Raw genomic sequence first — 137,565 nt, forward strand, 5'->3', positions numbered from 1 at the left:
TAACTTAACTTCAGATGGAGATCCTCTGAACAGCTGCACACTCAGTTGCAAAACCCACAAAATCAACAAAAGGTAATTTTACCTTCTTAAAAAATTTTTTCACATAGTAAATTAATACGCTTTTCTAGATTCAGTTTTTAAAAGTAACATATCTATTATTCCAAATCGGGGTATTGTGAGGAGTAAAATTAGGATTGTATAGAAGTTTCCAATATAAAAGGACTTGTTGGTGGAACAGAGATAATTTGATGGGCAATTTTTGAATTAAGTAATCACATTTAAGTAAGAAATCAATGCCTCCCAGCATCTTAAAGATTTGTCTGGGGATATGAAACCAGATGTTATTTGAGTTTAAAAGTGATTTTAACCAGTTAATTTTCAAAGTTCCATTCATGAAGTCAAAATCAATGGCTTCTAACCCCTCATCTTCATATTTCTTAGTTAATAAAGTCTTTTTAATATAATGTGTTTTTTCCTCCATATGTAGTTGAAATTATTTTTGATTTATTCTTTTAATAGCTATATTGGAAATTGCTAAAGAATATGCTGGGAAGATACATCTTGAAATACTTTCCATCTTAGTCAAAAAGACTCTACCTAGTAAACTAACGTCCCGCAGCAGCCACAAGTTGAGCTTAGATTGGCAATTATCCACTACTTTCCAAATATTTTCATTTTCTCTGTCAACATAGTTTTTGGTTATCGTGATACCTAAATATTTCACAGTAGATTTTATGGGTATGCCATAAGTTTCTGTTAGGTGAGGTTGTGTTTGATGAATAGGCATCAACTCACATTTATTTAAATTGAGCTTCAATCCTGAAGCTTTAGAAAATATGTGAGTTTTTTCCAGTATCTTTGGGACTTCTGACAACTGCTTCATAAAGATGGTGGTATCGTCAGCTAGCTGGCTAATAAGTAAAGGCATACCAAGAGCATCTAAAGGAGCAATATTCAAATTTTTTATAAAAATTGAAAGCATTTCCACAGCAATTAAAAAAAGAAACGGGGAGATGGGGCAACCTTGTTTCACTCCGCGTTCTATAGTAAAACGAGGCGAGGTACTGCCTGGTAAGGAGACAGAGCTGTTTGTGTCCTTATAAAGAGATTCAATAATATGTCGAAATTTGGGACCAAAACCTAAAAATTTTAAGCAGTTAAAGATAAACGGATGTTCAATGGAATCAAAAGCTTTATAGCAGTCGAGAAACAAAATAAAGCCATCATCTTTTATCAAATGGTTATAATCTAGGAGATCAAGTACTAAGCGAATGTTATTGTGAATGGATCTTTTCTGGATAAAACCAGATTGGGATTCACTAATAATTTTATGCAAATTTGATTTCAGCCTGTTGGCATAAATTAGGGTAAGAATTTTGTAGTCAGTGTTTAGTAAAGTGATTGGTCTGAGATTATCAAGAATTCTATGGTCTTTGCCAGGTTTGGGAATTAATATTATTACTCCTTGTTTCATAGTTGGTGGGAAAGCCAAGTTGTTCGTCACTTCAGTAACCATATTAAAAAAGGGTTCTCTTAAATGGTTCCAGAAATGTTTGTAAAAGTTGGATGTAAGACCATCAGAGATTTGTTTAAAGATAAACTGTTGACAGCTACATCCAACTCATTGATAGAGATATCAGCATCACACAAAACTGCAAACTCTTCATCAATGCGAGTTACGAGATTCAGGAAGTGACTGAAAAAGAAAGAAGCATTATCAGAAGAATACGAGGAGGAGTAAAGATGGTTGTAGAAGGAGAAAACTTCTCTGGAAATCAAAATAGGATCAGTAAAAATTTGGTCATGCACCTTCAAGGCTTTAATAGAGTTTTTTTCCTGCCTTCTTTTCTCTAGCTGGCAGAAATAAGAGGTACTTTTTTCACCTTCTTCGATCCATTTAGCACGAGATCTAATGTAGGTGCCTTTCGCCTTATGAGTATAAATTTCATCCAGCTTAGTCAGCAGATTTTGTAATATTTGTTTATCTTCTTCAGTAGGAGAAGTCTTACTGCAATAAGTGTTTATATCTTTAATTAAACTCATTTCAGAAAGTCTGCCATTTTTACTTAACTTTTTGGCAAAAAAAAATACAAAATTTGCGTATTTTAAATTTTAAGAATTCCCATCTGGCGGAATAAGAAGATAAAGACAAATCAGACATTACCTCAGAGATCAGAGAAAGAATTTCACTTTCGAAAATTTGTTTTTTAGTAAGCTTGAATTAAATTTCCAATATCCTACTAAACCTTTCCGAATACCAGGATTCAAATTCAATTTAATTACTGCGTGATCTGTTAGAGGAGCTGCTGACAAGGAACATTCTGAAACAAAATTTCTCATGGAGGCGGAAATTAACCAAAAGTCAATTCTGGATTTGATTGTATCATTTGGCTTAAACCAAGACTATTGTTTAGTGTTTGGATATTTGAAGCGCCAGGGGTCTAGTAAGTCAAGAGATCCACAGAATTCAGTAAGTGAAGAGTTGGAACTGCGTTGGAAACGAGAAGGATGTCTATGAAGCACTTCATCATAAACCATGTTGTAATCTCCTACAATAACGTCTGCAGATGGATAGGAGAACTTAAGATATTCACTAAAAGATATTCACTAAAAAAGTATGATGCCCGTTAAGATCTAAAACACATATAAGCCAGTGATTGGTCTTACTAAATTTAGAAGTAATTTCCCAGGTGAGTTATAGAAAAGAATTGCTAAACCTGCAGATTTAGTGGTGCCGTGATCAAAGATAATTTTATCCCCCCACTGATTTATCAAAAATTTTTCATCTTCAGGACAAGAATGAGTTTCTTGCAGTAAAAAAAAGTTGGCTTTTTCGCCCTTGCAAAACAAGAAAATTGCCTTTCGTTTGGTGATATCTCTTATGCCCCTAACATTAAGTGAAAAGCAAGAAAAAGAAACATTCATAACTAAGAAAATAAGAATGAACAACAGTAAAAGAGAATTACAAAACTTGACAAATCGCTGAACCGAAGCGATAGAAAACGATTTATAATAGAAGAAATATTGACCCGTTTAAGCCAAAAACTAGAACTTTGACTTTCCAACCTAACCAACATGGTCAAACTATTGTGAAATTTTAACTTTCACATTCAAGACAAAGCATAACGAAAAAGTAAACTAGGTAATCTTTTGTCCGTTTATATAACCAATTCCACCTGTGTAGTAAGCCCGCTTTCCCTCTGCTCTTGCCAGCTGAATCTTTGGCCACACTGCAGCGCGCGACTCCCTGTCAGCCTTGCAAAGATCTTCTATGAAGGCGATGCGCATCTCCTTGCAAACAGCCGAATCTTTGGTCATTCTCCACAGTTCATCACGATGCATTCTTTGGGTGAACTGGACGATGACTTGCCTGGTTTGATTATCTGTGTGTCTGCCAAGACGATGCGCTGAATCCACAATGTGATTGATGTTGGATGTTGATTTGGCTTGGAAACCGTCCAAATTCAAGGTGATAAATAAAAAAAACTAACCATGGTAAGTCACTAAAACTCACATATTTTACGGTTGAATTGTTGTGTAAAGTGATGACATGTATGTTATATGCAGAGGAATTGAAGAAATTTGTGAAATTAGAGAATGAAAATTGCAGGCGCCATATTTGATCATACGCCCTCTTGTGGTAAACACTGGGGTTTGTATGATACGACTCTTTTTGGATATATGCCATATGCAAGTACGTAGTGCATGCTCTTTAAAAATGAAGCAGTACTACTTAATATATTATAAGAGAATGTTGCCAAGAGTGTCTACAATACATTAAATTATTTAATTAGAAGTGCAGAATAGTAGGGATTTTTGGGGGGTATTTTTATTGTCTAATAGTTGTTGTTTTATCAGTTATTGTAGTAAATATAGGTGAATTTAGTTAGTTTTCTGATTTAATAACAGTTTTTTAAATATTTGTGTGTGTTATTGAAGTGAAAAATTGCATTTTTTAAATTAGTGTAATATCCTAAAAAGACTATGTTATTGCAGTGAATATGGTTAATTTTTGTCAGTTTTATGACCTAATAACAGTTTTTTGACTTTCTTTAACAATTATTTTATTTTATTTTTTTTGCCAGTTCTCTACTCGGCTGTTTTACAGCAAACCAGGAGCAACTGTCGTGCCAGCCCACCTTGCCATCACTGATGATGACGAGGAAGATGATCACAATGTGTCAGACCCAGACTATGTCCCACCGACCCATAACCTGGACTTTCAAGTCCCCTCTCATAAGAGGTGACACATGCAACCTCCAATGCCAACATGGGTGGTCATTGATAAGAGTGACATGTTGGTCCACCTTTACCGTACCCCCATGAAGTCCAAGAGGTGGTATCTGCGATGGTTCGCATACACCATTGATCTTAGCCTCTCAAATGCCTGGATCGTCTACAAGCTGGACTACAAGGCCCTTGGTGTGAATGCCATGTCTCTGAAAGATTTCAGAATCAACATGTTCATGAGTGCCAGTAGCCTAAGGTCACCCATCACTAGATTCCGGAGAAGCTCATCATCTTCATCTGACCACCAATGACTACATTCCCCCTCCAGTCTGAGGACACCGCAGCCAAACCCCAAATAAGGCCGTGTGATTTGATCTGTTCCTCTTCCATGTCCCTGTTCATGCCAAACACCAGACCTTTAAGTTTTGCAGGAAAAAAGGTACCATTGAGAGGTCAAATGTGGTCTGCGGGGTCTGCAAGGTCCACCTCTGTCTGAAAGCTGAGCGTAACTGCTTCAAAGACTACCACCAGTAATCTAATGTTCCTTGCTGCTGTGGGATGTTACCTGGTATAAATTAAGTTAAATGAAGTTAATAGGTTAGTAAGTTAATCAGTTAAAAAGTTAATATGTTAAAAAGTTAAGTTATATAAAAACTCTAATAAGCAACTATAATAAACCAAGTACAAATACCTTGTCTTCTCTAGATTCTTTTTCCTGTTTGGTGCGATTGCAATTGCGGGTCTTAATTTGGACTGACCAGAGCGGAGCAAAAAAGAGCTCAGCTCCGTATTTTGACGGTGAGGGACGGAGAAGACGTACGTGGACGGAGACATGCGGAGAAGTAGTGGAGGATGTGGACAGCTCTCATTGATTTACATGACAGACAAGTACTCTGCACTATGTATGTGAGCGGAGTGGAGCGCTGACGGATGCTACGTTCACACCGGACGCAGCAAGAGCAGCAAAATCGCGTCTGCTGCTTCCATTTTGCTGCTTGTACCAGTTAGTTCTGACGCGCGACTGAAGCAGCTTTGCTGCTCTGGCTGCGCGGTGCAAAAGTGTGTCTGACGTGCGTTGGGCGGAGCTACTCTATCCTTTCTTTGCCTTGCAGCTATATTTGCTTTGATCAGTGGGAATAAAGTAGTTTAAATATGTTTTTAAGTGAGAAAGTCCACCGGAAAACTTAATCAGTGCAGTCAGTTCATCCAGATTACAATCCTGCCTTCCAATGTTATTTCTGTCGGAGCCGCTCAGACCCCCACATACCAGCAGTGTGCTGTCATTAGGAATCCCATTCAACAGCAGCCTATGGCCGGGTCCCCTCCTCGCGGTTCACCGCTGGTAGGTGGTTTTCATCTAAATAATCTGATCCGCAGGCACCAGGATAATAAAAGCGAACATGTTCTCTGGGCAGGTTTCAGCATTTTAAGTTAATTTAGGCATTAATAAACTGTTTCAGAGGAGGGATCATAGCACTCCGTACCATCAGCAAGTGTCTGACTCCCTGCCAGCTCCCAGATCAGCTTCTCTGATTGGTTGACGCGGAACATCGAGCAGCAAAAGTTCAATTTTTCCATCTCAAGCAGCAGGGCGTTTGCGGCGCTGGGCCTGCTGCTCAAAACGCGCTGCGGGACCTTTTGCTGTGCCTAAACATACGTCAACCATTGACTTTGCATGTAAACTCGCTGCTTCTGCTGCGCCTCCTGCGTCCGTTGTGAATGTAGCAGGAGTATGTGGAATCTGGGGGTAAAGGAGGACAAATACACGCCGGACGCCGGACAGTGCAATGAAAATCCGGACTGTCCGCCCTAAAGCCAGACATCTTTTTGTTGAATATTTACACGTGTTAAATTCACTAAAATGGATATTTGACATGATTTGCTAGAATAATGATTACATCATAACAATATAGTTTGCGTAAACAGGTAGATTATCAGAAGACTAAAGGAGGCTATAAGATAAGGTGAACAGAAGCTGGGTGATTCTTTAACTACGGGCACTTTTATGTCCTTTGATCATATTTCATGAAAAAAAAAATTAAGAAGGGACATTTCACACCTTTATAGTTATCTTTACAATGAAACTGTTTTAGGACATTTGTTTTAGTAGTCTGTGATGACATTTTCAGCTTTTTTTCAGCCTCATTTATACGTAAATATTGCCGTTTTATTGCTTTTCCCACACCCAGACTTTTGATCTTCAATGATAAAAATTAATAGTAAAAAAAAAAAAAGAAAAAGTCTAATGTTTTAAAATATCATTGAATAAAATATTAGTAAAATAATTAAACTATAATTGGAGTATTTAATGTCATACAACCTTTTATGTGATTTTCTAAACCAATTGTAGTTGTCCCAAACTATTGTCGTAATTTCCACCACAACACTGTAATGTCCCTTTATAAAGTTTGTATCAAAGATTGTTTGGGTAGTTGCTATGGAGATTAACAGTGATGTCACAGCACAAGTCTGACATGGTGGGAATTTTGACTTCATCCATCAACTTTTGAAGTAAAGCCAAGGTAAATATTGCTTAAAATTAAAATATTTTTATTGTATGTAATTTACAAACATGCCGTAACATCAAATCAGATGGTAAATTAATTGTTATTTTAACACACATAGATGTATTTTGTCTGCGATGGACTGGCAACCTGTCCAGGGTGTACCCCGCCTCTCGCCCATTGACTGCTGGAGATAGGCACCAGCACCCCTCGTGACCCCACTCGGGATAAGCGTGCTAGAAAATGGATGGATAGATGTATTTTGCACGCATAAAAAGCTAGAGACCCTTTCTGTCATGATGGGTTTCAAATGTTTAGCCCACATGCAGAAACAACTCAGAGGCAGACAAAACATAGTGTTTCTCAGCTTCGGGGAAATCCAGCGGTCATGTGAACCGGAATCGGAAACTCTAGGATGAGATTAGAGTGGTGAGTTCATGGTCCATGGGAAAACATGCCAATGCAGAAGAATAGCTGAAATGGACTCACTGTAATAGTTTGTGGTAGCTCCTTGGATCCTGTTTGCGGGGGAGGTTGTCCAGGTATGGAGATAACTTTGCTGGAGGATGGCAACCCAGTCTCATGGGAAAATGTACCCCCACTACGTTGGTCCACACTGCAAAACGTAGTGGAGGTACATTAATGGCCATTTTTTTTGTGGTACTGTTACATTTCTTCTGCCTATACACTTTCTATTGTTTTACGTCCTAGTCACGTGACTTTCAAGATTCCAGCTGGGAGAAGAAACAAAATATATATAGATGGCCGACATTCGCTCATTTTTTTGTGGAAAGATTAATAACTTGAGTTTGTTTTTGCATTAAAATGAGTTTTGAGTACATTTCTAGTGAGAAATGTATAGTTTGTTGTCAGAATACTTGCTTGTTCGTTTCTTGCAAAGATTTTTCAAGATAATGTGAAACTGGAACGTTTTGGTATAAACATGGCAGAGATTTCTCTAACTTTTAGTGGGAAAATCAATAATTTCAATCAGTTTCTGCATTTAAATGGGTTTTGATTACATTTATAGCGAGAAGTGGAAGGGGAAGAAGGGGAAGGAAAATCATTTATTAAGAGGAAAGAAATTGAAAAATGGCAAAAAAGGTGGAATGAAGATAAAAAAGGAAGAAGGTTATATAAAGTACAAAAGTCAGTATTAAATAGAAATATTAATGAGAGAAACCGAAGAGAAGAAATAATAATGATCAGATTAAGAGTAGGTCATACTTATTTAAATGACAATTTATACTTAATAGGGAGGAAAAATAATGATAAATGTGAAGGATGTGGAGAGATAGAAAATGTAGATGTATTGATGAACTGCAAAACATCTGGACCTGAAAGGAAGAAATTGAAAAGAGTTGAAAGGACAGGCCAAGAATGGAGTCTTAAAGGATTATTGGTAAATAAAGGAAATATAAAAGATATTTATAGATTAAGGAAAGCATTATTTATTTATCTTCAGAATACAAAATTAAAAAATAGAATTTAATAGATGTAAAACAATGTTGCTACACACTCATGAACAGTAGGTGGCGGTATGCGCGCCCCTTCCCCAGAGCCCGGTGGGATCGAAAACATTTTGAATGGAAATCAGTGGGGAGAAATTAATAAACTTTTGGTCCCAGTCGCTCTCTGTCACTGATTCCAGATATGCTGGTTGTGTATTCAAATTGTTTTGGGTTTTTTTGAGTTCCTCTTTGGTCAAAATCTGGTCAAAATCCAACAATGAGATCGCACCAAACAGGAAGTTAAATGCACAAAGGATCCGGTAGATTTCCAAATAAAACACGTCAGAGCTAAATCCATGATCATTTTGTCAACATAAGTTTCTGCCGTATGCCACGATGTAATGCATTGATCTGAAAATCCACCTCAGACGCAACGCCGCAGTGGCGAGGGTTTGATCCGTCAGATGGGGTTAAATCACAAAGAATTCAATGTTGAATCGGGGCGGCAGCTAAATGCTAGGCGATGGGTAGCAGCCAAAACGTTGCAATTTCACATAATCCTGACGAGATCCGAAAACCGTAGCAAAAACTAGCAAGCGGGTGATTATGTATGTTCACTAAGTAAATATTATGTAAATAAACCCTACACTTCTCGCTATAAGTGTAATCAAAACCCATTTAAATGCAGAAACTGATTGAAATTATTGATTTTCCCACTAAAAGTTAGAGAAATCTCTGCCATGTTTATACCAAAACGTTCCAGTTTCACATTATCTTGAAAAATCTTTGCAAGAAACGAACAAGCAAGTGAATATGTACATTCCCTGAGTAAATATTCTGGCAACAAACTATACATTTCTCACTAGAAATGTAATCAAAACTCATTTTAATGCAAAAACAAACTCAAGTTATTAATCTTTCCACAAAAAAATGAGCGAATGTCGGCCATCTATATATATTTTTTTCTTCTCCCAGCTGGAATCTTGAAAGTCACGTGACTAGGACATAAAACAATAGAAAGCGTATAGGCAGAAGAAACGTAACAGTACCACAAAAAAATGGCCATTAATGTACCTCCACTACGTTTTGCAGTGTGGACCAACGTACTGGGGGTACATTTTCCCATGAGACTGGGTTGAGGATGGACAGGCAGACTTATAGTGGTCCAGAGGAGAGGTGGGGTGGACTGTCACAAGCTTTCTTGAGGAGGTTTGTGAACTCATCAGGTGAATGTTTCCCTTCTTTCTCAGGGAGACAAATTGATTCCTTCCAAGGCTTGAAAGACCAGGCTTATCCAATGGATCAGGTGATATCCTGCCGGAGATCATAAAAAGGAGACAAAGGGTTAGCACTATGACCTATAGGCTATGTCTCTCAATGACAAATTTAATTAATTAACTGCCTGACGTCATCGATGCAAATACTTTACTACCAGACAAAAATCAGCTAAGGGGGTTTTTCTTACCTGCAGAGACGAGTTTTACGCATGCTTCATTTTCAAATAATATACCTGAAGGTCTCATGCGATATAAAGGCTCCGAATTTAAATAAACTAAAATCTTTCCTTTCGAAGTTTTAATGAACGTTATCTTTAGAAGTGTCTGACTGCGCCCAGAAGTATTAAGTCAGATTTAAGGACTCATCATGCTTGACGCACATACATTTAATGCAGGAAATTAACCGCCTGTCACATCTTTGTGGATCTGATACCACCATGTGAACCATCCAGGTTTGGATTAAAGAGGCCTGCATATATACCCACAGAACTGGTTTAAAGAGGTTTGGGGGTTGTTCATAGAGGTTATTGATCTTATTGACACCTTAACTTGCTTCTTTGCATGCTCTGACCTTCCAAGCAGCTGGAAGTTTCAACATCATCAGAGCTGCAGCATCAGCCTCTTGTCCCTCAGCTGCATGCGGAGCGCTCCATAATAGGAAAAGTAAACATCAACAAGGCTGATAGTCCAGAGGTAATGTATGGCTGGACTTGCTGAAAATCTTCAACCTCTAACAGCAACTTCTTGTTGAGGGCTATATGCCTGCAGGAAGAATCACTTTATGGAAGAGACTGTCTCGTTAGCACTTCACTTGGCATTTTCTCCTCTGTAACATCCACATAAATGCATCAGGATCTTTTCTGTTGACTTTAGCTCAGAACACTGCACAGTCTATCTGGACACGAAGGACTTACATTCATTTTTTTGTACTGTACTGTATCTCAGCCATTTAAGTTATCCTAAGTTATTTAAGATATCCCCATGGTAACCACAGACTTGCTGTGTGTCTCTATGCAGTTATAGTGACATTAGAGAAGGCCCGAAGAGATGAGCAGAGATGGGTTTGTTTGGATTACATTGTTAAAGTTTGTTAGAGTTACATAGATGCTGTTTGTTTGTTGAAGGGGTTTTTTTTGTGCCAATGAGATTTTTCTTAGAATCCCAAAAGCATTTTAGACTTTCTTAATGGATTTTTATAATAGATTTTTTTCCTACTAATTCCAAAGTTGATTAATTCATGGCTTAAGGTGTGTTGCTTGAGGGTCATCAAACAAGCATTGTTTTGTTAATGAGAATAAACTCAGAGTGTTTATCACAAGGGGATTTAAAACCATCCAAACAATAGACTCAAACTCAAACTTTAGGTCTGTCTGGTTTTCGACTCTCACTCAGACAGGGTTCTGTTGGTTTATGTTATTGTCTTCTGTTGTCTGTGTCAGCCTTTTGTCCTGATCTGCTGTTATTACAGCAGACACACACACAGACACAGATTAGTGTTTTTCATACTGGTTTCAGTCTTTATAGTTTTTACATTAAATTAATCTGTCTTGAATATTAACTATTTGTCCAGTCTGTTTAACATCTTCAAAAAAATCCTCAAAACACTCAACCCTACTGTGGCTGCATCACTCTGTTCTCTCATTTTACCCTGTAGGCAGTGATTAAAGTGATACCTCACATCAAAAGGATTAAGGATCTGACTTTATAAAAAAAACATATAAATACAGCATCCCAGAAAAGTCTAGAAAAGCCATTATCCCAAACCTGAGATAGTTTCTGCAAGTACCTACCTCTTCAATAGCTTAATGCACAGGTGTCAAACTGGTTCCAGAAAGGGCAGTGTGGCTGCAGGTTTTCTTTCCAACCAAACAATAGCACACCAGACTCCATTCATCCCATCAAGTCATCATGTTCAGATTGAACTCCCTGGATGAGATGAATGAAATCTGGTGTGCCATTGCTTGGTATGAAAGAAAACCTGCAGCCACACGGCCCTTTCTGGAACCAGTTTGACACCCCTGGCTTAAAGGGTCATTTTCTGCTATTGCTTTACACATATTTATGCCAGTAGCTCACTTTGGTTGCATACAATGGTATTCTGATTAAATAAGTGCACCATGTTGGCTTGTTATATTTTTATCCTGTGCTTTGTAAAACTTTGTTTTAACTCTATATGTTGCTAACCAAAGGACATGTGTTCATATTTACCAAAACAAGACCACATGGTCAGAGGTTTGATACTGCACCTAGAGGGGACAATGGTCCTTTAAGTTGGTTACCAAATGATATAAAACAACAACAAAAAAAGAAGTAAACAATCAGAGGCAATTCAGTAAGTCAGCAATGTCCAGCAGTTAGGAAAAAAAAAGATAAAATGTTGCAAACCACAAAAAAATAAATAAATGATGCTAAGACAAATTCCGAAAGCAGTTGCACTCAGAATACAATATTAAAGATGCTTTTCACCAAGGAGGGATTGAACTTTCCTTTTTGATAAAGCTTATATTTAGAGTAGCTCAGGTTATCCTGAGCATCTCTATAGTTATGGTGCTTTAGGCTTAGACTGCTCAAGGATATAGGGACCCATTTTTCATCATTCTGCTTCATTTTATCTCTATATCTCTACATCGGCCTCTGACTGTGAATGGCTCGGAGCTCGTCTGCCTGGCTTTGTGTTTCCTGGACAGGCAGCCTGTGGAGCTGGTTTACTGTTGCCTTTTGCATCTCTGCTTCTGTCTCCTTGAACCCCAGTCGGCCTCGGCAGATGGCCGCTCACACTGAGTCTGGTTCTGCAGGAGGTTTCTTCCTTATAAAGGGGAGCATTTCCTCTCCACTGCCGCTACAAGCATGCTTAGTGTGAGGGATTGCAGTAGAATCAATGAGTCGATGCAATCAACTGGTTTTCCTTAGATAGAAAACTTTGAATCTATTTGACTGGATGATCTGGTTGAATTGTAAAGTGCCTTGAGATGACTTGTGTTGTGAATTTGGGCTATAGAAATAAACTGAATTGAAAGTTTTGTTGTTAAGCTGATGGAAATGTGAGTACACAGCTGTGCTAATACTGCTGTGATAGCATTGCTATTCTAAGGGTCTTAGTTATACAGTACCTTTGAAAAGGTTTCTGTGGTTTGCAGAGGTGGAAAGAGTAACATTTCACTCAAGTAAGAGAAGCATAAATGTTTCATTTTTTAACTAAATTAAAAGCAGGAAATAAACATCCACAAGTGACTCAAGAAAGACTAAAGAGTATAAGTATACAAATAAATATCAATATCACAAAATAACCAAATTTGGGCAGAATATTTTTTGACTTTGAACCAGTCTTGGTTTGCATAGTTTGAACTTACCAAGTATTACCCTATGCTAGAGCTCTTATAAAGAGCTCTAGAAGCCAGGGTCTTGCTGTTTTCACCTGTCACTCTAGTTAATGGCAATTTTCTACCCTTGCAAAGCAGGAGCATTCCTGCAAGATAAAAAAAAATAAATGAAGTAATCATTACCATTCTACCATTCTAGGACTAGATATGCTGACTGAGAAGTCAGTAGAAGAACAAATAGCATGTTCTTCTGCTTAGATAAAATTAATAGGTGTATTTTAAAACTTTTTTTACTTCTCTAAGGTGAAAAGACTGACTGTTAGAAAAAAACAGTTCCTTATTCAGAATCCTAGAAACTAATTTCTTCTGAGTGGGGAGGCAAATCTTCTTGGACAGATGTCTTCATCTCTAAAGGATTTTCCTACAAACCAATTTATTCAGCCCCAGAATGACTGCTTTGCAGGCTTCATATTTAGTCTTCGGATCAATTGGCCAAGGGTGTAGGTTTGATTTCAACTTTGGTAGGGACACTATTCTTCAGTTTCATTGGTCCTTTGCAAAAAATATGCATGCTCTTTTTTATGCTTAATGTGAGCTTCAGGGCTCATTTTGTTTAAAGAGAACAGCAGCATTTTTTGCTACATTAATACAAATCTTATAAGCACTACATGCTCTAGATGCTGTTTATCAATATTTAAAGCATAACTTGCTCTGATGAATGTGGAATTAGGACTTTTTCCACTTTGAAAAGGATTGCATTTAAATTTACCTGCGACTAAGACAGTGTCTGTTTAACCAAATATAGTCTATAATATGTGGATTTATCCTGTGTTTTCTTCTGAAGATAGAGAATTGTGCAGAGGTAAACCCCACTCTTATTTTTATTTTATCTAATATGCTCTCTCTGGATCATGCAAAATAATACATTCAAGGGACGGCAAATAAATGTATTGTATTTACATGTGCACTGGAACTAGAAGAGGAACTGACACTGAGCATTTAAAATATTAATATTAGAAGTTGTACATCTGGGCTGTAGTTACTCTGTGTAGCTAATTTCATGTATTTTATCTATGGCTGAAACAATTAATCATACTAACAAATTATTTAAATAATCGTGAACTATGTAATTGATTAATCGTAAACTGGAGTATAGGGCCACTAAAATGTGCCTTTAGCCGACAGAGCGACCCACTTAGAGCAGGAATTATACCAAGATTGTAAAAAAATATGTAAACATTTAGCATTTAAGAAGTAAAAAAAAATAGTTTTTGTCTGTCAATATTCTCCATCCAGAACTCCTCCAAAGGAAACGTTTAAACGTTTCTGTTTCACCTGGTTTCATTCTATAAAAGATCTTCTTTAAGGATCGTTTGGCTATCTGATTAAGAGATAAAATAAAAGAAATCCTAACGTTGTTAACTTACATTTCTCTAGTTCCACAAATCAAAAAACTCTCTCCTGCTTCTTTACAGAACTCCAATCAGAAGCTTTTGCCTGTTTTAGCGTAGATAAGTTTTTTAATTCGGACTAGTTTCGTAGCCCAATATTAATTTATTTTAGCGTCTTTTTTTTCGCGCTCCAAGCACCCGCACGCGCGCACATACAGACTAGAAAACACGCAATCAGAATTTATTAAGGCAGAATAATCAGAGTTAAACCGCACAGCACAGTTGATGCGCTGCTATGTGAAAGGGACAGGAAAGAGCAGGCAGCTGCAGCTACCAGGCAGAGAAGCTGCGACAGGAAAAGAAGCGGCTGCTGTATAAAAAATCATAAACATGTTGTTCACATCCAATTATTGGTAGGGACAAATAGGTCCGTCCAAAATTTTGGTAGGGACATGTCCCTATGGTCCCTATGCAAACCTACGCACATGCAATTGGCCAGGTTAAACTACACTAGAGAACTAGCCTGTCTTAATCAACGGACCGTCAGGTTGAGGAATAAAGAATTTTTACTTCTGCTAAGATGGAAATGTTAAGTATTTTAATCCTACCCAGAGCAAGATCCTCTATTTAAAACCTCTTGCTTCTCTTTTATTGAAGACTAACAATTAAAAACAATTGTTTTTTACTTACATCCCTCACTTCCCAAGAAACAAATCTCTTCAGCCCCTAGATGGCTTCTTGGAATCTTCTTTTCTATCCGTCTCAGGTCGTCCTCTTCAGTCTTCACAACCATTGCCCAAGTTTAACACGGATTAAATGGTTTAAAGAAAAATGCTGTCTTGATGCATCAGACGTTGGCTTTTAGACTAAATTGTAACAAGAACTGGAATTTGGCTTCAGTTCTCCATCATCTCAGAGGATGTCTTATTTCTTGCTGCAGGCTGCAGAAAACAAGTTATTATGATGCAGGATTGATCTCACTTTATCTGTAATAAGTTTGATGCTATAATAACTATTATTATACATCCGAAAGCATAAATTCCAGCTTCAGTATATAATGTTACTGTACTTTTATTTCCCTACAAACCAATTTATTCAGCCCCAGAGTGACTGCTCTGCAGGCTTCATATTCAGTCTTCGGATCAATTGGCCAGGTTAAACTATACTAGAGTACTAGCCTGTCTTAATCCACGGACCGTCAGATTGAGGAATAAAGAATTTTTACTTCTGCTAAGATGAAAATGTTAAAAGCATTTTAATGCTACCGAGAGTATCTATTTAAGACCTGTTGCTTCTCTCATTATTGAAGACTAGCAATTAAAAACAATTGTTTTTTACTCACATCCCTCACTTCCCAAGAAACAAATTTCTTCAGCCGCTGGAGGGCTTCTTGGAATCTTCTTTTCTATCCGTCTCAGGTCGTCCTCTTCAGTCTTCACAACCATTGCCCAAGTTTAACACGGATTAAACCCAGTTTAAAGAAAAATGCTGTCTTGATTCATCAGACATTGGGTTTTAGACTAAATTGCAACAAGAAGTGGAACTTTGGCTTCAGTTCTCTCTCATCTCAGAGGATGTCTTATTTCTTGCTGCAGGTTGCTGCTCTGTTTCTTCTTCCGAGGAGGGAGAATTCTTGATGGAGAACTCTTGAAGAAGCGCTCTGTGATAATTATCCTACTCCTCAACCAGCTGCTTCTCTCTCTTTCTTCTTTAACCAGTCCAGCACTGGGAAGCTTCATCAGGACGCAACAACTTTATTTCAGTCAAAAAGAACTGCTAGCTTTCTGTCATGCTTTAACATACTTGCGTGTACTGCTTCAGAATCCGTGTGATCGCTACATGACATTATGCAATGCTACAATGGAGGCAACCCCCTCTTCAGATTGTGATTTATTGCTTTCTCCTATTGTCTTAAACTCTACCTTTGTTAGTATCACATACACCCCAGCGCCGCAGAGTTTCCATAGTAACTGAACTACCTCTTTGTCTTTTATCAGGAAACACCTTTTCCAACTCAACAATCAAACTAAGTCACCCCCTCTTTCTCTGAGCAGAGCACCTCTCAGTTCCTCACTTTACTTAACTGGAAAAAAACGGCTTTATTTTACATCATAACAGCTAATTATAAAAAATACTTTTTACATTTTATTTCAAATACACTTTGATATCCTTATAAAATGTGAACACCGGCCATTTTAATTCCAGGCTTCCTAAAACAGAAAGCAAGTTATTATGATACAGGATTGATCTAATTTTATCTGTAATTAGTTTAACGCTATAATAACAGTTACTGTACATCCGGAAAGCATACATTCCAGCTTCAGTATATAATGTTATTGTATTTTTATCTGATCTCACAAAAGCTGAAATTCATCTTTAGGTAGAATAAGCAGAAAGTTGACTCAAGTAAGACTAGCAATATTCTTAGGAATATTATTTAAGTCAACATAAAAAGTTCAGTAATGTACATCTACTCCTTAAGGTACATTTATCCCTAAAAGTGTCTATATGTCTTTTTGAGTAACTGTAACTAGTTACCTCCACCTTGTGATGGTATGTAATGTGTACAACTGTACCAACAAAAATACCAACAAAACTTGTAAAAATATCTATTCTACCTTTGCATCAACCAAGCAGAATATTTATTAAGCATCAGATGAAAAGTTAGGAAAATAGGTTTACTTGTTGGCTCAGTGTAATGGAGGGGACGGGTTTAGTTCAGTGCGGGAGTTTGACTCTGTTTGGTTAGAAAACACTATTCTCTCATCCAACATGCAACTCTCGGAGAGATTGGAGTTATTCTGCTAACAACAGAGGCAGATGCTGGGGAAGATTCTCAGTTATCCAGGTCATAGTCATTCCAAAAAGGTTTAAACAATTTACTGGACTTTGTTTCCAAGTTGAAGACGTTTCGCTTCCTAGGAAGCATTTTCAATTCAAAATGGCAGAAATGGCATTGAGTTCGAGGCTCTGTAGAGTTGACCAAAAACTTTTCCTTTCTCCCTGAAACTTTGTTTCGAGAAGTTTTCAGGTTTGTTTATAAGGTCCAGCTTTTACAGCACCAGAAAACGAATGAAAGACAAAAAGTTAAATTCAATAAATTACAACAGAAAGCAGCATTTGAACAAGATACCAACATACCACATACGAAAGCCACAAACATCGATGTCCAGGACAAGTGGGTTAAAAACCTGTCTAGCAGGCCTCTGACGAAACCAGAGACGGATGTTCTGTCTAAAGGCCTGAATTTTGCCATTTCTCCACAACAAATACCCATTGTGGAGCAGATCACTGCCACTGAATCTGCCATCAGGAATAACAACCTGGCTAAAACAGAGGCAGAGCAACTCAGAATGAGGGTAACAGCTACCCTGGCCAGCGCCCACCATCTCCAACCAATCTCACACCACAGGATAGGAAAACCATGAAGTCCCTTAACCAGGACCAAAGCATCACCATATTACCACCAGTCAAAGGAAAAAGCTCTGTGGTCCCCCCACACTTCGGACTACCAGAACAAAATTCTCACTCTATTGAGTGACTCCAACACGACCTTAGCAACAGGACTAATTTCACTCCAGATCAGATCTGCACCCACCACTGAACTTTGTCTTTCAAAACCCTATTTTTACAAACAGAAGCATGGTTTTGCCATGGGATCTCTCTTGTCACCAATTGTAGTCAATCTTTACATGGAAGAAATTGAAAAGAGAGCTTTGGACACCTTCAGAGGAACACCACCAAGCCACTGGTTTAGATATGTGGATGACACATTCGTCAAAATCCAGCTAAAAGAAGTGGAACCTTTCACAAGACACATCAACTCAGTGGACAACAACATCAAGTTCATCAGAGAGGATGCCAATGACAACAAGCTACCTTTTCTGGACTGCTTGGTGAGCATGGAAGTAGATGTAAATATCAACATTGAAGTGTATCCAAAAGACACACAGCAGAGCATAACGGTGATAATATTAAACGCAAAAACATTGCCACACAACTGGAGTCTCTGAAAAACTCAAGAGGATTTTCTTCAAACACATTAAGCAGATACCTCAACAGCTTCATGAAGATAAAGACCTGCTCCCCTATTCCACCAGAACAAACACCACTACGTGGGACTCCTCTTAAAATAATTTGTAAGATTTCCTAAATTTTGAAAAAGAATAGAGCAAATATTATGCATATGTTAAAGTTTCAAACCACTTTCTAAATAAAAGCATTTTTCACTGCCAGTTTGAATGTAGGTTCCAGGACTTGTTGGGGCAAACATATCATGATGAGGAGATCCAAAGATAAGATGTCAAGCAGTCTGTCTCCATGGTTATCACCGGAAGAGAACAATTTCACCTGCATGATACAGAAGGTGTTTTGGTCTTGCCCCCAGGAATTTGCGTCTGGGGAGCCGCAATTGAGTTTGTTCTGACTTACAACTAAAAATGAAGAAGCAAGATGGTCAGTTTCATTTGGTTGAACTTTAGTGAAGAACGGTGAAGGAAAAAAGTAACATACAATGTGCGCCCGTCGGCTCGGCTCAACAATACAAACTTTTTTCTCTCTTCCTGCTTCTAGAGCATCTTGGGTAATAGAGTCCACCTCAATGCAACTACAAACAAATGCAGTCCCAAATTTAACGACAGTTAACACACGAACTGTGTTATCAACATTAATGTTAACTTATATTTTTAACTCAGTAACTTATCATTCAATAGTTATGAAATAATAAGTCCTCAACAAATAAATTCATAACAGAGTTAAAGCTTGGCTAGGGTTTTTCTTGTCTTGATTCTACTCCTCTCTGGGTTTAATAATAAAGTTTTTGATGGAAATTATGCCAGTTCTACTCAGCTCACATAGAGGTCTATGTTCCGTAGTTCTGATGACTTTTTGTAGTTTTGTTATAGCTGTAAATAAACAAATATAAAATCCCGGACTTCTAAAAGTTCTATTTCAACTGTATAACTGCTTCTGTCTGTTCCAAACATAAACTTAGGTGTCTATTTTTTTGTTTCTCTCCAGGCCTGTCACTGCACCGGGAAGTCTCTCTGCCACTGTGATGGGATCAAGGGTCAGAAGGTGAGTATGCTAATCATGAACCTTCTGATTAACATTTTTCTATCACAGAAAACCCTTGTTATGCCCTGAGGTGCCGGTATTTCTACCACCAACATGACCATATCAGCTTCAAAGCATATTCTTTTTCCTCAAATGAAAAGTGGTAGCTATGTCTTCCAGCAGGCTAAGCCCACAGTAACATAACTCAGGAGATAGTTCAGGATAACCTGAGCCACTCTAACTATAAGGCTTATCAGAACAATACAATTTTGAGCTTAGCCTTAAAAGTATACCATGGGATTGCATCATGCAAAAACTGGAAGTTGGTTCCCAAGGAGAGCAGCCTGAGAACTAAAAGATCTGCCTCCCATCCATTCTACTCTTAGAAATTCTAGGAACTACTATTAAACCTGCAGATTGAGAGTGAAGTGCTCTGTTAGGAACATAAGGAACCTTCAGATCTCTGATCTGAAGTACTTCCTTGCAGTACTTTGTCAATTATTCGTTAGAAGGTGGCTGGAGCACCGTACAGGCTGAACGGCATAATAGTAAACTGGAAAAGACCAGAAGGAGTACGAAATGCTGTGTACCATCTGCTTGAAGGCTCCAATGGAACCTGCCAGTACCCTTTACACAGGTCAAGTGTGGTAATGAACTTTGCTTTTCCATCCTTTCCAGCAGCTCATCCACCCTGGGCATGGGATGGGCATCAAACTCTGAAACTGCATTAAGCTTTCTGAAATCAGTACAAATCTGTAGTGAGCCATCTTTCTTGCACACAATGACCATTGGGCTGCACCACTCATGTTAGCATGGTCTTGACTTCATCTTGCAGCTGCCCCACCAACTGCTGTGGAACTCTATATGGAAGTGAATTAACTGGCTGCTTATCTTTCAGTCTAATTGCATGCTCAATCAAACTGATCTGGCCTGGATTAGGAGAAAAAAGAGGAGACTGTTACTCGAAGATCTGCTGAAGTTGTGAGGCTATATGTGAGGTACAGTTCCCAAGATCGGGGGTTGATTGTTCAGTCATGACTTCAATGACAGGAACCTCTTCTTCCTCCTCCATTGGCCTCAACAGGCATGATGTTTCTGGAGCTGGATGTGATGGTTCTTTCCACTCCTTTAGCAAGTTCACATTGTAAGCCTGTGTAGCTTTCTTTTTCTCAGGGTGGTAGACTTCATAGTTGTTAGGTCCCATCTGTTGGCTGATGGTATAGGGCCCTTGCCACTTTGTCAAAAGCTTGCTGGATGAAGGAGAAGCAACACCTTCTGTCCAGGACTTAAAGACCCTCTGTCGTGCCTGCTGGTCATACCACCTATTTTGCTTCTGCTGAGCCCGAAGCAGGCTCTTTTCAGTCTCTTCCTGGTACTCAGCAAGCCAACTTCTCATCTGCAGCACATACTGGACCACACCTTGCTTTCCAACTTTTCTTCAGCAGGTCTAATGTTCCTTGAATATCCCACCCATACAGGAGTTCAAATGGAGAGAATCCAGTTGATGCTTGTGGCACCTCACGTTAGGTTAAGAGAAGGAATGGTAACCAGTGGTCTCAATCTCTGCCAGCGTCAATCACAAACTTCTGCAGCATCCTCTGTAGCGTCTGGTTGAACCTTTCGACCAGTCCATCAGTTTGCGGATGGTAGGGCGTCGTCCTGATGGCAGAGATACCAAACTGTTTATGAAAGAGGTCTTTCAAATCTGATCTGGGATTCCAACTCCTGAAAACAGCTGGACCTCTCCACTTAGGATCAGTTTTTTCCTCCACTAGGTCAAACAAAGGTTGTAAAGACACATCCTGTTTCTGTATAGTAGCAATATTTTCAGGTATTTTCCACATGTCTTCTACTGCTAAATCTGTTGACACATTTCCACTCAGCATGAACTGCTTTCTGGATTTTCTAGTCTTCTTTGAAAACCTCAAACAAACTCTCATCAAAATCAGGTAAGGATTCAACTTGTTCTTTGACTTGAAAATAGGTAATCACAGGATAGAAAACATTGCTAACCCCCCATCCCCCCCCCCTACCTCCAGTTTGTATCTCTTCCAAAAGATGAAACATCAAAGGTAAATCAGTACCCAAAATGATATCAAAAGGTAGGTTTTCCACTACACCAACAGTTAGCAAATAAGGTAGATTATCAATAATGACAGGCACTTCTGCTTTTGGATAAACATGACAATTCCCATGCCCACACAAAATAAAATTTTTGTTTTCATAGTTCAAACATCCAACAGGTACAAGACTCCCTTTAACAAGTGATGTGGGCCTACCACTGTCTATTAGGCCCCGTCCACACGAAGTCAAAACGAACACGAAACGCTAATATTTTCCAAAACGTTTGCCGTAAAGACGGAGACGTAAAATAAATGTGATCGTCCACACGAATGCATGAAAACGCTGCAAAATGTATGCCAGGCCTGTAAGTGGCGCTGTGGTGCCAAAGCAAAAATAAGCGACGAAATGTTGGGCATGCGCACTAATATTTATACACGGTTGCCCTGCGGGTTCATTTTCGTGGTTAAGTCAAATTCAGGTGCTGAACTATTTTGTCGATATTGCTCTGTTCTTCCTGGAGATATTCCAGAAGAAGAAGATTCTGTTGTAAGCCCGACAGCAGGGTGAGTAGCATTAGCAGCAACGGCGCCATTGTTGTTGTGATATTGGTCGCGCATGCGTGTTTAGAGGCGACGCTATGACGCATGCGTGTAAAAAAAAATATGCGGTTAGAGCGTAAAGATGGAAACGCGAAAACGGCGTTTCGAAATCTTCCCACTCTGAAGGCTGAATAAAAAAAAGATCGTTTACAGACCCCCGAAACGCCGGCTTCGTGTGGATGAGAGGCTGGTTTGGTGAAAAATGTGTGCGTTTAGGCCAGGGTTCGTCTTCGTGTGGACGGGGCCTAAGGCCATTTACCTTCACAGTTTTATGAGTTCTAGTTTCAAAGTTTTGGACTACAGCCTAATTTTTCACTCTGGGAGCATAACAGGAGCCAGTAATCTTAGACTTCTTTATCGGGCACACCCAAGCCTTGTGGCCCAGCTGTTGACAGTAATAGAAAATCAATGTCTTGCCATGAGATGGTGGATTCAGAGAACTTGGGGTACGTCTTACTTCCTGGCCTGGGTCTCTAGCATACCGTTGATGTCCGTGCATTCATGTACTGTGGAGCCAACTTTACAGTAGTAAGACCATCTGTAGGTTCATGTTCTTTCGACCAGGTCCTTACATCAGAGGGCAGAACACTTAGCAGTTGTTCCTGGATGATGAACTTCCCGACGTCCTCCTTGGAATGCTGGTCCAGACGGATTCACAGTCAGTAGAGCCCTCTAAGGCATTGATAGGTTTCAGTAGGAGTTTCACCAGCAGGTAAAGTTGTTGCTCTGAACTTCTGTCTGTACGTCTCAGATGAGATGTCAAACTTTGCTAACAAAGCAGCCTTTAAAGTCCCTGTAGCAGCGACTACGTTCCTCATCCATAACACGTTCCTCCACCGTCACACACACTCCTTTATGAAGTTGTTGACTGGATAGCCGTCCAGTCCCCTGTGGTCCTCATGATTGTGTATGAAGTAACATATATCTCTGATTTAATCCCCGTTTTTATCTCTTTGTCTAATAAAAAAACAGTTTTTGGTCTTTATTTGGTGCTTAGCTTTAATATTGACATCACATTTGAAATATGTTTCTCTGTGTTTGATAAATGTAAATAAATGTAAACTTTTCTTGGTTTGATTAGTGAAATAATTATTGATTTTAGGGTGGAATCATGTAAGCCAGGATAAGATAGCCAACAACATCACTTTCCAAGCAGCCATTTGTGGTTTGAATGTTGGACATGTTGCTGTGATGATGTCTCTGCGATATGCCGCACAGACAGATGCACAGATTGCAGGAGCGCAGAAGAATTTTTTCAAATATGTTTGGAGACAGAGGATGCAACCTGCTTGATATAACTCCAGCCAAATGTGAAGCGAGACAGAGAATCTTTATATAAAGATGTTAGATTGCTTTCCTACAAAGATAAGAGATCTCCTTACATAACTGTTAAGGTTTATTCCACGCTGATTTCACGTTCTAATCTGTCTGGATGAGTTCAGCCCAGATTTAAAAAGCACAGTTCAAAGTGATTTTAATCTTATATTGTTGTGTCTCTGTGAGCGTGTCTCCACTCTGTCTTCTTCACTGGATTCTCACATCATGCCTCCTGCATCCTGCCCCCACAGATAAAAAAAAACAAAAAAACCCTCCAATCCACTAAGGTGGAACAAGTTATCGTTTCAGGCTTAGAAAATATGATTGACTGTTTTTGTTTTTCAGTCAATTCAGGTTTTAATGGATTTATGAATTCCAACTGGCTTCTATCCGTCTATTTAGGTAAAGCACATTCATCAGCTGTCTGATTTTTGTACCCTTAAAGCATCATGTTATCATATTCCATCTCTTTTTTAGAGTCTTTTGTGAAATTTCTAAATAATAAGTGAGTTCATTTGCAAGGAAGTGTGCAGTCGTTTGTTGATGCTGCGGTCTGATTGGTGTAAGGTTGGGCACCTGGGACCACCCAGGGGTAAACTCAACCCAATTTCAATGGAAAGACAGAAAAATGAGCCCCTCTTGGCTGAACATGAAACGTCCATTTGTAATATCAGAAGCAGAACGCACCAGCAGTAAAGCTATGAGAAATTTCTCACTTTAACTTGGGAGAGAAATATCACCTGAACTGAGCTCTGCTACCCTTCAGTGGAAACAGCTGAAGTTTACATCTTTTTTTTTTATGTTCATTTTTTGTTGTATGTTGTCATGCTTAGGGAGAACCTGGATACATTGGAGACCCTGGACTTCCAGGGGTAACCGGATTTCCTGGAAACGAAGGCAGTCAGGGCTCGCCTGGAGAAAAGGTTACATTTTATAATTATTATTATTATGCTTGTATTTGACAACACATCTAATTTCAAGTGGAAACTGTGGATGTTTTCTAGTTCCTAGAGCCTCCACACCATGAGGAAAAGTAGTTTGATAGTTATCAGCTCATAATTGTTCTTTACACCCTGCATGAATTTAAATTTTTTTTTTGTTTTTTTGGATGTAGACTAATATATGACCTACATACCTGTATTACAGCTAAAGTACTACTTTTAATAAATTGAATTTTAGATTTTGAGCCTTTAGCTTTAGTCATGTCTTTGGGTTATGGTCTGTCTGTCTGTCTGTCTGTCTGTCTGTCTGTCTGTCTGTCTGGATGGATGGATGGATGGATGGATGGATGGATGGATGGATGGATGGATGGATGGATGGATGGATGGATGGATGGATGGATGGATGGATGGGTGGATGGATGGATGGATTTATTTTACCATCAGAAAGTTCTAATCTACTTTCTCTACCTTAGGGTAATCGAGGAAGAGCAGGGAATCCAGGAATAAAAGGCTCTCTGGTAAGACTGATGATGATGAGGCTGATGATCTGGATCAATGGGCTTTAAACCATCTTCTATTAAAGAATTAAAGTCCAATTATACATTTTTTTTTATTTTCTCTAAATGTTAACTTTGGGTCCTCAAGACCAACACCCTCCATGCTTTAGGTGTTTCTCTGCCTCCACACCTTAATTTAATGTACAGATGAGTAAGAGGACTTTTGAGCTGTTTCTAGCTGCTGGGATTGTGTCATTATATGATTCAGATGTTTTGGAGCAGAGACACATCTCAAACATGCAGGACAGTTAGTCCTGAAGAGATTTGAACTAAATGAAAGGCGGGTTACAGCAATGATGATTCTGATGACCATGATCGTGATGGTGAGTGCAGGTATGATAAGCATGGTCATGGTTATGCTGAACAAGATGGTGATGATGAAGAAGCTGTGTTGCATCTGCATGGAGCATTAGTCAAATTTAATTTATTCCCAACCGTCTTGAGGGATGTCATCTCAGCTTAACTCTGAAACTCTGGTTCTTAACACAGACAGAAGTTTTTATGTTTCTAAATCTTTGTTTCCAGGGTATTAGAGGAAGACCAGGTTTACCAGGCATTCCAGGACTTCCAGTAAGTGCTAAAAAATTTCCTTTGAACACAAAGGCAGAAATCATAGCATTAAAAGGGTAAATAGTAATAAAAAATTATCTGTCTCAAATATTTCAGGTTAGAAAATTGTCCAGCAGAAAACTAGAATTCATAAAATAGGCAGCATGTTTGATAACTGCCTGCTATAGTTGATATGAGCTCCCGCTGATTATGATAAGGTAATTTTTGAGTTTTGTTTTTTAAGGGTCTCCCTGGGCATGATGGACAAACCGGCCGACCTGGAAACCCAGGATGCAATGGGACAAAAGTAAGGACAATTCTTTGCAGGGATTAAAGTATTCCAGCCCCAGGCAGGATTTCCGGCTTATACGGATTGCCTGTGGGTAAAAAAAATCACTCAAAAATAAATTGAAGGTAAATAAATAAATAAAAGACAATCAAAATCCCTCCTGCATGTGTCAGCCAATGGTTGCAAAGGAGCGCTCTGAACATTTTTCAACTGTACATTCCAGTTAAATAAACTGAGATCGATGGATTTTACTCAGTCGGCACTTTATTTACTTTGCAAAGTAAAGGAGAAGAAGACATTCAAATTCACAGCATGATGGTCTGCCCTGTTTTGACTTAGACAAAGTTGTTCCCTTGCCTTAAAGGCAGAGTCAAAACAATTACAGAAACTATAACATGTTTTGAATACCATGAGAAAGTATCTGGTTTTGTCATGGGAAAAAGTATGTCTTGTCTATAACCACCCCTCACAGACATTTTGTGGCCTTGCAGGTGAAACAAACCGAGTAAAAAAATGTTTATATAGTAAATAGGATACATCAATTTATAAAAGAAGAAATTAATAGAAGTCAGTTTCGCCCTTTCGATTATAAAAGGGTATTATCCTTGTGTAATCGATAATTCAGAAAGGAAAATTTTGTGAATATATGTAGAGAAAACAAAAAACAAAAGCTGTGAATATATGTAATAAAATCTAAAAACTAAAGTTGTCACTGGTATTGAAGCCAGAGCACAGTGTTAATAAATGATTATGAAACAACAATGATTATAAACAGAACGTTTGTACTTGGAATGTGGAGGTATACACAACCCTATCAAACGGAGAAAGATTCTGAGCTTTCTTAAGAAGGAAAAGGTGCATGTGGCTTTGTTGCAGGAGACCCACCTGACTTCTCACGAGCACCTTAAGTTAAAACGGGATTGGGTTGGTCAGGTGTTTAGTTCTTCTTTTACGAGTAAGAGTCGGGGGGTGGCTATTCTAATACATAAGCACCTGCCACTGATTCAATTCAATTCAGTTTATTTATATAGCGCCAAATTCACAACACATGTCATCTCAAGGCACTTTACAGTTCAACCAGATCATACAGTCAAATTGATACAAAGTTTTCTATCTAAGGAAAACCAGTTGATTGCATTGACTCATTGACTCAAATACAATCCCCCACACTAAGCATGCTTGTAGCGACAGTGGAGAGGAAAAACTCCCTTTTAACAGGAAGAAACCTCCAGCAGAACCAGGCTCAGTGTGAGCGGCCATCTGCCGAGGCCGACTGGGGTTCAAGGAGACAGAAGCAGAGATACAAAAAGCAGCTGTAAAAGGCGGCCCCGTCCAGGAAACACACAGCCAGGCAGACGAGCTCCAAGGCAGCTCCCATGCCAGAGGACGAAGAGAGCACATCCACTCAGTCACGGTCAGAGAAACAGGACCACACCGGAAAACAGGCCGATCTCCAACATCTATTAACAAGGGTGTTGATAGAAGCAGCACAGCTGATGTTTTTTTCCAGGATGACGTCACAGCCAAACAGGAACAGACGAGGCAAAGCTACTCTGAGGAAAAGCAGAGAGAGCAGAAGGTTAGAGATTGAACTAACAGATTCTAACAGATTCTGCAGAATAGGAGAACTGATTTTACTGTATATAAACAGGTGCGTGGTCTGATATAAGAATATCTCACTGATGAATGCTCAAACAATTAGTGATAAGTCTGGTAGATACATATCTTTAAAGGGCACCTTACATGGCCAGTCAGTGTCATTTCTGAATATTTACTTTCCACCAGTACAGTCTAATGACTTCATTACTCAGGCTTTTTCCTCCTTTTCGGATTGGGTTTGTGACAACTCAGTGATAGCGGGAGATTTTAACTGTTATCTCTCCTCAATTATGGACAAATCTCCATCTAGACAGTCTCAAATTCCTAAAAGGGCCAAAGCACTTTTGGACACCTGTAACGAACTTGATCTTGTTGACACCTGGCGGGTACTTCACCCTAATGATAAAGAGTTTACATTCTTCTCAGGGGTTCATAAAACAAGTAGCAGAATTGATCTGATTTTCACTCCCAAACGGTCACTGGGTAATATTAGTAGTTGTAGAATTGGAGATATTCTTATATCAGACCACGCACCTGTTTATATACAGTAAAATCATTTGAATGCTGCCCCTTTGTATCGGACTTGGAGATTTAATAATTTTTTAATCCACAACCCTAAATTTGAGAAATTTTTAAATGAGCAGCTGGAGCACTTTCTAAAGATAAATGCAACCCCCGACGTTTCTCCCGGTCTACTGTGGGACACTTTGAGAGCTTATACTCGCGGACTAATTATATCATATTCTGCAGGTCTAAAGAAGAAAAATCAGATGGAGCAAAGAAAATTAGAACTGGCGCTTCATGATCTCCGGATTAGATACAATGCCTCACCCTCTGAACAACTAGGGAATGAAATCCAGGTGGTCAAAACCTCTTTGGAGGGGCTGCTAACGAAAAGGGCTGAGAAATCTATGTTTTTTATGAGGCAAAGGCTGCATGAATTTGCCAACAAACCAAATCGCTACCTAGCTAATCTCCTTCGGAATAAGACATCTTCTCGCAATATCCCGTGTGTTAAAGATTCTTCTGGATTCCTTAAATATGACATTACAGAAATTAATAACATGTTTAAATCTTTTTATAAGCAGTTATATGCCTCTCAGTTTAAATCCTTACACATACAGGATATGCAAAACTTTTTTTCAAGACTAAACCTACCTAAAATTACGGAAACCCAGAGGGATGACCTATGCAGGCCTATAACACAGAGTGAAATTTTGAAAATAATTCAGTTACTTCCAAATAACAAAGCTCCCGGTCCCGATGGGTTCAGCGGGGAATTTTATAAAATTTTTTGTAAAATTCTAATCTCGCCACTATCTGAAATGTTTCATTCCTCATATGTTGTTGGTGCTCTTCCTCCATCCTTAATGGAGGCTAATATCTCATTAGTTTTGAAAAAAGGGAAACCCACGGAAGACTGTGCCTCTTACAGGCCTATATCGGTTTTAAACCTTGACCTGAAAATACTATCTAAGATCCTGGCAATACGTTTAGAGAGTATGCTGCCCTCTATTGTTAAGAATGACCAAACCGGGTTCATACAAGGACGATATTCTACACACAATGTTAGGCGTCTGCTTAACATAATCCAGCATTCATCCCAGTTTGGTCCGGAGGCTTTACTTATTTCTCTTGATGCTGAGAAAGCCTTCGACCGCTTAGAATGGCCATATCTCTTTTTTACACTTCAACAATTTGGTTTAGGTGATGGCTTTGTGAAATGGATACAGATTTTATACATGTCTCCTCTTTCGGCTGTTATTACTAATGGTCTCAGATCAGAGAATTTCAGCATTGGTCGTGGTAGTCGGCAGGGATGCCCTTTGAGCCCTCTGTTATTTGCTCTGGCTATGGAGCCCCTTGCAGCAGCAATTAGACAAGATGCAAGCATTGAAGGACTCTTTTTAAATAATTATCAGCATAAAATTTCACTCTACGCTGATGATGTATTGATTTTTCTAAACTCCCCATCACACTCGATTCCTAAAATTATTGAACTGATTTTACATTATGGCTCTTTCTCCGGCTATAAGATAATTTTTTTTTAAAGCGAGGCTATGCCTACAGTATTTCTGTTATACATGGGGTTGACTCAAATATTTCTCAGCCTTTTCGATGGTCCCCGTCAGGTTTCACTTATTTAGGAATAAAAATCTCACCGCACCTAAAAGATCTATTCAATCTGAACTATAGTCCTTTAGTGCAATCAATCAATCGTGATTTAGAAAGATGGTGCAGCCTCCCTCTGTCTCTTTTGGGTCGTATACACTCAAAATGAACATTCTACCTCGCCTTCTCTACCTATTTCAGATGTTGCCTCTTGTTTTGTCTAAAAGGGTCTTGTCACAATTGAATGGTTCAATTATCTCATTTATTTGGAATAAGAAAATTCCCAGATTAAGGTATAGTTATCCTTTCTTACCTGTACGGAAGGGTGGTCTTGCCGCTCCTTCCCTTTCGTTATACCTTTGGGCAGCACAGTTTAAATTCCTTATGGAATGGTTTATCAGTGACCCTGACTCCATTTATCTGAGCGCTGAGGCCACCCCATTAAAAGGCATTCCTTTGGGGAACTTACTATATACATCCACTGACAAAGCCTCAGTATTCATCCAAAACAATATGGTTTTAAAGAATATGATTGCTATCTGGCGTAGGGTCAGGCGGTTGGAAGGATACAGTAACTGCTTCTCACTCCTATTCAAGAAAACCCTGACTTTTCTCCTGGTCTTGAAGGTGGTTTCGCAGACTGGTCTATAAAAGGGATTAAAAAGGTTGGTGACCTGGTTCATGAGGGCTCACTTCTTAAATTTAATCAGATGAGAGTTAAGTATGGTCTTACTAATAAGGATTTCTTGAAGTACCTCCAAGTAAAGAGCTTCATCAGTTCTAAACTGAGAAAGTATAGTGGGGGATTGGCTGTCTCTCCTATTGAATCGCTGATGTTAAAGACCACGCAGCTTAAGGGTATAACTAAAAAGATTTATGATATCTTAGGTGTTCTTAAAACTGATAACTCTAACAAAGTTAAGGACCTGTGGGAAGTGGATTTAGGTCCTATAGAGGATGTGGCCTGGGATGAGTTGTGTAGCCGACCCTCCAAGGCGTTAGCATCGAATTCTTCTTGGGAGAGACAATTTAAAATCCTACATAGAAAATATATCACACCTGAGAAGAGACATAGAATGTTTCCAGCATTATCAAACCTTTGTAACAAATGTCAGTCTGCTGTTGGTTCTTTGTTTCATTGCCTGTGGAGTTGTCCTCATATTCTGCAATTCTGGGAATATGTTATAGACAAGTTACGTTTAATATTTAGGTACCAACTGCAATTGGGTCCAAGAACGTGTCTACTGGGTCTGAATGATGAGCTGCCAGATAACTTTCGTAACAGGGATCTTCTACATATATTGTTACACTGCACTCGAAAGTGTATTATGGTGTTGTGGATTTCTGATAGAGTTCCATCCATAAGCCAGTGAATAAGTATCATTCCAATGGAAGCCTTCTCTACGGCGTTGAAAAACAAACCATTTCTTTTTCACCGGACATGGGACCCTTTTTTGGACTCTTTGGATGCATCTGTAGCTCAGAAAATGAGACTGGGTTTAATTGACTTAGCCTGGCAACAAGAGGACAATTCGTAGTGTTATGTTTGTTTGTTTTTTCTGCTTTTGGGCATCTGTTATTTATTTATTTATTTATATATTTATTTATTTTTATTTTTATTTTTTTTAATTATTATTATTATTTTTTATTTTATTTTATTATCCTTATATATGTGTACATCCCTCTCATATGTATGTAGAGTGTTTAATATTTGATGTTTCCCTGCTTTGCAAAAAAGTTCAATAAAAACAAATAAAAAAAAAAAACAATGATTATAAACAATGAAACTTAAAGACTTTAACGTAGTAATTTCTTGTCTAACAAGAAATTATTTTTGTTGTTTAACTCATTTTAGATTTCCCAGTGTCATCAATCTTAGTCTGCCCTCCACAAAACACCATTAAGGGAAAATCTAACATTAACTTTTAAAACATTAAAACATCAAAGTGTAAAAAAAAAAGAAAAAAATAGATTGAAAATCATGGCAATAAATTAATGATTATATAAGATTAAATGCTTGCTCATTAAAACCTTAAACAATAGAAATGTCAGTGGGAACATTATGGTCAGAGTCATTGAAGGAAATACTAACATCTGACATTAACGGTATCTGATATGGGGGCGGGGCCTGCTCCTCAGACAGAGTTGCTGTCTGAAGGTAAGTATCGCTGCAAATATAATAATTGAAGTAATAGCAGCAACAATGAAAGATTTCCATTTAGCAAAATCGGAGCTAAACCAGTCTGGCATGTCCTGAACTCCAGAATCCTCAGCTATCTGATTTGCTAAAGTAAATAATCCATTTAAAGCCTGTGTAATCAGACCATCAGGTGCCGTATTTTGAGGAATAAAAGTACAACAAGGAGAACCAAACATTGCCCAATCTCCTCCTTTCTCAACTAACAGCATATCTAAAGCCCTTCTATTCTGGCAAGAAACAAGTGAAGATGCTAATACCTGCGTGGCTATTCCCTCTATGGCATCTCTGGTTAAGTTTGGCAGGCGTTGGAGATTAAAATTCACATAATTAGTGCATAAAAAATTTTATTAGGAGTAATCCAAAGGAAAATTGCTTCATACTTTATACTTTATACCAAGGAATCCCTATAGCATCAAACTAAGTTTGACTTAGTTTGACCCTGGAGACCTTTAACAGAATTACATAAATGTCCAAAAGGACTACAGGCATGGCAAGGGTGACTGCAGTACAAGTACCTGACCAGCCTAGAGGCAAGAAATTATACAGTGTTATTGTATCACAATACCAGAAAAGATCAGCTCAGCATGAAGAAGCAAACTAGCATTAGCCCAAGATGTTACATTTATAGTGGAGGAACATCAATATGAAGGCATCTCCTCTAAGAAGCTATAATTTCTTCTGGTCAAACAGTTGTGACTACCTGCACGAGGAGTAAATATAGGAGGAATGGGAAAAAAAGACCACATAAGGTGGAACACTCAGGTGATGGATTCATGTGTAAAACTAACATACAGTTAAACCCAGGACAGTCTGTGTCCTAACAGAGGAAGACGAAGTGAAAGTGGTCTAGCTGTGGAACATGCAATGTAGTCTGTCATGTTATTGCTTTTAGTAGTAAATGTAATCCATTCAAGGGAGGTGTTTTTCTTTGTAAAACCTGTTTCCACCTCCATCATTAACATCTGAGTAAGAGAGGTTCAAAGAGGTTACCAGTGGGTCAGGTGTGTCTTTACTTGGAAGGAAGCTACCCACAGTAGCATCAGCAACAGGGTCTAAGGTTGGAGCAGGGTCTACAAACTGAATTTTAAGCACTCCCCTTGGGTCCTTACCAAAGACATTAGCACCTAAAATCAAGTGATAATGATCTAAGTCTCTGTGGTCAGCAGCTGACCATGGATTAACCCACGTTTTTAACCGTCAGCACTAAAGGATTTCGTCCTCGTTTGTAAGTTTTTTTGGTTCGCTTAGCTCTCACTAAACTTATCTTATCTCTTAAGCCTGAAGGAATAAACTGGTTGCTAGGATTTACATAACCTCTAGGATTAGAATTCCAGTAAACAAATGACCAATCTGGACACCGTGATTCGGATGCAGGTTTTCCATGTGGGAAAATACAGATATATACCTCAGCCTTTCTGTATCTCGCATAAAACCCCTTACATGGAATCACATCACACAGATCGAATTCTGCTGCCACTGTGGTGTTTCTGGGTACCTGTATGATTACCTGATCCACTCCTGCTATGGGACGTCGTTTCACAAAACCTGGGGCGAAGGACTGGAGTAATCCTGGTGACCTTGCTGTAAAAGTGTCCTTCACCGTCTATGAAACTTTAGAAAGGACAAGGGAGAGATTTTGACAATAAGCTAACATACTATCATCACACAAGGAAGTGGAGGGTAAAGGCCTTAGCATACTGTAGGTCCAATACCCATGTTTGAAGGCCTACCAAACAGCGTCTCAAACGGACTTAGGTTTGTTAGGTTCCAAAATAAAGGTTCGTAAAAGAGAAACTGAGTCCACACAGGAAAGAGATTCAAACAGCTCCTGCAGGAGTGGAAAGAGCCGAACCCAACTTTCAACTCTTTCCCAGACCGCCCTCCTGCAGTCGTCTTTTACTAACAGAACATAACAAATGGTTACAAAACAGTATTGTTCTGACAGAACAATTGATCAGGTCATAAGACAGGATGCTCCACCAGCTGTGATCACAAGGCAGATACCGAATAGTTGCTGGAACACTAATGCAGAAAAAGGTTTATCTGGTAAACATATATGCTCCAAACATTGATGATGTGGAATTTGCAAATAGATTATTGAGCAGTCTTCCATTTTTGGATTCTCATTTTAGAGGGTGACTTAAAGGAATAGTACACCCAAAACATGATTAGCCTTCATTTTCTACTCACCCCCATGCTGAACAACACTCTGGAGTACTTTTTTGATATCTCAAATTTATCTGGAGATCTGGGAGGCTTCTTGCTGTCTGCTGACATTAAAATAATGGAGGTCTATGGTGCCCGAGGCAGAAATGTCCATAAAAGTCCACAAAAAACGTGTAAATATTCCTCCATACTGCTCGTCCAATGTATTCCAAGTGTCCTGAGTGGGTAACATCCAGAATTTACTCGAAACGAAGTCATTTAGAATGTTTTTAGAGCATAAACAGTAGTGTATAGGATTTCCTGAAAGCGCGCGCCTGCGAGTTCACGACGCTACGGAAACCGCGGCAGACCAAACCAGATAAAAGTGCGCATTCAGCTCGGCAAAGAACTCATGCTCTTCCTCAACACTGAAGTCCTCAGACATTTTTCTTTCTTTGCACAGGTAAACAGCTCATTTCTTCTTCTACGCTTGCATTATCGGCAGAGCAGACGCTGAATGCGCACTTTCGTCTGGTTTGGTCTGCCGCGGTTTCCGTAGACTCGTAAATGCGCTTTTAGGAAATCCTATACACTACTGTTTATGCTCTAAAAACATTCTAAATGACTTTGTTTCGAGTAAATTCTGGATGCTACCCACTCAGGACACAATACATTGGACGAGCAGTATGGAGGAATATTGACACGTTTTTTGTGGACTTTTATGGACCTTTCTGCCTCGGGCGCCATAGACCTCCATTATTTGAATGTCAGCAGACAGCAAGAAGCCTCCCAGATCTCCAGATGCATTTGAGATATCAAAAAAGTACTCCAGAGTGTTGTTCAGCATGGGGGTGAGTAGAAAATGAAGGCTAATCATGTTTTGGGTGTACTATTCCTTTAAATTGTGTTATAAGACCAATCCAATCCCCCTAAATTAACTATATCTCTAATGGCTAAAGCATTTTCTGATTTCATGAGGCAGAGTGGTCTTGTGGACCCGTGGAGCCCCTAAACCCAACCAGTAACAAATGTTCCTTCTTTTCTAAGGTGCATCACTCTTATTCTAGAACTGATTTTTTTATTGTTGACCAGGCTCTCAATTTGTGCGTAGCTTTTTTCTGATTATTTAAGTATAATTATACCAGACCATGCTCCGTTATTAGATATTCAGTTAACTTCCCACAAATACAGCTGACCTTTTGCGGCGGTTTATCTCTCTTTTGCTTGCAGATGAAGTATTTTGTGACTTTATTTCTAATGCAATTGATGAGTTTCTGGTGTTTAATAAGAATGACTCCACTTCTCATTCATTGTTATGGGAAACACTGAAGTCCTACTCAGAGGACAAATAATTTACTATATATCTCTCTCTAACAAAAGACATAACTCAAGGCTTACTGAATTGGTGACAGCTATCGCTGAGATTGAACAAAAATATGCCATAAATCCCTCGCCAGAACTATTTAATGAGCGTATGGGTGTTCAATCAGAGATTGATCTAATTTCCACTAAACAGGCTGAACACTTACTGCTACACAGTAAAGGTTCATACTATGAATATGGTGACATGGCTGGCCGTTAATTGGCTCATCCGTTACAGTGTCAGTTCAACTTGTATTCAAAATACCCAACAGTTAATTGCAACCGACCTCACCGAAATTAATGACACTTTTAAATTATTTTATTCATCTTTATATTAATCAGAATTCCCTATGGATAATAATAAAATGGAATAATTTCTTCAAAGCATTCCCATTCCTATCATTGATGTGGACACTGCTGGGAGCATGGACTCCTTACTCAGCCTTGTAGATGTAAAAGATTCAATAAAAGCATTGCAGTCAAAAAAAGAACCCTTGCCAGGATGGGTTTCCAATCGAATTCATTCAAACCAGTCTTCAGATACGCCTGAAATGGTAATTTCCCTCGATGCTGGAAAAGTCTTTGACAGGGTTGAGTGGGAATACTTGTTTGTTGTTTTGAAGAGGTTCGGATCCGTGGATTTGTCTTCTTTATGCATCTCACAAGGCCAGTGTCCAAACCAATTATATATTTTCAGATTATTTCTCTCTCGAGCGGGGAACACGTCAAGGCTGTCTGTTGTCGCCATCGCTCTTCATTATTGAAATTGAGCCTCTGTCTATCGCATTGCGTGAATCCCCCTCATTTAGTGAGATCTTTGGTAATGGGACAGAATATGAATTGTACTTACACTCACCGGCCACTTTATTAGGTACACCTGTCCAACTGCTCGTTAACACTTAATTTCTAAGCAGCCAATCACATGGCGGCAACTCAGTGCATTTAGGAATGTAGACATGGTCAAGACAATCTCCTGCAGTTCAAACCGAGCATCAGTATGGGGAAGAAAGGTGATTTGAGTGACTTTGAACGTGGCATGATTGTTGGTGCCAGAAGAGCTGGTCTGAGTATTTCAGAAACTGCTGATCTACTGGGATTTTCACGCACAACCATCTCTAGGGTTTACAGAGAATGTTCCGAAAAAGAAAAAACATCCAGTGAGCGGCAGTTCTGTGGGCGGAAATGCCTTGTTGATGCCAGAGGTCAGAGGAGAATGGCCAGACTGGTTCGAGCTGATAGAAGGGCAACAGTGACTCAAATAACCACCCATTAATACCAAGGTGGGCAGAAGAGCATCTCTGAACGCACAGTACGTCGAACTTTGAGGCAGATGGGCTACAGCAGCAGAAGACCACACCGGGTGCCACTCCTTTCAGCTAAGAACAGGAAACTGAGGCTACAATTTGCACAAGCTCATCGAAATTGGACAATAGAAGATTGGAAAAACGTTGCCTGGTCTGATGAGTCTCGATTTCTGCTGCGACATTCGGATGGTAGGGTCAGAATTTGGCGTCTACAACATGAAAGCATGGATCCATCCTGCCTTGTATCAACGGTTCAGGCTGGTGGTGGTGGTGTCATGGTGTGGGGAATATTTTCTTGGCACTCTTTGGGCCCCTTGGTACCAATTGAGCATCGTTGCAACGCCACAGCCTACCTGAGTATTGTTGCTGACCATGTCCATCCCTTTATGACCACAATGTACCCAACTTCTGATGGCTACTTTCAGCAGGATAATGTGCCATGTCATAAAGCTGGAATCATCTCAGGCTGGTTTCTTGAACATGACAATGAGTTCACTGTACTCAAATGGCCTCCACAGTCACCAGATCTCAATCCAATAGTGTGTGATGCCATCATGTCAATATGGACCAAACTCCCTGAGGAATGCTTCCAGCACCTTGTTGAATCTATGCCACCAAGAATTGAGGCAGTTCTGAAGGCAAAAGGGGGTCCAACCCGTTACTAGCATGGGGTACCTAATAAAGTGGCCGGTGAGTGTATATGCAGACGATCTGCTGATATATTTATCCAACCCTGCTATCTCTGTCGTGCTGTCTTGCATATACTAAATAATTTCAGTTCCTTTTCAGGCTACAAATTGAATTTGGATAAGAGTGAATGCTTTCCCATAAACACTACTGCTTGTGGTCTTCAGCAGTCCAATTTCACCTTCAAATTCAGTCTCACAGGATTCAAATATCTTGGTTTAAATGTAACACATTCTTAATCTGGCCTTGCTCCTGCTAACTTTTTGCCTCTTACTACAAAAATTCCGTAAAAATTCAAAAATATCTACTGGACTTGGTTTCCAGGATTTGAAGACGTTTCGCCACCTCTCCAGGAAGCTTTCTCAATTCAAATGTCTGGATCCGCAGTGAGTTTGAGTCTTATATAGACAAAGCCTTGTATCGCTTGGAAACATGCAAATGGTAACCGATTGCTGACGGATATTTTTGAACTTTTACGGAATGACTATGAACTGGATGACTGAGAATCTTAATCAGCATACTTACTACAAAAACTGCATCTGATTTTCAGAGTTGGCCTGATCAACCTCTTTTGTTTTTGCACAAGATTAATATAATCAAGATGAATGTCTTACCAAAATATCTTTTTCTTTTTCAATATACTCCTTTTTTATGCCAAAAATCTTTTTTTGATTCCTTGAATAGATTGATTAGTGACTTTATTTGGAAGAGGAAACCCCCTTGAGTTCGTAAAACATTATTGCAAAGATGTTAACTCATTGGTGGACTTGCATGGTCCATATATGTGAATATATATTTTTATATGCATGCTTGTATGTATATATGTATAAATATCTTTGTTTTGTTATTTCCTCTTTTGGCTCCAATACAAATAATAAAAAATAAAAAAATACAAAGAAAGAATAAAACAAACAAAGATATTATAACATGCACAAAAAGAAATACTTCATAAATACTTTAAAAAATAAGTAATTAATAAATTGTTGAAGATTATAACGGACATTAAATGAATAAGGTAATTATTACAAAGGCAAATAAATAAAGAAGCTGATTAAAAGAGATATATACGTTTATGTCTCACTGTACAATTTAATTTCTACCTACATTTCTTTTTATTGTGTATTCTGGGGCAATTAATTGTATGATGGTGATCCTCAGAGCTCCGCTATGGTCGGTTCTTAGTCTAAATGATCGGGATGGGACATGGTATTGTGCGTTTTGGGAAACTGAAGCTCCACCAGCACTTCTGAAGGTAGCCCACTCCTATCAGTCAGGCAGGTGACGTTGTGACAGGCGGTTCATTTGCTGCACTGAATGTCCGTGTGTCAAGCATGATGAGCCCTTAAATCATACTCAACACTTCTGGGCGCAGTCTGACACTTCTGAAGATAAAGATAATAAACCTCAAAAGGAAGCAAGGAAGCTGGCCTTCAGCCAGGCCAACAATATTACGACGGTAAATATTTTTACATTCAGCAGTGTTTCCTACAGGATTTTAGGAGACTGCGGTGTTTCTGCAGTGAGTCTCTGACCTCGGGGGTTTTCATGTGTGCACATTTTTAAGCGTAGTGTATCCCACTTGAAGGGGAACGCTGGTTTTTTACATTGGCCCCTTGATTTTACATTCTTACAACATGGTCTACTTTCTGAAGATATTCGGTTAGGTTATAGCCAAGCAGAGATGGCAAAAGTACTCACTTTCCGTACTTGAGTAAAAGTACAGATACTTGTGTTAAAAAATACTCTGGTAAAAGTGGAAGTACTGATTAAACTTCTTTACTCAAGTAAAAGTAACAAAGTACAGGCTTTTAAATTTACTTAAAGTATAAAAGTAAAAGTAGAAACCACTTTTTTCATGCCGTTGCCTACATTTTAAATGGATGTCTGCCAATAGGACTAGATCTCCGTTGTGTTCATTTTCAATCATCTCGTCGTCCATACTACTATGCTAACGCCACCGCCACCAAGCTGCAATGATTTGCAGCGAATGAAAACCGCCGAATCTGTCGATTCATCTTGTAGTGGTGCGTCAAATGCAACGTAGATTCCCATCCAATTAGATTGAATTTGGTATTGATGACGTGAAAAATAATAACGGTAACTCCATTGAAATGATTCAAAACTAAAGTAAAGAGCCAATTTTTAAAATGTAAGGAGTAGAAAGTACAGATATTTGTGTAAAAATGTAAGGAGTAGAAGTAAAAAGTCGCCATAAAAATAAGTAGTAAAGTAAAGTAAAAATATCAGAAAAATCTACTTGAGTACAGTAATAAAGTATTTGTACTTCGTTACTTCCCATCTCTGTAGCCAAGTAACGTCTTCCTATGGGCAACAACTTGAAGGCACAAACTAAGCATTCATAACATGTAGGCGAATCACTGTCCCCCAGACATCCACGGTATATCTTTATCTTTATATTTTTTTTAAACAAAGCGGAGTGTGTATGACATCACTGGCGCGCGCTGGCTACCATTAATTCATCCTGTCAGCTGAGCTGGTGCTAGTTTTACTCAGATGCCTGGAAGATGTCTAGTGCTACTACCACACATGATCTCGCTCTCGAAATGGAATTGAACGATTCAGATTAGCTAGCTGGGCTGCCTGTCACAACTCCAGTCCGGCGCTCGGATGACGTCATACACACTCTGCTTTGTTTAAAAAAATATATAAATATAAAAAATATAAGACTGCTCATCCTTTTACTTAATTAAAATGTAAAAGAAAAAGACATGTGAGATTTATTTTTCAACCCCAGCAAATACATACCAAAATTAAATTTGAAATATAAAATTTGAAAATGAAAAAGCATTTTTTGGCTGCATTATTTTAACCTGACTCCGCCAGATGGATTTGCTCCGCATATTCATCTGGAAACCTTCCGTTGAAGTAATTTTGGGAAGGGGCGAAAATACTGGTTAGCTGATTGGCCTATGTTGGTGATAGACGGGCCAAATAAACCAATCAGATCAACGAAGCATATGACGTAACAGAGCGACGACGAAGAGGAGCCAATTGATAGATAAAACTCTTGCTGAAACCAGTCGGGAGAAGAGCAAAAACATCTTTTCCTCTAAGAAAAGCCTCCAGAGCAGTGTTTTTCTCTTCTTTCAGTGAAGAAATACTCTGTAATTCAGATAAAACTTGCTCGATAGCCACGCTAACGGCTGAAGCCGCCATGTTCTTTAGACTGAACTGTCGCGCTTCTCGTTGCGTCACACCTCAACCCGCCTCAAAGCCAACGCTGATTGGACGTTCGTTTGGTGAACTACTCCAAATCTTCTTCAGCAGAGAGTCTCCAGACTGATTAGCGAGTGAAATCTTGAAAGCTCGCGAGATCAGGATGGTCTCACGAGGCTAGCATTATTTGACTCATAAATGAAATTAGTAATCACTCATCCTATTTGTATTTGCATTTTCTTCTTTAAGCCTGCACATTTTATGCCATAATCAAAGAGAAAGCACAGCAGACATTGCTTTTTTGTTTTCGTGGCCTGCCAGCAAAGTGCTGTCCATAACTCGGAAAAAGCATTCTGAGCGGTGGGGGCAGCAGAGTGACGTCAGCAGCCGCTTTTCCATAGTGGCAGAGCTACTGAGGGAGGCTGCTACTGCTTTAGAGAAAAGTGCCTGCTTCTAGTGGAGAATGTGGCTACAAGAATGTGGCTGCATTACTCGACTGCAGCCACATCCTTAAAATGAAAAAGCATATCTGAAAATGCCTTTTCATTAGAAATATGGTAACGATTTGCTTCCATATTGGAGTGGGTCTCACCCAGCGAGTAGAATTGCCACTGACCATCTCTTTCTCTCTGTTTATATGATTGTGCGGGCCGTCTCGTTCATTAATGGGAAACACTGTTCAGCATAACACTCAAAATTTTAGTTATGTGTTTGTTGTTTATTCAGTGAAGAATAATTTGTCCTTTCTCTGAAACTGTTATTATAGCGTCAAACTAATTACAGATAAAATGAGATCAATCCTGCATCATAATAACTTGTTTTCTGTTTTAGGAAGCCTGGAATAAAAATGGCCGGTTTTCACATTTTATAAGCATATCAAAGGGTTTTTGATATAAAATGTAAAAAGTATTTTTTATAATTAGCTGTTATGATGTAAAATAAAGTCATTTTTTTCAGTTAAGTAAAGTGAGGAACTAAGAGGTGCTCTGCTCAGAGAAAGAGGGGGTGACTTAGATTGATTGTTGAGTTGGAAAAGGTGTTTCCTGATAAAAGAAAAAGAGGTGGTGCAGTTACTATGGCTACGGCACTGGGTGACAAACAAACAAAGGTAGAGTTTAAGACAATAGGAGAAGGCAATAAATCACAATCTGAAGGGGGGGTTGCCTCCATTGTAGCATTGCATAATGTCAATGAGGGATCACACGGATTCTGAAGCAGTACACACAAGTATGTTAAAGCATGACAAAAAGCTAGCGGTTCTTTTTGACTGAAGTAAAGTTGTTGCATCCTGATAAAGCTTCTCAGTGCTGGACTGGTTAAAGAAAAAGAGAGAGAAGCAGCTGGTTGAGGCGTAGGATAATTATCACAGAGCGCTTCCTCAAGAGTGAGGTCTTGTTACAATTTAGTCTAAAACATCTGATGCATCAAGATAGCATTGTTCTTTAAACTGTGTTTAATCCGTGTTAAACTTGGGCAATGGTTGTGAAGACGCAAGAGGACGACCTGAGATGGATAGAAAAGAAGATTCCAAGAAGCCATCCAGGGGCTGAAGAAATTTGTTTCTTGGGAAGTGAGGGATGTGAGTAAAAAACAAATGTTTTTAATTGTTAGTCTTCAATAATAAGAGAAGCAAGAGGTTTTAAATAGAGGATCTTGCCTGGACACCGGCGGCCCCGTGCTTCCCCCCCGCCTGCTGGCTCCCTGCCCCAAATCTGGTCACCCTACCTATGCACTGTGTGGAAATCTATGTAAAATAGTAAAATATTTATTGCCTTTATCTCATTTCTAGAAGTAGAAATAGTAAATTATAAAGTACTATTATAATGTGGAACCCTAATTATACTTTCTAAAAAAAAAAGGTAGATTCATAACCATTTATTCTAGCAAATTATGTCAAATATCTTTTAGTGAAGTGAACACGTGTAAATATTCAGCAAAATAAATCTGAATGTTTAGTGGAAATCTGATTAACTGAACTTTCTCACGCTGATGGATGCATTATTACTTTAATAAAGTAAAAACGGTTCTAAATAATTCACATAGTCTACTGACTCTGACAGTGATTACAAATCTTCACTATGAAACCATCACGAATCAGTAATCTTTCCGACCTGCTCTGAGAGCCTGAAATGGTTCACAGCATAAAGGTTAAATAATACCAAATTTCTTATCCACTCACCATTTTGTCGTGTTCCATGGGCAAAAGCGAGAAGAATAACGGGAGCAGCATGGAGGTGATCCTCCACCTCAGAACTCCTGGAGAATACACCCTGGCTGTCACAAAGGAGCAGAACTCCGCTATAGTCAGTTCTTTCTCTATTATCTGGGTGGGGGTCGGGATTGTGTTTATTGGAAAAATGAAATTCCAGCAGCACTTCTGAAGGTAGCCAACTCCTACCCGACAGGCAGGTGACGTTGTGACATGCTGTTCATTTCCTGCTCTGAATGTCCGTGCATGAAGCATGATGTAACCTTAAATCAAATAAGGTTCATTAAAACCATGAGAGGAAAGATTTTATTTTATTTTAACTCCGGCTTTTTTTATTGTGAAACCTTTAGGTATAATATTTGAAAATGTTCCCTTTTCTCTGTCCGTGGAATGAAGCAAGAGTAAAGCAGTAGATTGAGGGCAACTCGTCTCTGCAGGAAAAAAAAACACCTCCTGAGTGTATTTTTCTCTGCATAGTAAAGTAATAACATGGTGACGTCAGGTAGTTAATTAATGAAATTCGTGATTGAGAGAAATAGCCTATAGGTCATAGTGTAGATGTGTTGTTTTGTTCTGTGAATATGCCTGTTAAGATTCCGAGTTTGACCAAGTTTGTTACAGCTGATTACCTCTGAGAACTAAGTTATGATGACTTAGGTTTAATGAAAAAATGATGGTTAAAAAATCAACTTAAAATCCTTGTAAAAAGTCAGAAGGACAGAAGGTTAATCTAATCAAGTCCGATTTTTCCACCTTTGCTCCAGACTTTTCTTCAAGCTCTCTCAAAGTTTGTTATAATTTTTCTTTGGACTATAGCTGCTGATGAAAAAGTCATCACCAAATTGTCTTAGTAAAAGTCTGGGTCATTTGCCCCTTCCTTTCATGTTTTGAACATCAATGATCTTATCAAATGAACATCAAAGGCTTGAGGTGATACTTTTACACTAGTGTATAAATAAGATCTAAAATAATTTATAGATTATTCAAAAGACATGTTCATGCAACATGCTGCTGAAGATTCTCTGTCATCCAGGTCATAGTCATTCAATTTAAGAAACTAGTTAAGAAACAAACCACTTTGTTTTCCAAGTTTGAAGACGTTTCGCTTCCCATCCAGGAATCTTTTTGAATAAAAAATGTCAGAAATAGCGTTAAGTTCGAGGCTTTATAGAGTGGACTAAAACAAAGCCTTGTTTTGGCTTAGAAAACATGCAAATTGAACCAGAGGAACGGGCCTGCTCCTTACGAATGGGGAGTTGTTTGAGTTTTTTGTTAGCCATAAATACCCAACACTGGTCTCTTCCTCTGAAAGGGGGTTGTTAGGGGGAATTGTTGCCTTGGCTCTTGCCTGTTCAGCCAGGCCAAAAATATTAGGACACTAAATATTTGTATATTCAGCATAACATAGATAATTTTTGTTATGTGTTTTTGTATATTCAGTAAAGAAATATGTTTCCTTTCTTTTAACAATGTATTGCCTGTTTGTCACATAAACATTAAAATATTCAGTTCTTATGACCAAATCATTGTTATGTGGCCTTATCTCACCTTTATATCTTATACTCAAAAGACAAAATTCACCTTGATGTGTCGTTTTGCTTTTTTCTCCCTCCCTATAAAGGAATTTCTGATACTTTAAGATGTTTATTGCCCTCCCCGGTAGGGGGGGTAAAATATCTTATTTAATAAGATACACAGTCAGAGCACAGCAGGGGTTCTTTGTCAAGGCAAACCTTCTCTCACAGCAGGGGTCCCCTAAGGCTCACACCCAGTGCATGGTTCTCATCCAGTTTGGCTCTATAAGTTCTGAAACTCAAGATAATTATGTTGCAAAAGATCTGTTTGCAGCAGTTTGGTTCTGAAAGGTTTTTACCTATCCTTGATAGTTCCGGAGATCTGGTTCCCCTGGGGCCCGCATCTCCACTGCGGAGATCCAGCCGATCCCCTTCATTGCCCAGCTTCTTGGGCAATGAAAGGGGAGGAAAGGAGAGCAGGAGCCAAAGAGTGAGGAGGCAAAACAGGAAAAGAGGGAGAATTCTGTGTGCTCTGTGGTTTTGTCTGTCCTCACAGGGGGGTGGGGGGTGGCGGTGGTGGGGTGGGGTGGCAGTTGTATGGGTGGTCGGTCACACCTCTGTGACTTGCCTTTTGAGGCCTTGGCTGAATCGGGGGTTGTTGCACAGATTCCACAGCTGATTCCACATCATCATGTCAAAATGAAATATGGACACTGGTTCCCAATGTCCAAAAAGTATGATCATGGCATATGGCGCAACAACTGCAAACAGAAGTTATGGTTTTATTTAATGATTTATCAGACTTATTTATATATGTAAAGGTCAGTTTTATGAAGCACATAGAGTAACTGTTGGTACCCCCTACCTGAGCTGTAGATCTTTGTAGCTCCTCCAGAGTCACCATTGTCCTCTTGGCCATTTCTCTGATTAACATTTTTTTTGCCAAGACTGTCACTCTAGGTGAAGATCCATGGACATAATTTTTTTTTGGGGGAAATGTCCCCTGTACTTTTTCAAACATCCGTTTTTCGTCCATGCATGTTTTAGTGTCCAAAAACAACGTTACGCTACAGTACACAGACATTCTTCGAGCACTAGGACCAAGCGTAAAAAAACGCAGCTCAAGCTGAAGCCCCCTTCCCTGAGTTTAGAAAGCCAACAAGCTCCTGATTGGCCCCATGTCTTTTTTTGTGCGATTGGCTGTCCCGCCTGGAAGCTCACTTTACAAACCTCTGAAGCGCCACTGAATCGAGTCTGTGATTGGATGGTCAAACACGCTGAAGGTTGTTCTATTAAAAAATGCCCCCCCCCACTCCTGAAATCAAAATTTGATCCATGTCTTGGTAGGTCTGCAGATGGTCCGTCCTCTTCAGACCTAATGGATTAAACAAAGCTGTCTCTGCAAGTACAGCATTCTCACCCCGACTGTAGAGATACAGGATTACCACTGACTGCTGAACCTCATCCCCATGTCTCTCATAATGGGATCGCCATTAAGGGTGGCCAACCTTGTAATTCCAGTGAGAATTGCTGCCCTAAAGGATTTTTCTGCATCCAATAAAATCTGCTTGTCATCAGCAGATAAACTGAACATTTTCCACTGTTGCTCTGTTTAAATGGGAAATGAAGAGGCTTTTCATTGTTACTGGAAGAAGTGTTGTAACAACAAAGAAAAAATTAACCAAAGAAATTTCTTAACGTTGGGCACTAAACACAGAAAACAGATCCTTAAATAGTGTTTATCTTTTCAGGTAGTTGTCAGCAGCAAAACTACCTCAGTACCAGCCTGAACTGATCTGCTGGATTACAGCTGCCCAGTGGATCCTCTGCCTTTCAGAAACCCTATCTTCAACATGAGGGTGTGAATAGATGGTAGATTCCGCAGAAATTGCTCCCAACTTTGTCTCATACCACTTTTCCACTGGCCAAGAAACCTGTAAACCCCGGGAAAAATCAGCTTTCATTGGCAGTGGGAGCGGCTCACTGACCCGTGTCTACCCGGGTCAAAAGACTTGGCAAGTGATGCATGTTAAAAACACCTTGGTTCTGCTGTGGGAACACCAGACCCGGGTTGACCCAAAAACTTACGTGATACAATTGAGAGCAAAATACAGACGGCAACAAACCAGGACAGTCGAGTCTGTTTCAACAGGCCGACACAACAATGTTTACATTTGATAAACATGGAGCAGCACTGACAAGAGGAATTCAGATTGGCAAAGAGCGAAACCATAAAGTACACTTACTACACCCTGACTTTCTTACATGTTGCTCTCTGTTGTTTACCTTCCTGATTTCTGTCTCACTGGTAACATCAATGCTAACAAAGTGTGATGGTGTCACCAGAAATGCAGCAGCGGTGGGACAGAAGCGATGCAGCTTGTCAGTGAGGGGTTTGACCATGCCTTTGCCAGTGGAAACGGAGCCAAATGCTGATTGTTAACAGGTCGACCCCTTTTTGAAAAACCCAGGTTAACCTGCTAATTTCAGTGAAAAAGGAGCTTTAGTTTGCGCTGAAACTGGTATTTGGAGTATACCCGGATTTCATCAACTTGAATGCTCTGTTTCATTTACCTCATACCTCCAAACTGAGAAGAAAAGGAATTTCCTTTTAGACTTGATTGTGTTTCAGTTTCCAAACTGTTAAAAAAGCAACAAAATATATTTGAGATATTCCTGATGGAAAACCATAAAATGTTAAACAGCACCAGGTTCTTATACTAGTCATCATCTTCTTAACAGGGACTGGGTCGGGTCACAGGGGAAAACATCTCAACAGAGAGTCTTAGACTTCCCTTTCCCCTGACATCTCCTCTAACTCAGCTGGGGGAACCTCAGGCCAGCCAAGAGATATGGTTTCTCCAATGTGTCATGGGGCATCTCCTGGACCTCCTCCTGTGGTTCATGCCTAGAACACCCCTCCAAAGGAGGCCTCCAGAAACATTATTTTAGCCAGCTCAGATGAGTCCTATTGATGTAGGAAAAAAGCATACAATAACTACCAAATGTGAATAAAAAAGATTGCTTACTAAAGTTTTTAAATATCTTAAAACAGTAAGATTGCAGAGAGTCCTGCCAACATTTGACCTCATAGCAAGGGCGTAGGTTTGATTTCTACTTTGGTAGGGACACTATTGGTCAGATGTCATTGGTCCTATGCAATATGCCTGCCCTTTTTTATGCTTGACGTGAGCATCAGTACTGATGATAATTCATCATTTAAAGAGAAAAGCAGCATTCTTGCTACATTAATGCAAAATTTGAAAAGCACTAAACACACTAGAGGCTGTTTTATCAATGTTTGAAGATTTACCGGCTCTGATGAATGTGGAATTTGGACTATTTTCCACTTTGAAAATGGTTTCATTTGAATGACCAAGACAGACAGAAATACTGTATTTTCTTTTTGAGATATAGACTTGTGCAGAGGTAACCCTTACTCTTATTCTTTTATCTACTATGCTCTCTCTGTATCAAGCAAAATAATACATTCATTAAAATATTAACTTCACTTTACAAGTTAAACATCTGGGCTGCAGTTACTCTATGTAGCCCATTTCATGTATTTTATCTGGGGCTGAAAAAAGTAATTGTATTAATTGATTATTTAAATATTTGTCAACTAATTTAGTAAGTGGTTCATCATTAACTGGAGTATAGAGACTCTAAAACATAATATAAATGTAAAAGGTGCTTTTCGCCAACAAAGCAACCCACATGAAAAAAGTAATAGCAACAACATATCTATAAAAGGGAAACCCTCACATTTGCTTTTTCAGTCGACTGGGGCTAAGAATCAGAATTTTTGAAAGCTTACAGTCTTTGCTTGTCCATTTTTCCAGCAGTCTTTAGAACTGCTGTCTGACTAAGAATATTTAGCTTTATAAGAGAGAAAAAAATGAAAAAATTTATTATACTTCAGAATTAAATATTATTTTGAGATGCTACACAAATCCACAGATGGTCCACAAATCAAAACACTCTCTTGATTTTTTACTGAACTGCAATCAGCAGATTCTGCCTGTTGTAGCATAGATTATATTTAGTTTTCTAATTGGGACTAGTTTTGTTGTCTAATATTGATTGTAGTAAATCAGAAAGAGTGAAGGTGGAACTTGAGGCAGAAAAATGACATGCACAGCTACGTGCACTGCTAAGTTAAAGGGACAGGCGAGACTGGTCAAGAACTCAGAGGGAACGACAGCAGCAGCTACCAGGCAGTGATGCTGCAAGCGGAAAAGAAGTGCTGCTGCACCAACGCTTTATTGTAAATTATACACGTTATTCAGATCATACACTATATTGCCAAAAGTATTTGCTCACCTGCCTTGACTCACATATGAGCTTAAGTGACATCCCGTTCCTAATCCATAGGGTTCAATATGACGTCGGTCCACCCTTTGCAGCTAGAACAGCTTCAACTCTTCTGGGAAGGCTGTCCACAAGGTTTAGGAGTGTGTTTATGGGAATTTTTGACCATTCTTCCAGAAGCGCATTTGTGAGGTTGCACACTGATGTTGGACGAGAAGGCCTGGCTCTCAGTCTCCGCTCTAATTCATCCCAAAGGTGTTCTATCGGGTTGAGGTCAGGACTCTGTGCAGGCCAGTCAAGTTCATCCACACCAGACTCTGTCATCCATGTCTTTATGGACCTTGCTTTGTGCACTGGTGCACAGTCATGTTGGAAGAGGAAGGGGCCAGCTCCAAACTGTTCCCACAAAGTTGGGAGCATGGAATTGTCCAAAATGTCTTGGTATGCTGAAGCATTCAGAGTTCCTTTCACTGGAACTAAGGGGCCAAGCCCAGCTCCTGAAAAACAACCCCACACCATAATCCCCCCTCCACCAAACTTTACACTTGGCACAATGCAGTCAGACAAGTACCGTTCTCCTGGCAACCGCCAAACCCAGACCCGTCCATCAGATTGCCAGATGGAGAAGCGCGATTTGTCACTCCAGAGAACGCGTCTCCACTGCTCTAGAGTCCAGTGGCGGCGTGCTTTACACCACCGCATCCGACGCTTTGCATTGCACTTGGTGATGTATGGCTTGGATGCAGCTGCTCGACCATGGAAACCCATTCCATGAAGCTCTCTGCGCACTGTTCTTGAGCTAATCTGAAGGCCACATGAAGTTTGGAGGTCTGTAGTGATTGACTCTGCAGAAAGTTGGCGACCTCTTCGCACTATGCGCGTCAGCATCCGCTGACCCCGCTCCGTCAGTTTACGTGGCCTACCACTTCGTGGCTGAGTTGCTGTCGTTCCCAAACACTTCCATTTTCTTATAATACAGCTGACAGTTGACTGTGGAATATTTAGGAGCGAGGAAATTTCACGACTGGATTTGTTGCACAGGTGGCATCCTATCACAGTTCCACGCTGGAATTCACTGAGCTCCTGAGAGCGACCCATTCTTTCACAAATGTTTGTAAAAACAGTCTGCATGCCTAGGTGCTTGAATTTATACACCTGTGGCCATGGAAGTGATTGGAACACCTGATTCCAATAATTTGGATGGGTGAGCAAATACTTTTGGCAATATAGTGTATTATTGGTAGGGACAAATAGCTTGGTCCAAAATTTTGGTAGGGACATGTTCCTATGGTCCCTATGCAAACCTACGCCCATGAGGGTCACCCAAGGTAGACTGGTCCTAAGTGAAGGGCCAGAAAAAGAGCAGCCCAAAGACCATTGCCATGATGGGCAAAACAAATGGACATAGTGTTCCCTGGCCTGGACATGGGTCACCAGGGCCGCACTCTGCAGCCAGGCCTGAGGGTGGGACACCGCCTGGTGGCTACACTTTACCCTAGGAGCCCAGCCGCGCACAGTCCGAGGAGGAAACATGGGTCCCACTTCAAATGGGCCTGTAGGAGGGCCAAAGGAGGGTTGGGTGCATTGTGTGATGGGTGGCAGTCGCCAAGGGGGGGGAATAAATCCCAGTTCTATTTTATTGTCACATTTATTGTTTTTAGAACAAACTGGTAAAATGAACCAGGGTTTTTAGTGACAAACAAATATTTTAGACTCTTGATTGAAGATTCAGAATAATATCAAAAAACTGAGTTATTAATATAATCTTTTCCAATCTGTATCTGCATCTGTTCTGTAATACCATCAAACACACCTGCTAATTTTCACCAGGGGGAGGAGGGTTACCCAGGTTATCCAGGAAATGCGGGACCACGCGGACCAAGAGTAAGCCTTTTCTGTTGATTCCACTAAGGGTCAAATAAACAAAAAATATCATAGCTAACAGTATGCATGTGTTTCAGGGACCCCAGGGACCAAGAGGGATGAAGGTGACTCTCACTTAAAGCCTGAAGATATTGAGCTCCACCCACCCCGATCTGCTGGATAATTAACACTTCCGATTTTATTTGATTTCAGGGAGACTCAGCTACATACCCCACTCAGCGACAAATAAAAGGAGCAACAGGACCTCAAGGGCAAAAGGGAAAAACGGTAAATTCAATTCAGTTTATTTATATAGTGCCAATTCACAACACAAGTCATCTCAAGGCACTTTAAAGTTCAACCAGAACTGTTAATACTAGTTATTGTTTGGTATAAGCTTTTCTCTGGTTGGGTACTGATTCATTTCTGTTACAGGGAGAAAATGGAAGAAGAGGAGAAACAGGCCGATCAGGACCACCAGGACCCATTGGACGTCCTGTATGCTTTGAATTTATTTGTTCCTTTTCAACTATGATATCTATATAGGGAATCATAGAGGCTGATGTAGGTTGTTTTTGTTTACAGGGAAAACCAGGACTGCCCGGAGTTCAAGGTGAAAAGGTTTGTGAGAACAGGCAGACAGTTCAGATCATGAATATGGTTTGATTTCTAAATTTTGCCTGATAAGTTTTCAGCATTGAGATCTAGCAGTTTTCAGGAGCCAGAAGAATGTATTACTGGTTCAGAACTGACTTTTCTTGGGGAAAAAAACAACAAAACTATTATCTCTGTATTGAACATCTAGATGTTCTTGTTTCTTTAATACAAATTGGTTCTTAACCATCCCTGATGTTGTTGATAGATGGATCTTCTTTATTTACCTGCTTGATCACGATGGTCTGAAACAGCCTCATTTTGTTTAGGGTCAACAAGGGTCCAGTCCGACGAGCCCACGAGGACAAAAGGTGAATTTCCAGGGTCCCTTTGGAAACCCACCATAATATGGTTTCTGATGTGGACAAAGACATGTCTCATTGCTGTTAATTCATCATCTCTGTTTCCTCCACCAAGATTTTCAGCAGTGTTTGATTTTCAGGGTGATCCTGGACCTCCAGGGATCCCTGGAAAGCAGGGCATAAAACTGTATGCTGAAGGACCCAAAGAGCTGAAGGTAAATGTGTCTCTAAGTTTGACATCTTGATGTGTCGGTTTCTGGATTTTCCCAAATGTTTGCTTTTGTCTTTAAGGGAGTACCAGGTGAAATAGGACCGAAAGGTTTTCCTGGACTTCCTGTGAGTGAAGCGGTTTATTATAAAAACCCTCCAACATCACATTTTTAGACTCATGTATTGATCTCCACCTGCAGGGTCTGCCAGGGAAACCTGGGATTAAAGGAGAGAAGGGCGATAAGGGAGAACCTGGACCTCTTGTGAGATCTGAAAATACTTTATAATTCATAAACTGTTGGCTTTAAAGAATCTGGAGTTAATCTGAACTTTTCTGTTGGAGCTGCAGGGTAAAAAAGGGAAGAATGGATTACCAGGAGAAGTTGGACTAAAGGTAAAAATCAGAACAAAGAAATTATCTTAAAACAGTTTGCAATGGCCTGTGGACTCCGAAACACATCACACTACATTTAGTCATTCACACACACATTGAAACCCTGGTGGTGATAAGCTAGAATGTAACCACAGCTGGCAGGGTGAGACTTTCCAGCGGTTTGGTTCTTGTACTTTTATCTAGTGTTGCACCGATACCGATACTAGTATCAGACGGGTCCCCGATACTACCCTAAAATGGTGGTATCGGTATCGGCGAGTACCAACAAAGAGGGCACCGATACCATTTTGAGAGCCATAAAATTATTCAACTATTGTCACCAACTCCTGGTAGGCAATAAAAAGTTCTACTGGATTCACTTTGTATTACATTTTTTCCTGCTTCACAAAGGTAGGCAGCAGCTTGACAAAGCAATGAATGCAATTATTTTACATTATTATGGTATCGGTATCGGCCGATACTGCACAGCCAGGTATCGGTATCGGGGCCAAAAAATGGCATCGGCGCAACACTACTTTTATCTAATCGGGTGGTTATATGCAGAACAAACCAGTCAGAAGATAATAAACATTTTAAACTAATACAAATGGAGAATCTGGTTAAAATCTCTGCAACGTTTATTTCCTTACAGGGAGATAAAGGAGATGCTGGCCTCATCGGTCCTCCTGGTATTGATGGTGCCTTGGTGAGTTCTAAAACAGGTACTGGAACTATGGGTGCAATAGAAGAGTCTCTCTGTATTGATTGTGTTTGTGTCCCCCCCATTTTCTAGGGAATAAAGGGCAATCGAGGGCCTCCAGGTCCCCCAGGAGAAGTGAGTCTTTAACTTTACAGAAAACAAGTGTCCTCTATAAGTTTAAGCAGCTTTAACACATCTTAAACAGTAAAACAGGCAGAGCAGAAGGAACCCAAATGCATAAACTGCATGAACAGTTTGTGGATGTGGGCTGGCTGTTCGGTGGCCTTTGACTGCAGTCTGTCTGATATGCTGCAGCTTTGTTGGACATGCAGTTTATTGTTGGACCAAAAACTTTTTTACTGTTGTTTTTTATTTTTATTTTATTAGATCAGGCACAACCACTCATTTCTGAAAGGCCAGCCTGGTGTCCCTGGCCCCCCCGGGCCCAAAGGATTGCCTGGGTCTCAAGGTATCAATATGATTTTTACACTTGTTTCAATTGTATTTTGCTTTTGTTTTTGTTTTGTTTTTCCAGAAAGACACTGAAAAGTAAAAACTAGAGTCCTACTTGTAATCCCTCAATTAAATGTAATTCAGCTCAGTTTAATTGCGTAACTCCAATTCACAGTATGTCCCAATGAACTTGCAAATAATAAATCAATCCAATCCGATCATACAGACAGATTCCAGGTCAGTTACATTCATTCCAATTAGATTCCAGATATAAAACAATGTAGTTAAATGCAGTTTATGATTCACAATGGTTTTAAAGTGTTCTACTTCGGCAGACCCAGAAGAATCGAGTCAACAAAGCCAGAGAGGACAGTCAACAAAGAGAGAAATCTCCCTTTTAACAGCAGTTAGTGTTAACTGACCTAACTTGAGGTTTCAGAAGACAGAGCAGAGAAACAAACGGAAGAAAGGAGCACTGATTTAGGAGTACTTTCCATTTGAAAGAAAACGGTAAGCTACAGTAGCAGCTCCTATAGTGGCTTCAACAAGTCAAGAAGCACATTTGAACAGATTAACTCTTTGCCGGAATTAAAGTCTAGAGGTTGAGAGAATACTCCTTAAGTAAGTCACAGTTTTTGGCAAAACCTCAGCCGATAGCTATCTAGTAGAGAGACACAGTAAACAACAGATCATGTATGGAAGAAGAACATGAATGGCCCAGTCTATGTCCATCCCTACAAGACATTGTCATATCCAACAATAACCAGAGCAGATGGAGCCACCACCATTAGAGAAAAAAAACAACAAAGAAAAAACAGAGAACATGAAGGTAACATAACAAATGAAACTTAGAGTGGAGAATATAATACACATTTCTGTCTGCATCTCCTTGTTTTACTGTCTTGTTATCTAATTAATGATAAGAGTTGATGTTTTAAAAATGAGTGACATCAAAAATCTGATCTGATCTGTTTCAGGACCGACTGGTCCTCCTGGAGTGATGGGCGAGTCAGGTATAAAATAATTCAGTGTTCTTGTTCTCCATAACCATGGTTGGTGCTGATTAAACCCAATCAAGAGATCTTTAAAACTAACATGTAAAGAAGGGATGGGATCTTTCAACCTGATTTACTGGGACATGTTTTAAGACAGGCTTGGTTCTAATTATAATCTCTATACAGCATTATTAAGTTAATGTTATGGTTCCCTGCTTTTTCAATCTCTTTTTGAGTTTTCAGTTATCTATGTTTTTCTGCTTCGTTGATCTTCTGTTTCTTTTCCATTTTTGTTATATTTAAGCTGTGTTGTTGTTTTTTTTGAGTTACTCTCTGTTGCCCCCTTGGGCCTGTCTCCTTTCCCCTACGTTCCTTCTAGTTACTTCTATCCGCACCTGTTCCATTTCAGGTGATTTGCCCATTCTTTGTTCTGTCCCCCACATATACACCCCCTGTGCAGTTACTCATGGCTGCTTTCTCGTTGTTAGTTGGCTCCCCATGTGTCTTTTTCCCTGGTGTCCCCTGGTTCTTGGTTTTTTGCATACTGTTCTTGGATTCTGTTTCGGTTGCCTTTTTCATTAAATCAGCAAAACTATCTCTGCATTTGGGTCCTCAACCAAATTCCACAAAACCTGAAACTTAACAAATGAAACTGGCTTGTCATACAACCATAAACCACAGTTCTCTTTTGACTTTATCCTGTGAGTAATGTTTAAAGGGGTCATAGAATGATTCTATAGGGTATTTGGTGCTGTCCTTATGGTCTCTGAATAGGATGTGTAACATTGGACAACAACCGGACATGTCCTACTTTTCATACCTAAAAAAATGTCCGGGGGGAATTTCGAAATCGTTCGGGATTTTGGTCGACTACAGTGCAGCACGTAGGCGAAACAGGGATCCAGTGGAAGATGGAGCGACCGAACTCAACCCGGTGACGGTACCCTTGACAACGGCAGCCCTGTGCTTCCAACCCTTACCGGGCAGGTGAGGGGGAAGCACGGTGCCCCCCCTCGCCTGACATAAGGCAGGTGTGCTTCCCTTACCATGCTTCCTCCCCCCCGCAGTAAGGCAGGCAGGGGAACCATACTGTCACCAGGTCAGGTTCAGTCGCTCCGTGCTTCAGGGCTTCGTTTGAATTCGCCCGTTAAATGTTGGAAGTTTAGAATTGTGAGATTTGCATAGAAAGGAGGTGTCAATGGGGTTTTAACTTCTTTGTACGCCCATCTCACCCACTGAACTATCATTATTCATCTATGACAATGTAAACTCGGTTTTGTATTCTAACATATTGATTGATTTGAATTTAACCCATTCTTTCTTTAGAAACAAGTGTTTTGTTGTATGATTTCTGTAATACAAATATACTAATGGTTGAAAGAAGAGATCTAGTTTCAGTTGAGCTTGGGCTCAAAGATTTTTAGTCTACCTCAGACTTCCCATTATTGAAATTAACATTGAACATCCACTAAATTGGAACACCATGGACTATGGATTTTATTTATTCATTTCTGATCGTATTTTGGTAGATCCTATAAGGGATTTTGATGGACGTCATCTTATAACTTAAACCTGAGACAAATCTTGTAAATTGAGCTGAATTGTCTTTGGACTAGATTCGACTTTTGATTTTATGACAATTCAGTTCAAATCAACTCAGGTTTTTTAGTAGGTCCAAACACAATTCATGTGCTATTGAATCAATCCAATATTGAAAGTGTCCTTTCAAGTCATTCCTACTGAGAAATGGAGGATTGGATGATTCAACAGAGCTATGGGTCCTTGTGAGTTTGGCACATGTATTGAATAGAAATCTTATTCTCTTTTATTAATGAAGATAATTATGTATAGATCACTCTAAAGACTTGAGAAATCAACTCAAAACCTTTCTGTGAAAGACTTGTAACTACATTTTTACTGGATTATAACTATAATTCCAGAGTTTTGGGTTTTTCAGTTTTTGTCAATTGAAAATTTCCCTAACATTTTCCACCTCAACTGTTGTGTCTTTCAAGGTATGGCTATCAGTGGACCACCAGGTTTCAGAGGATCACCTGGCTCACCTGGTCCTAAAGGAGAACCAGGAGTGCCAGGGCCAGTGGTTAGAGGACCACCTGGACCAACCGGAATCCCAGGAGCTCCTGGAGCTAAAGGAGAGCAAGGAGAACCCGGAATATTGAGTAGAGTTTTTTTTAGCTTTGAGTTCTCAATCTAATTTTCTAATGTTATAACTATATATTGATAACTCAGCATAAGAAGATCTTCTAATTTATTATCTTTGTTCCGTTTTACCCTCAGACTATCAGCCAGGAAGAACCGGTCCTCCAGGAGAAAAAGGGGAAAGAGGACTTCCTGGACCGGGAGGAAAGAGTGGGGAGAAGGGTAATTATAATTGAGTTTCAGCTAGACCATAAACAATTAAATTACATGCACTTCAATTCAGTTATTCATCTCAAGGGACTTTACAGACAATCCTATCAGATGATACAGTCAAACTGGTTAAAAGTTTCGATCAAAATAATACATTTAATCAAAATAAAGCAAACTTTACTTTCTTTTCAATTAAATAAAAAGATAGCAGCAATGTTCTAAACTTTAATAAAACACATTAGAAAACAGCCCACATTATGATATAAATAACTATATATAAATAAATTAATTCCATTATCACAGATCAAGCCATTAATTAACAAATTATTTTAAGAGAAAGATCTTAAGTTCAATAAACTGCTTTTAATTGTTTTATTTATTTTTTTCTGAAATGGAGTTATCCATTTATCTTCCGTAAAAATTCAAAAAATATCCACTGGACTTAGGTTTTCAAGATTTGAAGACGTTTCGCCACCTCTCCAGGAAGCTTTCTCAATTCAAATGTCTTGATCCGCAGTGAGTTTGAGTCTTATATGGACAAGGCCTTGTATTGCTTGGAAACATGCAATAGAAACCGATGAATGGGTCGTTTAGCTCCATCTTTAGCCTGTGATATCTGAACCTGTCTATGATTCTAGGGGTCGGTCGTTAAAGGGGGGATTGCCATTAAGGGGGGGGATTGTCTCCTGTAATACCTGAAACCTGTCTATGATTGTTAAGGGGTGGTCGTTAAGGAGGTATTGTTCACCGGCTGGAGCGGGTAGGTCTTCCCTTTATCTTCCCTCACTTAGTCCTTTTCAGGGTTGGGGCTGGTAACTATCTCTAGCAGTTTATGGGCGAGAGGCTTGGTACATCCTGGATAGGTCGGCAGTCTGTGTCAGGGCAACACAGAGACACACAAAGACCCACAACCATGCACACACACACAATCGCACTTAAGGAGAATTTAGAGAAGCCAAGCTAACAGTCATGTTTTGGGACTGTGGGAAAAAACAGGAGTACCCGGAGAGAACCCACACTTGCACGGGGAGAACATGCAAACTCCATGCAGAAATACCCGGGGCCAGGAAACCAACCCAGAACCTTCTTGCTGCAAGGCAGCAGTGGTATCCACTGTCCCACCATACAGCCCTGAAATGGAGTTATGTTTTATTTAGTTTATCATAAATTACTCTTTTATGATTGTTTTTTTTGTTGTTGAATTTATTGGATTTGCGCTGTGGGCAAGACTCTGCCTGAATGGCATATTCGGTGTGTAACAGTACAGATGATACAGAGAGGTGTGACTGACTGCTTCCTGGTCCACATCCTGGGCAGTTAGGGTTGTAGAAGACAATCATTAAACAAAGAGCTGCTCCATCCAACGTGGGATGATGCCATCTCTCTGAATCAGACCTGGTTTTCCCAAAAAAGTTTGTCAATTCTCAACGTCTCCTACATTGTTTTCTGGACACTACCTAGAAAATCAGAAGTTGAAAGACAACATATACTGTAACTAGGGGTATCATCACTGCTCAGATCAGATAGGTAACCAGGGAAAAGCAGTCCAATATTGTTTATTCCAAACTTTCTCACTGAAGTAACACTAATGTTTGATAACCTCTGATTGGAGCAATCAAGTGTCATGACTGGGCATGATTTCAATTTAATGGAATTCAGTTTATTTTTATAGCACTAATTCACAACACATGTCATCTTAAGGCACGTTACAGTTCAGCAAATTATACAGTCAAATTGAATAACAATAATACTGTATTGAACCTTATGCTTAGCCAACAGTTTTAGGTTGGCAGGATTGGATGTCACTCATTCTGGCCCCTGTCTGCCATGTTTCTGACTATGGAGCTGATGATTATGGGGTTGGCTTCTCAGGTGCTGCATTGTCAAGTGGGGAATATTGGTTAGAAATATGGACAGGTTGGTAATGACTAATGGGAGGGGATCTAGAACTACTCTTTTTGCCTATAGTTTCGGAATCATGGCTGTTTAGCATCCCATAAAGGCTGTTTAGCCACTGCGTGGCTGTGTCCCTGGTCTTGATGGCTCTGAGCTGTTGGCTACTGCACCTGGTTTAACTCCTAGATGTTCAACAGCCTGACACTAGGACTCTAGATCTCATACTCTCATCCCCAAAGCAACAAAGCATCAGGAGAGACTGAGAAGGAAGCCATAGTACCACTAACCTAGCGCGAGACTTACCACCCCTTACCAAGAGAAATAAAAAATTGTGTGAACACAAGAAGTTCCCAGTAGAACATGTGTTTAAAGGTGCTTCTGTACACTTTGAGTAACTTAGAGATATCACAGAAAAGAAAATTAAGTCTCAAATGGAGACAGCCTGAGGACTACAGAACTTAGGTCTGCAACAACCGGCCTGTCGCACTGACTTCAAACATGATGAAGTTCTTCAAAAGGTTGGTTAAAGAACACATCGTCTCCAGTCTGCCGCCAACAAGCGACCCGTTTCAGTTCGCCTACCAACGGAACTGCTCCACTGAGGACGCCATCTCTGCTGCTCTACACGTGAGCCTGGCACACCTGGAGGAGAAGAACACCCACATGCCGATGCTGTTCCTGGACTTCAGTTCAGCTTTCAAGACCATCATCCCACAGCATCTGATGGGTAAACTGGAACAGCTGGGATTGAATACATCCCTCTGCAACTGGCTGCTAGACTTCCTCATCAACAGACCTCAGTCAGCTCGGGTCACCTCACCTCTGATGTCATCATCCTAAGCACAGGCTCCCCTCAGGGCTGCTTCCTGAGCCCCCTGCTGTTCACCCTGATGACACATGACTGCGTCCCCAGGTTCACTACCAATCACATGGTGAAGTTTGCAGACGACACCACGGTGGTGGGCCTCATTAGAGAGGACAACCACAACTACAGAGATGAGGTGGAGCAGCTGGTGGACTGGTGCAAAGATAGCGGATGCAGCAGCGCCTCAGACGGTAAGAAGATGAGATGAATTGGTAAGAACAGCAGAGAAGAAGATCGGGGCTCCTCACCTCTACATTAAAGACATTTGATCCAAGTGCTGCGTGTCCGGAACCCGTAACATCATAAATGACCCCTCACATCCCCCCATTTAGGCTGTTCTCCCTGCTGTCCTCTGGGAAAGGGCTTCAAAGCATTCCGATGGAGGCCCAGCCGATTCTGAAACAGCTTCTTCCCCACTGTCTGTCTAAGTCTTAGTCTAACAACAAAGAGAGTCATGGATAAGCCTTACCAAGAGACTTCTGCACATGTGGCATAACTCTAACCCATTTTTTAAAGTTTAAGTTATTTGTATTTTTTTTGTTACTTCAGGTCAAAAAGGGGAGATTTGTACAGTTTGTATGACCAAGTCTTGCCCTCCTGGACTTCAGGGACCACCAGGCCAGGAGGGTAAAAGTGGGACACCAGGTAAGAAGGAGATCTGTTTTGACTAGTTTTCTCCTGGTAATAGTCAGAGAACAGACTGTGGATTTTTTTTCTCCCTAGAGTTTCCTCAAAAATGCTCCAAGAAGAATTATCCAAATCCAAAGAATTTCAAAGAACATCTTAAAGGAACTAGAAATCAACTCACCTTTCTTTTACTTTTCTTTCCAGGTCCACAAGGTTGTAGAGGGCCTGCGGGTGATAAAGGTTTCAAAGGTGTTCCAGGGCCACCAGGACCACGGGTGAGATCTGCTCTACTTCTGAAACCAACTGAATTCTGATCCAATTCCCAGGAATGTTACATAACTCACAATTCTTAGCAAAACATTTCTGGCAAACATTTGTTTGTTAATTTCTAAACAGGGTTCCATTGGTTTGCCTGGCCGTCTAGGGCTCCCTGGACCAACAGGTGATTTAGGTATCATTACTAGACTGGGGCAGAAGGGCGAAGATGGGGACAAGGGGAATCCTGGGCCACCAGGACAACAAGGGAGGGATGGATCTAATGGAGCACCAGGCCCAAAGGGTGTTCAAGGACCGCAGGGGAATCCTGTAGGTATAACCTTTGTGGCTGCATTGTATATGTACAAGAAGTAACCTAAAAAATACACAAATGGTTACAATCTTTAAGGTTGTAGTTTCACCATCTGGCTGTCAATGTAACAGCTGTAATTTATATTACTTTCTTTATTTTTTCAGAGTCCACCAGGGCCAAAAGGTGACAGGGGCCCAATTGGCAACACTGGTCCCCAAGGACCGCAAGGCCAGATGGGGCCTACAGGAGAGCCTGGTATTGGGGCTCCAGGGCCTCCAGGATCTAAAGGAGATAGCGGGTTACTGGGAAAGCCTGGAGAACCGGGGCCTCAAGGTCAGTTTATAATGATGTGCTCAAGCTCAGAAACAGTTTGGGAAAAAAGGCTTAACTGATTTCTGTTTTTCAGGAGAAAAGGGTTCTCCAGGGCAAATATTTCCAGTTCAAGGAGATCCAGGCCAGAAAGGAAAGAGAGGATTTCTTGGGATCCCTGGAGACGAAGGTAGCCCTACAATGGCAGTATATGTTTGCAAATTTGGATGTACCACACATCTCCCTTAACCAGGACTTGAAAGTTAATAGGACATGCGGTATATGAACCTATATTTTCAACTGTGCTCTTGAGATCAGTTACTCGGCTTAAAGGGGAACACTGGTTTTTTTACATTGGCCTCTTGATTTTACGTTGTTACATCATGTTCTACTCACCCATATGAGTTTTGTGTCATTTGGAGCTGTTCTGAAGATATTCCCTTAGGTTAGATCCAAGTAGCATCTTCCTTTGGGCAACGAGTTGAAGGCACAAAATAAACCGTTCATAATTTATTATTTATGGTACACCAACATTCATAACATGTAGGCGAATCACTGTCCCCCAGACATCTGCGGTTATATTTTTTATATTTATATCTTTTAAAAACAAAACGGAGTGTGTATGACGCCATCCGCGCGCCGGACTGGAGTTGTGTCAGGCAGCCCGGGCCACAGGCGGCCACGCTCTACCCCTTCTATTCATTCTAGCTAATGTGAATCGTTCAATTCCATTTCGAGAGCGAGATCATCTGTGGTAGTAGCACTAGACATCTTCCAGGCATGTGAGTAAAACTAGCATCAGTTCAGCGGACAGGATGAATGAATTGTAGCTGGGGCGCGTTTCAGTTTGAGTTAAATCATGTGCTGAAGCTAGAAACTTTAACTGATTAGAAAGAAATAATATAAAGTACTCTCCTGTCTAGAAAATAAAGCTCACTGTGTTTGACTAAACCAACTGCTTTACTGTGCAATCAATATAAAACAAGAAAAAGTCATGAATAAAGTGGATTTGGATTAAAAATGTGATCTTTGAGCCTGATAAACAACATAGGCTTCAGTTTGTTTCTGTTCTCTTTTGGTCTCAGGTATAAGAGGACCTCGAGGCCTTCAAGGTGATGCGGGTCCCAAGGGTGAAAAAGGGCTGACAGGTGTTTCTCAGTGCGGTACCCCAGGAAAACCAGGGTCAAAGGGTCAGATTTTGAACATTACCTTCCCAGTTCTCAAAGCTTTTACAGAAACAAGATTAAATGCTTAACTTAAATGTCCTGCCTGACATTAGGAGACAAGGGTTCCAAAGGAGGACAGGGTAAACCCAGTTTTGGCATCAAGGGACGAGAGGGGCCACGAGGCCCCCCAGGGCCCAATGGCGTGAAGGTAGTATAACCAGTGGAACCCTCTAAGAAAAACACAGTGAATGATGTGATTATTTTGTACCTCCTTCCATCTTCTTTGAACCAAAATTAAACAAAACCAAACATCAGACTGAAACATAAGAGAAGCAGGTGCTCAGATTATAAATCTATAGTTAAATATAAACAATTTACAAATGCATGAAAAGTTATCTAATTAACTAATAACTTAACTCTTAACTAGCATGATCCAATAACATGTTTAAACCTTTAATGACCAACCTTTTAAATATTTAATCAATAGTGAAATTATTATAAGCTATTAACTAATAGCTTCAATGCTTATGATTTACTTAACTTGTGCCTAAAGTCTGAACTTCTTATGTTTGAACTTTTAACTTATGAATAAACTGTTAACTAATGAGTGTAAGTTTTTTATTTAAACCAAACAACTCATTAAAAAAGGAGGCTGAATGAGTAATTTGACCATAAAACTGAAAATCTAAATTTCTTTTGTTTGAATGCAAATAGAATATTACAATCTTATTTTTTTGTGGATTGATTTTTACTTTTGTTGGTCTCTCTGGTAAAAGGGGAACAAAGGTATAGGTGTACCTGGGGAGCAGGGTCAGGAAGGCTCTCAGGGAGAAGATGGCTGTGTTGGACCACCAGGAGCTCCGGGGCCTCCAGGTCCAGAGGGTGCTCAGGGACCTCCAGGAGAAGATGGTCCTCAAGGGCCAAAAGGTACCAGGGCAGCTGTGAATCGTTGACTATTTCCCCAGTTTGTACCAGACTTTTTCGTTTAGAATAAAACACAATGTAAAATCCCTTTATTGTCCCACAATGGGGAAATTCTACCATTTACTGTTTTGTGTGTCAAGTGGTTCCAGTCCATTTTCACTGTTTTATTGATCCCTTTAAATCAGCTAACTAGGACTTTTATTCAGGTTTCTGTGTCATTTTCCACACTATATACTCATTTTTAGATAAGGGTTTAATGGATCATTGAAGCCAGTGGAACAGTAACTATCATATAACAGCTCTGTAGCTTTGACATTGCATAATATGGTAATTAGTCTTAACTTTGAAGTCATCCTAAAAAAAAGATCAATTTCTCTGCAGAGGAGCTGGAAAACTGTAATTTTATGTGTCTCTTTCCTGACCTACTTTACTAGGTCATTGAAAGAACTGCCTAACTGCCAGAGATTTGTTCTAGGTAACTATGGCCTGAAAGGCTTACCTGGTCCTACTGGAGTGCCTGGACTCTGTTACCCTGGAGCTCCAGGACCTCGAGGAGTGCAAGGTCCGGAAGGTTTAATTGGATTAAAAGGTAAAGAAAACTGATTAAAGTGAGAAGTAAATATAAATCTGACTCTTTAAGAACTCAACATGTTTACATTGTCATTTCTGCAAGGAAAAACGGGACCAAGGGGTCAGAAAGGGGATCCTGGGATTGACACATTTGGATTCCCTGGGCCTAGGGGGCCAAGAGGGACACCAGGATCTGATGGACCGCCAGGTCCAGTCGGAGCTGTAGGAAGGAAAGGCCTGAAAGGGAGAAGTGGGGACCCTGGGAGCCCAGGTGATATGCTGGTTTAGTACATTAATGGGTTCTACCATTATCCTTTTGACTTGTTGGAGTTCTCAAGGTTAACTGCATCAGCAAAAAGCTCTGTCAGTTTTTCTGGTAAGACAAGAGATTAACTAACTAAAGGTTAGATCAAATGATTGTATTTAATTTAATTGTATTTAATTGTATTTAAAGAAACTTTTTATGTTTTATGCTTGTGTTAAAGGTATCAGAGGGGAAATGGGTCTTCCAGGACAGTCTGGAAGTCCAGGACCGGATGGTAAACCAGGCAATTATGGGGAACCGGGACCAACAGGTTTTATATAACACTTGGTGAACCATGTTTTTATTGTACATTGAAATAATATCTCTCTGAGCCCCTGACATGATTTGTCCCAGGTGATAGGGGCGCAGATGGGCTAAAGGGTTTTCAGGGGCCTCCTGGAGGTCCAGGAGACAAAGGGGACACCGGACCAAAAGGATTTCCAACAACTACTACTGTACCAGGATATCCTGGGGATATGGGTTTGCCAGGTATTTGTTTTGCACTATTTCCTGCATCTAGGCGGCATCTATATTTTAGAAAAATCCTTGGTGTGGTGGGTTTATGGTCACGGTAGGTCAAGACATGGACCGGTAGTACACATTGGACAGGTTACCAGTACATCACAGGCATAACCCCTACAAACTCTGTCATGTAAACCTCACACTAGATAAACCACATGCTCCAGACAAAGGAGATGGTCAGATCTATCAAAGGCCGGGAGTAGACACACAATCCATGTAACTAAATATTGGTATTGTGGATGTTTTTGAAAAGTGGATGCATTAGCTTTATAAAAAAAAATGCTCACCTACTGTGAGCTGTAATATAGTGCCTTACGAAAGTATTTGACTCCCTTGAACTATTTGATCTTTTGCCACATTTCAGGCTTCAAATATAAATGTATAAAACAGCTTTTTTATCAAGAATGTACAACAAGTGGAGGAAAGTTTATTGGACATTTTAAACTTTTGTGAATCAAAAACTGAAGACTGGGTCATGCCAAATGAATCGTCCCCTTTACTTTCAATGCAGCAAACTCTCTCCAACACATTAAGAGCTGCTTTTTGTATCTCTGCTTCTGTCTCCTTGAACCCCAGTCGGCCTCGGCAGATGGCCGCTCACACTGAGCCTGGTTCTGCTGGAGGTTTCTTCCTGTTAAAAGGGAGTTTTTCCTCTCCACTGTCGCTACAAGCATGCTTAGTGTGGGGGATTGTATTTGAGTCAATGAGTCAATGCAATCAACTGGTTTTCCTTAGATAGAAAACTTTGTATCAATTTGATCTGGTTGAACTGTAAAGTGCCTTGAGATGACATGTGTTGTGAATTTGGCGCTATATAAATAAACTGAATTGAATTGAATTGAAGAGAGGATCTCTGAATGATCCAATCTTGGCCTAAATCTGTGTGTAATTAAGTCTCTGTATAAATGCCCCTGCTCTGTGATAGTCTTATGGGTATGTTTGAAGGACAGAGATCATCATAAAGAACAAGGAACAAACCAGGCAGGTCCAAGATACTGTTGTGGAGATGTTCAAAGCCGGATTAGGATACAAAAAAACATTTTCCAAGCTTTAAACAGCCTAAGGAGCACTGTTCAAATGATAAAATCAAAATGGAAGAAGTATCAGCCCACTGCAAATCTATGAAGACCCGATCGTCCCTCTGAACTTTAAAGAAGGACAAGGAGAAGACTTATCAGAGATTGAGCCAAGAGGCCCATGATTACTGGATGAACTGCAGATATCGACAGCTGAGGTAGGAGACTCGGTCCATAGGACAACAATCAGTCGCATACAGCACAAATCTGGCCTTTATGGAAGAGAGGCAAGAGGAAAGTCATTTCTGAAAGATATCAAAAAAATTTATTGTTTAAAGTTTGCCACAAGCCACCTGGGAGACACAACAATCAGATGAAACCAAAATCAAACTTTTTGGCAACAATGCAAAATGTTATGTTTTGTGTAAGAGCAAAACAGCTCATCATCCCTGCTTTTCTTCAGCAGGGAGGATGGTTATAATTGATGGGAATTTAGATAGAGCCAAATACAGGACCATTCTAGAAGAAAAACTTTTGGAGTCTGCTAAAGACTTAAGAATGGGAGAGAGATTTTTCTTCTAACAAGACAATGATTCAAAAATGAGGAAAATCTACAATGGAATTCCAAAAAAGTTAAAAAACAAACCACTGGACTGTGTTTTGCAGATTTGAAGACGTTTTGCTTCCCATCCAGAAAGCTTTGTCAATTCAAAATGTCTGGAATAGTGTCGAGTTCCAGACTCATATGGGGGGCCTTTTCATATGTTGCTGGAGTCTCTAATAAAAACCCAAGAGGATTTTCCTCAAACACAAAATCCTAGTACATTTCAAACCAAACAAGACCCTCAGACAGAGGCTGGTGCATCCTAAAGTCTGAACCCCCAGACCTAAGATGAGCGGATTGGTGTATGCAGTTCTATGCCATTGAGGAATGCTCTATATCTTTATATTGGCTCAACACAGGTGAGCTACCTCCTCTGTACAAGACTCTGTTGTCCACCTACACCTTAAGGACAAAGGACACTAGTTTGAGGACCAGCATGTTTTGAACAAAGAAGACAGATGGTTTTAAAGGGGTTTGAAAGAAACCATTTAGGAGAGAAAAACAAACTTAAACAGAGTAGGAGGACTCAGGTTTACGCTCTCGAAAACCTATACCAGAGGGATAGAATTCAGTTCAATTCAGTTTATTTATATAGCGCCAATTCACAACAAAAGTCATCTCAAGGCACTTTACAGTTCAACCAAATCATACAGTCAAATTGATTAAATTGATTCCTTCCTGCTATCATCTCAATCCTCGTCGCCATGCTGGGGACCAAAACATCTCACCTGTTTATCCAGGCCAACAACGATCCTCATGACTCCCCATTACTGGGGGGGTTGAATTTGTACTGGTACCCAACATTACTCTAGACATTTTGAATTGAGAAAGCTTTCTGAATGGGAACCAAAGGTTTTCAAACTTGGAAGTCCAGTGTTTGTTTGTTTTTTTTACTTTTTTGAAATGGCTTTGCCAACATAGCTGTAATGGAATGATTTACATATAAACATATCCAGGTTTTAGAATGGCCAAGTCAAAGTCCAGACCTGAATAAATCAGGAAAGAACTGAAAGCTGGTCTCTACCCAATCTTTCTGAGCTCAAGCTGTTTTGCAAGAAAGAATGAGCAAACATTTCAGTCTCTGCATGTTCAAAGCTAATAGAGACATACCCCAATCAACTGGCAGATTTTAATTGCAGCACGAGGTGACGCTACAAACCTTTAAAGCTACAGTGTGTAATAATTACAGGGATATACAGTCAGAAATGTAATATATTATACATAACTATGTTATTTATCATCATCTACGAGCTCAGCCTCTTAACCTTAATATTTGCGTTGCCTTAGAATTCGTTATTTATAATTACATAGGAGCGGGTCTCGCAGCCATGGAGGCAGACATCTTTGCGCTACGGCAGCGCAAATCCAACAAACTAGCGATTGCGAGATCGCCCATTACGCTCAAAAGTAACTACGGCAAGTTGAGAGAGATGAACTGAGACGGTACTGAAATCTATACCCTACACAAACTAATGAAATACTATCTGTAAAATTATCTATGTAAACAAACCTCATCACTTGAGAAGGTAGGCGATGCGGACGTCGTGTAAGACATTTTGTCCCGTAACGCTCGCCGTGCTGTTGGGGGGGAGAAGCGGTGGGGGGGGGGGGGGGGGGGGGGGGATGTTCATGTTGCTGCGGTCTGCAGTCTGGACGTTAGATGTCGCTGAAAATTACACACTGTAGCTTTAACTCAAGGGCGCTGAATAATTTTGCCCACCCAATTTTTTCAGTTTTTTATTCATTTAAAAAGTATAAAAATATCCAATAAATTTCGTTCCACTTCATGATTGTGTCCCACTTGTTGTTGATTCCTCACAAAAAATGTATACATTTTATACCTTTATGTTTAGAGTCTAAGCTGTGGCAAAAAGTGGAAAAGTTCAAGGAGGCCAAATACTTGCAAGGGACTGTATACTGCTCTAAACACCTCTCTCTGTGTTCTGTATTAAAAACCTTCTTACTAAAACTACACAATGTCCTTTCTAGTCCTAATCATAGGAATGCACCAGTGCTGTATTCCCAGTCCACTTTTCTTTACAATTTCTTTACAAACTTATTTTTACTCTGCAATACAAATCTGCTTGAAATTCAGACAACACCATGATGGTGTTGTCTGTGAATACCTAGTCACAGTTGTCAATACTGAAAACATAGAGTGACTCATATGACCTGCTCATACTACACAGAGAAGCAGCAGAGTGTGTCAATAGCATCAAGTCCATATACCTTCACATCTCTTCTACCCTGGATCAGGAACACATTGACCCTGTTGAAAATCTGCTTCTTTAGGAATCTGTAAAAGTCTGGGCTGTCTTCAAACTCCATAAGAACTAATACACAGCCACAATGACAGCAACCTTATCCCTCCCACCTACAGCCAGTTTGTGCTGCTGCCTTTAGAAAATTGAATCCTGAATCCTATATTCACATACAGTCCTAATCGTTCATTCACTTCCGATTCTTGATCAGGGCCCAGGGGTCGTACCGGTGAAATAGGAGAAAGAGGCCCCTCAGGACCTCCAGGGTCAGATGGCTTAGAAGGGTCATCTGGCTCCCAGGGACCACCAGGTAAACAATTGTCTGTAAAGCACAAACTACCAATCTCAGTGATAAACATTAGGGACTGTATTTTAAGAATGTACTGTGCCTCGATGTCAGGACTTCCTGGAGATCCAGGCAGAGATGGAGAGAGAGGTCCACCTGGTGTTACTGGGCCTCCAGGTGATAAAGGGTTCATTGGGAATCCAGGTAATACAACAATTACACTACCTAACATTCAGTTGGTGTTCCGCTTGATATAAAATATAAATGTACTGCAAATTAATTTGGTAACCAATATTTAAATTCAGCATCACAGCTGATTGATTGTTGCATCTGCAACATGTTGGTTTGTAGTTTTTCAACCCACCTGAAGAATCACAAGGTGAATCACTGAGTTTAGTGTTTTATTGACCAAAAGCAACAAGAATCTGAAAGAGGAGAATTGCAAGAAATCAGTGAGTTCTGGGGGGAGAAAGCAGACTGATCAGGAAAGAGTTGGTTGATGACAACTCATAACCTGACAACAGCCAGATGCATGTCTCGCTCCGCCTAGCTCCACTCACATACATCTGGGAACCCGCTCATTGAAAGTGATTTCCCCAACCGAATTTATGGTCTGTCCAATCAGGACGCAGGGCGGGTGTGTCCTGGAGTGGAGAAGCGACCGTGAGATTCCAACAACAATGGCGGCTCGCATTGAGGAAGCAAGCGTTAGCATTGATGCTGCTATTTCTTCTGTGTTGTCCAATCTATCTGATATTGTTTCATTAAAAGAACATCAGAGAACGGCTTTGAAGGCTTTTGTTGGTGGAAACGATGTTTTCGCCCTTCTCCCGACCGGATTTGGCAAGAGCTTGATCTACCAAATGGCTCCTCCTCTCACAGCATCACGGGTTAGCTTCGGTGTGAGTGATTGAAATAGCATGTCAATAAAGATGACAGACAAGTGGCTTATCTAATCATATGAAGGAGTTTTGATAAGGCCCCTCCTTCAGTAAAGGCAATTCCTATGGCGGGTTCCCAGATGTATGTGAGTGGAGCTAGGCGGAGACATCCATCTGGCTGTTGTCAGGTTAGACAACTCATGGGTGATGTTTTAACTGTAGCTTACTTCAGAGATGAAGGGTAGGTAATAGGGATCTTTTAGGATTTGATTCAGTGGGCTTTACAGACTTCACCCCAGAGGCCCCGAGAATGTTAGTAAAATCTGAGAGTGTCATGATGGGGTCCTAAAATGTGCCCACATGTAGAACACCACACAGAGGCAGTTTAAAAGTTAACCAGTTTATTGAAGAATGCAACCAGAGAGACAAACATTGAACTCAGAGGGACAAACTAAGGGGATTCCAAGCAGGGGAGAATGCAGTGGTCTAGGGAAACTCAGAGAGATTAAACAAAGGGGATTCTCTGGGGGGGGGGGGGGGGGGGGATCCAGCGGTCTGGTGAACCGGAAACTCTAGAGGGGAGGTAACAGTGATTAGTTCATGGTCCGTAGGGAAAATGATACTTGGCTGATGAATGGTTTGTAATGACCCACATAACGGGGATCCTGGTTGATCCTTGGGTCCTGTGGGGGTATTGACCAGAGATGGTTGAACTCATTGGATGGCGGACAAGGCAGGCTAATGATGGGTCCAGAGGAGCAACGGAGCAGACTGTCACAGGGTTTTCCAGAGGGTGGCTTGAATGGTTCTGGTGAAGGTTTCCCCTTACTCAGTGTGACTCGAATATTTCCTTCCAAGGGGGTAGAAGGACCAGGCTTATCCAGCGGATCTGGAGGGTTTCTTACCGGAGAACAAAGAAACAAAAGGCAAAGCTTAGATTCAGAGAGACAAGCCATTAATTAGACTCAGCTAATCTCAGTTTGGCTAGAGTACCCAATACTGGCAAACACTCTGGCGTCAAGGTGGTGACAGTACGCTGCTCAAATACTCCTCTGGTGATGACTCAACGAGCCGCAGGTGTGAGAGGAGGCCTAAATGGGGAAGGGGCACCATCGAGTGGTGGAAGGAGAAACAAAAAGAAAAACACAAAACAAACCCCACAGACAGGATCCCTAACAGAGAGTATTTGTACTTTCAAGAATAAAACAGAATAGAAAATCCCTTTCTTGTCCCACAATGGGGAAAAGAGACGTCGAGAGCAGGCAGGTAGTTGATGACGACTGAGAACTGCTGCACACAGCTAAGACCTTTTCCATGAAGATTAATGATGAATGGTGCCTGGAAAATTAAAAGATCCCAAATTAAAGAGATTCACAAGAAAACACGGGCTGGAATCCCATTAGGGGTAATCATCCGGTGAAGAGAGATAGCCCTTCACCTCCTTCTATACACGCTAGTCATCTTGATAGAGAAATGCTCTCAGGTGTGAAGCAACATGGGTCGGTTGAGCCACCAGCAAATATCGTCAGTGTGACAGGAAGTCCACTCACAACAGAAAAAAAAAACAAAAAAAAACAGAGACTCTAACATCAAGGAGCTGTTTCAGACTGATAGGCTCATTTGATATTTTCTGTAGGTTGCAAGGGGGGGAAAGGTGCAAAAGGAACTTGTGGGGCCCCTGGTAGGAATGGAACACCAGGAAGAAATGGAGCAAAAGGTACTAAAGGAGAACCAAGTCTAGCTGGACCGGGACCTAAAGGTTATCCTGGAGCAAAGGTATTGCACACAAATAGAACTACTGCTAAGTCCTGTGTCCCATAGAAAGATAACTCCTTCTGACCCAAATATGCTGACATGAACAGAAATTCAATAAAATAATGAACAAGAGCAGACAATTAAGACATTCTTACACTCCACAAACATACACTATCCTCCCACTTCTAGAACCCAATGCCAGGAATAACCTTCTCATGGCACCCCCCATAAACCACATATCTGTCTCCGGACACCAGAGCAGGGAGCCGTATGATTGAAGGACCCATCTCACCCACAGCCTATCTATGCCTTCCTAGATCCCCACGTCCATAAGGACCACTCATACCCATTTCTGCCAGTTACTAGCAGCCTGGGTAGCCTGCCATCTTGGGTCAAGTACAACATGCTATCCAACAGAGAGTGGCATCAGAAACACCCTGACTCCCTATTGCTTTGACTGTGGGCACAGGCCCCATGCTGGGCCAGAGGTGTCAGAGCACTGAAGGGATGACATGTCATCCTTGGTCAAAGATCATTGGCCAACTTAACTTAAAGCACAAACTTGCCTATTTAATAAGTGAGCATAACATATTTAAGAGTATGAATCAGAGATGTACAATAAAAAAGTATTAATCTATAACCTCCCATGAAGCTGTTGTACTTACTTTCAATTGGTTGTAGCAATTAATCTGAATGTTTTTTTTGTTCTGCCTTTAGAGTATTTTAGGACGAAGACAAAAAAAAAACTATGATTCAACATTATGCCACATATACCCCTAATTATATTATATCATACTTAATTAGTATTTGTAGTTTTGCAAATATGTAACTTATATTCATAACTTGTAAACTTTTATTCTCACAGATGAAGGCTCCCATGTCACTTATACTGTATGTATGAGCTGAAAAGAAGGAGCAAATACAAATCTTGTATGTGTTTATTGACGAACATGTACAAAATGAGACACCAACATGTGCATTTTTATTGATAGTTATCTTACTCCATACTCATGGTGGTCTTTGCAGAGACCAGTCTTAGTGTTTCTAGCCATACTGCTTTGCCACTTCCTCTCCACAGGCTGGTTACCACCTGTGCCCGTAACTGTAGCCTTCCCCTAGTTCCCAGCTGGGATCAATAGAAAACACCTGGAATACTGGAGAATGTACGTCTCCCATTCAGTCTCTGTAATGGCCTTTGCTCAAATGTAGCTGAACAAACAACAAAACCATCCAGTGCTTCTGCATTCTTTGAGTATTTTTATTATTTTTTGCCTTTGTTGTAGGACTCATCCCAACTGTAAATATGAATATCAGAAACATCTATTTTCAACTTTAAACCATAAGTAAATGTCCTTAAAACCATTCTTTTTATCCTGCAGGGGAATCCTGGAAGTCAAGGTCTTCCAGGTCCAGAAGGACCACAGGGAGCATCTGGAGATTGTGGTTCTCCAGGACGATGTGGACCTTGTGGACCTAAGGGATCTCCTGGACCACCTGGATACAGAGGTCCTACATTCATTTTTACAATTCAACATATGAAACCAAAGCCTGCCAATAGTCTTACACATGTTAAATGAAATCCTTACTTTTGGTCCCAGGTCCACCTGGGAAAGAAGGTGAGAAAGGTTTTGATGGCCCTCGTGGAAAATTTGGACCTCCAGGACAGCCTGGACCCCCAGGTATGCAAACTATTTGACTGCAATTTGTTTTTGTAGCCAATAACTGCTTCCTTTGAGTAACTCTTGACAAGTTATCTGATCTCCCTCTTTAGGATACAAGGGACCTCCTGGAAATCCTGGTCCACCTGGACCTAAAGGAAGCCAGGGCCAAGATGGGATACCTGGACCTGATGGAGAAAAGGGATCCATGGGATGTAAGCAGATTACTGAGCTGACTCAGCTGATGAACTGACTCAGCGGGCTTCACTCAGACTTACAGAAAAAAACACGGAATCTTAAAGTCAGTGAAATTGTCTTTCATTCATGCTTTATGTAGAAGATTGGCAATATATAGGCTTTGGCCATTTGCTAAGCAGACAGATGCTTTTGGATTACTTTAGTCTTAAAAAAGAATAAAAGAAGATATGTTGTTTTTTGTTGAAAGGGGGATGCCACGAGATATTCCTGATAGTTTGGTTCTGACATTCTCACCTAATGTTTTTTCCACAGCCTGTACACCAGGGCCTAAGGGACGAAAAGGAGAAGCAGGTCCAACTGGTAAGTTTTGGGTTTATATTAAGATTATTCTTTACCCTGATTTCACAAAGACCGTTAAAATGTACCTCCTACTCCAGGATCCACAGGGAATAGGGGGTCACCAGGTCCCTATGGCCCTTCCGGTCCAGTTGGTCCTCCAGGAAACCCAGGATTCCCAGGTTTTCCTGGGCCCCCTGGTCCTCCTGGGTCTGCTGGAGAGAGTGGGTCCTGCATTAATGGAATAAAGGGAAATAAAGGATGCCCTGGATCAAAAGGACCCAAAGGTGATGAAACACAACAACATACATGGTTTAGTATTTTTGACACCTCATTTCGTCTGCAGTCAAAGCTTAAAGCCGGGAGTAAACTGCGATTTTTTTCAGTTGTTTCACGCAGCTGCTGCTCACACTGTACGACTAAACGACAGAGTTTCATTGTACAGTGTGAGTTCACAGCTCACGATAAAGGTGCAGCATGACACCCTAATGCGATCTACCTGCTCATATTGTTCGACTACCACGTCGGACTCAGCTCTGCAGTGAGATGGAGCTGCTCTGACTCGTCTATCTGGAAAAATCAGTATTATTGTACTTAATAACCCTGCAAACACTAAATTCAATTCAATTCACAACACAAGTCATCTCAAGGCACTTTACAGTTCAACCAGATCATACAGTCAAATTGATTCAAAGTTTTCTATCTAAGGAAACAATCTGATTACATCGACTCATTGACTCAAATACAATCCCTCACACTAAGCATGCTTGTAGCGACAGTGGAGAGGAAAAACTCCCTTTTAACAGGAAGAAACCTCCAGCAGAACCAGGCTCAGTGTGAGCGGCCATCTGCTGAGGCCGACTGGGGTTCAAGGAGACAGATGCAGAGGTACAAAAAGCAGCTGTAAAAGGCGACCCCGTCCAGGAAACACACAGCCAGGCAGACGAGCTCTGAGCCAGCTCCCATACCAGAGGACGAAGAGAGCACATCCACTCAGTCACGGTCAGAGAAACAGGACCACACTGGAAAACAGGCCAATCTCCAGCATCTATAAACAAAGGTGTTGATGGAAGCAGCACAGCTGATATTTCTCTCCAGGATGGAGTCACAGCCAAACAGGAACAGAGGAGTCTAAGCTACTCTGAGCAAAAGCAGAGAGAGCATAACGTTAGAGATTGAACTAACAGATTCTGCAGAGTAGGAGAATAGAGATAGAATGAAGCAGAATGATAAAATGGGGGTCCCTATGTCCTCCAAAAGTCTAAATCTATAGCAGCATAATTATAGAGATAGTTCAAGATTACCTAAGCCACTCTAACTATAAGCTTTATCAAAAAGGAAAGTTTTAAGCCTAGCCTTAAAAGTAGACAGGGTTTCTGCCTCACGGATTAAAACTTGTAGTTGGTTCCACAGGAGAGGAGCCTGATAACTAAAAGATCTGCCTACCATTCTATTTTTAGAGATTCTAGGAACCACTAGTAAACCTGCAGATTGAGAGCGAAGTGCTCTGTTAGGAACATAAGGAACAATCAGATCTCTGATATCAGATGGAGCTTGGCCATTTAAGGCTTTATATGTGAGAAGGAGGATTTTAAATTCTATTCTGGATTTAACAGGAAGTCAATAAAGAGAAGCTAGGATAGGAGAGATATGGTCTCTCTAAACACTACTGAAAATAAGCACAAATAAATGGAAAGCTACTAAAAAGGGAAAAATGGCAATTTAGGACTCCATTCAAAGAGCTTCTGAGGAATATTCAAGTTTTATGGCTTAATGCATTTTAAGTGTCCCTTAAAAATGCAGCAGATAAATGTGAATAACAATGAACAATCAAAGTAGTGATGCTTTATTCAGTTTTACAGTGAAAATCACATTAGAAATGTATTCACATGTAGGGTTAGCTCAGATGACACCAGCAGATTTGGTTCTGAGGCATCAGATAAAAAAGGGAGGAAAAGAGGGGTTTACTGTGTTGGCTGGGCTGAATGGAGAGGGGACCTGGCCGGCTCGGTTTGTTCCCTTCAGCCCAACTCGGTAAGGACGGGATGAAGTCATGGTCATTTCAGGTCAGAATTATAATCCATTTATCCAACCAGCAGCTCTTTCAGAGACTTGAACCTTTCTGATGCAAACACCAAAGGCAGATCTGTAGGGTTTAATTTTATCACTCACAGCAGCTTGAAAAATGACATCTTAAGACAATGGCAGCACAGTTCCTAACAGTGGTGGGAAAGGGGATCATGGTTATGCGGCTTCGTAGCAGCACCTCGTAGCAGGAAGCAAAGACAATATATGCAGTCTCTCTGAATCATAGGCAGAATGTAGACTGGTTCGGTCAGCGAGCAGACTCTTCTCCAGATGGGTGGCTACGTAACATAGCTTCAGCTGAAAGCCAACATTTCTCTCCTCTCAGACCTGAAGGCCACAGGCAAAGAACAAGTTGAATGGGAGTCGGCTGCTTAAGTAATCTCTATCGCAGGGATATGACGTCAGGTGGAGTCCTGCTACCTTACGTCATCAACATTTCAATTTAATATTTCAATTCAGTTTATTATATAGCGCCATTCACAACACGTTATCTCAAGGAACTTTACAATTCCACCAGATCATACAGTCAAATTGTGAAAGTTTTCAGATTGTTCATGCTTCTTTATCTTTTCTAAAAGGTGATCTAAATCAGTCCTACCTTTCTTTACTCATACTGGGTCAGATCCTGGCATTTGAAATAAGGACAGTAGTAAGGCAGGGAAAGCAGAAAAAAGTGTTAGCCTCGCTGCATGCAGTTAGCCAAGCCTTGTAGCTAAACCAGGTCCTGAAAACTGAATATAACTGAATTGTTTAAGGTAAATGCAACAGTGGGACCTTTTGTCTTGTGTTCTATCTGTTCCTGTGTAATATCAGCTGGTAAGAATCTGTTGGAGGCATTTGTCTTATTTTTCTATTGTACCACTTTTTCTATTGTACCACAATACAATATTTTATGTTATAGGTCCACCTGGCTCTAAAGGTCCCCCTGGACCTCCAGGTCCTGGTTATAAGGGTCAGAAAGGATTGAAAGGACAACAAGGTCCCCCTGGACCCCCTGGACCATCTGGTCATCCTGGTCCTGGAGGAAACCCAGTGAGTAGCCTCCACAGAGTAAAATAACTCACTATTTGGTTACAAACAGAAAATATATTACATTTAGCTTACATTATACTGCTGTTGTTGTTTTGTTGCGTTGTCAGGGTACTTGTGGACCACCTGGACCTCCTGGAATAAAAGGCGATCCAGGACCAGCTGGAGAAAAAGGACCAAGGGGTAGGAACTTTAGTCCCAAGTGATGTCCATATTTTTAGTCAGGCAAAAGCCTACAGGTTGTGGGCCATGAAGATGAGTCTATCCACTGCTTCAGGTTTTAAAACTGCCCTGTTGCAAGTAACAATATTACCCCCTGTGCTAAATACCTTCTTACTGTGGGTGCTGGTCTCAAGGATGCACAAGTAGCATTTCGACAGGAAGCTAATTACTGGAAAGCTTTTCTCATGAATTTTCCACCACTTCAGTGGGTCCATTTCACTGTCTGCATCTTGTGCCAGCAAGTATTTTTCAAACTCCTCAACTGTCTCTTTGTCAGTAAGTTCTGTGCTGGTCCGGTGTAATTTCTTGAAGAAACTGCCCAATTTTTTTCTCTGTTTCATCTGGGTTGGTGGCAGTGCAGTAGCCCCTCCCTCTTCTTCTGGTTCCTCTGTTCTGGCAGAAGTGGATATATCCTCATTTTGTTCAAACATTTTTGACACTGCTCTCATTTTGATGGCACCAACCTTTTCTGCCTTAATGTATTGTGCCTTGAAGTTTGGATGTACCATGGTTGCAATATCAAGCATTTCATCAGTAATCTTTTCATCATACTTTTCATCAAAGTATGACAGGACTGTCATCTCCATGGTCTTTGTGAGCTGTGTTTCATCCTCAGATGTTTTCGGAATCTGTGTTCTGAAAAGATGCAGCATAGGCTTGAAGTATGACACACTCACGTAACGTTCTCCAGTAGTGGACTCAGGGCCCCGTGCAGAGACTCCAGGACATCTAGGTCTTACCAGGAGGGAACCAAGTGCCTGGTCTTCTTATCTGCACTGAGGAGCTGAGAGATGGTTTATGTTGTTCCGGCATCCTCCCAACCGTTTTTATGGCGTAAACACGGCCTTGTGGGTGACTCTTTCACCAACTTATGCTTGGCTATGTAAAGCTCTTCTTGAGCAACAGCCATCTCTCTCTGCTTCTTCCAAGAGAAGCTTAAGGATGCCACCACTCTGCTACATACACCCACAGCCCGCTCCACCCTCTTGTCTTTTCTGGCTCTCTCAGTGGATAAAAGATAAATTGGAATAACACAAATTAAACCCAGAAATCAAATTAATATAAGATTTAAATGCAATGAACACTAAAATTTAAAGCCCTGAAAACACACTCATTAGAACTCACTGTAATTACTTCTTTGCCTTATTTTTCAAAACTTAACAGATTTTATTTATTTTTTTCCCTTTTTCTCTTTTCCTATCTTATCACATTTTTTATTTTTCTAACACTTAGACTAGATGTAATTGTGCCCCACAACTTACCTATACCTGAGTGAATACAATGTCCAAAGCACTGTGGCCGGGTCTTGTTATGTAGGGATATGGCCTTCTACATATTTGTCCCACTATCAGTTGTGATGCAGACTTGTTTATCTTCACTAAGTCCCCAGGATGCAAACACCTCTGACAGTCCTAAAGCAATGACTTCACCCGTGTGGTGGAATTTGGTTAGTTTGATGATATTTGATTTTCAAATTTCAATCTTCAGACTCGACTTGGACTCGCGATTTCAACAATCGTAAATTTATTTTATTTTTTTTAAAGTTGAAGCTGCTCGGCTTCTTTTCTTACCCGCACACAGTAGAATCAGAATAACAGCAAAGGGGCTGTCAGGCAGTCACATAATAATGCTACGTGACGCAGCTTCTGTAGGAAAAAAATACACAATGCTGGGTTCACCACTTCTAATTGACTGGTGTGGACTGGTGTGGACATGCCCCCACCAGTAATTTCGCTTTTATCCTCCTTTTCATCCATTCACTTAAGCCAACAGTAACTGTCAGAGTTAGGTGCAGCTGTCAGCGTTCAGAGAGTTTTGACTGTGTTTTTTTTTTTTCCTCTCTCCCGCTGCTCCCTTGTCCTGCCCATCGGTGTAACATCGTTGATTATGTCAGATGGTAGTGGAGAAGAAGCTGTTTCAGAATCTGCTACACCTGCATCAAATGTTCCAAATATTTCATCATATGTCTTAGAAAAGAGCAGTTTCGGCAGGAAGTTTTGTAAAGTGTGTAGAATAAAATTTTGAAGACACTTTTACTTTAACAGGCATGTGATGAAAGAAGAGACTTTCTCCTAAGGCCCAGAATACACTTAAGATGGACATGGTTTTTAGCATTCATTGAGGGTGAATACTGATAAACCCAAAGTTTATTTTTTGTAGGAATAAGCAGCAATCCAGCAGCAATTTCATCAGTCCAACAGCAAGAGAGACACCTTTGCATAGTAAAATGCAATCTGTTTTGTCAGAAAATAGAAAATAAATCACAAGGGAAAACAGTCAAGTTAGACCTATTTGGAATCTGCTATCTATACACCAATGGCGTAATGACACAACAATAGGCCTGTAAGCAACATTATCTGGGTGGGCCTCATATGAAGTACAACAGGTCATAAAGGTTCAGGGTTAGGCGACAGTTCCATAAATCGGCCAAGAAGATACCATTATGCAATTCTCAGTAGTATTTGATGACACATCACACATGGAATAATAGTTCCAAGTCGTAGTGTAAAAAAAAAAAACCTCAAATACATCGTTCTTTTAAGATCTTTACTGCAGTTTTACCAACCGTCTGATGAACTATACAGTTATTAACAAAGTAATTAAAAGTACCACTGTGTGCTTTGCTATTGGTGTTGTGTTTAAACGGCTCACCATCATGTTATTATCTGGCATGTGTTGGGACATAAATACAGTCCGGTCAGTCACTTCAGTATCAGGTGGGTTTAAGAGGAATTTTTCACACCATTACATCTGCAAAGAGACGTCCTAGTCTACAATTACGTAGGGGACCCACCAGGTGTCAGTGATGGGGCCCCTAAGAGGTCATTTGCCCATAAGCGACTGCTGTCTCTGCTTACAGATATTTACGCCATTGCTATACACAGCAGTCAGTATGACACAGAGATTAAAAAGATGGACTCAACTAGTGTGAACTGGACTACAAGGGAAGAAACCTTCAGCTCTACTAGGCTGAACATTGACAATATGATTCAAAAGAGGCCCAATATTTTACTTTAAAAATAAAGTCTTAAAGGAAGATTTATTCACGAATAAGTTGTATTAAAATGGAAATTAATTGAACTATGAACTGATTTACAGTTTGTATACTCTCATGTTTTAAATGTTCTACTTGTATATCACCACTTTTTAGTAAGATTGATTAGACATCATCTCAACTGTGCTTTAAATGAGTCTATCTCTATCTGTACTCTTCTGTGTTGATTTGTATGACGTTGTAATAAGCTCCTCGAGCTGAGACATCCCTTTTGATCCTGAATTAAACCATCACCTAACATCATTGATTCGGTCTGGACTGATGGAGTAGACTACCTGTGTTTATGACGGTATTGAAGCTAAAACATTGGTCTTTATGTTCTCGTGTACAACAAATTCTTGTAGGCTTTGAAAGAAATCGTATTCAGACACAAGATAAAGATGTTCAAATTGGGTCAAATTTGTTTCCAGATCCAAATCTATTGCTTAGATACGAGATACAAGGTTTTGCTGACATTGGATCTGCATTGTTCTCCCCTTGTGCATGCTTAAGGTATGGAAGGAACAGAAGGACCGCCCGGTAACCGTGGCAAAGACGGATTTCCAGGACTACAGGGAAGGCAAGGTGAGATTTAACAGCCTCATATGAGAATGGGGAGCTTTCCAATTGGCCCTGTTTTACCTAATGATGCCTCTACAGGACAAAGAGGGATAGATGAACGTCCTATTGTGAGGGCAATTCCTGGAGACCAAGGTGAAATGGGAGACCCCGGATTTGATGGAAGAAGAGGACCCCCCGGTTGCAAAGGAGCTATGGGACGTGATGGTTGGTCATCTCGTAATGGTTATTGCTGCAACATCTAAAGCAATTTTCTTGGCATGAAAAGCAGGTTTCATGGTGCATGATGTTTTAATGGGTCCAGGTTTGAAAGGCAGAGCTGGAGAAAAAGGTCAGAAGGGGCAACCTGGTCTTCCTGGGCTGAGGGGAGAAGATGGAGACGATGGAGCAATTGGTGCCAAAGGTATGAATACAAATTTGATCTGGCCTAATATCTGACTTCAGTACTGGTTCTATCACATGTTAAGTTTAAAATTCACAGAATGCCAACTCAACATATAATTGAACTTCCTAAAAACATGAATTGAAATTTGATAATTAAGACCGGGTACTTGACCTGAGAGATAACTGTCTTGACTTTAGACTTGGCTATTACTATCTATGCTTGACTTGGAGAGCTGAGGATAAAGACTTGAGATTTATATTGGACTAGCAGAACATTGACTTTTTCCCAACTCTGGTTAGCAGTAAAACAAATATATAATTTCTATTACTTCATTTTTCTTTTTTACAAAATAAGCTTTAAACATTTCCTAAGTCTTTTGGGGGATAAGATGACATCAAAGCATCATTGTACTTTCAGGTGAGGACGGTGAGCGTGGCAGAACAGGATTTAAGGGCCTTCCCGGTGTACCAGGTGGAGTCAGACCTGGGATGAACGGCTTCCTGTTCACCAGACACAGCCAGGGTCGCTTTATCCCAGAGTGTCCCTCAGGATCCTCCTTTATATTCGATGGATACTCCCTGTTGTTTATCAATGGGTATAGCCGCGCCCACGGACAGGATCTAGGTAAGCCAGCACTGCTGCTTTATCCCTGCTTCCTTCCCAACAGCTTCCATTGTCATCGATGACCATGATGTCATTCAAATAATGTCATTGATGATAAATATATGAAACTGCAGCTTTCAAGCTAATTTTGTGGAGGTCCTATTCTGTTTCTTTTTAATGAATAAGGGTCAATGTACTGAGAACTGTCTGAAGCATGTGTTTTGCTTTGCAACTTGTCTTTTCTCCAGTTTACTCACCCAATAGTGGTACTACACTGCAAAAAATAGAAATCTCAATAAGTTATTTTTTCCTAAAATAAGTGTGTTTTTCCTTGATTTGAGCAGGTAAGTAAGACACTTTGCCAATGGAACAAGACAATTTCCTTTTAAAATAAGAAAAAACTATTTTATCGTCTTATTTCAAGTAAATATTATCTAACTATCTTATTTTAAGAGTAAAAATACTCATTCCATTGGCAAATCATCTTATTTACCTGCTCAAATTAAGGCTAAATATACTTAATTTAAGCCATTTTTTACTTATTTCTGGATTGTTTTTGCAGTGTATGATGAATCATATATTTATAGGATCAGTGTTGTGCCTGAACGCGTTCATTGAACGAAAGTTCATGAACTCGTTCATATTTTGGGCGAACGTGAACTGAACATACTGCATTATTGCCTGATGAACGTTATTGTGAACTCGTTCATTCTGGCGTCTGTGAACGGCACGCTCTCTCAGTTCAGCTTCGTTCAATAGGTTACCAGATTTCTATAAAGCCCTCCAGGCGAAACCCCGGCTAAATCACACCGTAAACAGGCCTTAATATGTAGCGGGAAAAACACCCAATCTGGCAACAGCAGCTACAGAGCGTCGTAGCCTACAGCCGCGTGCGTCATCAAAACAAAATGCAGCGTGTAAGCCACAGCAGCATGGAGGCGACTTAAAACAGGTTTATGACCAGGTGGTCGGTGAGGATGATGGAAACAAGTTTGCCCGCCGGCTTTCAGTAAAAAAATCCGCACTTCAGTAACCTTAAATTCCTACCTCAGCCTGGTCCCTCAGTTTGTGTTAGTAAAATCTTCTTGAGCTGAGGTCTTCAACAGGGGATCCGCGACCCCTAGGGGGTCTACGGAGGTACTGCATGAGGGTCTGCATGGTTAGTTGATATTTTTATATTCCCCCCCTGCATTTTTTTCCCCATTAATTGAAATGTCTTTAAATACTCATTAACATGAAATCAACAGACTGTAGTAAACAGATAAATGGAGGCAGAAGATGTCTTTCAGTCATCAATGCTCACATTCAGCGACACACAGGAGCTCTTTCAAGCTGGGCACCGTTTCCTTCACAACACCTGTCCCATCAACCAGGAATCAGAATCAGAAAAACTTTAATAATCCCAGGGAGAAATTAATTTCTTTACATTACTCCATCTGTAACAGAGTGACTATAGGACACAATTTCATACAATATATATAAATAGGGGGTCCCCGCTCCATCTCGCCATCAGTTTGGGGGTCCTTGGTCTGGAAAAGAAGACCCCTGTTCTTGAGGGTTTTACTATCCATGTAACTTGTTTGTTAAACCTGCCTGGTATAATTTTCCAGGATTCCAGGATTCCTTTTTAGTATGTATTGAAATGGAATTTCAAATGGAAAAAATTATTAAAATAAAAAAAAAACATTTGCACCTTAAAGACTACTTTCCTATTTTTCTTTTAATAATTCCTCATAAAAAAAAGACCATTCAAGCAGCACATTTTTCCTGATGTTTTTGAGAATATACTGTAGGGGTGAAAGCTGCAGCTGCTACTAGTGTGAAGTGAATGGACAGCAACAAAGCGTTAAAGCAACAATGGGGAAATGCTGTCCCCTCAATGCTAATGTAAACCCTGGTTGGATAAGGATTCAGAACTGGATATGAAGATGAAATCAGACGCACAGTTTCAGAGTTACAACTGATAAAATAATTGCTGTCTGTGGTTCTACAGTAGGCTATGGTGTAATTGAGCAATATATGAAAAAAAAAAAAAAAAAAAGAACTGAACTAGTTCGTTTTTTGGAATTGTGAACTATGAACTGAACTAGTTCATTTTAAAATGTGTGAACTGAACTTTGAACTAGTTCACGTAGAAAGAGAACTTTCCCAACACTGTATAGGATAGTACTTACTATATAAACAAACGTCTGTTTAATTTTGACCTCGGTAGGAGAGCAGACAGTAGCAGAAGGTATCAGAAAGTTTAGGCTAGCATAAACCAAACAGATTTGTTTGCTTCATGAAATATGCATTTCCTTTCTTCTTATCTGACCACAGAGATGTGGAACAGATCGATCCTTTAGGATGTCTTATGTTTTACTGGTCTAGGTCGGAGTTAAAGATAAAGACCTGTGGATTGATAATTGTGGAGAAAATTCCTACAATCTCAGCAGAAAACTTTTTTTTTTAAATTAGCAACATTTGAGCATAAATGGAGGATTTCTCAGCTTATTTTATATAGCGTTTATAGCAAAGAGCTGCCAAGTTTCCGAAAATGACAACAGTGGGACTTTAGCTTCACCATGTGTTCGGCCAAGAAAATGTGACTGTTCTTAACGTCGATTTTTACCTTAACACGGATGTCCTCACCTCCAAGTCAGCTTCTCTAACTGCCCTGTGGGCTCCTGATGCTATTATAAATTAACCAGAAATTAGAAATAAAACAAGAATTCGACAACAGTGACATTTCTATGAAATTCACAAAAGGGGTGGCCAGGCAGGGACCAATGTGCACCGGGGGATGGCTGAAAAAGAATAGGCACCAAAACAGTTTAGGGTTAACCTATAATGATCATGATGAACCTACATCTATATTTTCCAAATAAACCACTGAACATGGAGCAGATTATCATGAGGCCCTTGCTAATAAAGCTACAAACATATATAGACATCTGTGCTGTTTAAAGTAATTTATGGTTCAACATAATATATACATTAAATTAGTTGAGTAGTTGATCTTTATTTTTAATTCCATAGAAGACTCCTAAAAAACTGAAGAGACAAACTCTACCTTATAAAAAATACACAAATTCTGTATTAGTCCTCTTTAATTGTATTATATTGTTGTAGATAATTAATTGCTGTATTTTTAACACTATTGGTTAATATACCTACTTAAAAAAAATATTAGTATGACATTCTACATGATGGGATTGTTAAAATGGGGGCCATGGCCCCCCTGGCTCCCCTGTCACCCCGGTTTGACAATATTTAATTTCAAACCACAACACAATAACATGGTTTAGCAAGGGATGTGGGATTTTATGTTTGTTGAACATTTTGGTGCCTTAATAATAGAGATGGGGTTTAATATAAAAGATACTTGATTGCAGAAATTAATATTTGATAGCGGGAATAAAAAAAACATCAGCCCTGGTTTTGGATCAGTTCAGCGAATAGACGGTTCTAGGCATGAGCCAGGAGGGGCCATTGCCCCTAAAGAACTGGTCCTGGACCCTGTTGTGGCTCCTGGACTGAAAACACACACAGCAAAATTGTAAATATAAGTAGGCACATTTTTTTTTAAGTGAGTGTATTTTCCCTTGATTTAAGAAGGTAAGACAATTTGGAGATGGATTAAGATTATTTGTGTATAAAATAAGAAATGAAAAATCCCTTATCTTATTTCAAAAGCCTATTGTTAAATGAGGAAGTTATGTCCCCTAAAAAAGCCGTTGCGCCTCGGGGGTTTCCTCACGGTTTTTTTCCTGGGAGCAAGTTATTTACTACTCTTAACTCAAACTGGGTAAAACCCTATAAAAAAGGACTATAAAACAGGAGTAAAAAATAACAGAGTTTATTCCAGATCAGGTCGTTACAGGACAGAGAAAATGCTTGGAGTTTGCACAGCTGTGGGCTCAAAAATCACGTCCGCGAGTGTCCGGCAAAGATTTGAGCCCCGAACAACGTCATCTCCTGCTTCTTATAGCTCATGAGTCTATGTGTTGCATCATGTTGATGTTTAGCTGTCTGTATCAGAAACTGACATCCATGTCTTGAACTTCATGCAGCTTGCTTCTATGCCTCAGGGTTACAGATAGCTATCCTCTATCAGACCGGCTTCAAGGTGTGCCCATATCCTGTGTATTTTTAAAGACACGAAGGCTGTCCTGATTAGATGACCTCCGTACACACAGTGACATCCACAATGTGAAGGAAGGCCTTCTGCTCTGTCTAATCTGGCTAACAGAATAATAATGCACATGATGTATTAATAATAAACCTAACAATATTATTTAATTATGTCATTCTAAGAGCAGAAATACTCATCCCTTTAGCAGATCCACCTATTTACCTGCTAGAATTAAGAGCAGCTGTATTTATTTTAAGTTTTTTACCTTTCTAAATCAGTTTTTGCAGTGTAACTCTAAATCAATTACTTATGATAATATGCAACTAAAGAACAGATTTTTTTATCTTTTTGACCAATTCAAAAAGATCCATTACTTTAAAGAAAACAGTCCTGTTTTGAACTGTGGGAGTACCCAGAGAGAACCCATGCATGCTCAGGGAGAACATGCGAACTCCGTGCAGAAAGACCCCAGGCCGGGAATACAACCTGGAACCTTCTTGCTGCCTTGAAACAAGAAGGAACTATCTTGTTTTTCTAATTCTTTAATGAGAAAAACAAGGCAGTTCACAAACAGGATACTGGAATCAGGAATGAGGAAACAACTCAATACTGCAGAAGAGATAAAGGGTACGTTTGGTAGAAGGAAGATCTGAATAATGAAAGGCTTGGTTAGATGGTTTCAATAAACAGGGCATATTGGGAGCTTGGTGGTAAGGAGGCTTGGAAGTAAAGGGACCACAGTTGAATCAGGAGCACATCAACTAGGAGTCCCATTACAAAACCATGCCGGACTTCTACATGGAAAAGGAGAAAATGTCAGCTTCAACACAATGAACAAGAAACCCTAACAGAAGAGATGTAGGCCTGTTTACCACTCAGAGAACAATAATCTAGCACTGCTTTCCTCAGGAACACAGCTTCCTTATGAGTTCCAGGTGGAGCCAATGTAGGAGCAGCGCACACATGCACACCCGCACACAAACCTAGAAGTGAGGAAAAAACTACCAGACCTAACAAGATCACTGTTCATTGTGTTCTAATCTAAATAAAAAAAACACTGAAAAAGATATACTCTAACCCCAGGCTCACACCGACTCCGGTCTTACCGTTGCGGTGCGGTGGGTGCGGCGCCGCAGTGATTCCAAGTCATTAAAAAGACGTAAACCTCTCTCACCGGCTGCTGAGCTGTCCGGCTGCGGTTACTGAGACACTCCGACGCTGCAGAAAATTCCGCAAGAAAGCTATCCTTGCAGCGTGCCGGAGCCCTCCGCAACAAGCTCTCGCAAATATCCTTATTTGGGCCGTGTTATCGCGTGAAGTTACGTGAACTCAAGTGAACTTCTGTTCTCGCGAGTTAAATCTCCGGACCTGTTGCCGGAGCCGCAGAGCCGCACCGCACCGTAGTCAAAAGGGCGGTGTGAGAGGGGGTGTGCGGGAGTTGCGGTCTCCGTCGGCTCGGTAACCGCACCGGAGCCAGTGTGAGCAAGGGGTAAGCAATGTCTGAGATCAGTCAGTCTTGATCTCCATTAGTCTGTTGTACAGATTTCTAATCAAAGCAAACACAGCATTCACTCCCATACCGTCTCTTGGGTCCTTCTGTAGGTACAGTCGGTAGTTGTCTCCCGAGGTTCAGCACTTTGCCTTTCCTCATCTGTGAGATTGCGGGAGAATGTCAGTACGCAGAACGTAATGACTACTCCTATTGGCTCTCCAATGTCAGAGACCCTCAGACAAACAGAGAAGAGGATTCACTACAGTTTAAAATCAGCAGGTAAAAAAGTATACACACTAAACATTAATATACACTCACTATTCTTTATTGGAAAGAGAATTTGCTTATTTTAGCAGAATGTGTTGTCTATTAAGGATCGATTACACCTAAATAGGAGAAAACAGACACATATATAGAAATATATAAGCAAATATATGCACACATACTACAGATACCATAACAAATTTGTCAGGAACAAGAATTAAGAATAACCACTGTAGTGATCATTTAAAAAAAAAATACATTACACAGTCTAAGACAGAATAACCATTAACTAATTAGCCCAGTTTGACACAACTAACTGGATCAGAGCTCCTGTTAAGTAATGAGGTTCTGGCTTTCAGTTCCTGCAAAGTTATTAAGGTCAGTGATGGGAAACTAGGGTGATGACATCAGCCCTATTGGTATAAGAACCCTATGTTTCTTCTCATGTCACAAATAGGGCAGTGCTATCTTCTCAATAAATAATCACTTCAGAACTAATCTTCCATACAGACTTTTATAGTTTTTAAGTTTGTATTCTTAAGCAAACAGCAGGACAATGGTTTGTCTCTAAGCTAAACCAAGACCTGCCACATGGTTAGTGTTTACTTTATGGGTTTCAGGTGTTCCGTTTGTGAGGCCAAAGCCAACGTGATTGCTGTCCACAGTCAGACCAGTTACATTCCAAGATGCCCCTCCAACTGGGTATCACTCTGGGAAGGATATTCCTTCGTAATGGTCTGTTGGTTCAATCTATTTTTGTTAACCGCTATGCTAGAATACAGTTTATACAAGGGGTTCCCAGCTATAGTCCACAGTCCTGCAGCTTGAAGATGCATTCCTGCTTCACCACACCTGAATAAAAAACCTTAATCATCAGCATTTAGCTATGCAGCTCTGCAGAGGCCTGTTAATGAGTTGTTCATATGATTAAGATGTGTTGGAATGCATCTGAAGTTTGCAGGTTAGTAGCTCTGGAGGACTATAGTTTGGCATCCCCTGGTTTACATTAAGGCACATTTGTAACCTCGATTAGCTATGCTGTCTTTCTTCAGGAAACTGGTTTAGGTGCTGAGGGTTCCGGTCAGCCTCTGGTTTCACCTGGATCGTGTTTGGAGAACTTCCATAGGATGCCGTTCATCGAGTGTAACGGAAACCCCGGAACCTGCAAGTATGACAGCGGACACTACAGCTACTGGCTGGCTGCTCTCAACCAGGGAAACATGTTTGGGTAAAGATACGCCTTCATTAGTAGTGGTTTTACTCAGATGATGTATTCAATGTGGTGATTAGACGGTATTATCAGCACATTTTGTTTCTGCTAGAACACCACTCTATGCCTTTATCGCCCATATGCAGAAATTCATCCTGCAATCAAAAGCTTGTGGTATTGAAACCCCGTTCTGTCCCTCTCAGTTGTTTTGTCTTTGGGTAGCTATGGCTACAGTGTAGCTTACCATCATTAGTGTGTGAATGTGTGTGTGAATGACTAAATATAGTTTAAAGGTCTTTGGACTCCAATCCCCCAACCCCCCCATTCTGGTCCAATCGTTGAAAAACACAAGCTTACATTTTCCAGAAAAGTTAAAGAAACTGGACTTTGTTTCCAAGTTTTTTTCCACATTTTTCTTCCCATCCAGGAAGCTTTAGTAGTTAGCTAATCTTTAATTAGATTAAGCCGGGCGTACACTGTGTGAGTTTTTTCAGTGGTTGCACGCAGCTACTGCTCACACTGTACGACTAAGCCCTTCGGTTTAGTCGTACAGTGTGAGCTCACAGCTCACGATTTATGTTCGGCCCCACGCTCTCATGAGATCTACCTGCTCACACTGCTCAACTAAAAACTAGGGTTGTCACGATACTAAACTTTTCAACTCAATACCGATACTAAGTAAAATATTCGATACTCGATGTCATTTTCGATACCACAAGGATAAAAACAAAGACTCCAAAATTCAACAGAAATTTTTTCATTAATAAACAAAATACAATAAATAGATAGATAAATACAATAAACAATATTTTGAGGTTGTTTGCTGTGCACAATATTAAGCAAGTTATTGTTCCTTCCTTGGCTATGCTTTGCACATATAACAATGACACTAGCCAAACCAGTTAAAAAACAAAAATAATTCTCAGCAGCTGCACCTGTTACAGAAAAAAGTCTAAAACTAAAAAGTGCACAGAATTATTCAATCACACAGTGTTCAGAAAGTGCATTTTCCTCTAACCTGCGCATAAGATGAATGACTGTTTAGGTGCCACTGGTGGTAGCACTGTATCGATACTTTTGAAAATGAGTATTGTATCCGGATACAACTTTTCAGTATCGATACCTTTTTGAGTATCGATGCTTTTGACAACCCTACCATAAAGCACATCGGACTCAGCTCCGCAGTGAGATGTAGCTGCTCTGACTTATCTATCCGGAAGCCAAACAAACAGAAGGGGAATATTAAGCTCACTATTGCCTTGGCAATTTGTGCAATTTTGTGCTGAAAGCTCTAAAAAGAAAAGGCGATGTTGTATTTGGAAAAAAGACATGACTGAGCAAATGTGGCTTCTACGGTCAATTTTACAGACAGAACTGCATTTCACTCAACGCATCCCTGCCATGCTGCTGTGTTTACAGAAGAATCCTTCTTTGCGATACGCACTGAGCGATTTGCCCACGACGGTCACCCTCACAATTCCTGATCGGGAGATAGTTGTGAGAGGCTGATCGCCCCTCGTAAACCCCTGTATACTACACGACTCACGACGCACGATCAGGCTGAAAGTCGGGCCGATGGAAAGATTCTCGCACAACTGGAAAATCACCCCGAAAATCACACAGTGTGCGCCCGGCTGTAGATTAGCAGTTAAAATGTAGGTAGCTTTTTCAGCCTTGTTTTGCCGTAGAAAACATGCAAATTAAACCGGACAGATGGGTTCGTCTCTTTGGAATGGGGGTCGTTTCATTTCTTTATTACCCGATACCTGTCTATGTCTCTGAAACATGTTAGTCCGGTTAAATTAGCATGTTTTCTAAGCTAAAGTAAGGCTTTGTTTTTGGTCCACGTTATAAAGCCTCAAGCTCAACACTATTTCTGAAATTTTGAATTGAAAAAGCTTCCTGGATGGGAAGTGAGATGTCTTCAAACTTGTGTTGTTGTTTTTTTTTTTTTTTTACTCTTTTGGAATGACTATGACCTGGATGACTGAGAATCTTCCCCAGCACAAGCTTAAGTTCCCTCTCAGGAGCCAAACCTTAGGCTAAAGTATCCTCTACCGTGGTGAGGTTGCACAATATCTGCCCTATGTTTCTTTTTGCCCCTGCCCTTTAAAAGGTCAGTGCACATCAATGGTGTACACACAGTTTCATACTGTTCAAAGTTTTGTTGGAGTGGATTTCTGTCCCTTTTTCCCAGGGCAGTCAATGGGATCCTCAAGTATGATTCGAAGTATCTAGCTAGGAGAAGAATGGGTGGGTTTTGCTGCTTACCATGCAACCTGATCCAAAGAATCAGCAAAAATAGGACAGTTGACAACTTCTAGAATTAGAAAAAAACGTAATAAATTAAATATTTAAAATCATTTTGATATATTAAAATCAACTTAAAGAAACATTGAGAAGTTTTACTACTAATATGAATAACTTAATTTCATTTCAGGAATGGATAATAATATCTAAAAATCAACTGAGGGTCAAACCATAAAGACTATTTGGCTGCTTTTAGGTCCAACATAACATTCAGAGAAACTGTGTTCTGTTACCAAACACATTGTCTATATCACTTTTTACATGCTGTCACTCTGCTGGTAATATTAGTTAGAACCAGCAGATGGCAGCCTTCTCTTGTAAAATGAGATTAGCCATTGTTCTGATAGAATCTCTGTGTTTGTCGTTCTGCAGAAAGCCAAGAGGTTGGACCATTCCAGGAGACACACACAGAAACAAAATTAGTCGCTGTCGAGTCTGCATGAAGCAGATATGACCTTTAACCCCGAAGATCTAAGAACATTTAATGACAAAGCAGACCTTATTCTTCAGGACTCCTTACCTTTACAACAGTCACAAATGAGCAATGCAGAATCCAAAGAATTTAGCGTCTTGTAACACTTTGATAAATAACATTCCACTTTGATTCTGACTGTACTAAAGGATTTTCCAGTCTTGAAAATATTCTCGTCTTCACATGTTTTTGTTTTTTAAGTCAAATTTGTATGTTTTAGATGATGAAATAAATTCTTATTTCAAATGTAACTTCAGCAAATATGAAAGAAAAATGTCATGTAATGATCTTATGTGTTGGTGAGGGGGGCTTAAACAAATCTGTTTTGGCTCTAAACCATAATTTGCAGATGCAGCTGTTTTAAAGTGTTTGTTATACTGTAGGTTTTAACAAATCCTCAGCATCACTGAGGAAGACTTCTCATCTGCAGAGGTCAGGCGTGAGTATTTTGGTTATTCTTAAAGTCCAGAGTTTGATTTAAGCTCCAAAGCTATTTTGATTGTGTAGTTTTATGTTTAGCTATTCATTAGAGGTCTTATAGGAAGAGTTTGTTCCCTTGTCTGGATTTACTGGTTCCATCCAGTACAGCAGTTTGTCCAGGTCCTTGACTGGCAATGCAGACCCAGATCGTCACATTTCCACCACCATGTTTGATTATAGGAATATTTTTCTCCTTCTGTATTTTCGTGTTCTTTATACCTGATGGTCTCTCATCCATCATCCCATCGAGATCAGAGATCCGAAGAGATACAGAAAGAAAATCCAGGTTGGTGTCAGGAAGCACTTCCAGGTTCAATACACAGGCAGAAGTACAGCAGGAGTCCAGAGACAGGCCAGACAAACAGATCAGAACAGGACCAGGCCGTCTCAGAGGTCCAAAGGCCGAACAGCTTAGGGTCAGGCAATCAGAACACCATAAAAGCTAGAGAGCTCCTTCCAAAGGCTAGAGAATAATCTGGCACTGATGACTGGTTAAATAAAATCTGGAGCTGGTGGATCAGGTGAGCGCAAATATAGAAACAGGGCTGAGGTAGGCAGGAGAATGAAAGGACTAATCAACTACTATGAAACTAAAATTGTTTAGAAACTAGTTGCTAAACAAGTGCGTGAGCAATTACACCATAATGAACTTTTTGAAGAGTTTCAGTTTGGTTTTAGAGCAGCATAGCACTGAAAAAGCTCCGGTGAAAGTCACTAATGATATTCTCATGGCCTCAGATTGTATCTGTAATTGTCCTGTTAGATCTTAATGCTGCATTTGATTCAGTTGATCATACTGTAATATTCTTTTAAAAAGACTTTAATGTTTTTTAGGAATTAAAACAGCACTAGACTGGTTTAAATCTTATCTATCTGATCAATTTCAGTTTGTTCACGTTAATGACAAATCTTCTTCATGCTCAAGAGTTACCTGTGGAGTACCACAGGGATCAGTTCTAGGACCAATTCTCTTTACATTATATATGCTCCCAATCGGTAGAATTATGAGACAGAATGCCCACTGTTATGCTGATAATACTCAGCTATATCTGTCTATAAATCCAGATGAAGCTAACCCATTACATAGATTACAGGCATGTCTTGAAGACATAAAAACCTGGATGACTCTTAACTTTCTGCTCCTGAATGCAGACAAAACAGAAGTTATAGTCTTTGGACCAGAGTCTTTGAAAAAGAAGCTGATTAGTCAGTCACTTTATTTGGATGGGATTAAACTGATCTTGGATAATAAAGTTAAAAATATTTGTATTATTTTTGATCAGGACCTGTGATTTATATCCTATATCAAACAGGTTTCTAGAATTTCCTTTCATCTGCAGAATATTGCAAAAATTAGAAATATCCCATCCAGGGGTGATGCTGAGAAACTAGTCCATGCATTTGTTACTTCCAGGCTGGACTATTGTAATTCTTTACTATCAGGAAGTCCGCAAACTGTAGTTAAAAGCCTTCAGCTGATCCAAAATGCTGCAGCCAGAGTTCTGATGAAAATTAAAAAGAGAGATCATATCTCTCCTATCCTGGCTTCTCCTCATTGGCTTCCTGTTAAATCCAGAATAGAATTTAAAATCATCCTCCTCACATATAAAGCCTTAAATGGCCAAGCTCCATCTGATATCAGAGATCTGATTGTTCCTTATGTTCCTAACAGAGCACTTCACTCTCAATCTGCAGGTTTACTAGTGGTTCCTAGAATTTCTAAAAGTAGAATGGGAGGCAGATCTTTTAGTTATCAGGCTCCTCTACTGTGGAACCAACTACCAGTTTTAGTCCGTGAGGCAGACACCCTGTCACTTTTAAGGCTAGGCTTAAAACTTTCCTTTTTGATAAAGCTTATAGGGAAAGAGGCTCAGGTTATCCTGAGCTATCTCTACAGTTATGCTGCTATAGGCTTAGACTTCTTGAGGACATAGGGACCCCTTTTCATCATTTTGCCTCTCCCACTCTGCACAATCTGTTCAATCTCTAACATTTTGCTCCCTGCTTTTTCTCATAGCAGCTTCACCTTGTCCACTCCTGCTTAGCTGTGACTCCATCCTGGAGAGAAATATCAGCTGTGCTGCTGCCATCAACAACTTTATTTATAGATGTTGAAGATTGGCCTGTTTTTCAGTGTAGTCCTGTTTCTCTGACTGTGACAGGCTGGATGTGCTCTCTTCATCCTCTGACATGGGAGCTGGCTCGGAGCTCGTCTGCCTGGCTGTGTGTTTCCTGGATGGGGCCGCCTTTTACAGCTTCTTTTTGTTTCTCCGCTTCCGTCTCCTTGAACCCCAGTCGGCCTCAGCAGATGGTCGCTCACACTGAGCCTGGTTCTGCTGGAGGTTTCTTCCTGTTAAAAGAGAGTTTTTCCTCTCCACTGTCTCTACAAGCATGCTTAGTGTGAAGGATTGCATTCAGGTCAATGCAATCAACTGGTTTTCCTTAGATAGAAAACTTTGTATCAATTTGACTGTATGATCTGGTTGAACTGTAAAGTGCCTTCAGATGACGTGTTGTGAATTGGCGCTATATAAATAAACTGAACTGAATTGAATTAATCAAGTCAGTTATTAGCGCCACGGTATTTTCACCAACTTCATGCTGTCATCAATGTTCTACACAAGAAATTTCTAGATTCTGGTGTAGAACTGGACTCAGCTTATTAACAATGTGTTTAATCCCCGGTAAGGCAGGAGATGAAGCTCAGGGTGCCTGAATGATTCTGATAACATTTGAGCTCTCAGCTATGGTAATGAGCTTTGACGACAAAAATTTGTCAACCAGACCTTACAAGTGGTGAAATTTGACATTTATCAATAAGACATCTGATTGGCTGTGAGGACAGGGGATGAAGCCTAAAAGAGATTAGGTATGTAGTTGGTCAATATAAAATGTTCAGTAATGAGTTTTCATTACTGTCTTTTTAAGCTGAAGGCTTTTAAATCTACATCACCTTAATGTATGTAAAGGAGAATAACAATCCGGTAACAAGGACACAAATACATGAATTACATTTTCAGCATCATTTCTGCGCACAATATTTAAAACTTTGGCAAAATTAGGGACTTTAAAGGAAATTCTAGAAACTTGTTTAGTATAAGATTTAAGAGACAATCAATAATGATAATTGTTATTTTTAGACCCCGTCTAAGGACAAAGAATCTCTTACATTTTCTTACATGCATCACTTTCCTAGGCTTTCTGATCTTTAACAATTAATATTCAGTGACTAAAATAAATTTTTTAGTTTGTGACCATCTGAATGTCAGCAAGTGTCTCTTCACTTTTCTTGAAGTGGACGTTTTGGATGAAATTATTCTAAACGGTTTTTAAAAAAAAAATCTGTATATGAAGAATCAACTGAATGACTCAGAGCCAAGAAAACAAACGTATGCATCACAGCACGGAGGAGTGATGTCATCGATCTCCCATCTAGCTCCTTTGTCTTGCTATGTGTGTGTGTTCATGCCAGCGGGTCCTTAGTGACGGCTGCTCTCTGCTAATGTGTCACCACGGCAACCACCTGCTGTTAATGTGTTGTTTATTAGTACAGAAGATGATGAAGACACCGAAGATGGAAACGTTTGAACAGATTCCTGCCAGAGATCATAAAGCTGCCGAGGAAAGTCATCAAACCCACCGACCATGGATGGAAGAAGCTTTTCATGAGCAGCGATTTAATAAAACCACAAATTTGTTTTATTTCAAAATAAGCTTTCTCATGAAAATCTTCTTTGACATGTTCTAAATAACTTAATAATGGTATTAAAAACTTGAATCATTATGCAGCTTTATAAAGAACCTGTAGAACCAGTAAAAAACTGTCCTAAATATATTGCCATTAATCCACTGGTTGCTAAATCCATGATAAAAGGAAACAAACATGGTTAGAATCAAAAGTCTGGAAAATTTTCTGCCCCATTCGGCCCTTGGAGAAGAGCCTGGATCTTCAAAGCACGATTGCATCTTTGTCTGTAATGTATAACAATGTGTATCAATGCAAAAAGTTGAGGTAAGATTTAGAAGAGCTTTTCTGATGTTTCTCAACTACTTTTCTTTGTAATTTTAAATAAAATAATAAGGAGATGTTCATGTTCTCTGCAGCTTAAATGAATGTTTCCCTGGTTGAGAGCAGCCAGCCAGTAGCTGTAGTGGCCGCTGTCATACTTGCAGGTTCCCAGGTTTCCTTTACACACGATAAAGGGCATTATTTTAAAAGAGGGATGGTTCAATTAAATTTAATAAAATAGCACAGAAAGTGTTATCAGAATGGACTTTACAGAGACAGTTCAATCAGATCATCCAGTTAGATTGGTTGGAAAGTTCTATCTAAGAAAAACCAGCTGATAGTATCCTGTCATTGACTTTGCAGGATTCTCTCCTCTTTGATGAGCTTGTAGAGACAGTTTATACTCTGTTGGATTGTTACATTGGCTCTTTAGCAATCCTTCACACCAAGTATCCATGCATCGGCAATGGATAGGGACTATGGGTTTAAGGGAACGGCAACATACTAAAAGGAACATGAAACTGATCTATAAAGACTTTCCATGTTAGAAAAGGTAACACTAAACTAGCTCCAAGGGTGGCACTCTATAAGAAACAGTTAAGCAGATGAGCTTTGCAGTGAAGAAAAAACGTATTATACTATGCAATAAAGTTAAATAAAGGAGATAGATGGTAATTCCCTCAGTCAGTATTTTATTTTCAAAAGAGATGACAAGGCAATCATAGAGGCCCTAATGCCGCAATGTTTGGCCCTGTTCTTGTTCTTGTTAGTCTCCCTTACTTAAACCCTGCAAAAAAGCTGTAAAGGTTGTCAGAGCATAGTTAATCAAAACAATTACAGACAGATATAGAAAACAGTAAAATGTTATGAATAAACCCTGAGATAAAGTCTAGATTGTTATGAGAACAATTATTTTTATTGCAAACACTCCCTACTAGGATAAACAACTCTTGCCACTTAGACACTTTGTAGACCTGCAGATCTGAAGCCTCTTTTATAGGTTAGTAAATCTAAAATCAATTTAAAATCAATAGGAGATTGAATTTTTCCCTCCCCAGTTCAACCTTTTCCGGTATAAATAAAGATATCTCTTAAAGTAACTGATGTTTAAAAAGGAAAAATGAATGAATGAAATAATAGTGTAAAAATAAGCGATCATTATATGCAGATTATATGAGATAATTAATGCGAATGACAATTTAATTTGTTATAAAGAGTCAGGTGTGTAAAACTATCCACGGCATTAAATGTTTTCAGCGAAACAATTTTGATAGCTAAAATATTTTGCCAATAAATACAGTAGAGCCCTGGAATCACATCCCAGAGGTTGGCTAATCCCACTTCAACTGGCAAAAATACATTTAACTACATGTTGTCCCCCCGCAATGATACTTTTCATGATGAAAAGATCTATTTGCTAAATTATAAAAAGAACATTGTGTCATGATCTTGGTGCTGTCGACTGCTGATGATGAATGTGACTCATTTTATTCACCTACTTAGCTCCGCCCAGTTCTCTTACCATTCATCTGATCCACATCAGTGCCAAGCCTTTGTGAAAGTTATCTAGAGCAGCGGTCCCCAACCACCGTCCCGCGGACCGGTCCATCGGTCATTTGGTACCGGAAAAAATACAAAACATTAACATCTCCCAATTACGTCAGTCGGTGCATCTGTGCCTCTTGAAACAGGTTAAATCAGGTCAAGACTTATCCTATCTATAACATCCTATCTTTGTGAAGCGGGACTTTCTGCGGTTACAGCGACCAAAACAAAGCTACGGAGCAGACTGGACATCAGGAGCACACTTCATGTGTGATTGTCTCCGATTACGCTTAGACGGGACCGGTTTGTTTCAGAGAAACAAGCTCAGGGCTCCCACTAATTCAACATAACGGTGAGTTTTATTTTTTATGCTGTTTGTATTCGATTTTATGCCAGTCCTATCATTTTATTTGATCATATTTACCCCCCACACTTTAAAGGGCGGCCCGTCAAAATATTATCTGACATATAACCGGTCCGTGGTGAACCCGTTCCACCTCTAGACCTCTGAGCCTGTTTGTCCCCATTCTGATCTGTTTGCCCGACCTGTCCTTGGATTCCTGCTGGATTCTGACTGTTGTCCTCAACACCGGCTCTCCGACCTTCAAGACCAGTATCTTGGACTCTCCGGGCGGCGCCCGTCGCGTCTCATTGGCAGCTGACTGGCTGGAACAAAGCTCATCCTCTGGGCAGGGACTGAACTGAAGTATAAGTATAAAACCTAAATGATTAACCTGAGCAGCTAACATCACAAACCTCATATGTAAAAAGTCATCAATCTCATGAAAAATGTTTAAGCCATAATATAAAAATGTTTCACACAGATGATAAGTTCAGCTCTACAGAATCAGGGCCAGTCACAGCACACATTTTAAAATTTACCAAGTAACTATCTGGCTTTTGTTTTCAGAAGGTAATTTCAAACACATGCAACACAACAACCACAAAAAAAAATCTAACAAGAAAGTAAATAACTTCAAAATGTCATGATTTTACTAAAGTTCAGACTCAAATGCAGAAGACCAAACAGGGAGACCAGAAGAAAAGGTTTAACAGGTTTTATTGAAGAGATAATGCAGAGAGAAGTGTTGCTCTGAACACTGCTCAACAGGAACTGAAAAGTGAGGGGAAGACACAGCGATTAGTTCAGGCTCAGTGGGAAATTTGATTCGTGAACTTGGAGAAGAGGATCTGGTTGCTGACTCACGTTTCCAGAGAAGTTGTTGAATCTTTGACTCCAGTCTGTATGCTGTAGTTCCGGTGTTTGTCTGATTTTATGGAGGGTGGAACAGGGTTTACCCAGAATGCGGTTGTTTGTAGGTGAACGGAGAAGCTGACTGCCACTCAGATTTCCTGCGGTACTTGAACGGGTTGTAGTGGAGATGAATCCCTTTCTCAGTGTGAAGCTCTAACAATCTCTTGGGGAAAGTGGGTCCAAACCTCCTGTTTGTAACCCCAGCTCAGCTTGAAGCTCTGTTGATCCTTCCAGGGAGAGAAGGTCCGAAAAATCCGGTTTGCAGGATGACTTCCCAAAACTGGCAAACACTCTGGAGTCGAGGTAGTGGCAGTCAGCAGCTTAAGAACACCCCGTTAATGTGGAAACCATCAGCAGGTGTGTGAGGAGGCGGACCAGAACCAGGCGCCTCCTGGTGGAGGAAGGGAGACAAACACAGAACACAAACACACAGACAGGAGTCCTGACACAAAATAAAGCAAATCCAAATTAGAAAAATAAGACATGCAATTAACTTCAAAAAGGGAGAAGAAAACAGGCCACATTACCACACATGAACTTGTGGAATTCTATGAAATTGTCTGTCAACATGAAACCTTCACAAAAATGTATCTATGTTGTGGATGAACTGGCTAAAACAAATTAACTGAATGGCTTTTATGGACGGTTTGATAATCATAAATTTTTCTGCTAGAATTGACTCAATACTTTGATTTTGATCCTGTTATCATCAATGCGGAGTTCAAGCAGGTCAATGTCAATAAGGCCACAAGTCCAGACAGCTTTCTTACTAAGAACTTTTGCCGATGAATTGACACATGCTTGGAGACTAATTTTTCACAGATTTGTTAATACTCAATATTGTACCATCTTTGTGGAAGAGGGCAATTATTATACCTGTTTCCAAAAATCACTGCTCTCAAGAGAATAAAGACTGTACACCTTCCGCTGTGACATCTGTTGTGATGAAGTGATTAAAAATGGGTGGAAACTTATCTAAGATCGGATGTGTGTCCACAACTAGATGCTTACCAATTTGCTTCTAAATGTAAGAGAGGCAGTGATGATGCTTGCAATGGCATAGCGATTTAAGTTCAGCCTTTATTACCCTCCAGCATCACGTTCTTCTTTCTACAGTGGAAAAAAATGAAAATGAATCAATATATTATAAGATGGTTTAATTCATCCCTTATTAATCGTTCCCAGCAAGTCAGGATGAACAGGACCTTATCTAATCTTTTCAACATCAGTCCTGACGCTCCACAGGGGTCTGTGCAGCTATTCTCTGCCTCATCAGACCTAATTAGTTACAGACAGCAGATTTAAACCTTTTTTCAGTGGTGCGAGGAACACTTTTTGACACTTAATATCTAAAAAACGCAAGAACTGATCTTTGACCCGAAGGCAGTCGGAGACCACTCTTCAGTGAACATCAATAATCCACTAATTGCACAGGTAGAGTCCTACAAATATGTTAGATTACAAATTGACAATAAATTATCTGGGATTGCTTGGATTGATTATGTCTGCAACAGCGTACAGCAGCGGCTACATTTTTTTGCACAGGTTGAGGGCTGCTTTTTTACCATGCTGTAATAGAGAGGTACAGCATTTCTGCCTGGTTTGGTAACCTCTCTGCCTAAATGAAGGCCAAACTTACTTGCTTTACTTGAATAGCTATGAAGTTGATGGTAGTGATGCAGCACCCCTCACTTCAGACAATATTCAATGAAACAATAACCAGACAGGCACAGAAAATAATTTCAGACCCAGGTTGATGATTTTGTTGATGGGGGTCACTAGTTCTCTGAGTACTGCCTTACATAATACAGCCCTTTGACAGAGAAAAACTGTAAAAATATAAAGTTGGCTCCCTGGTTAAATGCAGAGCTGCCACCCTGAAGCAAAATGCTAGTAAACTGGAGAGAAAATGGCACTCTACATGCCTACGGGAATCCTACCAACTCTGGAATATTGTTTACTGCTATAAAAGAGGACCCTTTATAAAGCAAGAGCAGCATATTTCTCGTCATAGAGAGGAGAATAATCCTATATATTTTTTAACACAGTTGCCATACTCACCTAGAGCCACAACTCTGTTGAACCATCCACCCCACCCGCTCTTAGCAGTAATGATTTTATAAAAAATAATTTTAAGAAAAATAAGCTGATTAGTTAGTTACTTCATGTGGATGGGATTAAACTTGTCTCAGATTATAAAGTAAAAAATCTTGTTATTTTTTATCAGGATCTTTCATTTAAATCCCATATCAAAGAGGTCTCTAGAATTTCCTTCTTTCATCTGCAGAATATTGCAAAAATGAGAAATATCCTGTCCAGGGGTGATGCTGAGTTCATGCATTTGTTACTTCAAGGCTGGACTATTGTAATTCTTTACTAACAGGAAATCCAAAAACTGTACTCAGAACCCTTCAGCTGATCCAAAATGCTGCAGTCAGAGTTCTGATGAAAATTAAAAAGAGAGATCATATCTCTCCTATCCTGGCTTCTCTTCACTGGCTTCCTGTTAAATCAAGAATAGAATTTAAAATCCTCCTTCTCACATATAAAGCCTTAAATGGCCAAGCTCCATCTGATATCAGAGATCTGATTGTTCCTTATGTTCCTAACAGAGCACTTCGCTCTCAATCTGCAGGTTTACTAGTGGTTCCTAGAATTTCTAAAAATAGATTGGGAGGCAGATCTTTTAGTTATCAGGCTCCTCTACTGTGGAACCAACTACCAGTTTTAGTCCGTGAGGCAGACACCCTGTCTACTTTTAAGGCTAGGGTTAAAACTTTCCTTTTTGATAAAGCTTATAGTTAGAGTGGCTCAGGTTATCCTGAGCTATCTCTATAGTTATGCTGCTATAGGCTTAGACTGCTGGAGGACATAGAGACCCCCATTTCATCATTCTGCTTCATTCCTTCTCTATTCTCCCAATTTGCAGAATTTGTAAATTCAATCTCTAACGTTCTGCTCTCTCTGCTTTTTCTCATAATAGATTCCTCTGGGCTGTTCCTGGTTGGCTGTGACTCCATCCTGGAGAGAAATATCAGCTGTGCTGCTGCCATCAACACCATTGTTTATAGATGTTTGAGATTGGCCTGTCTTTAAGTGTAGTCCTGTTTCTCTGACTGTGACTGGCTGGATGTGCTCTCTTCATCCTCTGACAGGGAGCTGGCTCAGAGCTCGTCTGCCGGGGCCGCCTTTTACAGCTGCTTTTTGTATCTCTGCTTCTGTCTCCTTGAATCCCAGTCGGCCTCAGCAGATGGCCGCTCACACTGAGCCTGGTTCTGCTACAGGTTTCTTCCTGTTAAAAGGGAGTTTTTCCTCTCCACTGTCGCTACAAGAATGCTTAGTGTGAGGGATTGCATTCGAGTCAATGAGTCGATGCAATCAACTGGTTTTCCTTAGATAGAAAACTATGAATCAATTTGACTGGATGATCTGGTTGAACTGTGCTTTGAGTTGACATATGTTGTGAATTGGCGCTACACAAATATACTGCATCGAATTCTGCCTAAGGTTTGGTCGTGCAGTGTGCTTAATCTCAGAGTGAATGGTGTTTCTACATATATCATAGTGGGAGATTTAAGGTCATACCTGATGAGGTTAGACAAAAACAAAATGTATTCTTTGTTGGTCATTGTATGGACAGTATATTTCCTCTGGCTGTCAGCCATCTTCCCTGCTGAAGACACCCTTAGGCTCAATTTAAATACCGCAAATCGGTAAGGACTCTACCCAAAGTGGAGGTGCATCAGGACTGTAATGTGAATGTTTGAAATGTAGTTAGTGAGATCATCTAATTTTCTTTAAAGAACATAAAATTCTATTTGGATCTAAGAGGCCTTCATCACTCCTCCTCTTCAAAGGCATCAATCACTCTGTCTGCAGTGCGTCTGGAATCACACACTGATAGATTTTAGAACCATCCACCATACATAACTTTGCTCAAAGCAGAACATTAAAAGGTCTTGCTGATTTTTTTTAGTTTTTGAGGTTTTTCATAGGTTTTGAATTAAGTTATCCAGTATTTCCTGACCCAATAATAAGCTGTATGAACTTAAGTAAATATTCTTTAAGATGCAAGGACCTCTCTGGGGGCTATTTGATAGTAATCACTGAGGTTGGACTGAGGAACTTTTTTTTCTTCATTTGCTGCAGTGGGATTCCCTGATGTCACATCCACCACGGCTCCCTGCAGCAGAACATTTTAAAGCAGCATAAAGTCATTTTGGATGCTATTGAAGTGTTTGTTCTAACTAAGTGTAGAGTGGGCGCCTCTCTGCTGCTGCCGCTTTGTTTAATGGAGATATCAGTGAGTGCTAATGAAGTCTGCTAATCCCCTGAACGCTCCGTTAATTCCCCCCCTCTCCAGCCGACATTGTGCCGTTGTCTTTGTCGGAGATGAGCGCTGCGGCTGCTGATAGCTTTATTGTTTTATTGTTCAGAAGCCATTTAAAGTCAATGAGGACTAATGGACTTCTGTTTAACTTGGAACTCAGAGTTCCTTCATCACCCTGCAGACTTCCAGCTGCCAATCAACTGTACAGCATCACATGACATGCAGGAGGAGGGGAGCCAGGCCTCATAAGAGCAGCAGCTGTAGGACCAGCAGCACAGAACCAGAGCCAGCTCCAGGACCAGCACCAGACACCAGACCAGAACTCAGTAGGAAATTCTTCTTCCTCTCCTCTTTCACTTTTTCTCCTCCTCTTTGTCTCATCTTCTTCTTCTGATACCTCTGCAGGTATGTATCACGAACGTTGTCCCATCATCCTGGTCCTTGCCGGGCTGGCCATGTTCAGTCTGGGGGTCTCCTGTCAGGCCGATAGAGACCAGGATCTGTACCAGAACCAGGATCTGGACCTGGAGCTTCGTCACCACCGACTGCTGCAGCGAGCCCGCAGTGCCGGGCTCCTTTCACAGGTAAAACTGCCCTCTATCATCACCCTAATCTGCTGTATCCAAAGGATGAGAAACAGGGCCATTTTTAAAAGACCATGGTGGATTAGATGTGCTCTTTCTGGATTAATATAGGAGTAAAAATAAGAAAAGTTGGGTTCATGAGTCCAGTTTCACTAAAGTTTCTTTGTAATCTGTTGAAAAGTGTCTGGTATCTTCACTATATCCAGCTGCTTCAAGATTAGCAGAGTTTGGATCATCACCCTCCGACCAATCAGATTAAGCAAACCAGATAACAGGGATGAGACCTGTGGGGCTTCTTATTTGTTTATTTATTTTAGTGTAAACATCTAACAATAAATTACCTGAGGGCACATAGCTATTTAGATATTTCAAAACTCAGATTTAAACTATTTTTCCTGTCTTAAAGAAGATTAAAACTTCAAGAGAACCAAGAACTGAACCCTGAGGAACTCCAGACTTTCTACTCATAATTTCAATTATAGCTATATTCTATGTGTTTCTAAACTGTTTGAACATAAAATGTTTATTATACATGTAAGTGTTACAGTAATAATGACATTTCCAAATCAAACCAGAGCGTACGAATGCTCTCATTGCTATAAATGTTAATTCTTAAGTTATAGTATTTATATCAATGCAAATCGGCATTGTTTAATGCTTTAAGCCTTTTTCTGTTAATTCATAAAGCAAAAAAAAATTAAAGGTGTCCAGATTTTCTCCCCAGCTTTACTGCAGTACATTTCATTCAAGGAGTTAGTCAGGTTAAAAGGGGGGAGCAGGAATAACTGACTGGGCATTTTTACATCAAATCTATGCAGTTGTGGTCCAGTTGGACATCGATGCTCACAGGTAATATGGATCTGCTAAACCGCTAAAGATAACCGGGGCAGAGGGAATTTGATATGGAGGAGAAGAGAAAGAGTGAGTATGATCTCTAGTGACTGTCATTTATATCAACATCATGTCATGTGCTCCCAGAGTTTTACAGGTCTATTTTATCTAAGGTGCTTAATCTCCTTTGTAATTGTTTAAACTTGTATTTCAAAGCAGCAGCGTGTAATTTTTGGTCTCAGTTTGAGATGGATTTAATTATTTTTAAGATCAATACTTTAGCACTTTATGCGTCCAGATGCTTCTCGGGGTGCTAATCCTGGAAGCTGTGGTGGATAAAAGCACAAAATGCTGCTTTAAAGTTCCTGCCGCTGCTCAGACTGGATCTAATATCTTCCATTAGGATTCTGAGCTCTTGGGTTTCAGGTTATTTTGTTTCTTTGTTCCGTTTTTTCAGGACTGGTCCAAACGGGCAGTTGAGGACCTTCTGGCTCAGATGTCGAGGCCAGAGGTCGATGCCCAGTCGGACGAGCCAAACAGTGTTTCCAGAGTAACAGGCTCCAGACTGAACCTGGAACGGTCCGTTGACACCACTGCACGTGAGCGCAAAGCTGGCTGCAAGAACTTCTACTGGAAAGGCCTAACTTCCTGTTAAAGGAGGAAAACAGGTAGTTGACTTCCTATTAAATCAACATGTCCCCTGAGCTATATTTCTAACTTTGCTTTCTGTGTTCCAGCAGAGGCCCCAACTCCCCATTTCGAAATGACAAATCCCCTGCAGGGGCGACGGAACAGATCATTCAGCAGTCTAATCCACTAATTATTGTATTTGTCCAATAAAGAAAGAGCTCAATCAGTCTGGTGGCTCCGCCTCCTTCAATATGATCAAAGGTTGGCCTAGATTATTGATTACTGATATGGAAAAACAGGAATAAATGTTGCAGCATGGGGAACACTGGGAGCTTTAGAAGTGTTACTGTGTGGAAACAGCAGCAGATTGTGCTGTTTGAACAGAAAGAGTGTCAAGTTTAATTAACCTTTAATGGAGAACGGAGAGAGAGCAAACACTGAGAGAAAGAGCTCAGCTGAATCGACTAAAGATCTGTAAACACTCATAGTCCCTCAGGGGAAATGTTTGATATGTGTGGGGAGGTGGTGGTGGTCTGTGGATTCAGGCATCCATCCCCTGAGAGTCTAGTGCAGAGGTCACAGATTAGCGGACCAGGGTCCTAATCCAGACCCAGTCTAATTTAAAACAACCGAATGTTGTTTACAGTGTCTAACGTCACCTGCGCCGCTTCTCCTGTTATGGTAAAGCCATTCGTAGCGTCCGGCACCAGGCTGCATGTGATCCAAATTATCCAATGAGCTGCTATCAGTCTGAGTTGCTGCTACTTTTAGACACAGCAGGCAAACCTGTGGCTAGCCGGGGAATGGGAAAGAAGGAGAAGATGAGAAAAAGAGAGCAGAGAAAGTGTGGACTGCTGGAAGAACTGTGGTGAACTGGGGAAAGAAAAGGTAAATGCTGCTCAAAGATGACCCTGCACATTTAGAGGATGTTTGGCTCAACCTGCTGCTGTGAAGCTGACTGCAGTTGCGTTCTATAATGCACACATCAATGTGCTCTGGGCGATATCAAGTTCCATTAAAAATCTGTTAAAGAAGTCTGCTGTAAATGTGAGGACGGACAAGGTCGTAGATGTTTGTGATGGATTATGAGGTGATACGGTAGCGGTCATAAAGATAACTTTCTGAATATCAAAGCACCTCTATACGCTGTCTGAGAACCTGCTTCCATTAAATATTGAATTACCTTTGAATTATTGTAACTCGTTCTTTAATTGGATCCTCATCTAAAGGACTTGCTTGGTTTGTGTTTAGAATACTTAATGTTTCTAACGGACCTGGTGACTCATTTTTCTATTGTTAACACAGAACTACAACAGAACTTTCCTGACTAAATCAGGAAATGAAACATTGTGATTGGCTCTAAGGAGGGCAGAGACAAAGGACACAGTTTATTGAGGAAAACCTGCTCTCGACCAGGTTAGATGTGTGGACAATGTTACTATGGTAACAGAAACAGAGGCCGAGTAAACTCTCTTCATGAAACGGGAATAACTTAGAAGTGCTGCCTGCAACTTAGAGTTTTAATTAAACCTGCTTTGTCAAACAAACCCAACTTACTTCTTGTGTGGGGACTTTAATGTGCATGCTGAAAACCCTGAAGACAGAGGTGCAAAACAACTGAGATATACTTTAAAATGTTGGGCTTTAGATGAAGCGAAAGTTCTGAGAAAGATTTATTTGAGAAAATTAAAATCGAAAGCAAAATAAAAAAATTGATAGTTTAAAAAAATAGAGAAACAATAATAATAGTAATAATAATAGGGGAGTGGCGGCCTAGTGGTTAGTACGGTGGCCGGGAGGTGCAAACCAACATTACAAAATCTAAAGAACTTTTACAAGTTCCAAAACAAATTATCATTTCAGGAAACAAATTTACATTTAAAAAAAAATAAAAATAAACAAATAGCATTTTAAGAAAAAAAATAGAAAACATTTGAAACACTTTTACAAGTCCCAAAACAAATTATAATTTCAGGAATTCAACCAGAAAGGGTGGGTACTAACTCCGAGGCTGAACCGGTCTGTTTCTGTTTCCCCTGTGTCGGGAGCGCGCATTGCAGCCAGAGACGCAGATCTGACCATTTTCAAGGCGCTCCTGATCATTTTTCGGGGAAAACAGCTCATATAATCATGTCAACTTTGTAACATTCAGTTTAATCAGTTGCTCTTTTTACAAATTTGTAAAATAAATACATTAACGAGGTCTTCTTACGCTGTTTTGTTTTGTTTTTTTAAACGCCAAGAGAATCAGTATTTCTTCAAATTTTGTCCCTTCAGCCTGACAGAAATAAACGTCAGTCACCAAACATAGATTTCCAACACGTAGTGTATTTTACATTTTTCATTGCTGATATAAGAGGATGGAAACTGGCTGATAGCAGGGCACACAAATTAAGACGTCCTGCGAAGATGAGAGAGTAGAATTTCTGGTTAATCACCTTCTAATGTAAAATATGACAGATTACTGGATTAAGGACATTTCTAGTATAACATATCAAACATATCAATTTTAGAGAAATTAGAAACAGTTGCTCTTTATTTCCCAAAGATATGGGAGGAGGAGAGGAGAGAATGGATGATTCAGTTGGCTGAAATAATCTGTTTCCCTACTGCAACATAACATGGGAAGAAATTAATGTACCTGCATGTCTTAACTGTGTTTATTCCTCTCCTAATCAACAACAAATCCTTCGCATTTGGCCATATTTACTCTTTATTTGCAAAAATTAAAGGAGGGGAACCCTATTGGGATGGGTTAAAAGCAGAGAATTCATTTCGTTGCTCTGAACTTGTGACAGTGGAATGACAATAAAGTTGAATTCTACTCTAATGTTAGAAAACCACAAAATTGCTCTAAAAATATTTTTCTTGATAAAGAAATTATTTAAAGTTCCATTTAAAAACGTGTTCTTCGCTTGGAACGATAATGAAACAAGATTTCCTCTATAAGCTGATCTACGTCCTAAAAAAGAGAGAAAACGGAGGCAAAGAAACTGAAACAATAATCTGCCTTCTTTAACAGAACACAGTTTTTCCGTGTTTTGCAGACACCCTGCAGGTGATGGAGTCATAAGCAGTGAATCCATTTGATTCTCTGATGAGTCAAACACATCTGAGCAACAATTTCATATAAAAACATCTGATCTGAGATAGGTTCGGCTGAGAGAAACATTTTTGTTTTTTAATAAACAAATGTTTGATGGACTTGAATTGTGTTGATTGAACAAATGCCTTTTGAATTTAAAGGGAACTTAAGCCTCCTCCACATGATTTCATCTCAATCTGACATCAATCTTAACCCACTCCTCAGTCCTTCAATTGTCGAATGCTGACGCTTTGCCAGACGACGTGATTGTGCAGAAAATTCATGGGTGAAAATAATGTTTTGTTTTCTAGAAAACTGACATGAAAGCAAACTGCAGGTGTTTTTCTTCCCAAGCTTTTGTGTCAGTAAAATGGATCCACCCTTATTCAGAAGTACAACCAAGAAGAATCAATCTAACTGAGGTCAGAACCAAAGAACCACAGCAATCAGACCATGAATGCTGAATTGGAAGGAATTTTCATAAACTTTATTAATAAAAATAACTGAAAATAAAGGGCTGTTATCCTAAAAAGGTTATTTTAGATTTCCTTTTTCTTTTCTATTGTAAGGAGAAAATATATAACTGCTTATATAAATGGTAGGAAAACACAACCTAAACTGTATTGTTCCTGAACATATTGCTAATTTATAATCACTAAGGTCCTTTTAGTAGCCTGAAAACTGAGAAATAGTTTTTATATTCCTGTATTTTTATCTGTTTCAAGAGGTCACCTGTCAAATCCAGAGAGGTACAAATTGAGCTGAATTTTCTGCATTTGTGAAATGCAGAAAATATTTTTCAGATTAAAGGGAGTAATTAAGTTACCGAAAGTAACTGCTCCAGTAGGGGAAGTACCAGATGTATTGTTAAAGGGGTCATAGAATGCAAAACCGAGTTTCCATTGTCATAGATGAATAACGATAGTTCAGTGGGTGAAATGGACGTACAGAGAAGTTCAAACCCCATCAACCCCTCCTTTCTCTGCAAATTTCACAATTCTAAACTTCCACCATAAAACGGGTGAATCCAAACAAAGCACTAAATTGACGTCAGTTCTGGGATGTTGTCTTATTTGGTTCTGTACTTTTGTCACACCCCTAAATTGCCCACTGATTCACTGGCCAAAGAACATGAATAGAGGTAGATGTAAGATGCCAGTTTAGCTGTTTAGCCTACAGTTGGGTTTCCTTCTACAAGAATCACAAAGCAGGCAGTTTCTCTATTGAAAATGAGCCAGTACCACGGGCGTAAATGCAGAGTTCCAGGCTGCATGGAGAAATGGGTAATGAAGAAGACTGAAAACGCGGGTCAGGTTCGGTCATTCCATTCCCCGCTGGTTTTCTGACCCCCCTCCGTCGGGGTTCCCGGACCAGCCCAGCTCACGCTCGGTTCAAATGCCCGGTGTGTTTCGACTACATGCTGAACTTTATTCAACCACAATCCCGGACGTTTTTGAAATTCCCCCGGACATGTCCGGGACACCAACCAATCAGCGCACAGCTCATCTACTTATTCATGAGCATACCATAAAAGAAAGAACCTGTTGTTTTATTCCAGGGCTTATAACCAGGCTTGCATCAGGGCGCATAGAACAGCAAATATGCCATTTTTAGCCAAACCAATGTTACACACTCTATTCAGAGACCTTAATGACTAACACCAAATATCCTATAGAATCATTCTATGACCCCTTTAAGCTTATGAAGATTCTCAGTCATCCAGGTCATAGTCATTCCGTAAAAGTTTAAAAAACAATCCACTAGACTTGGTTTGCAAGATTTAAATAAATTGAACATTATTGATCTCACATTGGAGAAATTTGTCTCTGCATTTAACCCACCCCCTTGGGGAGCAGTGGGCTGCCATTGTGCAGCACCCAGGGAGCCGTGTGGGGTTAAGGGTCTTGCTCAGGGACCCAGAGTGGCAGTCTGGGTGTGGGGGATCAAACTCCCAATCTCAGGATTCAAAGCCCTATCCCCTAACCACTAGGCCACCACTTGGCCACCATTGGAAGACGTTTCGCTACAGTACGTCTCAAGACAGCTTCCTGGAGAGGTAGCGAAACATCTTCAAATCTTGGAAACCTAGTCCAGTGGATTGTTTTTTAAACTTTTACGGAATCACCCCTTTAAGTAAATTGACACAAATCCAACACACCTACATAAAGTAGCATACCTTCTCAGTATGCTACCATATTCCCCAGAGTCCTGCTAACGACTCAAATATTTGGTTTAGGGGCGTTAAAGAAGAGACACATCTAAAAGGTGCAGTCCCCAAGGACTGGAACCGAGGAAACCTGATCTATGTTTTTGATTGCTTGAAATTTACTGGTCAAGTCAGAGGCCAGTTTGCTACATTAAAGAACCCTATTAGTTTCTAGTTGTATGGCATTTAATCCAAAGTATAGTCGGACTATTTCATCTTCTGTCGTTCCATACAATACTCTGCTGGAATTTCTCCCATCAATGATAGAAATATGAAAAAAAAACTTTGAAAACTAATTAAAATATGACTTACTTTTTTAACCATGTTCACCTACCAACTTATGATTTTTAAAGAAATTGATTTAACGGTATTCCAAAAGTAAACATCCCCCTTGTTTTGCCTATTATATGAAATATCTGGCCAAAATGTGATAAGATTACCCTTCTTAGAGGCCAGAGTCAAACCCCCAACTTCCACACCTTTTTTTGTACACCAAGTGACCTGACTTACATGTCATCAAACCAGCAGCAGCAAAGCATCCCTAATCCTTCACACTTCGACCCCTAAGCTTTGTGTATGCTAAATATATCCTCCGTTCTAGTGTACAAATAAGTAATCTGTCAAAAAAAATTATTAAAGCAATTTGGGCCTTACATTGTCTCAACCAAACCTCTGTCTCTCCTTCATGTGTCCAGAAAAACACAGGCTTCCTGATTCTCTGCTCTTCCTATCTTGGTGTTTGGATAGAACTCATCTTTCACATAAACAGCAACAAGAACCTGCTGGGCCCTCAGACGGAAAAAAATATTATCATTAAATAGTTAATTGAATTGGTTTATTGAATTGAATATCATTTCATATCAGCCTGCATTTCAAGGAATTCAGATTTTTTTCAACAAAAAAAAAAAAAATATATAACCCCTGTTTAATGTCTTGAATTTGATTTATTGCACGTTTAGCTTTCCAAACCTTCTTCAGTCCAAATGGTTCTGCTTGTCTGACATGTTTTAATCGAGTACAAAAGATTGCGGCTGTTTTTTAGTAACTCATCTCCAGCCGGATCCTACAGTCCTACACTGATGCAGCAGTTGTTCCCAAACATTTCAGCCTGTGAACCCCCCCACAAACAATACTTGAACTTTATTGATCTCACATTTGCATTCAGCCCATCCCCTTGAGAAGCAGTGGGCTGCCACTGTGCGGTGCCTGAGGGTTAAAGGAATAGTACACTCAAAACATGATTAGCCTTCATTTTCTACTCACCCCCATGCTGAACAACACTCTGGAGTACTTTTTTGATATCTCAAATGCATCTGGAGATCTGGGAGGCTTCTTGCTGTCTGCTGACATTCAAATAATGGAGGTCTATGGTGACCGAGACAGAAAGGTCCATAAAAGTCCACAAAAAACGTGTCAATATTCCTCCATACTGCTTGCCCAATGTATCCCAAGTGTCCTGAGTGGGTAGCATCCAGAATTTACTCGAAACGAAGTCATTTAGAATGTTTTTAGAGCATAAACAGTAGTGTATAGGATTTCCTGAAAGCGCGCACATGCGCGTTCACGACGCTACGGAAGCCGGCAGACCAAACCAGATGAAAGTGCGCATTCAGCGTCTGCTCTTCCAAAAATGCAAGCGTAGAAGAAGAAATGTGCCGTTTACCTGTGCAAAGAAAGAAACAACGAAAGAAAAATGTCTGAGGACTTCAGTGTTGAGGAAGAGCATGAGTTCTTTGCCGAGCTGAATGCGCTGGTTTGGTCTGCCGGCTTCCGTAGCGTCGTGATCGCGCTTGTGCGCGCTTTCAGGAAATCCTATACACTACTGTTTATGCTCTAAAAACATTCTAAATGACTTCGTTTCGAGTAAATTCTGGATGCTACCCACTCAGGACACTTGGAATACATTGGACGAGCAGTATGGAGGAATATTGACACGTTTTTTGTGGACTTTTATGGACCTTTCTGCCTCGGGCACCATAGACCTCCATTATTTGAATGTCAGCAGACAGGAAGAAGCCTCCCAGATCTCCAGATGCATTTGAGATATCAAAAAAGTACTCCAGAGTGTTGTTCAGCATGGGGGTGAGTAGAAAATGAAGGCTAATCATGTTTTGGGTGTACTATTCCTTTAAGGTTCTGGCTCAGGAATCCACAGTGGAGCTCGTGGGATTTGAACCTGGTACTTGCAACATTCTCGGAGCACAAGCGCACTAACTCACTAACTAGTAATGTCAGAAGTGGGATTTGAACCCACGCCTCCAGGGGAGAAAGCTCGGCCATCCTGACATAATAGCGCCAGAGGCTGGTGATATTAAATTACTCCTAATCATCATTTGAATAAAGAAGTAAATGTCAAATATTTTCTGAATAATATTTATTTATTTATTTGTTTAGAATTTTGATTTTATTTTTCATTATTTAATTGGAAATTTCTGTACCTTTTATAGTTTCATCGTATACTGAATATTTAAATTATGTGTTAGAAAAATTAATGATTGCATTTTTTTAATAATATTTAATTATCTAATATAGAATTTCACATTTATTTCTAATTATTTAATTGGCTATTCTTTTATTTTGCATTTTGCAATTTCATGGTGGGATATATTATATATTTAAATCATATATCATATAATTAAATATATTTATTTTTAAGTATTTTTAATATTCAGTTTGCAATTTGAAATACATTTGTAATCATTTAATAGGACATTGAATGATTGTGTATTTTATAATTTAATATTATATCATATATTTAAATCACGTTTTAGACAAATTATTATAACATCTAATTATTTCACAGTACATTCATAGTTACATATTTCAAGATATAATTTTGACCAACCCTACACCACAGCGCAATAATTGTGAAAACTGTTTCCAGAAGGTAAATTATGGAGATCTCGAGAAATGATTGGCTCCAGAGGAGATGCGGTGCCGAGATTGATTGGATGAATCTTGAACAGGGGGTATTGCAGGTGGTCCAGGTGAGGCTGATAAGAGTCTGCATGATTAACTTTTCGCTTAAGCTTCGTATGTTTGTTTATATAATCAAATTAATTTATTTGCTCGCTTAATAGACTTTTGGTGTAGTGAGGACTCATAAGTTACCAAGGAAATGGGAAAATTGTTATTGTTATGGACTATAGGGATGTGAAGGGGTGCAAGTAAATAAGGCGACATTCACACAGCAGCCTGAAGTTACCCATATCTGAGACCCATGTCTGATTTCTTTGCCTATGCGACCTTTATCTGATCTATTTAATGTCAGTCTGAACAACACAGATGCGATTTTTTATCCAGTGCGACTTAGAACACTTGGCTATGTAGTTCTGAATCCGATACGAATCTGATCTTTTCAAATGCGACCTCTGTCTGAACGGCCAGGTCACATTCATCCGACCTGAACACCACTAATACTCAACAAAGGTCCCTATTCTGCATCTTGCTTTGCAGAGGCTGAGAGAAAAACAACAACTATGGTGGAGGATAATGCACAGAGCTTTCTTTATTTTCAATTATTATTGTGTTGTTAATAAACTGCCTGAGGTTGTGACATCATTGCATCCTCTACTGCGAATACAGAACAGTCACGTTGTATGAATACAGTTCATACAGGAGCTCATATATAAGTCCAATACATTTGGAAATATGAACAATCCCGCAAAAAGATGATTACACATACAAATCGGAGTTTGATCTTTAAGTCCTGCAGTGTTAGATTAGCCTGTTTCATTACTTCATACGCCTTTTCAGACTCAATAGCTAATATATACATATAAGGTAAATATATGTATCATTAAGGGTATACAAAAATAAAAAATGCACATGCACAATCCTGTACCCACTCCAGAGAGGGAATGCTTTTTAAATGCATGCAAGGGCATGCATCGCTTTATCAAGCTTATTTTCCAAAAGAAGATTTGCAATTTTTGCACTGCCTCAGACTCACCACTGTGTTATGCAAAAAATGCCTGCCCTCTCACACACTGATGAGAAAATGGATTGAAATATGAATGAAAAGGGAGCTTTTAAACATATTTTTAGTATTTTCATATTTCTTAAGCATGGATGCAATAAAATTGGGAGTTTTGGTGGACAGATAAATGCAGAGAATTACCTCCCCTGTCGCAGGAAGGCGTGTCGCCCCTAAACTCAGGAATTATATAGAATGGTGTTGTTAGCAAAAGCGGGAAATGCCATCCACTGAGCAGAGAATGTATTCCTCGGACAATAACTGTAGCACATCGACTAAAACACCTCTCCATACAAGTAAAAATCAAATTCATTTGAAATTATCTCTCCATCAAAACTCTTCGTTTTAGGGCGTCCATTTCTGGCCAGTGCAGCATATAAGGGGGGTGTTGGTCTGATAGGTTAGAGCTGTGTGCTCGTGCTCTGAAAAGGTTGCAAGTACCCAGTTCGATCCCCACAGCCACCACTCTGGGTCCCTGAGCAAGGCCCTTAACTCCACACTGCTCCCCGGGCGCCAAACAATGGCAGCCCACTGCTCCCCATATCAATCCGTTTTCTCATCAGTGTGTGAGAGGGGAGGTCATTCTCGGCCGGCAGGTATTTGTCGGCATAGGGTTAGGTTAAAATGGGAATAATATCACCAGAACGACTGGCAATTAGGAGGACCACTTATTTTGATAATCCACCCGGGAAAAGAACATCCTCCACTATACCTTTAATTGAAGTTAATGTTTGGTTGTGTTAAATGTTTAAGTTTACTGAAATGTACGATGAAATATATTAATTTATTCATTCATTAAAAAAACACAAGCAGCTCCGCGGTATGAAAGGGAGTTCTTATCTGACAGCGTTGTGAAATGGATCGCTCTTAGCCCATATGGGCTCTTTTTTCTTCATGGGTTATATTACATGAGAAGTCAGGATTGTCTCTGAGACATGACAGCTCTGAGTTAGCGTCTTACAGTCTGCTCTCAGGGTGAACTTTCTTGGATATCCAGATCTAGATATTTTAATAGATCTGGTCATTCACTTTTACACTATTCTCTATACAGGCAGATAACCCGATTCTAGAAAGACATTTTTTAATTGATGAGTTGCTCCATAAAGGTCTAAGACAGGTCTTTAACTCTCTCTGGTGTTTCCTCTCATTTCACCAGCCAGGAGCAACGGGAATAAATGTCTGTTTAAACATTACACACCTTCTAAATGTTGTTGTGATGATCTGATCATGTTGAAAAGAAGGGATAAACATATGTGGGAATAGAAAATGTAAATCTATTATTTAATACGATCTTCAGTTATGTTTGTTGTTCGTTTTATTTTTTTTGTATTGTTTAAATTGATATTTAAAGAGTGATGTGTCCAAATGTGTTTTAAAAACTCAGGCTGCAGTAGGGAGTGCTCATTTTTTCACATTTCCAACTCTGATGGACATTTCTGGGATTATTCCTCTGAGCCACCCTGAGGGAGTCAAACCAAACAATGAGGCAAGGTACTAAACAGATGGTGGAGTATATCACGTTTTTAGAGGATTTATGTATTTTTAATCAAACTCCACAACTTCAATTCTTGTAAATGTCATAAATTCTTAAAGGTCTGGCCACAAAAGTACAATTGTTAAGATGTGCTCTTTGTCATGTATCCTTAAATGATCTTTATGCTCTATCCCCAAGGAGGTTAAAACTAACGTGTCCTTCAGAAACAAGTGGTTTCAGAACTATAACATTTATTCAGGTCTGTATTTAGGTAAGCAAGATGTTCATTAATCTAGAGGAAAACATCAGGATGAGGAAGTAGCGTTGCACCAATTGATCAACTGGACTCGATTATCTACATTTTAAAAGATTGGTGGTCAGCCGGAGTGAGATGAGTTATCTGTTGTTATTTTCTGCCTGTTTAACTTTAAATAAACTTTAAATTTGTCAATGTTTGATAAAGTTCAGACCCAAATGCAGAAAACCGAACAGAGAGACCAGGGAAGAGGTTTAACAGGTTTTATTGAAGAGGTTAAACAGGGGGAGAAGTGTTGCTCTGAACACTGCTCGACCGGAACTGAAAAGTGAGGGGAAGACACAGCGGTTAGTTCAGGCTCAGTGGGGAATTTGACTCGTTAACTTGGAGAAGAGTTTTTGGTTGCCGACTCGTGTTTCCAGAGAAGTTGTTGAATCCTTGACTCCAGTCTGTGTGGCGTGGTTCCAGTGTTTGTCTGATTCGGTGGAGGGCGGAACAGGGTTTACCCAGGATGCGGTTGTTAGTTGGTGAACGGAGAAACTGACTGCCACTCAGATTTCCTGCGATACTTGAACGGGTCGTAGTGGAGAATAATTCCTTTCTCAGTTTGAAGCTCAGTTGATCCTTCCAGGGAGAGAAGGGCCGAAAAATCCAGTTTGCAGGATGACTTCCTGCAGAGACAAAAAAATAAAGTAAAACTCAGGTTGACAAAAACTCAGATTGACCCAGCAAAACTCAGCTTGGCTAGAGTACCCAAAACTGGCAAACACTCTGGCGTTAAGGTAGTGGCAATCAGCAGCTTAAAGGAATAGTACACCCAAAACGTGATTAGCCTTCATTTTCTACTCAACCCCATGCTGAACAACACTCTGGAGTACTTTTTTGATATCTCAAATGCATCTGGAGATCTGGGAGGCTTCTTGCTGCCTGCTGACATTCAAATAATGGAGGTCTATGGTGACCGAGACAGAAAGGTCCATAAAAGCCCACAAAAAACGTGTCAATATTCCTCCATACTGCTCGTCCAATGTATCCCAAGTGTCCTGAGTGGGTAGCATCCAGAATTTACTCGAAACGAAGTCATTTAGAATGTTTTTAGAGCATAAACAGTAGTGTATAGGATTTCCTGAAAGCGCGCACATGCGCGATCACGACGCTACGGAAGCCGGCAGACCAAACCAGATGAAAGTGCGCATTCAGCGTCTGCTCTTCCAAAAATGCAAGCGTAGAAGAAGAAATGTGCCGTTTACCTGTGCAAAGAAAGAAACAACGAAAGAAAAATGTCTGAGGACTTCAGTGTTGAGGAAGAGCATGAGTTCTTTGCCGAGCTGAATGCGCTGGTTTGGTCTGCCGGCTTCCGTAGCGTCGTGATCGCGCATGTGCGCGCTTTCAGGAAATCCTATACACTACTGTTTATGCTCTAAAAACATTCTAAATGACTTCGTTTCGAGTAAATTCTGGATGCTACCCACTCAGGACACTTGGAATACATTGGACGAGCAGTATGGAGGAATATTGACACGTTTTTTGTGGACTTTTATGGACCTTTCTGCCTCGGGCGCCACAGACCTCCATTATTTGAATGTCAGCAGACAGCAAGAAGCCTCCCAAATCTCCAGATGCATTTGAGATATCAAAAAAGTACTCCAGAGTGTTGTTCAGCATGGGGGTGAGTAGAAAATGAAGGCTAATCATGTTTTGGGTGTACTATTCCTTTAAGAACGTTGAAACCATCAGCAGGTGTGTGAGGAGGCGGACCAGAACCAGGCGCCTCCTGGTGGACGAAGGGAGACAAACACAGAAACACAAACACAAAGACAGGAGTCCTGACAAAATTTATATTTGATTGCAGTTATTTAAGAAGTTTTATTGTTTCACTGGTATTATTCAATCTCTTTCAGTAAAATTGGATTGAAACATTGAAGGAATCTTGTGATCTTGCAACTGGCACTGTGTGTTTTTTTAAATTGTAATCTGTATGTAAGGCTTTTAGAAATCAGTTAATGGCCAGAAAACTGTAATCTGTAGACCCCAACCTAAAAGAGAGGCTAAACCTATTTGGTTTGGGACAAACTCAACCAAAAGACTCGTTACATTTACAACCAGCTGAATAAACACATCATTAAAATTCAGCACCTAAATTCATACCAACAAATTCAGCAGACCACTGAGCAAGTGCAGCCCATAATGATCAGATCTGTTTAAGAGACTTTGAGGCTTAGTTCAACCAGATTCTGATTATTATTGATTCTGCCCATCTTCCTCCTGGATGCAGACAGTTTGTGCAGCAGATGTCAGGCATGGGTTCAGCGTAAGACAATTCATGGTTTCCCAATGGAAGGAGCTTCGTAACAAGATAAGAAACCAGACTGATCCGATACGGACAGCAGCATCCGCAGATGAAACCGAAGCGAGGATGGGAAGAAATTAGTTGTGATAAATGAGCAGGAAGTGACTCTACGGCTGCTACAGCTGAAAGTGGAAGAAATTGGATATAATTGAAAGCTGAATAAACTGTTATGAATGAGAGAGAGTGTGTGTGTGTGTGTTGGGGGGGGGGGGGGGGGGGTTATCTCACTCTGTTAGGTGCTTCCTTTGTTAAAATGTCCCTTTGTTTCCAAGGTGACAAACTGACAGGTGCCTTCAGCTCCACATCAGCTACTATCATCACCTTCGTTACAGGAGCAGAACAGGAGGGGACAGTACCATTTTGGGTCGAGCCTAAGACCTGATGCCAATTTTACAGATGAATTCAATCAGAAAAACTACTTCACCAGTAAATTAATTTGACTCCTGTAGAAATAAAGAAAATGACAGGAGAAAAGGGAAGAACTATCACGAATTTAAACATAGACATTTCATTTACCTGCTGCCAAACCATCAGCAGTCTCTCAGAATGTCTCACTGACACTTTGGCATGTATAAAACACACAAACTGTTAATTTCAATTGATAAACTGCAAAGCACACTCTGCGCTATAACTTATGTAGGGAAATATCAGCACTTAGGAGGTAATCTAGACATACCTATGCATCTACATGAAAACTACAGCCAGGGAGGGCGACTCTGATTCACAAACAGCAGTGCTTTTTGGGATCCACATCTTCTCATGACTTTATGAGCTGGAGTCATCCATTCAGGAGTTACACAGATTCATCTCATTCAGCTCTTTCTGGCGGACTTCCAGGTGCTATCTGGTCAGATGGGCCATGTACATTCATAATTTCAATTCACAACACATGTAACTGTAGAGACAATTCAATAAGATTACAGTCAGACAGTTTAAATGTTTTCTATCTAAGAAAAACCAGCTAATTATATCCAGTCATTGACTTGGCTGGAATCACTCCACCTGGATGAGCATCTGGAGACAGAAAATCATCTACATTGATTTGTTGACTGTACAGCAATCCCTCACACCAAGAGGACACACAGAGAGAGAACTCGATTTTAACAGGAAGAAACTGCACAACCAAAGTTCATGGAGACAGAAGCAGACTTACAAGCAAAACATAGAAGCACTGATAGAAAAACACTTTCTATATTAGAAAAGGTAATGGCATACTAAATCCATAGGTAGCTCTGCCTAGAAAAGGGAACAGTTAAACAAAAGAGCACTGAGACAGTTTTCATGTGAAAATGGATAAACGATAAAAGAAAGGACGTCGAAGTGTATGAGAAAAATATGACTAAACACTTAAAAAACGCACCCAACTCTGTCATCTATAATGTTGTAAAGATGATAACAGCAGCAGCAGCCCAGCTGATGTTTTATTTCAGGATGGAGACACAGCCAAACAGGAACAGAGCAGATGAGGCTACTTAATGAGAAATAGCAGAGATAACCTTAACTTAAGGTTGAATTAACTAATACTGCAGAATGGGAGAATAGATAGAGAATGAAGCAGAATAATAAAAACTGGCCCCTATGTCCCAAGCCTATAGCTGCACATCTGTAAAGATAGCTAAAGATAACTACATCCACTCTTATTATAAGCTTTATCAAAAAGGATTGTTGTAATTCTACCCTTAAAAGTAGACAGGGTGTCTGCCTCACGGACTAAAACTGGTGGTTGCTTCCACAGTAGTGGAGCCTGCCTTCATCCTACTTTTCGAAATTCTAGGAACCACTAGTAAACCTGCAGATTGAGAGCAAAGTGCTCTGTTAGGAACATAAGGAACAATTAGATCTCGATATAAGATGAGGGCTTTGCAGACAAGGGCCAGAACCCAAGCTCATCCTGCACATCGAGCCGAAACCCTGAAGGCTCCACAGAGAAGAGCAATCAGAAGACAGGAGACAAACAGTAAACTAAATCCACATGCCTTCGGGACAGGAACAGGAACCAGGGACTTAACTAAAACTCATGAAACAAACATGAATAACTGACATGAATACAAAACACGCATAAACTAAGAATACACTAATAATGCTCTGTCCCCAATAGCTGGGCTGAACCTTATATATAGCAGAGGGAGCAGAGAAATCCCCAGTGAAATGCTTTCTGAATTATAAACCATGGCTCATAAGTGATCCGTAGCATCTGTTTAAGAAGAGAAACAAGCCTTTCAGAGAGTAGACATGATGAGTGTACAGAAGGTACATAAGGTGATAGGATAAGAGAAAGCAAGGAGATATACAAGAAGAGGCTAGAAAGCAAGCTACAGCATGACATGTAAACAGAACGGAATACATTATTCAACCGGTTCAATTCTAGAACAAGCTCAGCATCCTCCTCTCTTGGCTGAAGTCACTTGGACTTCTTTAAAGGCTGATTTAAGGCTGATTAAACTAGGTTGTCTGCATGTGTGTCGCAGTGAACACAGAGAGGTCCACGCCCCCTCCGCAGACACTCTGCTGCACCTCTCCCAAATTTTAGGTGACCGCAGACAGGAGGCTTCTGATTGGTCAAATCTACATCCCCTCTACTCATGCGTATCTCCTGTTTGTTACTTTACCAGCTTGTTTTGTTTGTATGACAGCGATTGCGGAAAGCGACTCGTGAAGTTGGACTAACTAGAAGAGTGAGGTGCGTGAGAACGCTGGGACCCTTTTTCCACCTGGATCCCCTCTCTTTTATGCCCTCATGTCCCTCCGTTGTCGGACAAACTTGCCCCCACTTCCTCACTGCTGGACCCACAGCTAGTTCGTGACTATGGAATAAACATAGTGCAGATCACACTTCAATATTGAGTATAAATCAAAAATGTCTGCATCATACCTGCGACATGCTCACTGTGACACACTGCTGTGGGAATATAACCAGCCCTTTAGTCCTAATACAAGTCACCAGCTGTAGATAGTGTCAGCTCCAGAGGAATGAATGCCTATGTAGAGCAGCTCTGTAGGGTTCTACAACACCCCTTCAGCGTCACCCAGGAGACAGATTCAGTGATGTGGAAGGCCGCCTGCCTTGTTTTTATTTGTATTTTAGTATAATTCTCATTGATTATGTGAGAGTTTATTACACCCTAATATTCCTTGCCTGTTGCGTGTCAGAACTGATGTTTTCCTCAGTAGTTTATTTAATAAGGCCAGTTCCTCGGTCCAGCTATATACAGTTATAATCTTCATTTTGTATGTGGCAAAGATTTGGGAATGGAATGAGAGCAGTGTAATATAACAAAGTGTAATATATTTATAAGGCTGGAGATATGGGTGTCTCCTCATCTGCAAATGTGTGTGATGTAAAATGTGATGATGTTGCAGATACAGAGATGTATAAAATGCTTCTTGAACTGTTAGTCATCCCAAGAAGTGAGCCCGGTTGGTAAGCAGCTGCCATTCTGTAACCCTAAGCAACTTCTCTGATCTGAGAAAGATTACAATTTCTATCAAAATCTCTTGTCATATCTCATGGTTATTTAATACATATAAGTTATGAAGTGTTATACTTTGTCCTGAGTTATCTCTTTTTCAGGAAAATGAGTCGGAGAGAGAGAGAAAGCTTCAAGGTGTAAACACAGAGCTTACCTTTAACAAGTACCAAAGAAAACTCCTCCAACAGTCTTCAGTGACTATAGACCTGTTGCCCTGACATGAAAGTCCTGGAGGGACTTCTATTGGTTCCCCTCAGCAAACAAACAGGCAGCTATCAGAACCCCTTTGCTTAACGCCGTCGAGTTGGAGTTTTCCAGTGTGGTCCTGTGACTGGGTGGATGTGCTTTCTTCGTCCTCTGACATGGGAGCTGGCTCGGAGCTCGTCTGCCTGGCTGTGTGTTTCCTGGACGGGGTCGCCTTTTACAGCTGCTTTTTGTGTCTCTGCTTCTGTCTCCTTGATCCCCAGTCGGCCTCAGCAGATGGCCGCTCACACTGAGCCTGGTTCCGCTGGAGGTTTCTTCCTGTTAAAAGGGAGTTTTTCCTCTCCACTGTCGCTTCAAGCATGCTTAGTGTGAGGGATTGTATTTGAGTCAATGAGTCGATGCAATCAACTGGTTTTCCTTAGATAGAAAACTTTGTATCAATTTGACTGTATGATCTGGTTGAACTGTAAAGTGCCTTGAGATGAATGTGTTGTGAATTTGCCGCTATATAAATAAACTGAATTTAAACTGAATTGAAGATGCCTTCACACATCTTCTTCAACTAACTCACTCCCATTCAGATAAGGCAGACAGCACTGGGAAGATCATGTTTAAAATTTCTTAAATAGTGAGAAACTACAGAAGAGGAGCCACCAACAATCACCTGGATCAAAGAGTACCTGACTGACAGTTTTGTTAGAATGAAAGTCAACTGTATAATCAAGTAGTTATCACCATAGGGGGCAGTGCTCTCACTAGGGCTGCAACTAATGATTATTTTGCAAGTCAATCAATAATCTATTGATTACTTATTCGATTAATTGATTAATAATCAGTTAAAGGATCCTTAAAGAAGACTTTTATTAAACCAGGGGAAACTAAAACTTTTCCATTTGAGGAGTTCTGGATAGAGCAGGATTTGACAGAAAAAAAGCTTTTGTATCTTTAATGCACAATGTTTATATATTTATTTATATCTATTTAATATTATATATATATATATATATATATATATATATATATATATATATATATATATATATATATATATATATATATATATATATATATATATATATATATATATATATATATATATATATATATATATATATATATATATATATATATATATATATATATATTTATAATTTATAATTTATAAAATATATATATATTATTTTTTTCACATTTCTGATATAATTACTCTGTAAAAACAATCTAGAAATAAGTTACAAAAATCTTAAATTAAGTGTATTCAACCTTAATTTGAGTAGGTAAATGAGATAGTTTGCCAATCGAATGAGTAATTTTACTCTTCAAATAAGATAATTAGATAATATGCACTTGAAATAAGACAATGCAACTGTGTTTTCTTATTTTAAGTGTAAATTGTCTTTTTCCATTGGCAAAATGTCTCTTTTACCTCCTCAATTCAAGAACAAATATACTTATTTTAAGGAAAAATTACTTATCTAGATTTAGATTTTTTGCAGTGAGCAGGTTACTCTTTCAGCTTAATGCATGTTTTACAGTCTCTATACTCCCGTTAATGATTACTCGATTACTAAATTAGTTGATGGTTGTTTCCTTTCCTTTGGTCCTCACTTGCTTCATTGTGTATTGAAGTTTACTGTCTTCCTTGGTCTACTAGAACGCTTACATCAAATTTTGGACAAAACTGACTGTAAACAAAAAAAAAAACATCTTTTGCAATATTGGGTGATGATTTCTTATAAAGTATAAATATAGAGCAAGAGAAAAGAGTAACAATGAAGATGGGCCTCTAAACGAGAAAGTGAATCATCAATCTTTTATATCATCATCACCATCATCAAATTTATTTGTACAGCACTTTAAAACTGTGTTGACTTAAATGGCTCCATGTGTTGTATTCACTAGACCAGAGGTCTTCAAGATATTCCAGGCCAAGGACCCCCAAACTGATAGCAAGATAGAGGGACCACCTAAATATATATATTGTATGAAACTGTGTCATATCAAACTGGTCCTATAGTCACTGTATTACAGATGGAGTCATGTAAAGAAAGTAATTTAGCCCTGGGATTATTAAAGTATTTCTGATTCTGATTCCTGGTTGATGGGACAGGTGTTGTGAATGAAATGGTTCCCAGCTTGAAAGAGCTCCTGTGTGTCGCTGAATGTGCGCATTGATGACTGAAAGACATCTCCTGCCTCCATTTATCTGTTTACTATAGTGTTTTGAACTCATGTTAATGTGGATTTAAATAAAGTTCAATTAGTGGAAAAAAATGGCAGGGGGCAATATAAAAAAAATCTAATCAACCTCTGTGGACCACCTAGGGGTCGCAGAGATCCCTGTTGAAGACATCAGCACGAGACCAATCATGCACTGGGATTGTTAGTTAGTTTTTCACGCTGCAAACTTTTACGGACTCACATGGATAATTGCGAAATTAAATTGGGGTTATGCTGTTGACCAGTTTCAGCTGATCTGTCAGCTAATCATTAGTTAAATGTTACATTTGAGAGCGGTTTCCTGAATAAATTGAACCTTTGAAATAAAATTAAACAAATTTTGTTTCTCATTTGTGGTAAAGATGAAGATAAAAAGAACAGAAACTCTTCCTAAGGGTTCCTTTTATCTACATTTCTTTCTTGTTTTTTGTCCCTCTTTGTTCCCATCCTCTCTTCCTCCCTCTTGTTTCCAGGTTTCTTCTCCTTCCTACTCCTCTCTCTGTGACTCTTTTATTTCCTGTCCACTTGTGATCGGTACATGTTTTCCCCTCCAATCTGTATAAACAGCCCTACCCAGAATCCCGCTGGGCATCAGCAGGGAGCCACATAGCGTCAAGCTAACATGCTAATCACCGTGAACGAGGTGACTCGGTTCGCGATGAGCATGTTTGCGTTTGACGGACGCTCGCCCACTGAGTCTGTGCTCATTGATTAGTCCGGACTGATGGGCTCATTCACCTCCAGCCAGGCGTCTGATTGGCCGACCCGCAGCGATGTGTTTTATTGGCCGGCTCCTCTACAGGGCCTCAGGATGACGCAGAACCTCCTGTTGACAACACTCGGAGTTGACCTTTGAACCCATTAACGGAACGTTTCACACATATTAACATGTTTATTATTGGAAAAGACAAAGTGACAACTGGAGATAAACCATATTTTATGTGCATCCGTGAGCAGGTAGTTTTTTTTTTTTTTTTTCGTTTTAAAACTTATGATCAGAACCACAGTCTGAAAAAAAAAAATCCTACTAATTCCTATATTATCATCAGATAATCTCATTACAGACAGGATGTCACTCTGGGATTTTGATGGTTATTTTCCGCACCTTAAAAATGTATCTCGGAAGGTGCATTCACTGAACCTCAGACAGAAGGGATCTCACAAAGAAATTAAATCAATTATCAAATGTTTCAATTGTGTTTTGAAAGGTTTATCCACATGTGTGGCATGTTTTCAGCAGCCTCTTTACTTTACGGTTAAATTAAAGATTTGAGAAAGAAAATGAAATATTGTCGGAATAAAAAGCTAAAAAAAATCTCAATTTATTTTCATTAATTTTGTTTCACAACATATATCTAAGTTTTTACTGTGTAAATAAAGCAGAGCTTGCTTTATGCAATTTTTTTATATAGTATCCATTCACTTACATGCAAATATCTGTTTTTTGTATTATTTCTTTGTTTAGACTTTTCTGCATCTCTATTTGTCTTACATTTTATTATTACGTATATGCTTACCTGTTCTGTCACTTTCTGTTCCCTTTTCCTTTTTGACTCCTCATCTTTTTCTCTATTAGTGTAACTTATCATCAGCTTTTTTTATTTCCTAAACACACACCTTTCCACAGTAACAAAAGGTTAATGTGAATAAAATTAATTAACTTAGTTTAAGCATTGCAAAAGTATCGAAACATACAAATAGATTAATTGATATGTGTAAATTAAAGGCAGAAAATATGAATTTGTTTTGCTTTTTTTCTCTGAGTTAAAGCTGTGCTTTCTATACTAAAAATTATTTTAGAATAAATAAAAACACATATGGTCATACTGTTGGGTTTTTCAGGTTTGATTGTTAAATCAAATGCAGATATCAAGTTAATTTTTCTTTTTTGCCAGTGTTTCCTTGTAATTACACTGTCACAAGTACAGCACAACAAAATTCACTCTCTGCATTAAACCCTTCCCATTGGAGCAGTGGGTTGCAGTGTGGTTTTATGTTCTTGTTTAGGGACCTGGAGTGGCAGTCTGTGAGAGTGGGGCTCAAACTCAGAACCTCTGGATTCCAAGCTCTATGCCCTAACCACTAGGTAGCAGCTCCCCTAAAGCTGAGTCTAGTGGAGGTTTTGTCATAAAAAAATAAGACAGAACATTGGTAGGTACTGAACAGAGAGAACATAACATAAAAGATGAAATGGAACAAATGAGGTCATCAGAACAGATGTGGAGCAGATGTGGTAAAATTAAAGTAGAGAAGCTAAGGGATGTATTCAATTAACACAGGGGAAGACGGGCCATAAAACAATGGGCCTTGTCATCCTAAGGCTGGATGTCTTATGGGCAGATTGGACTTCTGCAATCGCACACGTCAAATGTCGCTTGGGTCTGGTCGTGAACCAGTTTTGCTGGTATGCCATTGCCTATGCACCGTCGGTATGGAATTTCTAGGGGCGCACAGTAGTTTCCCGCCAAAGTGCAAGGGGGAGCCTATTCGAGAACTTGTGAGAACTTCGGTGGCACAGGAGTATTTATCTTCCAAAACAACAATGGCGTATCTACAAGATTTCACGGTCACCAGGATGGAACTACAGTTGCTAGACTTTGAAGAGGAACGGGTTCTGTTAATGGAGTTGTCAAAAAGACAGAAGTTGTCCATTGCAGTTGTTCCTCAACCGGAAAGGCATGCCAAGGACCAATAACAGCTGCTTTTTGTCTGCACACTTCCACTTGAGGTCTGCAAGGTTTGTGACCGTCCGACGCATACTCAGGATTTTTTTTAGGTGCGCAACAACGGTTGCAGAACCTCTGCGCGGGGGGCGTGGTTGCGCACAGAGACAGATTTGACGGTTGCAGAGGCTATGCGTCTGAAGCATAAATTGGCCTTTAAAACACCTGCAGTGCTGATAGCAAACCTTTTTTCAAGCCCTTTGTGTTTGCCTTTGTGAACATTGAGATGATATTCTTATAAGCAAAGTGTAGGACATGCACATGTAAATACCAACCTCCAGAAAAGTGATTTATCATACTTGAAACTGATGCAGGCCCAGCTTTCCTTCTGTTTTATATGTTTGTAGGTCAGGTACAAGCCTGTGGGCAAACATTTCTGTACTCATCTAACCCACAAAGGAAGAATTGGTACAATGAGAAAGAATGGAGATAGATTCTGTATGAATGTTTGGACAGTCAGAAATAGCAATAATATTACCACGGGGATAGATGCTAGTTATGAAGACACTCAATGGGCAATTTAAATGTCAATGTTGCTGTTGTTATATTCTTCAAGAGGAAATAAGAACTGAAAGCTTGGAAGTTCTAAAGCAGCTCTGTACAGGAGGCTTAATGTTTCTCTGAATCCTCGGCCTGATTCTGTCGAACACATCAACAGGCTGAACCAATCAACTGTCAGAAGCAAGCAGCTCCCTTAGCAGTAGTAACAGGGCGGGACAGGTATGAAACTGGTGTTGTCGGCTGCTGTTTTCTTCCCGACACGGCTGCAGACGGATGCATCGTGTTTTCTTGTTGTCTGATCTGCCAAAGTTCCAGAGAAAACGTGGTGAGATGGTGGACGCTTTGACTGAAAGGCTCCAGATAGAAACATCAGATGACGCTGACAGACAACAAATAATGATGAATGCAAATAAACCCAGACATCCTTCACCACTGTTTTTCCAGAAGAGATGTGAGAGAAGGCTTTGAACCATCAGTAATATCTTCTGGTTCCAGATGTTCCCAACACCAGGTGGAAGAAGCACCAAACTGCAAAGCCAGAGGTGACATTTAAAGTAGCTGTGTTTTAGGGCCGTACATGTCCACAAAGAGCAACTCCTGCAACCACAAATCTGATATGTCCATTTACCATTGGTTAGGATCATCCTACTGTTTTGATTGAGGAAGGGCATCAACAGTTCGGACAGATTCAGTGATCTGCACCAAACATTTTACAGGAAAGCTCCAATAACGAGATGGATCATATGAAGAGGCAGACGGTTACAGACATAATGTGAGCAGAAGGTCTAACATAAACAGAGGCTGATGTATTATTTTAGATCCAGCTCAGACTGCAGAGATGCTGCAGTAAAACAAGCAGCAGAGATGTTTGTTCTCACAGAGCCGAGGTGTGATTAGTGTTTGCTGTAGCAGCAGGAACGGTCTGACTGCTGGGAGTCATGCTTCATTACTGAAGCTCCCACAGATTTACCCACATTAATAAAAATTACAGCCTCCTCTGTGGGATAAGTTCACTGTCAGAGAAGAAAACAACAACTCTGGGAGGACCAAAAATGGTTAACTGCATACATCCCACCGCTCATAAGCAGCCTACTAGAACCACAAGAACCTTTAACCAGCTTTATGAATTCAATTCAGTTTATTTGTATAGTGCCAATACTCAACACATGTCATCTCAAGGCACTTTATAGAAACAATTCAACCACATCATACAGTCAGATTGGTTCAAAGTTTTCCATCTAAGGAAAACCAGCTTATTGCATCGGCTCATTGATTCGAAAACAATTCCTCACACCAAGCATGCTATAAGACGTTTTTTTTTCACAAACTCTACTTCAAACAGAAAAAGTCTGAAGGTAACTGATCGCAGGAAGCATCTACTTCTCTGGGGTGAAAAATCACACAGGGATCCTTGAACAGATGAATCACTTGTTTGGAAAAGACGCATGAAAGCCTGACTTCAGTTTCATGATATGGGCTTTGTGACGGAAGCTCTCATACATAAAGACTTCTTTATTATTAAAATGGGACAATTGGTTATATTAACATGAACACAAGGTTCAATTCAATTCAATTCAGTTTATTTATATAGCGCCAATTCACAACACATGTCATCTCAAGGCACTTTACAGTTCACCAGATCATACAGTCAAATTGATACAAAGTTTTCTAATCTAAGGAAACCCAGTTGATTGCGTTGACTCATTGACTCAAATACAATCCCTCACACTAAGCATGCTTGTAGCGACAGTGGAGAGGAAAAACTCCCTTTTAACAGGAAGAAACCTCCAGCAGAACCAGGCTCAGTGTGAGCGGCCATCTGCTGAGGCCGACTGGGGTTCAAGGAGACAGAAGCAGAGGCACAAAAAGCAGCTGTAAAAGGCGGCCCCGTCCAGGAAACACACAGCCAGGCAGACAAGCTCCGAGCCAGCTCCCATGTCAGAGGATTAAGAGAGCACATCCACTCAGCCACGGTCACAGAAACAGGAACACCCTGGAAAACAGGCCGATCTCCAGCATCTATAGGTTGAGTTCTAGATCTGCCATAAAGACTCATTTTCATCTATAGTCTTGTAACAGGTAAATGAAGCATGACAAAAAAACAGGAGCACACACATAGGATAATTCAAAGGTCAAAGCATCAATTTTTTGTTTTTTTTCATCAAAACAATCGATTTTTAAAACATAATATATACAAAAAATGTCAAGAATGGTCTAGAATAAAACTAATAATTTTACTGAAAAGAATATGTAGCATACAAATAATTGTGCTATACATTTTGAGGGGTCCACGATCTACAAATATGTATTTATGGTTATGATGCCAACATAAACACAAAATATGCACCAATATAGTCAGTTAAGTTCACATCAAGCAGAATGACTAGTTCAGTACAGAAAGTGTGCAGATTTTACATAATATATGAGCCAAAGAACCAAAAAGCCACTTTTTTCTTTGGAGCTGCAGCTCCAAAGAAAATTGGCTCCATATAGATAAAATTAAATGAATTAAATTGAGTCAGATCACTCACTCCAGCATTACTGAAAGCCTGTCTCTCTGTCTGTTTCTCAGTTGTGCTGTTTGGATCTCTGACCTGTTTCTGTGCCTTGATTCTGCCCCCCTATTCTGCTCTGGTTCTCCCTGGATTTGTAAACACCTGGCTCTGAGCCTGGATCTGTTCACATACCTCGCTTACCCTCCTGATCATTCAATTCAATTCAATTCAGTTTATTTATATAGCGCCAAATTCACAACACATGTCATCTCAAGGCACTTTACAGTTCAACCAGATCATACAGTCAAATTGATTCAAAGTTTTCTATCTAAGGAAAACCAGTTGATTGCATCGACTCAAATACAATCCCTCACACTAAGCATGCTTGTAGCGACAGTGGAGAGGAAAAACTCCCTTTTAACAGGAAGAAACCTCCAGCAGAACCAGGCTCAGTGTGAGCGGCCATCTGCCGAGGCCGACTGGGGTTCAAGGAGACAGAAACAGAGATACAAAAAGCAGCTGTAAAAGGCGGCCCCGTTCAGGAAACACACAGCCAGGCAGACGAGCTCCAAGGCAGCTCCCATGCCAGAGGACGAAGAGAGCACATCCAGTTAGTCACAGTCAGAGAAACGGGACTACACTGGAAAACAGGCCAAGCTCCAACATCTATAAACAAGGGTGTTGATGGAAGCAGCACAGCTGATGTTTCTTTCCAGGATGACGTCACAGCCAAACAGGAACAGACGAGGCAAAGCTACTCTGAGGAAAAGCAGAGAGAGCAGAAGGTTAGAGATTGAACTAAGAGATTCTGCAGTTAGGAGAACAGAGAGAGAATGAAGCAGAATGATGAAATGGGGGTCCCTATGTCTTCCAAAAGTCTAAGCCTATAGCAGCATAACTATAGAGAGAGAGCTCAGGATAACCTGAGCCACTCTAACTAGAAGCTTTATCAAAAAGGAAAGTTTTAAGCCTAGCCTTAAAAGTAGACAGGGTGTCTGCCTCACGGACTAAAACTGGTAGTTGGTTCCACAGGAGAGGAGCCTGATAACTAAAAGATCTGCCTCCCATTCTATTTATAGAAATTCTAGGAACCACTAGTAAACCTGCAGATTGAGAGCGAAGTGCTCTGTTAGGAACATAAGGAACAATCAGATCTCTGATATAAGATGGAGCTTGGCCATTTAAGGCTTTATATGTGAGAAGGAGGATTTTAAATTCTATTCTGGATTTAACAGGAAGCCAATGAAGAGAAGCCAGGATAGGAGAGATATGATCTCTCTTTTTAATTTTCATCAGAACTCTGGCTGCAGCATTTTGGATCAGCTGAAGGCTTTTAACTACAGTTTGTGGACTTCCTGATAGTAAAGAATTACAATAGTCCCGCCTTGAAGTAACAAATGCATGGACTAGTTTCTCAGCATCACCCCTGGACAGGAGATTTCTAATTTTTGCAATGTTCCTCAGATGAAAGAAGGAAATTCTAGAAACCTCTTTGATATGGGATTTAAATGACAGGTCCTGATAAAAAATAACACCAATATTTTTTACTTTATTATCTGAAATCAGTTTAATCTGGTCAGTAAGGTATTCAATGTCTGTCACAGCTTGCATCTGTCCTGTCATCCTGGGGTTACTAAAGCTACTCAGGTTGTTCAAACACAGTTTTGGTCTTTTTTGCATTTCCATGGACTTCATCATTGGCTTGCCCATCTCTGAATGTAACTCCATCATTCTCACCAAAGTCGAAAGATTTTCAAAGATGTTTCACCTGTTTGCTCTACAGAAGCTTCCCACTCCAAAAGAGGTGGGAAATCTATTTGTTTTTCGAATACACAACATTCCCACAGACATCATTTCTGAGAGGTCCCCAACTTGTCCAAAACTGGAATGAGTTCTTTTCTCTGCTGGGGCTTTCTTCAGCCTGTCATCTGGTCTCTATCCTCGGAGAGATGCACTGAAAAAAGTGAAAAGACTTTGTCATTCCTTCAAAGTGCATTTTTAAATTGGTTGAATGAAAAATCGTGGTTTCCGTTTTGAATTTGATATTTCCAGTTTGTTTCAAAGCAAACGACATTCCCCCTGGATAAAATTAAATAAAACAATTCAAAATAAATGATATTTTCACTTAGGTTTACTTAGGTTTCACTTTAGGTTTTCTTGTCACGTGACAGCGTGACGTCACATCAAACCCCATTTTTCGACTTTGCAGTCAGCCATTAATGCTCCCTCGCATCGAAGTCTTCGACCGGCTGTGAGCTCAGACACACTTTTGATGCGCTGCAGAAAGTCTTCATGGAGATTGAACCAAAGAGAATGACACGCAGAGTGTGCAGTCTGAGTGTCAAGCTCTAAATATGGGGTTGGTCAAAGAAAGACGGTTGGATGCATGTGCAGTTTTATTGCTTGTATTCAAAGGCATTGCAGGTTAATCCAAGGGAAAAATTAGATTTAATTCAAAATATTTAATTTGTGATTTTTTTTTTTTTTGTATTATTGGATTCATTTCTGTTGTAGAAATATTGTGGCATGTATATCACCTTTGAAATGTGAATACTAAATTCAGTAAGTCACATCAGCACTAGCTGTGTTTTTTCTTTCTTTAACTGCGTTTATTGATATTTTAACGCACAGCCCCTTTTTTTCTTAATTTTTTGGGTCTCCTAATTTTGTAATGGTTCAAAGTTCATTTTCATACTCTTAATGGGTATTTCAAATGTTAGCAATGACAGCAATGTTTATCCTGTTTTAATACTCTCACTTTGGATCTCTGAAGTTTTAAAGAGGTGAAGAAAGTATTTTTTCATGTTGATGTGTAGGTTTATGTTTTTGCAGTTTCATTAGGTCTGAAAATAGGAAAAACCCACATTTAGTTTAATTTTACATGTAATTTCTTTTCCCTAATCTTTGTGTAAAATATGCACTGGCCTTTTGAAAGATGGTATTTTCAGAATCATCAAAAATAAATGGCATTTAAAAGAGACTTTTCTGTTTTTAATTTGTATCTGCAGTGAATCATTTCAGTGAATTTTAGTTTTATATTGTTGGGAATTTGGCTTGTAATGTCATGACATTTTCACTTATAAAAGGCAAAAAAAAAAATCTCATTGACCTAAATTAACACTTTAGCTTGGGACTATATAATGTTTTTAATAAGGTACAACAGAAAATTGACTTTGTGTTGATTCAGAAATTTAAGTTGTAAAAACTTAAAAAAAATTCATGTAACAAAATTACAGCATTTCAATTGGTTTATTCCAAAGTGAATCTATACTTATTTGTAATGTAAAAAATTAGTTTTTTCCAAATTGAAAAATTACGTTTTAACGAAGTATAAAACTTGTTTATAGTCTTTGTCATAAATTAAAGTTTTACTTGGTATGAATGCAATTTCTTTCTTTGGTTTAAGGTAAAAAATCTATTTCTAGTAAATCAAAATGTATAGTTTCAACCACATCAGAAAGTTAATTTGAGATAAAGTAATAAATTTAGGTGTAACAAATTACAGTAATTTTTTTAAGTTCATCCAAAGTATCTTTTTTTTCAGTGTGGACAAACCAAGAGAGCCAACCAAGAGGTTGAAACCAAGCTCTGTCTGTTATGTGAGTCATATTCTAAGTCAAGCATGCGATCAAACCCCAGGTTTTCTAGTACCACTGGTTTCTCCTCTTCCTATGTTGTTTGTGGATTTCAGCCACCGGTTTTCACCTTAAAAGAAAAGTATGCTAAAGTTTCTTCTGTCCAATTAGCAGCCCAGAGGTGCTAACAAGTCTGGAGAAGAGAAAGAAGAACCATGTACAGGATGAAGGAGGGTCAGTCTCACTCTACCAGCTGTCAACGCCTACAGGCACCACAATACCAAGTAGGTCAGAAGGTGTGGCTCTCCACTCAGGACCTGCCATTACCTTTGGAGAGCAGAAAGATGGCACCTCGGTGGTGAACCTCAGCCATGCATCTCCCATGGCCTCGGACCATGAGGATTCATGCTGGGTTTTACATGTTCCAAGTCATAACATTTAAGACTTCAAGATTTGCGCCCTCCTTCAGACCCCCTCCACCCTACAGACTCATCGACAGCGACCCTGTCTATACTGTTCGGTGTATCCTCAAATCCATAAGGAGGGGCAGTGGTATCCAGTACCTTGTTCATTGGAAGCGTTACGAACCTGTGAAGCGATTCTCAATTCTCGCTAGATTTTTTTTGGATAAGAGTCTTATCAAGGATTTACATAAAGCTCACCCTAACCAGCCCAAGAAAGCATCTGTAATTTGCCCTTGAGAGGGGGGTTCTGTTGTGATTTTGGCACTACTGCTGGTTTGATTCATGATTAGACACACCTGCACAGCTGAGCCCTGTTCTCATCAGCCTTTATCAGATCCATCTGCACCTCTGACTATATACCCACCTCTTAGACCAGTCACTAACGATTTATTCTTAGACAACTTTTATTGTCATTTTGTATACACAGAGTATATACAAAATGAAATTACCTTAAGTACAGCTTTCATAGCATTTCCATTCCATAAAGTTAGGCAGTGCTCAAATGTAAACCATGTGGGAGAAAAGACATGGTGCAAATCGCATTGATATGGAAGTTCAGAGCAGGAAACATCTATGGTGCAAACATGCAGTATTTTGGTTTGATGTTGGTTTGATGTTATCAGTGCAGAAATGATTTAGAGTTTTCTCAACGGTTCAGCTTTCTGAGGGCAGTGGGAAGAAGCTTTTGCGGAATCTGCTGGACCTGGATCGAATGCTGCAAAGCCTCTTCCAAAAGGTGATAAGAGAGGCTATGGTGGGGGTGTGAGGGGTCATTGATGACGTTATAGGCTCAGGACATGCAGTGCTGGGATGAAATATCTTTAATGGAGGGATGAGGATACACGATGATCCTCTCTGCTGTTCTCACCACTCTTCTCACTTTCTTCCAGTCTGGTGCTTCTGTAACCCTTTTGACCAGTGAGGTGGTGTTTACTGTCCAGGTGAGGGTGTCTGTGATGTGCATCCCCAGGAGCTTCCAGGTTCTTCCTGAAGTCAAAAATGATTTCCTTTGTTTTCTCAGGATTTTCAGGATCAGGCTGTTATCTGGAGTGCCAGATGATTATGAGCCACCAGTGAGTCTAATCAACCTGAAAGTATGTCTGCCTGCCTGCCTGTTTTCAACCTGATTCTGCCCTCTGATTCTCTGAGCCTGCCTGACCCCTGTTAGACCAGTATAGTTGTGCTGTTTGGATCTCTGACCTGTTTCTGTGCCCTGACTCTGAGCTCATCATTCTCCCTGGATTTCTGATTACCAGGCTCTGACCCTGGATCTGTTCCCGGACCCCTCTGGTTATTATTCTTGATCACCCTGCCTGTCTCTGCCATCCCGGTTCTGAACCAGTGCCCCTCCTTTGAATATTGATTAATCTTCCAGTAATGAGTAAAATCCTACCAACTGCTCTAATTGGATTCCGGATCAGATTTTTCTTCACCAGTGACATCATCTACCAACAGGAGCTTGTTCCAGTATTCAGGTCACTAACCTGTAGTCTCCACTTCCAGTGGTTCTTGCCCCAGACGCTGGTGTTTCAACCTGGAGCTGCAGCATTCCAACTGTTTTACAGTATCTGATCTTTTCTGGCTAAATTCTGGGTCCTCTGTTTAATTTTTTTTTACAAAAAGAGAAACTTGAAGACATAAGATAATAAAATTACATTAAATTTAAGAAAATAAATATGACAAATAAAAAAAAATAAAAATAAAAAAACTTCTGACAAAACAGGAAAAAGTAATTTTCTAATTCATAATAGTTTTTTGAATAACACAGTTTTTCAAGGTTAGATCTCTGGATTGCATTCTTTCTTTTTTCAAATTTATATTTACAAAACAATGGAATAAATTTCAGTTCGTTGTTGCTGACATCGCTGTACTTGCTGACATGGTAAGATGTGTTCCCAAGAATCAAAAGACAAAGAAGCACCTTTAATTCGTCATGGATCCTCAGAGATATTGGATATTTATAGACCCCAATAAGCTGATTAAATAAAACATAAATATCTTACAGTTGCACAGAAAGACAGGAAATAAAAGTTAAATGATTTCAGCACTGATCTGTCCTACAAAGACAAACTGCTCAGATGGGAGCTCATATAGTTGTGCGGAGGAGGATGTAATCAGGAGAAACAATAAGTGTCTGAGGACTTTAATAAGCATTAAGCTGGAAGCGTTTTTGCATCAGTGAGTTAATGACAAACCTGCAGGCATCAGGACCATTACGGGCCGGCGTGACCAGTGGCTCAGTGTGGTGGGAACAACTGGGAACCAGGAGGAAGAGGAGGAGGAACTAATGACTAAAAGCGGATCTAACGCTTCCATTAACACACAACATTTATCACTTCAGTCAGAGATGAAGGGAGGAGGCAAAGGAGGACAGTCAGGACAGCGACAGTCAGGACAGCGACAAAAAAAAACATTTTACTGGGGAGAACCAATCAGCTCCAAAAGGCACGCAGAGACATGTCATACAACTGTTAAAGGGTTTTATCAAAAGAGGTTTAATGATGCAAATGTAATAATCTTTTCAGAAAATGAAAAAAAAAAAACCTTCTTAACTCTTCAGTCTGAACTCAGTTTGGCTAACAGGTCCAGTACTGACAGGCCCTGTTTTAACCCAGTTGGTCGTTGACTCTAGACAGTTTAAGTGAAGACTAATGGAAGACTAGGTCAATCAGAAAAAGAAAAACACCAACAGCTCTGGTTTTGAGACATGAAAGGAGTTTTAAAGTTAGTATTCAATGTTGCATTAAATGTTCTGCAACAGTTTGGCGCTATAGAAGAGAAAGTTAAACACACTGTTCACGAGTTAAGAAAACAACTGTAGTTGAATGACCATCAAGGAGACTATAATATGAAAACAACCAAAGTACATGTAAAAGTTCCCTGTTTTTATGTAACAAAAGAACTGATGTTCCAAATATTCTGGACCTTTCCTTACCTGGCAAGAAAGACGAATTGTTGAGTGACTGAAAATTCACAAAATCGTGAAACATCATCCTAGTGGCTTACAGATGTGTTTGCCTTGATACAGAAATGTGTCGGACCAATCGAATGCTGCAACATGTATGACAGAGGCAGAACATTGAATTTCTTATGAAAATTAAAAAGAGAGATCATATCTCTCCTATCCTGGCTTCTCTTCATTGGCTTCCTGTTAAATCCAGAATAGAATTTAAAATCCTCCTTCTCACATATAAAGCCTTAAATGGCCAACCTCCATCTGATATCAGAGATATTATTGTTCCTTCTGTTTCTAACAAAGCGCTTCTCTCTCAATCTGCAGGTTTACTAGTGGTTCCAAGAATTTCTAAAAGCAGAATCTGAGGCAGATCTTTTAGTTATCAGGCTCCTCTCCTGTGGAACCAACTACCAGTTTTAGTCCGTGAGGCAGACACCCTGTCTACTTTTAAGGCTAGGCTTAAAACTTTCCTTTTTGATAAAGCTTATAGTTAGAGTGGCTCAGGTTATCCTGAGCTGATTTTATAGTCATGCTGCTATAAACTTAGACTGCTGGAGGACATAGGGGCCCCTTTTTTACCATCCTGCTTCATTCTATCTCTATTCTCCCATTCTGCCGAATTAGTTAGTTCAATCTTTAACGTTTTGTTAGTTCTGCTTTTTCTCATAGTACAGTATTTTCACGACCATAAGGCGCACCGTACTCAAAGGCGCATTCTCAGTTATGTGTGCCATTTCTGTATTTAACACACATAAGGCGCACCAGACTATAGGGCACGGGTTTTATATACAGGTACATGTCCTCTACTATGTTTAAATACCTCTACTGCGTATTTAAAAACAGAGCGGGAGCAAAACTGAGTATGTTTATGCTTCATTCATGTATTTATTACAAAGTATTAATCAAACCTGGGAGCTGGCCATAAGACAGACACACGCTGATGATACAGAGCGCTGTGATCACTCCTCTGAAACTGTTTATTGACGCATAAATTAACTTAAATTGCAGAAATCTTCCGGCAGAATATGTTCGCTTTTATTATCCTGCTGCCTGCAGTTTAGATTATTTAGATGAAAAACACCTCCCAGCTGCCGCAATGAACCGCGAGGAGGCGACCCGGCCAGAGGCTGCTGTTGAAGGGGATTCCTACTGACAGTGCACCGCTGGTATGTGGGGGTCTGAGCGGCTCCGATAGAACTAATATTAGAAGGCAGGATGATAATCTGGATGAACTGACTGCAATGATTAAGTTTTCAGGTGGACTTTCTCACTTAAAAACATATTAAAACTACTTTATTCCCACTGATCACAGCA

At 40.0% G+C, this 137,565-nt stretch overlaps 2 protein-coding genes across 3 annotated transcripts; both read left to right on the forward strand.

Annotated features, from left to right (window-relative positions):
• Positions 1-19,197: 19,197 nt before the first annotated feature.
• LOC119798498 (collagen alpha-1(I) chain-like) lies at positions 19,198-90,883 on the forward strand. The gene is made up of 51 exons (XM_038307999.1): positions 19,198-19,249; positions 24,042-24,131; positions 24,623-24,667; positions 25,232-25,276; positions 25,500-25,562; positions 49,995-50,048; positions 50,126-50,152; positions 50,241-50,315; positions 50,463-50,525; positions 50,613-50,648; positions 50,951-50,992; positions 51,124-51,198; positions 51,275-51,319; positions 51,394-51,456; positions 51,543-51,587; positions 52,219-52,272; positions 52,360-52,401; positions 52,654-52,735; positions 53,697-53,732; positions 55,730-55,894; positions 56,013-56,096; positions 59,395-59,490; positions 59,677-59,747; positions 59,869-60,057; positions 60,205-60,373; positions 60,447-60,539; positions 61,435-61,539; positions 61,629-61,723; positions 62,292-62,442; positions 62,915-63,028; positions 63,113-63,280; positions 63,495-63,584; positions 63,668-63,802; positions 67,928-68,026; positions 68,117-68,206; positions 70,520-70,659; positions 72,018-72,144; positions 72,237-72,317; positions 72,410-72,511; positions 72,807-72,854; positions 72,932-73,117; positions 75,820-75,950; positions 76,058-76,130; positions 79,717-79,788; positions 79,864-79,989; positions 80,087-80,185; positions 80,585-80,791; positions 86,487-86,655; positions 87,261-87,375; positions 87,693-87,868; positions 90,533-90,883. The coding sequence occupies exons 7-51, from the start codon at positions 50,147-50,149 to the stop codon at positions 90,612-90,614; spliced, it is 4,512 nt and encodes a 1,503-aa protein (XP_038163927.1). The 5' UTR covers positions 19,198-19,249; positions 24,042-24,131; positions 24,623-24,667; positions 25,232-25,276; positions 25,500-25,562; positions 49,995-50,048; positions 50,126-50,146; the 3' UTR covers positions 90,615-90,883.
• Positions 90,884-102,421: 11,538 nt separating this feature from the next.
• LOC119798495 (somatostatin-2-like) lies at positions 102,422-104,524 on the forward strand. Of its 2 annotated transcripts, none has more exons than XM_038307995.1 (4): positions 102,422-102,577; positions 102,657-102,835; positions 104,124-104,334; positions 104,404-104,524. In XM_038307995.1, the coding sequence occupies exons 1-3, from the start codon at positions 102,466-102,468 to the stop codon at positions 104,319-104,321; spliced, it is 489 nt and encodes a 162-aa protein (XP_038163923.1). In that variant the 5' UTR covers positions 102,422-102,465; the 3' UTR covers positions 104,322-104,334; positions 104,404-104,524. The 2 variants fall into 2 exon arrangements, with proteins under 2 accessions (XP_038163923.1, XP_038163924.1); XM_038307996.1 differs by having other exon boundaries at positions 104,407-104,524.
• The last annotated feature ends 33,041 nt before the right edge of the window (positions 104,525-137,565 follow it).

This window comes from Cyprinodon tularosa, unplaced genomic scaffold, assembly GCF_016077235.1.
Source record: "Cyprinodon tularosa strain WSP-4 unplaced genomic scaffold, ASM1607723v1 ctg627, whole genome shotgun sequence".
NCBI classification, from domain to species: Eukaryota; Metazoa; Chordata; class Actinopteri; order Cyprinodontiformes; family Cyprinodontidae; genus Cyprinodon; species Cyprinodon tularosa.

Bases quoted from the DNA above. Each gene is read 5' to 3' on its own strand.
- LOC119798495 (XM_038307995.1), top strand. From the start codon at position 102,466: ATGACATGCAGGAGGAGGGGAGCCAGGCCTCATAAGAGCAGCAGCTGT. The intron at 102,578-102,656 runs GTAGGAAATTCT...ATACCTCTGCAG, and splicing joins AGACACCAGACCAGAACTCA to GTATGTATCACGAACGTTGT. The intron at 102,836-104,123 runs GTAAAACTGCCC...CCGTTTTTTCAG, and splicing joins GTGCCGGGCTCCTTTCACAG to GACTGGTCCAAACGGGCAGT.
- LOC119798498 (XM_038307999.1), top strand. The intron at 50,316-50,462 runs GTAAATTCAATT...TTTCTGTTACAG, and splicing joins AAGGGCAAAAGGGAAAAACG to GGAGAAAATGGAAGAAGAGG. The intron at 61,724-62,291 runs GTAGTATAACCA...CTCTGGTAAAAG, and splicing joins CAGGGCCCAATGGCGTGAAG to GGGAACAAAGGTATAGGTGT.